A 133,208-nucleotide genomic window follows, 5' to 3' on the forward strand; every position below is an offset into this window, starting at 1 on the left:
TCAAGTCACAAATCCATTAGGCAGAAGTGTGATAGTTAATTTAGTGTGTCGTAATTGTCCACTGAAAGTAAAAGGCTATAAATTCCCTGTTGATTTGATGTTGCTACCCTTTGGAATTTGATGTTATTCTGGGAATGGATTGGTTAACGAAGCATGATGCTGTAGTAAACTGTCAAGAGAAATGAATTGATCTGAAATGACAGACAATGAAGGTAATTTCGGTTGAATCAGAGAATCTGAATGGTACTATTAGAATTATCTTAACTTTTTCTATTCAGAGATTGTTGCGTAAAGGTAGTGAAGCATTTTTAGCCTACATTCTTGATACTCGGGATTCTGAATCGAAGTTAGAACAATTACCAGTTGTTAAAGAGTTTGCTGATGTGTTTTCTGAGGAATTGTCGGGTTTACAACCTGATCGTGAAGTTGAGTTTGTAATTGATGTGATTCCGAGAACAACTCCGATATCGGTAACATCATATCGTATTGCACTAGCTGAGTTAAAGGAATTAAAGGCACAATTGCAAGAGTTATTAGACAAAGGGTTCATCAGGCTGAGTATGTCTCATTGGAGTGCACCTGTCTTATTTATGAAAAAGAAATATGGTTCTTTGAGACTGTGTATAGACTACAGACAGTTGAACAATATCACAATTAAAAATAAATATCCATTGCCTCGTATTGATGATTTATTTGACCAACTAAAAGGTGTCACAGTGTTTTCTAAGATAGACCTTAGATCTGGGTATTAATAGTTGAAGGTTAAAGAGTGTGATGTGCTAAAAATTACTTTCAGAACTCGATATGGTCATTATGAGTTTTTGGTAATGTCATTCGGTTTGACAAATGCTCCTGCTGCTTTCATGGATTTAATGAATCAGATTTTTCAACCTTATTTGGATAGATTTATTATTGTGTTTATCGATGATATATTAATCTATTCAAAGACAAAATCCGAACATACACAACACTTGAGAGAGAAGCAGTTGTATGCAAAGTTTAGCAAATGTGAATTCTGGCTTCATGAGGTCGGATTTTTAGGTCATATTATATTAGCCAATGGGATTCGAGTTGATCTGAGTAAAGTTTTTTGCTGTGGTGAATTAGAAATTTTCAAGGAATATTTCAGAAGTGCGAAGTTTTCTGGGTTTAGCAGGTTATTGCCGACATTTTGTTAAGAACTTTTCGATGATTGCCTCGCCGATGACTTGATTACTGCAAAAAAATATAGAATTTTTTTGGTGTGATGAGTGTTAGCAGAGCTTCGATCAGTTGAAGAAAATGTTAACAGAAGCACCGGTCTTGACTCAGCTAGAATCGGGTGTACCATATGCTGTATACAGTGACGCGTCTCTAAATGAATTGGGTTGTGTATTGATGCAGTCAGGAAAAGTAGTGGCCTATACTTCTCGACAGTTGAAACCACATGAGAAGAATTATCCTACATATGATCTCGAGTTGGCTGTAATTATATTTGCTTTGAAGATTTGGAGACATTATTTTTATGGCGAGAAATGTTATGTGTTTATGGATCACAAGAGTTTGAAATATTTGATGACTCAGAAAGAGCTGAATTTGAGACAAAGAAGGTGGCTAGAGTTACTTAAGGAGTATGATTTGGTTATTGACTACCATCCGGGAAAGGCTAATTTAGTTGCGGATGCACTTAGCTGAAAGTTGTCTTTGTTTGCACTCCAAGCAATGAACGCTTATTTGTCTCTTAATGAGGATGATTCTATATTAGCAGAGTTGAAAGCAAAACCTGTGTTCCTTCAACGAATTTGGGAATTACAAAATGAGGATCCGAAATTGGTGCTGAAATGATAGATGGTTCGGGACAATCTGAGTTCAGAGTATAGCATTGATGACAACGGTATGTTGCGATATCATAATAGAATTTTGTTCCGAATAATTCAAATTTGAAAAATGATTTTCTTTCTGAAGCTTACAGTAGTATGTACTCCATTCATCCGGATAGTACAAAGATGTATTGTGATTTAAAACGGATGTATTGGTGGTCGGGTATGAAACGAGAAATTTGTGAGTTTGTAGCTAAGTGTCTAATTTGTCAACAAGTGAAAGCAGAACATCAGGTACCAATGGGTTTATTACAACCTGTCATGATTCCTGAGTGGAAATGGGAGCATGTCACAATGGATTTTGTATCCGGATTACCTGTGACTCTGAGAAAGAAAGATTCGATCTGGGTGATTGTTGATAGATTGACTAAGTCGACGCATTTTATTCCAGTCAGAACATATTTTTCGCTTGAGAAGTTGGTGGAATTGTATATATCTGAGATTGTGAGGTTACATGGGGTTCCTACATCTATTATTTTAGATCGGGATCCGAGGTAGGGGTGTGCAAAATTCGGGTAAAACTGAAAAAATTCGGTTAACCGACCGATTAACCTGTTAACCGAATTTTTTTCGGTCGGAGGTCGGTTAATTATTTTTAAAATTTTCGGTTAACGGTTAATTCGGTTCGAAACCGGTTGGTTAACCGAATTTTTTCGGTTTAATCGAAAAATTAATAAATAAAATTATAATATATAAATAGGCCCACTATTCACCTAAACCCAATCCAAACCTAAGTATTCAACCCAACCCAATTACCCAATCCAACCCAATCATAAAAATTACAAATAGTTTAATAAATAAAAATAAAATTCTAAAACTAAAACTAAAACTAAAGTCTAAAAGTCTAAAAATAATTTAATTATGTAGTGATTCAATTCGGTTAATTCAGTTAATTCGGGTAATTCGGTTAATTCAGTTAATTCGGGTAATTCGGTTAATTCGGTTAATTCGGGTAATTCGGTTAATTCGGTTAATTTTTAACCAAAAATAAGAAATATATAATTTTCGGTTAATTCGGTTAACCGACCGAATTAACCGAAAAAATTTCGGTTCGATTAATTTTTTTAAAAAAATTTCGGTTCGGTTAACAGTTAAAAATTTTGAAAGGTCGGTTAATTCGGTTAATGTTATTTTGGGTCGGTTAACCGAATGAACATTCCTAATCCGAGGTTTACAACGAGATTTTAGAATAAATTTCGAGAAGCTTTGGGTACAAAGCTAAGTTTCAGCATAACATTTCATCCTCAGATAGACGAGCAATCAGAACGAGTGATTCAGATTCTGGAAGATATGTTGAGATGTTGTATACTCGAGTTTGGAGGTAGTTGGGAAAAGTATTTACCATTGACCGAATTTGCGTATAACAATAGTTATCAGTCCAGCATAAAAATGACACCATTTGAAGCTCTTTATGGAAAGAAATGTAAGAATCCATTGTATTGGTCTGAGTTGAGTGAATCCAAGTTAGTAAGAGTCGACTTGATCTGAGAAACTGAAGATAAAGTTTAAATTATTCGGGATAGTTTGAAGGCTACTTCTGATCGTTAGAAATCATATGTAGATTTGAAAAGAAGAGAGATAGAATTTGAAGTGGGCGATCGAGTATTTCTAAAAGTTTCACCGTGGAAGAAAGTATTGCGGTTTGGTAGAAAAGGAAATTGAGACCAAGATTTATCAGATTGTATGAAATTATTGAAAGAATCGACCCAGTAGCTTGTAGATTAGCTCTGCCTACAAAACTTGAGAAAATTCATAACATGTTTCATGTATTGATGCTAAGGCGGTACAGATCTGATCATTCGCATGTAATTACTCATAATGAAATTGAGATACAACAGGATATGACGTACTCGGAAGAACCAGTGAAGATTTTGGTTCGAGAGGTTAAGAAATTGCGAAATAAACGAGTACCGTTAGTAAAAGTATTATGGCATCGTCATGGTTCAGAGGAGGCTACTTGGGAAACAAAAGAATTGATGAGATCACAATATCCGACTCTATTCTCAAGGAACAAATTTTAAGGACGAAATTTCCTAAAGGGGGAGAGATGTAACAACCCAATTTTCAATGGTGTCGAAAACAGTGGTTTGAGACCTCTAAATCCGATGAGTGAGTTCAAAAATTTTATTATTTAGTATTTATGAGTTAAATGCGATTTAAGGAAGACTTTTGAATTATTGATTTGTGTTTTAGAAGAATTTATTAGGTAAATTGGTTTTGAAATTGGGGTATCGAAACCTCAATTTTATAAGCCGATCCGTAAATATTTATAAAAATATTTACGGAGTGTCATTAAGTTAGTATTAAAGTTTTGTCAGAAAATTTTAACGTTTTGATAGTTAATTAAGTAAAAAGGACTAAATTGAAAAATGTGCAAAACTTGCTAATTAAAGAAATAGTGATTAAATAGCTTAATTGGTGAATAAGGGAGGACCAAAAAGACAATTAGACACCTATTAGAAGGCTGAGACAGCATGTGCAGAGAAAAATCTTGAAATTGGATGACTTAGGGGCAAAATGGTCATTTGAGAGTTAAAGTAAAAATTAAAACAAAGATTAAATTGAATTTCTAGACTAAATTAAGGTAAGATTTATGTTTAAAACCAACGAAATTACTAAGCTTCATTAAGCTTACTTGTGTTTGTTTAATGTCTTTGTAGATTAACTGAGGTCGGGGAATCGAATCAACACATTGAGCCAAACTATCCATTTTGTTCTGGTAGTACTTTTTGCCATGTATATTTTGGTTTATATGGCATGTATAGGGTGATAATGGTTTGTGTAAATATCAAGAGTTATATTTTGTTTACATTTCAACCCAACTTATATGAGTAAGGATAAATCATGTATAAAGCATGTTTGAAATGTTTGGATGATGGACAATTAATTGGTCTATTGAGGCATGGTACACCTAGGTGTAAGTTGTTAATTTGGTAAGTTAAGATATTTGATTTTATGTGATGATATGTTAGTTATAAGCACTTGGTATTGGATTGAATTGAGAGTCTTGTATGATTTGTGAGTGTAAAATTTGTTGTGCATAGGTTGATACCAAGATTGGGTGATAAAAGTGACCTTAAAATGACCTATTTTAGTCCACACGGGTAGAGACACGGGCATGTGCCTCAGCCGTGTGTGACACACGGCCTGGCACATGAGCATGTGGTCTGGCAGTGTGTCCCCTGCACCTTGAAATTTTGAAACAGAATGCCCAGGTTTTTGCACACGGCCTAGCACACGGGCGTGTGAGTTGGCCATGTTGCCCCTGCACCTTACACACGGCCTATCACACGAGTGTGTGGTTGGCTGTGTGACCCAAGTCAGAGAGTTACACGGGTATGGACATGGGCTGGGACACGGTTGTGTGCCTCACATCGAATGCCCACACGGCCTATGACACGGGCGTGTCTTTGCTCACACGGCCGGCCACACAGGCGTGTGTCCCTTGCTCCTAAATTTTTTTTTAAAATTTTGGGAAAAATTTCCTGAGTATTCGGTTTAGTTCCGATTCAGTTCTAAGGTGTATATTAGGCATCGAGGGCTCATATAAGGGACAATATGAATAATTTATAATTGGTGTCGAATATGTTTATTAAATGTTATGAAATATTCGTATTTAATTCCTAAATTCAGGTAATGCTCTGTAACCCTGTTCCGACGGCGGATAAGAATTAGGAGTGTTACAATTAACCTGCTTAAATGTGATACAACACACTGATTTTGAGCTCAGTCTACCGGTAGTCAGTGTCATCTTAAGAATGGCAAATAGGTTGTAACAAAAATATTCATAGTTCTAACAATAAAACAAGGGGAATCATTGCTTGAATGACGATGAAATAACTCTCATGGTCCTACATCCGACATTATTAAGTTATAAAAAGTAGCTAAGGGCCCAAGGCTAGAACTTACAGTATAGTTTCATAAACAATTTCTGTGCCTGATTTGATTAAAATAAGTTGATATGTACCATCAAATCATCTCAGTCTCAACAAAAACTAGTAATCCTGCGTAAAGAATGAACAATCATTGCCAAGTTCATTGAATTATACTATTTATCCTTGTGATTACACATTCCAATAATAAAAACTATCAGCAATGAAATGATACACTTCTAACTTGTAACCTGCCTAGCCAAATTATTTTATTCTTTCTTTGCGGCCAAACATGAAATAACATAAGAATTAAATAAAATAAGATATAGGTAGGTAAAAGTGTGAAATCTGGTGTTACCTCTCTGTGATTGTATGAGGGAAAAAGAAAAAGGCAAGAAAATCTGCCGTCGCAATTGAGATTGAGAGCTCCAATTAGATCAACACTTTCATTGCGTCGTGAGAGATTTGGAGCCAATGGGGTCGGGTCGAAAACGATGACCCGAGATGATTTAGGTTTAGAAATTGCGCCATGGTTTTGGGCCTTTTGCGATCTCAAGCTGTTTAGAAAGCTCTCTCTATCTTTCGGTCTTTTCACAGGCCTGGTTTTACTATTTCATAGGGACGGATCATACATTCAAATGTGAATAATTAAAAGTTACTATTTCTTGCAGATTTAAAACAAATGAGAATAGGCATTGTTGGCAATGTAGAAGGATATGAGTTTAAATGTGCTGAAGCATATTATACTCTTATTTATGGGTTCAGGAGGGACTATGAGTGATTTTAAACTTTTTGTTAAAAAGAACAAATATGATTAATACTTAAAAGTTATTTTTTTAAAATGAGAATAGACATTGCGGAAAATACATTATCCAAATCCGAATCTATGACCTTTTGCCTTCTATAAGTTTTAATTTGCCAATGCTAAATTTAAAATTTTATTATGAGTAAGACAATTTAATATATATAAAATATATAAAATAATAATAAAAGATCGTTTTCTGAAATTAAAGTAATTAAGTTAAATATCTTTAAATTTTAAAATCTAAAATATTTTAAAACAAATTTTATTATTGAGAAACTTAATTAATTAAATTATTTTAAATAAATATAATTAATCTTTACATAATTAAATGAATATTATAATATACATTTATTTTTAATGTGACATAATTATATTTAACATATATTATATTTAAAAGTTAGTAAATTTTCAATAGAGTTATTGATTTATATTATTTATATTATTTATGACATCAACTGAATTGTTAATAATTTAATTAAACTCAAATATAAAATTTAATAATCAATGGATTATGGTACGTACACACGCGATGTGTTGAAAAATATCATATACGAATATATTTATTAAAAGTTTATGTAATAATTAAATGAAGTTTTAGTTGAAATAGTAAATTTGAAAGTATAAAACTATAGTGTTTTAGGTTTAAATCTCGTGGATGTTTATTGATTTTATATAAAAATATTGTTGACTAATATTTTCTCATGTGTTATTGATAGGAATGTTTTGGGTATTTATACATGTTGCTGGTGTTATTACAACTCATGATAGGGTCTCATTATTTTGTCTTGGCCCTGCTGCTTCTAGTATTGACATTCTCAGTCCCTAGTATTAACATTCTCTACAAACTCCAGGTTTGTTGGGCACATGTCTACGGAGCAAGCGATCCTTTCTGTTCTTGGACGTATGTCTACGGGCGGGTTCCATACCTGTTGGATGCGTGTCTATGTGGCATGCGGGGCGCACGGCCCTTTCTGTGAGCTTCCTGGATGCATGTGAGTTGAGGCAGTGGCCTTGCGTTGCGAGCTGGGTCCTTGGCTTTGCCTTGTGAGCTGGGGTCGCGAACTCGTCTTAATGTTCTCTTTGTAGCCCGTTTTGCACTCAATCTTCTAGTGGGACCTATTCGGGTCGCGGGCCGGAGACCCGGATCCCTTTTAGGATGCGGGTCGGAGACTCGGATCCCTTTTAGGTAGGGGTGAGCAAAACTCGATTCGACTCGAAAAAATCGAAAAAAAATTCGAATTTCGAGTTAAACGAATCGAGTTATTCGAGTTAATCGAGTTATTCGAATTTCGAGTTCAAATCGAGTTGAGTTTTTAAATTCGAATAACTCGAATAATTTGAATAATTCGAATATCAAACTATAATATTTTACATTTTTACCCCAAACTCCCAAACCTTTTTACTTTTCCCTCAAAACTTTTACTCCTTCCCACTTTCCCCCCAAAACTTTTACTCCCCTCCCCTCCCAACCCCCCAATCTACCCAAAATCCATTTTCCACCAAAATTTTACTCTCCCATTTATTTTTTCTCAAAATTTTACTCCCAAAACCCTCAAAACCTTTTATTTTCCCCAAAATTTTACTCCTCCCACTTTTCCCTAAAACTTTTATTCCTTCCCATCCCACCTCCCATCTATCCCAAACCCTCCCCCTCCAATTTTTTTAATATTTTCCTCCAAAATTTTACTCCCCTATTTACTTTCCTCAAACTTTTATTCCCCAAAACTTTTATTTTTCCCTAAACTTTTACTTCTCACCCTTTACTCTCAAATAAAAATCAAAATTATCCAAAAAATCACTAAACATAAATAGTAATAATTTTATTTATATCTACTATTTATATTATTAAATTAAATTTCACATTTTATATTATTTATATTATTGAATTGTTTAGTCATATTGAATATTTATATTAAAATTGAATTATTAATTATGCCATAAAATATTCGTGTTAAAATTTTATATTGGTATCAATTTCACATTTTATTTTTAAAATAAATTTTATTAAAAAATCATATTTTTACATTTACTATATTTTTAATTCTAAAATACATAGTGACAAGAATCAAGATAATTGAAACAACTAAGCAAGCAAAGAAGTTAACCAATATATAAAAAATTAATAAATAAATTATGAAGTGATGAAAGTTAATAAAAAATTTGATTAAGGTGGACAAATTTTATTACGATGGGTGACAATGGTTACAAGGACCCAAAATTATTTTTTAAAATTTAACTCGAACAAATATATTCGATTCGATTCGATTCGATTCGAATTCCATCTCACTCAACTCGATTCGAGAAAACTTCAAATAAAGTTAGGATGATAAAATGAGATTCGAAAACTCGATTAACTCAAAAATTTTAGATTCGATTCGATTCGATTCGATTCGACCGAATGCTCACCCCTACTTTTAGGATACAGGTCAATAACTACTGATGTATAACAATCTACTCCCCCTTAGTGGGCCTAAGGGGCGTTATAAAATGGCGACCCTTAGGTCCATCATGTCAAGTTTAAATGCAAATTCCTGAATACGCTGCGAGCTGTGATGCATAACAATTGCTTTGCCACGTGTGCGAGCAGGTACCGAGTGTGCGTATCTGACCGTTAAAAGCTGAACCATTTCCATCTGTTCGCTTTTGGATTGTTGATTTTCCTCGATTATCCGAATCATCAAAGAGCGGGAAGAGAAATCCCTCTTAAAAGGGGGAACCTTCGAAGCCCTAAATCTTTCACACAGCATTCCGCAGCCTTCTGAGCGGCCATTTCTTTCCTCATAAGTTTCATTTGTTCCTAGAGAGCCAAGAACTACTGTGAAGGTGGCTCTTGGTTGAGAGGGAATGGTAATCCCTGACTGGTAGAAATATTCAAGTCCAAATGACCGGAAGCTCCTTAATAAACCGTTTTGCCGAGGTTTTCTAGTCTATCGGTGAACCATCTGGCGAATAGAGTTAAAGGGGAAATTTTCACTCGGGTTCAATCGAACTCGAAAAAAATCTGATGAATGGAAGTCTGTCCACGCTCAGCGTACCAATTGTTGAGTAATATTTTCTCATGTGTTATTGATAGGAATGTTTGAGTATTTATACATGTTGTTATAGGTGCTATTATAGTTCATGATAGGGTCCCACTATTTTGTCTTGACCCCACTGCCTCTAGTATTGACATTCTCTACGAACTCCAGGTTTGCTGGGCACGTGTCTACGGAGCACGCGGTCTTTTCTGTTCCTGGGACTGTGGCGGTGGCCTACGGGGCACACGGCCCTTTTGGCGAGCTCCCTGGGTGTATGCGAGCTGAAGTGGTGGCCTTGCATTGTGAGCTAGGTTCGCAAGCTCGCTTTGCGAGCAGGATCCTCAAATTCGCCTTGTTGTTCTCTTCGTGGCCCGCTTTGCACTCAATCTTCTGGTGGGACCTATCCAGGTTGCGGGTAGGATTCGGGAAAGGGATCCGGGTCGGTGACTAGTGATGTATATAACAAATATGAAAAGACAAAAATATCATCATATAATATGACTGACTTTATATAAAAAAGCATAATTGTTTAATTATTTTTCAATTAAATTAAACTACATAGCTTATAACACAAAGGTATCAATATATATTATGCATACACTATTATAACATATATAATATATCAAAAGCAACATATGTATAGTATAAATGTATGATAAGTACTAATAACAATGATATATAATTTTTAATTTTAAGAGAATGTAAGTCGGAAATTTTAAATTAATATGGAGGTGTAGGATAAAATAATAGTAAGATGTAGTAAGATGTAGAAAAGGTGGGTTTATAGGAAGGAATGATTGTGATGATGCGTGGCAAAATCCGACCCATAGAGATACATCATCATTCACATGATTAGCAGAACATTGCATCTTCTGAAAGCGAAAGGGCAGGAATTGAATTATCTATCAAATCTTAAAAATGAAAATGGAGAGTTTGCCACCGCCCTACACTCACTTCGTTCTTGCCTTTTCCTTTTTCCCTTCTTTGTTTGGCAATCGGCTTCGGTCCATTACCATGTATACAGATACATCAATCTTATCATTGTTCCTTTATTCCTCAATTGTCAATGGAATTTATATAAGGAATTGGAAAGTGAAAGTGAAACACCCTGCTTTTAGTTATACTCAAAAGCTAAACATTAATTCCTCTCTCTTCTTTTCATTACTGTGTACGCATGAAGAATTAATTATTTAAACTATTTGTGCTTGAAGTAAAGGCAGGTATGTTCATCACGAAATAAATATATAACATGCAATACTACTAGTTACAACATCGAACCATGATTCATATTCTTTAAAGTGTGAGTGACATGAGGTGTGTCAATTTGCCATGTTCATCCATCCTTTTTTCTTTCTCTCTAATACCCTCGAATAATTTATATTATTAAAGCCAGCCATTTACATCCTATAAATACCTCTCTTATTCACTGCCCTCAAAACACTCTTTTAATATCTTGCTCTTGTGCTTTCCTTTGTATTCATTCCCATGGCCAGTGTTAAGGTAATGAAATTTTGTTTAGAATTAATATTCTTTTGTTTTCGTTACCATTGAACAACTTTGTTGTTTAGTACGTAATGTAGGAGCCTAGGTAGCTGCATATTGAATCTTTGGCAAAACCAAATGGATCGGTCTTCTTTTATTTCAACATCCTATGTTTAACAATTAACAATATCCATGGTCCTACTAAATGAACGAAATTACCCGATGATGAACTTTGTTTGGTTCAGTTAGAACAACATTAATATCTTAAAATGATTTTTGGGGCCTTCCTTCCAGGTTCAATCAACTGCAACAGCATTGCCAGAGAAGGAGACACCAGAGGTAACCCAGGTTGAGAAGCCAGCGGCCACGGAAGTAGAGGAAGCAAAAACAGATGCCCCTGTTGTAGTTGCAGAGGAAAGCGAAGCTCCGGTTGAAGTTGGTACCAAAGAAGCCAATGCTGACGAGGAATAGAAGCCAGATGATACCAAAGAAGAGACTACAGAGGTGAAGCCAGAAACAGTTGCAGTAGAGATACGGTGGAAGCACCAGCAGAAGAGGAAAAGGCTGACGAAGCAGATCGAACAGGTTCCTGTTGTTAATAAGGCTCAGGAATAGAGAGCCACCATTATTAAGAAGAGGCTTTTATCTTACAGGGTGCATCACAGTTCTAGCACCTCTGTTAATTGTTTATTATTATGATCAAAGTGTTTTTGGTTCTATATGGTATTAATCTGGGTCAAGGGTCAACACAAATACCATGCTGATGGAATTAATTAAGTTGCTTTTGTATGATTTATATTGTTTGGGTTCCAAGAGAGTTTGATATAGTTTGATATAGTTGAGTCCAGAAGAAGAAGATAACTACATTTCTTGAAGGGAAAAAGACAATTAAACTACACCGTCTTCTTATATAGCATAATATTTTATCCTATATCCTGTACAAATTTATCTGTGCAGTTAAAACCCGATTTTTAGCCCCCACCAAAATGCAAAATATAACTTAAGTGTTTTTACCAGGTGCCAAAGCTGCACCTAATATGTTCTTGAGTAATAACATTAAGACGTTTTCGCATTTCACCCATGGAGGGATATGGTGGGAAACATATCCGGTAAAAGCAGGTATGAGAGGAAGGAAGATAATCACATGGCTCCGACGTCTTATAAATATAAAGCCGGGAGGCTAAACACCGGAAACCTTCAACAGGTAGATACTTCACTGAGGTCCAGAAGAAAAGAAGTTGCTTCCTTTGATCTGCTGACATTTCTCTAACAATCTGCAATTTTTTTTTCAACTTTAGAAAGTAAATTATTAGGCAGAAAAAATAGTAAAAGCAGAGGAGTTCATCAAGCCAAGTACTACGAATAGCCTTTTATCTATTGATATGTTACTAACATAAAGAAACCATCTTAAAACAGTTTCATCACTGCCTTAACCTCAATTAGTTATATCAAGAACTCTTTTCGAGGCTGATACTACTTCTTGGGCATTAACAGTCAGTTACTATAAATCAAGAACATTCTGGACATATCCTTGCTTCTGAGGTAGTCTCTCAATCACTGTTCTAGTGCAGTTCAACTTTTTGTCTATAAGCTGTAAGTATCTAATAAAATATAAAAAATCCAGGTCGTGATTTGCAGCAATTAAGCTTATCAAAAAGAGACAGGACAGAGGTAAAGACAATGGTTGCAATTTGCTAATTAGTTGTAGCATATTGACAATCAATTTAACATCATTCACCCTTGTTCCATATGCTCATTTTTCAAACTAAACTGCATATATGTGACAAGCAGAATGAAAATTAACAATATAGAATTAGATTTTAAAGAAAACATAGATACCAAGACCATGTGTGATTAGAACACGTTCCTATATGTCCATACCTCCCAGAACCAGGTTATTTGAGGATCACTTTCTTTGTAGCCATTGTACTCAGTATGTGCCTTCCAATCATCAACACAAATGGGACTTTCGCTTCCATACAACATCCGATCAAGGTCCTCAAGCTCTAAACTTTGGAAAAAGATCTTCTGGAGCCTTGAGTTAGAAAGAATATGGCCGAAACCTTGGGAAAAATAGTCTACCTGTTCAGAAGTAGATGTTGAAAAGCGATCACGAATAAGAAGATTAACATATTCCTGTCTATTCCTGCTATTTACTACAATGCTTTTCCCACCAGCGCATAGTTCCACAACTGTCCTGGATCCTAACTCCTCAACTTCTCTAACAAATGTCAGTCCTAAAGCATCTGAATCAATAAACTCAGCATCCATCTCCAGAATCTTCTTGCAACTGCTATACAAGCATGGATCTGCCTCTCGTATATCTTCCAAAGATATATCCATGCCAGCCAGTTGTAAGAAAAATACACGATCAAAGACAATACCCACTTGCACTTTATGCATCAATGCCAATGCAATCACGCGTCCAGCAAAACTGAAATACTCGAGGTGCAAAGGATCCATCCTAGATGCTGCATATAGAAGGAAATACATAAGTAAGCATACACTTGCGCCAGAGTAAAGGGAAATCCATGCAACTTATGAAGTATCATAGGGTCTTCAAAGACTGCTTAAAAATATAAGAAAATAATTAATAATAGAGAACATTTCAAAAGGAACCTAGTTCCAGGACTATTCTCAAACAAGCAACAAACAGAATCTGGTTTTGATGGCAACACTCAAAAAAATGAATCAAGGTCTTGATGTCAATAAAATAATATAACGGAGAAGCAAACATGTTTCATCTTGTGAGGTTGGCCGACAACCACATAAATCTCAAAAAGAATTAAAGTAGTCCTCTCGGTTAAGCTCTCTCAAAATTCTTGTTCACAACCAGATTCAAAGCCTTACTTTCTCTGTTTACTTCATTTTGAATTCTCTCTTCCCTCACCCGCCCTTTCTATTGTTCCTGTTCCTCAACTCAAAACTCAAGCTACTAATTGGCTATTGTCTTTTCTATTTTTCCTCTTTCTCAACTCAAAACTCAAGCTAATAATTGGCTATTGTCTTTGTTTCATAGCATATAATAACATATACTGCCTTTGGGCAGGTTGAGATGGTGTAACATGTAAGGAGCCATATCCAATGTGCCAGACACATCTTGTATTACCAGGCATGCGATATATTTGGAGTAAATTATATAGAATGACCAATGCAGACGAACAAAACAAGAAAACAGTAAAGTGAAATACAAAGCCTCATTTGGTCTACATAGAATATCATGCCTAGGTTGGAAAGGGAACAACTGTTTCTAAAAGCAGCCCAAAACCAATGAAAACTAGAGATCTAAAAACCCTTCAATGACTCATCAATTGAAATTTATACTCGAGGGTCCGAGCAGAAGAAACAATAAAGATTGGAAATAAATCATAGGTCTCACTGGCCAAAAGCAAGAGAAGGAAGAAAAATGGGTAAGAAAACATAGGCCAACAATTCAGGCATGCTTTGAACTCAACACTTACTAGGACCATGAGAATCTCTCTTTATGTCATTAAGGATACCTACAAAGTACACTGTAAATAGTATTACAACAGTAAAGTGAAATACAAAGCCTCATTTGGTCCACATAGAATATCATGCTTAGGTTGGAAAGGAAACAACTGTTTCTAAAAGCAGCCCAAAACCAATGAAAACTAGAGATCTAAAAACCCTTCAATGACTCATCAATTGAAATTTATACTCTAGGGTCCGAGCAGAAGAAACAATAAAGATTGGAAATAAATCATAGGTCTCACTTGCCAAAAGCAAGAGAAGGAAGAAAAATGGGTAAGATAACAAAGGCCAACAATTCAGGCATGCTTTGAACTCAACACTTACTAGGACCATGAGAATCTCTCTTTATGTCATTAAGGATACCTACAAAGTACACTGTAAATAGTATTACAACAGTAAAGTGAAATACAAAGCCTCATTTGGTCCACATAGAATATCATGCTTAGGTTGGAAAGGAAACAACTGTTTCTAAAAGCAGCCCAAAACCAATGAAAACTAGAGATCTAAAAACCCTTCAATGACTCATCAATTGAAATTTATACTCTAGGGTCCGAGCAGAAGAAACAATAAAGATTGGAAATAAATCATAGGTCTCACTTGCCAAAAGCAAGAGAAAGAAGAAAAATGGGTAAGATAACAAAGGCCAACAATTCAGGCATGCTTTGAACTCAACACTTACTAGGACCATGAGAATCTCTCTTTATGTCATTAAGGATACCTACAAAGTACACTGTAAATAGTATTCACTTTTTTCACATTCTGCTAAACAAAATTTTGATGCACTGTTTCTTTCTTTGAAGAATGATAATTGACAACTGACATGGGTAGGTACTTTTGCTTTTAATTTGCTAGAGCCTGCAGTTCATGTAACATAATTTAACCAGTACAAGATGCGAAGACAGTCCTCAAGAATTTTACCTTTCTACTACCTCAATCCATATTTACAACCAAACAAGAGAACACCAACACAGGAAAATGACAGATAAAGAGAGCAGTAAAAAGTCTTCACTAACTGAAAGTAAGTTCAGAATTTTAGAGGAAGATTACCAGGATTAGGAAAAAATCTTCTACGATCATAAGCACAAGGCAAGAAAAGGGCATTCTCCGGATTGAATATAGCTTGGCATACCAATAAAAACCACTCCCTCAGTACACCAGGGCCAGTGGCTTCTTCATTTTTGAATTCCATGAATAGACCAGCATGAAGTGATTCAGGGTCCACACGAGCAATGTATTCAAATGATTCTGCCAATAACTGAGACCTGTCAATCAGCATCTCATGCAATTCCTCATAGTCATCTTTTACCTCAGGAAACATCATCATGACCAAATGCCTCCTGGATTCAAAATCAGTGACATCCTTGTGCTCAAGTAGCCATTGATTATCATCATCTCGCCTGGAGAATCTAATTATTAAGGCACACAAAGAAGCCTTCATATTCCTCAAAACCATCCAAAACTTTTCTTCAGCACCTTGATAAAGTTTTGAGATACCATTTAGTTCCTTCAAAATGGAAAGATACTGGGACCACCCTGAATGAACAAATTCATCGCCATTGCTTCCTCTTGCCACAAGGATTTCCTCCACTCTGATAAGGCAATTTTTCATTTTATGCAACAATTTATCAAATATGAGATGAAGATTCCTAATCTCATCCCTATAGAGAGGATGGTAATCAATTGATATCGGAATTCGGGATTCCACCTGCTCAATAATGGCAGACCTCAAAGGGTTCAAGAAAGCTACGAATTCCCGGAAATGACTCGATGACGGTCCCTCACTAGTGGTTGAATACAAACTAGAATCCAACTCCTCAGATAAATGACTAACCAACTCATTAAAAAAGGGGAAAATCTCCTGCACAGTAAAGCCTTTAACCTTCGTCCGCATTAAACCCATAGAACTGCTAACACTTTCAAGCAACACGCTCAGTGTACTCCGACACCAAGCATACAAACTATCCTCATTAACAACCTTCCGTAGTAACTTGCAAAACTCTAATGCTATTGGTGCACAATAAGAATGCAGCTCTTTTGGTAAGTCCATCCTACATGATGTTAAGAAATCTCTTATTGAACTATTAGCACACTGCTTATTACCGTCAATAGGAGAAATATAAAGCATTACCAAAGCGGCAGGAGCCGAAGATACCATAAATATCTGCAAGTCAGCAGAAGCAACCTTGCCGTTGTCCTTGTGAGCAATTGTGAAGAATTTGTCCAAGCAACCTTTGATGCTTTGGGTTGGGGAATGGACCGTTTCTCCTCGGCAAAGGGAGGAAATAAGGGAGACCAAGTCGTCCATGACTTGCCAGGTTTGCGGGTGGTCAGTGGACCGCATACGGCCGACGAGTTGGAGACCGGCATCGTTTTCGATGTGGCAGTCTGCTAGGGATTGTTCCCACTGTAGCTGCTTCCCATGATAAATTAACCGTTGTTCGAATACTGGAATTCCTGTCATCACATGAATCCGTTCGTGTAGGGATTTCACGGTGTCCTCCGAATTAGCCGTGACTACCATGGTCTTGCCCCCCGAGAACATCCGGACAAAGAATTGGAGGCGTGTGGAGGAACAAGAGGCGGAAGACGACGAAGCATCAGAAGAGGAAGGGCGGCAATCGATGTGGGAAGGAGGGAAGGCGAAAGGTGGGGCTTTGGACACGGCTGCGATCGGGTGATGGTGGTCGTCTTTTCGCATTCTAACAGGGACTAAGGGAGCCTCGAAGTCTTGGTCGCCGTCGAAAGCAAGGGCATAATCGTCGAACTTGCGCTTGGAGGAAAGGCGATGGTCGTAGCCGTTGGAGAATTGATCAACGGCGGGGGATGGGAAGAGAGACATTGGAGGGTAGAGAGCCCCCAGCCTGCTATGGTTGGGGGGAAGCAGATAATCAAGAAGCCGACACAAACATCAAAAAAGAACAAACAAAAGCTTGAAATTGGAAAACCCCTCAAAGGAATAGAGATGGAAAACCCTATAGAAAATACAAAATATAAGGAAATAACTTGTAGGCAAAGGATCCAAGTTTTACACACTCGCGCGAGGCCTGTGGTGTCGTCACCTAAGCAGCGCAACAAACACTATCAACTAATAAATCTTAGGACAATTTACCAAAAAAAGCATTTTTTTTTAAATTATCAAAATGAACCTGGGCAAATGATTACTAGAAGAGACACCAACACTGGATGAACTTTGGACACTCGGAATCATCTAACAATTATGCAGAACAGCAGCCGTCTTTCTTCACAGCTGAAACATCATCCCCAGAGCCGACATTGATGGTTTGTCTCTTGGGCAATGTTGTTTGATCATTCCCTCATTCGAGTACTTTTTGACTGGTCACATGATGTATTTGAGTTAATACTTCAGTGAATGCATGCTCAACATTTGTAGATTCAATGGCAGATGTTTCCATAAAGAAGCGCGTACATATGGGTGCGACTTATCTGTTTATTTTTTTCTCCAAAACCCTAAAAATCCAAAAACCCTAAACTCAAAAATCCAAAAACCTACAAGTTAGGAAATCATAGCTACGTCAGCGCGCTTTGTTGACGTGGCCGCGATTCCCTGGCACGTCCCCTAACATCGAGCTGACGTGGACGCGATTTGCCGAAAAATGGCCCATTCCGGTAAATAATAAAATATCGGGCCCATTTCGGTAAATTTATAAAAAATTAAGCTTTTATTGGTAAATCAGCCTAAATCTTATGCTATTTTTTTATTTAATTTTCGTATTTACCTATTTTCTGTCCATCAGTATATATTTATACTTATATTAAGTTTTGACTATGTTAATATCATGAATTAATAGACATTAATTTAATTAAAAAATTATTAAAATATTTCTATACATAAAATAATATATATTATTATGAGGGTGTTTTTCTTTTATATTTTTATTTAAATTTTATATTAATATTAAGTCCTAAACTATGTTGGTATCACGAGTTAACATACACTAGTTACATTGAAAAATTACTAAAATATATTATATATATAAACCGAGAGATATATTATCATGAGGGTGTTTTTATCTTTTGTATTTTTTTATAAATCTATACTTATATTAAGTCTTAAACGTGTTGATATCACAAGTTAATATACACTAATGCAAGTTTAAGGGATAAAAGAGACGAAAAACTAAATGGAGGGTTAATATGACTTTTTGTAATGTTAGAGTGCAAAAAATCATTATGTCAAAAATTGCTAATAATAATGTAACTTTAATGTAATTTATTCTTTTTATAATAGTAAAAACTAAATTAATCTATTTAATAGTAAAAATATTAATTTAATTTAATCGCTATAATATAGTGACCTACTAGATCTATTTATTGTTGGATTAATGTGCAATAGACTTGATCATGGTTGATTCAGATTCAGGTCTAGCCGATGTAAAATTTTAGGTCAATTTTCTAGGTTTAAGATCGACTCGACCCGAAAAATGGGTTTAAAATTTTGTCTAAATCCAACTCAGCTTAAAAATACTAAACCCGAGCCCGACTCAGCCCGCCCTTATTAACTTTATAGATATTTTTATATAAAATAAATTTTAAAAATATAATACATCAAGTACATTAAAAATATTAAAATAAATACTTTTCAATAAATTAAAAAATATTTTTATACTTAATTAATAATAAAACAAGAGTTATACAATATCCAAACAATAACAACAAAATAATAATATAATAACAAAATGGTAACAAAACAATAACAATAAAAATGTTTAAATTGATTCGGATTGGACCTGGGCCAAAAAAGCCTATCCAAAACCCAACTCGTTTAGAAAACAAACTTTATTTTTTATTAAAATTCAATTTTTTAACTTATATTTTTATCCAAATCTCCATTTTTTAAACGGATAATTCAAATAATGGTGCAGTCTGCAATCAAAGGGTTTGAATTTCGGCTTCAATTCCATGTAAGGTCGCTTCTATATACATATTTAAACTTTGATTTCGTAATTTACTCGAAAAATTTAAAGTAAAACGTGAATGCATGTGAATTGTGAAGGTGGAAACGGAGGTTTTCCTTCTTGGCTTTGCATGTGAACACGAAGAAGGTGGAAAATAAGCAAGGTTTTGCATTTTTCTTTTTCTTTTTTTGGTTCATTGCATTGCATGTGACCGTGACTACGAAGAAATTGGAAAATAACCGAGCACACTTACCTCAGTGCAACCTCCGACAACGACAATATTATTTTTTAAAGAGTTAACTACAAAAATATTTACTTTTCTTTGACTCAGATTATATTTTAGTCACTTATGTTTGATATGTTACGTTTTAGCCATTTACGTTAACGTTTTGTTGCGAAGTGGTCACTCTACCGTTAAACTTCGTTACAGTCTTACGTGGCAATCTAAGTGAGTTTTAAATGTCAACTTGGATGTCTAGTTGTTGGGATGAAAATAGATTTTTAATTAAATAAATTTAATTTTGGTTGCCACGTAGGACATCCAAATTGACATTTAAAACTCATTTGGACTGCCACGTAGGACCACTATTAGGGAGGTAACGGAACTTAACGGTAAAGTGACTACTTCGTAACAAAACGATGACATAAGTGACTAAAATGTAATATTTAAACATAAGTGACTAGAATGTAATCTGAGACAAACAAAAGTAACTATTTTTGTATTTTACTCTTTTTTAAAATGCAATTTTAAAATTAAAAATGATTTTAATAGTCATCCGAATTAATGAATTATTCTAAATCTAAACTCTCATAAGAATTAAAACAATTAATTAGAGTATTCAACCTAGACCTGTCCATGGGTCGGGCCGGGCCGAGCCCGGAAAAAAATTCGGCCTGACTATTAGGCCCGGGCCCGGCCCGAAATATGGGCCTGAAATTTTACCCATGCCCGGTCCGGGAAAAAATAATAAGCCTGAGCCCGGCCCGGCCCGGTTTTTAATAAACACAAAAAAATATTTTAAAAATAAAAAATAAAAATATTTTTAAAGTATTTTAAAATTTAAAAATAAAAATAAAAAATATATATTTATTATATTCGGGCCGGGCCGGGCCAAAAAAGTTGAGCCCGAGCCAGGCCCATTTTTTAAACGGGCCTCGTTTTTTTGCCTAAGCCCATATTTCGGGCCTATATTTTTACCCGAACCCTCCCATATTTCGGACGGGCCGTCGGGCCGGGCCGCCTGGCCCATGGACAGGTCTAATTCAACCTCACTAAAATAAAAAGATTCATTAATTATAATGATTATCAAAATCTATAACATATGTTAATTTCGATTTTCAAATTAAATTAATTTCCCCACAAGTTCTAGATGGATGATTCTAATGTAGATTCTTTTTAAAAAATTTATAAATAAAATCGAAGTAAAATAAAAGTATATGTTAGAGCGATTAAAATATATATCATTGTGATTATAAACCTTAGAGTTAAGTATTATGAAAAAACAAAAAAAATATTATGTGGGCTTTAAGCAAATCTGTCTAGTTCACAAGTTTTGGAATCTAATATAATTATTGGTATTATCTTAAAAAATTAGTAGCATTATTTATCCATTTACCTCGTAATGATTTATAGTAGTAAAAATATCAAAATACTAATTTTCTTAGAAAAATACGAGGTCAACTGTTTCTTTGATATTTTTTTAATAGAAACTGAATAAACCTGTCAGTCAGAAAATCCACATCCAAATAGCCCCCACCATTATTCAACTTGGGTTTTGTGTACGTGTTGATATAAGATTGGTTCTACTGAATCTGTGATGTTGTATAATCCTATGTGGGTCCGCAATCGAAGAGAACTAAACACTCAGCTCAGCTCAGCTGAGCTCAACCCATGAGTAAAAAGAACGGCAATTAGTAACCAACCAACTGTTAGAGTGAGTGATTCATGTCTAAATAGCAAGTAATGATAATAAGCCGGGATGTCTTGGGAACAAAAGCCAAACCCCACCCGTATTCATCTATCATCATTGTAAAAAACAGTCCAACACAATAACGGAGAAGTGAGAACCTGAGACTGGATTTTATTTTATTTCCCGAAAGAATAGGAATTTGTATATCGAAGCCAGGCGGTGCGACGAGCAGAGCCGTTGCGCGGAGGCTTCCGCAACCGGTTGCGCTATTTCACACCTCCACTGCCGCCAACGTCTGCGACAAGTCATCGCCTACCAACATGAAAGGCCTCTTCAAATCAAAGCCGCGAACTCCCGTTGACATGGTCCGGCAAACGCGTGATCTCCTCATCTATGCTGATCGCTCCCCCGATAGTCGTGAATCCAAGCGCGAAGAGAAGGTTCTTTTCATCGAACTCCTTTATTTTTTTAGCACATTAATTATTTCGATTTTTTTTTCTTTGTTGATCTGGAGCTTCCCCCCCCCCCCCCGGTTATTTTTGGAATCTAAATATTTTCGAGTTTTGGCCCCGATGAGAATTCAATTGACGGGAGCTAGGGATTTTAGTTACTGCGGAATCAAATGTTTATTAATTTCTTTTATGTGGTTGATGTTTGGTGTGGATATTTACAGCTTGAGCAGTTGTTTGATTAACTGAAAGTAGCATAGCTTCAGCGTCTAATCCTTACGTTTGATCGTATTTTTTATTCAGATGGCAGAATTATGTAAAAACATAAGGGAATTGAAGTCTATTCTTTATGGAAATAGTGAATCTGAGCCAGTTTCTGAAGCTTGTGCACAACTAACTCAGGAGTTCTTTAGAGAGAACACACTGCGGCTTTTGATCACTTGTCTTCCTAAATTGAATTTAGAGGTAACACCAATTAACTGTTAGTTTATCCTAATTGTTACTTCTATGATAGATTGACAAGGTATCTCTTCCTTTAAAGGCGAGGAAAGATGCAACTCAAGTTGTTGCAAATTTGCAAAGGCAGCAAGTGCATTCGCGGTTGATTGCTTCTGATTACTTGGAGGCGAACTTAGATCTAATGGATATTTTAATAGCAGGGTAAGTGGCACTCAACATTGGTTTGCAGAAGTTATGATTACTATTTTCACCATCTTCTGATTCTTAGATGTTGTTATTCAGTTATGAGAACACAGACATGGCTTTACATTATGGTGCAATGTTGAGAGAATGCATACGGCATCAGACTGTTGCAAGGTGAGCATAGCCAACAAAGTTAATTCATTTTTTCATGATTTGGATTTGGTTCTCATCCTTTTAGTTGATATAATTGGACAACCCAAGCCATTCCTTTTGGTGTTGCACTTCAGAGGCAATCTGGCCTATTATTTACCTATGAATTATTTCCTTTTTATAACAAAACTTTTCATTTGATTTATTATTGTCTGTATGTGTGATGTTTCATTTGATCTACAGGCATGTTTTGGAATCAGAGCACATGAAGAAGTTTTATGACTATATACAACTTCCAAATTTTGACATTGCTGCTGATGCTGCTGCAACTTTTAAGGTTGAGTACTGCTGATTAAACTATGTTAAGATGATCACCTTTTTTTTTGTCAGTCTGATTGTTTCACTTCCAATCTGCATTCGTCCTTGGAATCTAGTTTCAGAACAACTAGTTTGCTGTAACTTTTAAAGTAGGAACTTGATTTGCTTTTCAATTTTAACATTTTCCCCTAAAATATAGGTTGTTTTATGTTGAGTCATTCTCTGCTTCTTTCATTGAGGGTTTTGAGTTATGTGGCTACTGCTATTCTCATGTAATATCTCATTTTCTTACAGGAGCTTCTGACAAGGCATAAATCCACTGTAGCTGAATTTCTTTCCAAGAACTATGACTGGGTGAGTGTTACTCCTTCATTCTTGTAATCCTATAAGTTCTGAAGTTTTTATGTTGAATACTTGTCATGGTACTTGAATAATTAGTTTTCCTCAAAACTATCAGTATCATTTTTTCTCTCTCCGATACTGTCAGCCCATATTTTTTCCAATTAGAATAATTGTATTTGCTGTTTCATATATGATTAGATATTTTTACACATGATTGAAAATTGTAGTGACACTACAATAGCTATATCAGTAGTCCCTGAATTTCTTCTTCATGCCCCTTTTTATGTTGAAAGTTTTCATTGATTACAGTTCAATAAACACCTTGCTTTTGGTTTCAGTTTTTTGCAGAATATAACTCAAAGTTGCTGGAATCTACCAACTACATTACGAGAAGACAAGCTATTAAGGTATGACACTTCAGAAAGAAACAGTGAGCGTTCTAGTGGTTTTTTTTCAATCAAAACAAATGTGCTTTTAAACATGCTTTATTCTCTGAAATTGATTGTTTCCTTGAGATGATTAAAGAGGTTATATAGATGGTCTAAGGTCTCAAGAGATGCCAACGACCTGACAGATAAACTGGCGAATATGGGGTCTACAGAGCTCAAGATTTCATTGCATGGTGTTAGGATGTTTCTGTATTCTGTAGGATGCCAAGGTTTATGTTCAGTTCGTTTTATCTATTTTGTACTGTTTTAAACCATATGTTCTTAGGCGGATTTATTAATGATATTCTGACTTAGCAAAAGAAAAAAAAGGAGTTTTTGAGAAGTATGAGGAGTACAAAAAATGTGTTATCCTTCTAGAATCTGAAACATCAATAGTTTGTTAAGATAATGATTACTAGAAGTGCTGCTTAAGATTTGATCACAACTCAATCCAATTGAAGTTCCTTCGTTAAGTTGTCAAAATCATAGTAGAATGATGGCCAGTGTAATCATAGTAGAATGATGGCCAGTGTATCTCTAAAGATTTCGAAATCTGATGTGGCAGTGTTAATTCCTGTTTTATAATTTGTTGCTTAGGAGACCTTTATATCTTGCTTATTGTTTACTCTGTTCTCGTCTTATGTTACAGTTGTTGGGGGATATTTTGTTGGACCGCTCAAATTCAGCTGTCATGACTAGATACGTGAGCTCAAGGGATAATTTAAGGATTCTTATGAATCTTCTAAGGGTATGATACTTACCCGGATTTCTTGATTTCATGTTTGATTATCCAGATGTTATTTTCTTGGTTTATTTTATTCTAACAATATAGTATATTCAACTTGGCTGTTGTACACATTTGACATGAGGGTTAAGTTGTCATTGACTATTGTCACAATGATAGGCATAAGTGTTATACTGGCTTATTGCTATTATCAGCACAGTAGCTGTAACCACTGAGATTTTCCTTGTTCAAGACTTCAAGTATTAAAACGCAGTTGTAATGTCTTTAAGTCTGATGTTATTATATGGAATAAATATAATAATAAAAAAAAAACTAGTCTTTAAGTTTGATGTTATTATATGGAACAAAATTCAAACACTAAACAGTGAATTCCTTTTCCGCAGGAATCAAGCAAGAGCATCCAATTAGAAGCTTTTCATGTTTTCAAGGTGTGGTGTTAAATTTCTTTTCCACTTGGATCTCTTAGATAGTAGTTTGAAACATTCAATGGCTCACCATTTCCCTTGGTTATTTATATGTGTGGGTATGTTTCTACAGTTGTTTGCTGCGAATCAAAATAAGCCTCCAGATATCGTTAGCATACTGGTTGCAAATAAAAGCAAGCTTTTACGTTTGTTTGCTGATTTCAAGACTGATAAAGGTACAAAATGGTAACAAAACCTTTTTGCTTGTAAATTTTATGGTTGCCACTTTATTTATCGTTTCTTATTGGTTGACTTGCAGCTGATGAACAGTTTGAGGCGGATAAGGCTCAAGTTGTGAAAGAAATAGCTGCCCTTTAGCTTTAAGACTGGCCTGGGCATAGTGATCTCTAGTGTACTGTATTCTTTCTATTTTTGGTTTTAATGTTATTAAAACAAGCTGACTGTGATTCACATAGTGATTTTTTGTAGGACGTATGTGCAATATTATATTATATATTATATATATATGTAAAAGAGGCTCTTATTCTTAATCTTAGTTTATCATTATCTGTAATTAGCACTGGTTTGCATGGATAGCTACATAAGCGTTGTGTTTGCGGATGCAAAAAGACGAATGGGCTGGTTTCTTGGGTTGGGAGAATAAGGCAGGCAGTGAGAAGAAAGAGGTTGTGGGAAGCTTCGCAGGGAGGACCATTTCCGGTTGATTAGCCTGTGCTCTAAGCTATTTACTACTAGTATTTCTGGAGGTGGGTGGAGCAGATTAATATTTTCATGGATTTGGGCCTCGCAAATTCACAAAGTCATGTGATCACGAGATGTGAAACTTTTGGAATCACCATCGAATTCAAGCGAGGAGCTTTTGGCAGCACATTGGCATATTCCATGGATATTCTTATGACAAGGACACGACTGGTCTGGACTAGAATAACCTCCATTATTCGAAGTTGCCTCTCCACTTGCTTTCGCTGGTGTTAACAATAAATGCATATTTTAGGTAAATTCTTCAAAGCAAAGTGAGAAGAATCCCTCGTTCTGCTTTTTCTTTACCACCCATCCCGTCTAACATAAGAGCACTATCTATCATATCTAATCTGAATTAATCTTTTTAGTCCTAACAAACAATTATAATAGGATCCATTTTCCTGAGTGATAATATCCCTAACTGGTAACTGAATTAATATATGCCATAATTAAAGTGTGAATTAGTTTGGCCTAAAATCATATATAATAATGAAAAAAAAAAAAACAACAAACAAACCTCACCACCGAACATCATTGTTGTATCTCACCTGCAAAATGCAAATTGCTGTGTATATCCCCACGCTAGGAAGGAAAGTTTAGCGGGTGGGATTTTTATTTAAAACATGGATGGCATAATAAACTTAAGTCCTAAAGCGAAAGGAAAGAAAATTTTAGAGAAGAAGAGAATACAAGGGCATTTTGTTTCTCCAGTAAAATTATTGTGTTATATAAACTTAAAACTCATGGTCTCTTTTTGCTTGCCGCTTGCTACGTGAAAAGCTCCCAATAAAATCATCCATCAATTTTCCTAACACGTTCTCTTGCCAAACGATTAAGCATGGCTGACAATGGTAGGACCCCCATTATTAAGCATTATTATGCTTTTGATTTCCTTTGGTTTCCCTGATTCACTTTTTCTGTCGGATTCTGGTTTCTTGTTTCAGTTACTTGTTTTTCCTTTTTTTTGCGAAAATTATTTGAATTGCAGTTTCTGTTGAAGAGTTCTTGGCCACTGCAGTCGATGCAGCAAAGAAAGCCGGCGAGGTTCATTCAAAATTCCATTTCTTTTTCTTTTTTACTTTCTTATTTTCTTGTATTGCTATTTTACTTCATTGATCTGTTCAATCTAAGTCTCTTACCTTTTTCTTGGTCTTTAATGATTTTGTAGATAATCCGTAAAGGGTTTTATCAGACCAAGCATGTGGAGCATAAAGGCCAGGTCTTAATATATTTCCATCTCAAAACTTTGATTAAACCATATTTTTGTTTTCATTTTATGTTCCCCCATTTCTGGTTAGTTGCCATGAAATCCATGTTCGATGAAAAATGCATTATAATGATTAATGCTAAAGGATTAGTGAGGTTCAACCATTCATTGGTTGGTACCAGAGTTTTATTAACTAATCTTCCTATAGGTTGTTTTTAAGTACATTTCAAATTGGTTCCTCTGTTAACTATTCAAATCTTTTAAGTCTTGCCAAAAGTAGACACCGCTACTTTCCTATGTAGAATTGGAAATGACTACTTAAAAGTTCTCTTTTTACCTAAATTCAGGTCGATTTGGTCACTGAGACCGATAAGGCATGTGAAGATCTTGTGTTTAACCATCTTAAGCTGCATTACCCTTCTCACAAGGTTTGCGCTTTTTCACAATTCTCTTACCATTTATCTATCAAGATTAAAAGTAAATTTGAGCTTAAGAGATAATCTGGTTTTTCTCAGTAATCATCTTTTCTGATTTTCCATAGTTGATATTTGTTGTAGTTTATTGGGGAAGAAACTACCGCGGCTTACGGTACATCAGAGCTTACGGATGAGCCTACCTGGATAGTTGATCCTCTTGATGGAACAACTAATTTTGTCCACGGGTAATAGCTTTTCCTTGAATCGTGTCTTGTTTCATTTATAAAGTCATTTTCATGTTTCTATTGTTTCAACCCTGCAGGTTTCCCTTTGTCTGTGTCTCCATTGGTCTTACCCTTGGAAAGGTTCCTACAGTTGGTGTTGTTTACAATCCATTAATGGATGAGGTTAGATTTTTCTCTTCACGTCATTGAAGTTTGCTGGAATAAGGCCTTGTTTGGAACGAAGGATGGAAAGAAGTGAGGATGGAAAATTTGTTAATCTAATGGTTAAGCTACAAAGTAGGAATGTGGTTATGAATCTTAACCATTTTATTAACAAATTTACCTTCCTTCGTGCCAAGCAAAGTCTTGTATCTTCTGTTAAGTGCTAAATAAACATTTCTGGCTTCATGATATGCAGCTCTTTACCGGTATACTTGGGAAAGGTGCTTTTCTCAATGGATCTCCTATTAGAGGTGAATCCGGTGATCTTGATGTATGGGTCTCAAATGTCATTTCAATTTTCAAGTGAATGTCTAAAAGCTGAAGCCTTTGTTTCCTGAAAATTTGCAGTGTCATCTCAAACAGAACTTGTGAAGTCTCTCCTTGCAACAGAGGTGTGAACATTCTTCTGTGTCAAAATCCCGAGCTTAGTCCTTTTTCTTTGTTGGTTGAAACTGAACATGAAATTTCTGCCTCAAAATTCCAATCCCATTTTACAGTATTATCTCATTATTACTAGGAGATTGTTATTGAATAGTGTTAGGCTAACTGACACAATAAAGTTGTCCTTCTTGGCAAGCATGTAAAAGTTTGATCCAATTTTGTTCAATTGAGCAGCCTGGAACAAAACGAGACACACCAACTGTGGATGCTACTACAAATAGAATCAATAACTTACTTTTCAAGGTAAAACCAAAGCTGAGCCCAGATTCTTTTTTTTTTTTTGTTACCATGTGTTGAAATCCATAATTACTTCCTCTGATTAACAGGTGAGATCAGTCCGGATGAGCGGTTCATGTGCATTGAATCTTTGTGGAATTGCATGCGGAAGGCTTGACCTGTTTTATGAACTTGGATACGGTGGTCCATGGTATGCTTTTGATCATTTCGATATTTTACGGAGTTACAATATTCACTACACGATTGACACAGTGTGCCTCTATGATCAGGGATGTCGCAGCTGGCGTTTTAATGGTTAAAGAAGCTGGGGGCCTCGTGTATGAGCCGTAAGTAGCTAACATGGTTGACGATGCACTTTCAATTTTCTTCCGAATCTAATGTTTGCACTATAAGTTGAAGCCTTTAAAGGTTTGTTTCATCTAATGATGGTTGTGTTGTTGTGTCCATCAGGTTTGGCAAAGATTTCGACATCACAGTTCCACAGGTCGCCGCTTCGAATCCGTTCTTGAAAGATGCATTCCTTGAGGCTTTGCAGCATTGATAATCTCCTCATAGTCCTGAAATTGCCTCTACTTGATATGATATATCTTAGCTTATTTTTGTTATTGTTGTAATTGGTCAAAGATTCCTTTCAGGGATAAATGTGGGTTTAGAAACATTAATGATTCTTGGAATAGGCATGGTCCTCCCTGACCGGTGGCAGACAGATTATTTTGTAGAATCCAGTTGATATTAAATCTCACAAGGTTGGCAGATACAATGAAGAAAAAGAAAAACATTTTGGGGAATCTACCAGCCCAATTTAATGAAAAACCCTTTAGACCACCTTCAGCTTGATGTAGACCAGGTGGGCCTGGTGGGCATCCTCCAGAATTGTTGGTCCCTCACTGCCAGTTCAATAAGGATTAAGATTTCAGAAGAATACCCAAATAAATATATATTAAAACGAAATTATTATTTTTTATTAGCTGGTATTTATCTTATTAAATGATAATAGACAAGAGTGTGAAAATGTTTTTTTCACCGCACATTAGGCCATTAGCAAATCAAAGTCTGGATGGATGTCCATAGTTTAGATGTGGCCCTTTCTCAAAGGTCATGGTCTACTACCCCTCATATAATTTATTATTAGTACCATCACCTTATTTATTCTCATAATTTTGTCCTTGTCGGGCTTGAGTTGGACAATTGCTATTTTCAAATTCAAAGGCAAAATCCATCAGAATCAGTGAGAAGTCAGGATATATCAATTAATATGTCATTTATTAGTCGTCCTGTCCTGCCATGCAATTTGCTTACCCCCCATCCCCCCCCCCCCCCTTTTTTCTAAAGAAGTTTCCTCCCACACCAATCAATAAACAAGCTGTTTTGCAATGATATACCTACCATTAAGCAATTGCAGGTGGGTTTAGTTTCCAAAACCGACCATATCTATTTGAAGTTTGTTTTTTAGATAAAATTATCCGTGGGCTCAATCATCTACTAGCCTGCAGATTTTATCTGTTGATTTATTTTGACAATCTCTTCCTTTGTAACTCTCTATGATTTATGATTATATACTCTTATCCGTATCCCTTTTAACCCTAAACCCAAAATAGCTAATTGACTTTGACTCATAACCTCTCGATATGTATTTCGTAATGACTTGCTGGTTGCATTAATTATTGTCCGTCTTTTAAAATATTGTATTTTTCGACTGATATTTGATGTTAAAATATTGTAGCCCCGCATTCAAGTCTCCATTGCTGATGATATGGATGCTCCAAAGAGATGCTGAAGCTGCGCTCATCTTGCTTTCCCTAGAAGAACTGCTCCATTCAACTTTTTTAGTCAAATACGCGTAATCATGCATCACACCTTCACATAAGTTTTAGTTCAACCAATATCATCAACTTTGCTTCTTTACTACTACTACTACTACTAGTCTACTACTATTGCTATTATAGTCTCCAAACGCTTGTAAACGACTGATTAATTAATCTCTCAATATATTTATTTTTTAAACTAAGTATTCTCTATATTTATTTGACAGTTTAATCATTTTAAAATTCGGATTCAAAATTAAATTCTTTCCTAACAATCCTATGTACAATATACATACATATATATATTATACATAAAATATGCTAATAAGAGTGGTTAGGGTGCTAAACAACTCAGCATGTCGTATAATTGGCTGCACAATATTGCACATAATATAAATATAAATAGTACTAGCTAGTACAATATCTACCAATATATAATATATATGCATTAAGATATGATATATGTTTTAAATAAAAGAAATGAGTCTATTATATACATATAAAGTGCGCTTTTTCAAGCTTTGGCAGCTCTAATATCAATATATGCACCTCATCCTAAACTTTGTGTTTCTATAGAGAGAATAGGCTTGATTTATATGATATATATTACAATTTTAAGGACTTAAACATAACTAAATAAATTTACATTGTCTTTACCATAAGAAAATGAAAAGTTAAGAGTAGTGTTCCGTCTTGAGTGAAATTTGAAGCTCTGTTTATGACTTTTAAGTAAAGCAAAATTTGGATAAGGTTGAATTTATTAGAAGAATAAGTCAAAATTTGTTGTTAATGGATGATAAGTTGATTAATGCTTAAAAAGGGCATTTGACATAATTTTCTCAGGAGTAAAAAAAAAGAAAAAAAAGAGAGGGAAACTCAGAGCTGTACCTGCCGCCACATGGTTAGCAGTTAAAATAGTTTTTTACCAAGTCCCATTTTGGCATATTTGGGTTCAACTAATAAATTGGCAGGCGGCCATAGTTGAGAAAAAATGGGCATTGGAGTTTGATTCGAAACACGTGGGCATGGCTCATGCCTCACGGCTGTGACCACCGTCACACCTGAGCTGACCAGATCTCACCACCCACCCACCTTTCCTATTATTTTGCTTTAATTATGGTTTAATCCCTTTGCTATATAAAATTTCAAGAGCAATAGGGACTAAAACTAGAATTAAACTAGGGTTTATGCTTTTAAGAAAGTTTTGGGCCCACAGGAAAGGAGCACGTGTTACTTTATTTGGGACGACCGTTTCACTTTATTTAACTTTTACACAAACCAAGCGGGAGCAGATAGATAGGCAAAGAAACCAAATCCACAGCAGTGCCTTTCACCCTCTGCCCAATAAATACATAAATCGACCCTCCAACCCTCTTAGCTAACTTTGAAATGAATTTCTCTTAACCACCAAACCACTGTTCGAATTTGCATTAACTCTTGCTGTTGCTTCTTCAACTCTCATTTTATTGTCTCTGAAAAAGAGAAATGGTTTCTGTTGGAGATTCCAGTTCAAGCAGGTCTCCGTTGGGTCGAAACATTTGCACTCAAGGTTCGGCTTCGACTTCGACGGCTAAAAACGACCGACACACAACTGGTCGTTCCATGCGTACGATACGCTCCAATTTCTACCAAAACGACGACAGCAGCTGCTCCTTTACTAGCTCCGTCCCCCAAAGGTCCGGATGTGTCTCCGAAAACCTCACCGAATCCGTCATCGACATGCGTCTCGGTCAACTGGCTTCCAAGAGCAACGCCAAATCTGTTAAGTCCGACTCAGAAACCGAGGGCTTTTTAGACATTTCTCAAGCCTTCAGCGATTTCTCGGCTTGTAGCAGCGACATCTCCGGTGAGTTGCAGCGGTTGGCTACCTTGCCCTCGCTCGAAAACGCCTTGGTAAATGAGAGCGGCAATGGAGCTGTGTGTGAACCGGAGCCGTGCCAAGGCTTTCTGCAGAGAGAGAATTTCTCGACGGAAATTATCGAGAGTATTTCACCGGAGGATCTTCAACCGACGGTCAAGATCTGCATCGACGGCCTCCAATCACCGTCCATTGCCGTGAAGCGATCGGCTGCGGCTAAGCTGAGACTGCTAGCGAAGAACCGCGTGGATAACCGTGAGTTAATCGGAGAATCCGGTGCGATCCCTGCTCTCACTTCGCTCCTTCGGAACACCGATCCATGGACTCAAGAGCACGCAGTGACCGCGTTGCTAAATTTGTCTCTTTTCGAAGCGAACAAAGACCGAATTATAAATGCTGGAGCTATAAAATCATTAGTGTATGTTCTCAAGACGGGAACCGAAACCTCCAAGCAAAACGCGGCCTGTGCACTTCTGAGCTTAGCTTTGATCGAGGAAAACAAGGCTTCAATTGGAGCATGCGGGGCGATACCACCTCTGGTATCCCTTCTTATTAACGGATCCAACAGAGGCAAGAAAGATGCACTAACAACCCTTTATAAGCTGTGTTCGGCCAGGCAGAACAAAGAAAGGGCGGTTAGTGCGGGTGCAGTTAGGCCCTTGGTGGGGATGGTAGGCGAGCAAGGGACCGGAATGGAAGAGAAGGCGATGGTTGTCCTCAGTAGCTTGGCAGGAATTGAGGAAGGAAGGGAAGCTATCGTTGAGGAAGGTGGGATTGCGGCACTGGTGGAGGCGATTGAGGATGGGTCTACCAAGGGGAAGGAGTTCGCGGTGTTGACACTGTTGCAGGTGTGTGCTGATAGCATTAGGAATCGGGGGTTGCTTGTTAGGGAAGGTGGGATCCCTCCTCTTGTGGCTCTTTCTCAGACTGGGAGTGCTAAGGCTAAGCATAAGGTAATTCTAGTTGATGTTTGATTTACTTGTGTTTGGATGAAGATAATGTAATTGATTGATTCTTTCTAATCACAATGCTGTTTTTAGTTGATTGAATTGCTTTGATTGATTAAGTAATTGCACTTGGATGATCAGAACTGAGAACGTTTAGTTTTGCATCAAATCTAACCATGCGTTTGTTTGCTTCATTTTAACAACCAACGTATTTGTTGAATGTTAATTTTGCAGGCTGAAACTCTTCTTAGGTACCTAAGAGAATCCAGACAAGAGCCTTTGTGTTTCAGTCCTTAGAGAAGAGAAGAGATGAGAACTTTAATTAGTAATTGAGGTACTTAGACCAGGTTATTGATTTATTTATTTATTTGTATAGGGAGTGTTCTGATGGTTTGTACAGTGTGGTTGAGTTGAACAAGTACAAAAGACAATTTAAAGGAGGCTAGTCTGCAAGAGACTGACTTTGAGCTTACTTGTATTGATTAGGTTTTGGGGTTTTTTTTGTCCCTTTTATTTTTGACTTGTGTTCTCAAGGTTTGACTTGTGGATTTTGGGTTATTTTCCTTATGTTTTGTCTGAGTGACCCAAAATTCTATTGCATAGATCTACTGGGTATTGATTGTCTTTCTGCATAGTGAATATGGACTATGGAGAATATGTTAATGTGATGTGATCTGCATCCAAGCAGTTTTTTTTTTTTTTTATCATCTCAGCTTGTAGCTCAAGCCTTCTGTAATGGAGACGATTGTATTAGGTTTTGCATAAAGTTGCCTAAGGATGGCATACGATAAACTTTCTGTTCTTGTACTTGTTGATCATCTCTAGCACCTTGTGTGATTAATAAACATTTCTCCTCAAGTTCTTGGTTGTCAGATAGAGATGTACATAGCATGTTATACATGGCATCAACATTCGAGACCTGCAGAATGAAGGAAGAATGTATAGCATATGGTTTTCATTTCCAAGCTGCCAAGGGGATTGATGCAGTATTGTCGAGGGACTGTATTTTGCATTAGGTGGATGCATATTGCGACATCTTAGGACCCTTGATCTTCTCCAATTTGGTGTAAAGTCGTTTCAACTATATGGGAGATTCACTTTCTTTTTGGTTCTTTTGTGTTATTATCATGTATTAGCTGGCAGGAGCGTGTTTTGTCCTACTGTACAAAGGATTGTGAACTTGTAATTGATGGTCTAATCTATGCATTCCAGTAAATGATTAATCAAGAAGCATAAGTGTTGGCATCTGTTCTGGTTTTGTGTCCTACTGTAAAAAGTGACTGCAACGTATAAATTAAAAACCAAGAAATTGTTTTGTATTTGTAAAGTCCTAGTGTTTGTTGATTATTAAGATTCTGTTACAGCATTTATGAATGGACAATAAAATAAAAACCAACATGGGGATTTGGACAATACTTATAGAAGCAATCTTGATCTTGGAAGGCTAAGGCCCAACTAGAAATAGTAAAAGCCTAGCAATTAGACCGGCCGGCGGTTACTCTTTAGACTTCTTCTTCCTAAATGCTTTGGGCTTGAACCCAGTCTCCAGCAGCTTCTCAACCTCCTTGAACGACAGTCCCTTAGTTTCAGGTACAAAGACGTAGATGCAAGTAATCCCAATCACAGAAACCCAGTAAAGAGGAGGAAGGTGCCAGCGGAACCAAGAGCCTTGGTTAAGGTTAAGAAAGACTCGCTGACTATGAGATTGGAGACCCAGTTGGAAACTGCGGCTAGCCCTCCACAGAGACCTCTGTACTTTAGTGGATAAATCTTGGAGTTGACAACCCATGGCACGGTTCCCATCCCAGGGGAGAAGGAAATGATGTACAATCCCAGCAGTATGACTGCCAGGAACCCAATTTTGCTTGGGCAACCATCCTTGAACCAAGTACGATGTTTCCGCTGACATGCATTCTTCATATCTTTCGTCACTGCCAGACATGCTCCTGGGGCATACTGAACATATGGATTTTGATGCATTAATGGATGTGTCTAATGTGCAAGGAAATGGAGAGGTGTGGATATACTTACTTCATTTACCGCATTAGCACAGAAACCACATTCGACTTTCAAGCAAGACATGCAGTTCCATGATGGTGCATTAGCAGCCGACTTAAAACTTGGACACGTAGCATTTGCATCGAATTGCGTGGATTCCAACATGTTAAGCTGCGGGGACCGGATGGCGGCCTGCTAGAACACCACGGTTAAGGCTAAAAGGCATGTAATGATACCCATCATTGAAATCAACATCATCTTCCTCCTCCCGTATCTGTCGACAAAAAACATGCTCACCACAGACCCAAGCGCGTTAAGACCAGATGTGACAAGAGAAAGGGCCATTGCCGTCTTGTTTGATGCGAACCCCGCGAACTGAACTATCATCGGGCTGTAATACATCACTGTGTTGATGCCTGAAAATTGCTAAGCCACCTGAACTTTCACCCCAGCATACAGCCCCTTTCGGACTACCACATTTCCAATTTCACCTTTCAACTTTTGCATCAGACTGTCTCCAATGGCATGTTCATCAGCTTTTTCAGCCTCTACAGAGATTCTCAAGGCATTAATCTCTTCTAAAACTTCGTCAGCAGGATAAAGTTTTTCTAGTATGGACTTGGCCTCTTCGACCTTGTTCTGAAGAGTGAAACATAATAATAAACAATATATCATCACCATTATTATTGTTGCCTAATCACATCAATCAGGACAAGAGTTAAACCTGTCTGTAAAGCCATCTAGGAGACTCGGGGAGTGTGAGCATCAAGATGAACTGAACCAAGGCGGGGAGTCCAGCTACTCCAAGCATCCAACGTCAGGTTCGAGGAGCCTGAAACACAATGAAAGTGGTACTTTCAAGTTGAGCCAATAAGAGATGATAAATTTTGAACTGTAATGATTAAATATGACATACATGAGTGAAGGCCAGATTGATTAGGTAAGCCAGAAACTGGCCACCTGTAATTAGCAAGCCATTGGTGCTAACAAGTGCCCCTCGGATTCTAGTAGGGGAAGCTTCCGAAATATAAACAGGTGCTGTCATGGAAGCCATTCCGACTCCAAAACCAACAAAAATCTTTCCCAGAGTAATCATCCATTGAGCCATAGCCACAGCCATCACTATGGAACCCACGAAGAAAAGAACACCAGCAACCAAAATCGACACTCCTCTCCCGAACCTGTCATTCATCCACCCTCCAATTCCAGCTCCAAATATAGCACCTGCTACTTCCATACTCAAAATGGTTTCCTGCATCATCAACTAATCAAGCGATATTCCCTTTCTTTAATTTATCTCCCCTACAAGAACTCGGTAAATCACTATCTAACCTGTAGCCATGTTTTCTTATCAACTTCCTCAAAGTCCTCTTTGATGTAAAGTAGAGCACCAGATATCACCCCTGCAATCCAAACATTAATGACTACATACATTATACATATACAACACCATTAATGTTACAAATGAACATGTAGCATCATATGTTATTTACCAGTGTCATAACCAAATAGAAGCCCTCTAATAACAGCCGACAATGCAAGCTTCATAATGTAAGGAGTCTTCCATGTCGTCCTCCAGCACTCAGTAAACTCCGTCTTGTCTGCTTTTGCGACACCACCTTCACCCATGTTGTCCCAACAGGCAAAACGAAATTTCCTTGTATTGAAAATAAACAAAAAAAATTAGGTAAGAAATCGTGCCAGTTTGGATCAGCCATGAAAGTAATGCAAGCTTAATACCAAAAGAGTCCCCCAGAGATTCGGCTAGTTAAAATGCAATGAAGATTTGTGTTATAATTAATCCTAAGCTTTGAGTTAAAATTGTTTTCGTGGTTAATTAAATTAAATAGCTGAGATTTGAATGTGGTTAAAATGGAAGTGGGAAGCTATCCTAACAGTCTCTTATACAGTTCCCTTGTCTTAATTTAACTAATTTTGTTTACCATATTTAGAGTAGTAAATTGTAGGACCATTTTACCATTAAAGGCTTGTTTCCAACTTTATTTATGGAAATGGGCCAATTTTTTCATTATTTATTGGAAAGGGCTAATTTTAGCAAAACGCGTCCTTGGGGGAGCGATTTTGCCATATCAGCACAAAACGCGCCCACGTGGACGGGCTTGCTGATGTGGCAAAATCGCTCCCCTAGAGACGCGTTTTAGCATGTGTTTTTTTCCCCAACGGCTATTTGATTTTTTGACCGTTAGGGGGTCCAATGATAAAAAACCCTATAAAACCCCTCCTATTTTTTCACACATTATTTCTTCAAATTTCTCTCAAATTTCTCAAAGCTCTCTTTAATTTTGATAAAAAAGCTCTCTTTAATTTTTTTTCTGAATTAGTATTTTTTATAATTTCAAAAATATTTGATCGTGTTAGCAATGGCCGGGGAATTAATTCGTCTCGATCATAAACATATCTCCGTCGAACAAATGAGAATGATAAGGGTTAATTTTAATTTTTCAATATTATTTAATATTTTTCATTTATGTAATTTTAATTAATTTTTATTTTATAATTTTTTATCACAGTCTGTAGATCGGGTGTTACAATGCTATATTCGTAATATCTCTGGTCCTCCATCACCGTTGATAGAGAATTATTTGCGGGAAGTAAGTTTTTGGCACGTGGCCACTATAGGCCGGAGGTGCAAGTTGGACCCGAAACTCATCAGTGTGTTGATAGAGAGGTGGAGACCCGAGACGCATACATTATATCTTCCATGCGGAGAGTGTGCCATCTCTTTGGAGGACGTGCAGTTACAATTGGGATTGTCGATGGATGGGTCCGCACTCATCGAGTCCGTTCAATCTGCTGATTGGGGAGTCGTATGTTACTATCTTTTGGGTACGATTTCGGATAATATTTAAGAAGGTGGGATCGAGATGAGCCAGTTACGAGACACATTCCCGGAGCCGAGGAATGATTCGATTGAAGTAGAAAGAATACGATATGCTTGGGCATACATTCTTGAGATGATCGGAGGTTATTTGATGTCGGACTTGTCACGAAACCTCGTACACCTAAGGTGGCTGTTGAAACTTATTGATTTTAAAGCAGCTGGCGAATCTAGTTGGGGGTCTGCCATGTTGGCAATATTGTACCGGGAGATTTGCTGGGCGACGCCACCAACTTAAGCCAAAATCGAAGGTTGACTATCACTACTACAATCATGAGTTTGGTTTCATTTTCTATTTTTACGTCATCGAGTGGACCACCCATATACATTCTCACTCATAACAAGGTAAAAATTATATTAGATTTTACAATTATTACATAGATTTAAAATATAATTGTATGCTAAAAATTTATTTAATTAGGTGGAACCATTCGACAAGTTATGTTGGAATACCTACCGCTCTTGAAGATATACGACTTCTATTAGACCAACGGTCGAAATCGCAAGTAAGTATTAAATAAAATATATATACATAAAATAGTTATTTCATATTTAGTATTTAGTATTATGTATATAACTAATATTTTTATCATGTTCATATAGCTTCAATGGACACCATACGAGGATACGAAAATTCGGGCAGTAGTTCTAGATGAATTCTTTCAAAATCTGAACATTTGGCATGTGAAAGTCCCATTGGTCAACTATGCTACTGTGGAGATGCACCAGACAGATAGAATGTTGTGGCATTTAGATTTTGGCAACCGATTCCCGTGGCACCTGAGGTGCTCGATGATGAGTACAAAATTGCATTACGACAATAGAATAAGAATTTGCCAGTATCCTGGTCGAAATATATCGAAATGTGGGAAAATCGGTATGATCATATACCTACTCAAGAACCGATCATCGTTCTAGAGTTAGCGTACGTGCCAGATTACATGCCATGGTTTAGGATCCATGGCAAGCCATATTTACTGTCGGAAGAGCAGAGGTGTCAGCAAATTCATGTTGAAAGGGAACGATGGGGCCATTTAAATCCAAGGAGAAGGGATGACGGCACGGGCCTATCAACAGCGCCCACAAAATCACCGGACCCAATGCCTTAACCGATGACACCCACATTACAGCCTCTTCATATTATACCATGTGCATATTCTAGCCCTTATATGTTTCCTTTTTTCCAGTCCTATGCCAAGTTGGAATGCATGGTCCGGTGCATCTCCTTTCCCGATGACTCTAACTCAACCAATGATATATACACCGCCATTGCAGGAGGGATCGCACGAGGCGCCATCGGAGAGCTCTTCTCATTACCAATCCCTATCGCCTTATGGGATTCAAACACACCCGCCATAGGTGATGCAAACACCACTGAAAATCCTGATCAGTTGTGACCATACATGTGTTGTGGGCACACCGCAGCTCTTATGAGCATCCCGTTATATGGCTCTTCGTGAGCTTCCCGATTAAAGACTCTTTGTAAGCTTCCCGTTAGTGCTTGCTTGAACTTCCTGTTATATGGCTATCCGGTGCTTCCCATTAATTACTCTTCGGAGCTACTCGTTAATTGCTCTTTGGAGTTACCCGTTATAGGCTCTTTGTGAGCTTCCTGTTATATTACCGGGATAAACTTCCCGTTACAAGGCTCAATGAGCTTCCCATTATAGTGCTTGAGAGAGAGCTTTCTGTTTAAGTGCTCATAAAAGCACTCCCGGACATGAATTGACGGATTTATAGTATTGTACACTTTAGGTGTGCTACCCAAGTATCCATCGAGATTTCAAATGATTCAACGGGTGAAATTTTGAAATGAGAACATGTGAAATCGAAATGAAACTATTATTTGTATATGCATGAAATACTTGAAAACTCGATACTTGATGAGTTCATCTAGAGGTGCTCATGGGCCGGGCGGCCTGCCCGAAATATGGGAGGGTTTGGGTAAAAATATAGGCCCGAAATATGGACTTGGCAAAAAAACGAGGCCCGTTTAGAAAACGGGCCGGGCCTCGGGCACCACTTTTTTGGCCCGGGCCCAGCCCGACCCTGCCCGATATAATAAATATATTTATTTTTTAAATTTTAAAATATTTTTAAAATATTTTTTTTATTTTTTTTTTAATTTTAAAATATTTTTAAAATACTTTTTTTAATTTTTAAAATAAATTTTTGGTATTTATTAAAAAAATGGGCCGGGCCGGGTCGGGCTTATGATTTTTTTCCCGAGCCGGGCATGAGCAAAATTTCAAGCCCATATTTCAGGCCGGGCCAAATTTTTTATGGGCCCGGCCCATAAGCACCTCTAAGCTCATCCTTGTTTTTGTTATTCACATGAAACACATGACTAACATGTTTGTTGAGGTTATATGTGTTAGGGTAATTGCCAAATTGCTTTGGATGTATTATGCATGTTTATTATATAAGTAAATGAATGGTAAGTTAATTTCCTGTTATACAAACTTACTAAGCATTAAGTGTTTACTCTGTCTTATTTCCTCTGTTTTATACTACTCGGAGACTCGTAAAGGTTGGAAGCTGGTCAGAGCTACATCACACTATCCCCCAGACTTTTCGGTATATATATAAATAGTAAACTAATTTTGGTAATAATGGCATGTATAGGTTAAATATTACCATCGATGGCAATTTAATGTTGGTTGAAATTAGCCATTGGAATGACTATTAAATTATATGTTTTGATATGTAAATAGTCTTAATACGCTTGATGAATATGTTTAAAGGGTTGAATGAGGAAAATCATATAAGTATATTGGATATTAGTTTATAATAGTGTATTTGGTAAAACATGTTTATAAGTATTAGGCTATCTTGGTAAGTTGGACATTTGATCATAGGTATTAATATGTCATGCATAAGACTTGAATTTGGCTAGGTTTAAATGTCTTGAATTGGCTCTTGAATGTGTTTAAATGTTTATATAGGTGGAAGGTGAAAATGGGTGAAGAATAAGGCTTGGAAATGGCCTTATTTTGTCCACACGGGCGTGTGTCTCAATCGTTTGTCACTAGGCATGTGTTCTGGTCGTGTGTCCCCTGCATCTTAAAATTTTAAAACAAAGTGCTCAAAATTGATCAGACGGCCTGGCACACGGATGTGTGGCTTGGCCGTGTGACCCCTGCACTTAAATGTATTGCAAGTCAGAGAGTTATACGGGCTGGGGACACGGCCGTGTACCCTACTTCAAATACCACACGGCCTAAGACACGGGTGTGTCACTTGGTCATGTGAGCCACACGGCCTAACCAAACGTGCGTGTGTCCCCTGCACCTTGGAAAATTTTGAAATTTGGCGAAAATTTTTTGAGTTTTCGATTTAGTCCCGATTCGATTCTAAAATGAAATTTGAGGCTCGAGGGCTCTCATAAGGGACTTTATGAATAATATCCAACATGAATGTTAAATAATAATATGAAATGTCTGTATTTAATCTGTTTATATCGGTAATACTCCATAACCCTATTTCAGCGACAGATACGGGTTAGAGGTGTTACACAACCGAAGCACAAAATCGATACTTAATAGACTAAACTCTCATTGGGGTCGTTCCGAAGATTTTACGCCTAATTCTTTTACGAAATTCTGTCCAATTTATGTTCTAGTTAAAAGTCAGTCGCTCTGTGTTCTCTGATAAAAAACGTCGTTCTCGGTGTCACGGACCTCACCATCATAGTAAATAACAGCACTAATACGTTCACTCATCTTCAATTTCTATTCTACTTAGCCTCTTTAATTTTTCTTGCTGTAACTTATGCAACCTGAGAATGAAATTTGGCTTATTTATAGTCTAAGACCAAACAGGAACTATTGTAGAAAAAGAGCGTCCACGTGGGAGGTTTTTTCATCAAATTTATTGACAGTGCATCCTGATTGAAGCGTTTTTAACACCATTTGTTCAGAATTGTCTTCTCAAAATTATTTTTTTAGGAACTACTATAGAAAAAGAGAGTTTACGTGAGAGTTTTTTTCAGTAATTTTGCTGACAGTGCATCTTGTTTGAAGCGTTTTTTACATTATCTTTTCAGAATCGTCTTCTCAAAATTATTTTTTCAGAAACTACTGTAGAAAAAAACAAAAGTTTTTATATTGTCAATATAATTTTCACTAAACCCTAAACACAAATTTATTTTAAAAAAACTAAACCATAATTTAATTAATTTTCTTAAAAACCCTAATCCATAATTTAATTTATTTATTTTAAACCCCAAAAACCTAATTTAATTATTTTTAGAAAACCCTAAACCTTAAACCTACCAAAAACCCTAAATTATTTTAACAAAACCTTAAAACCCTAAACCAAAAACCCTAGAGACTAAACATGCAGAAAGCCCTAACCTTAGAAAAACACGAGCTAAAACGTGTCCCTAGGGGAGCGATTTTTCCACGTCAGCAAAGCGCGTCCACGTGAGCGCGTTTTGTGCTAACATGGCAAAATCACTCCCCCAGGGACGCATTTTGTTGAAATTTTCCCCAGAAACGCTCCTACGTGGACGCATTTTGCTAAAATCGGCCCTTTCCGGTAAATAAAAAAAATTGACCAATTTTCGTAAATAAAGTTAGAAATGAGCCTTTATTGGTAAAATGGTCAAATTGTAGCTCTTTCCTCTTTGATGTTCAACACCTTTTCTCCATGGTCAATTTTAAGAAATTGGCAATTATAGTCGCCCCTTGCTTTTTACTTTTTCTCATGCTTTTCATCACAAACATTATTAATATTCTATATATTTTTTAGAGGAATTATATGAAAATGTGATTCAACGTCACCTTTATCCTTTTTTAATAAAAGAATGACAAATCAATTTTTTCCTCCCGAACCAATTTAAATCCAATTAAAAATGCTAAAAGTTAGAAGAAAAAATCGATTTGTCATTCTCTTATTGGAAAAGGATAAAGATGTTATGGAATCACACTTTCATATAATCATTTCTCATATATTCTCTAGATAAATTTAATAAAATAATATGCATAATTAAATTATTTAAAAAATTAAAATTTCAAATAATCTTTCATAATAATTTATATACACAAATTACATTCAAATTGCATATTCAAAAAAAAACATATTTTGTTCATACCTTACTTAAATAATTCATACTATAAAAAAAAAAAACATTGTTGTATTATTTTAGGATGTTGAGTATATTGTTGACAAAAAAGGTCAGATTTGGAACTAAAATGTAAAAAGAGTTCTTCAAATTTAAAAGGAATTAGGGAGAAACGAAACAGGCAAACTTTGTTCTGTTTCGTCTACACTGAAACTGTAAATATTTGTTATCTACAATGCTGAAAAGATACAGACTACTCCTTTCAAACCTAAAAGATATGGGGGTTCCTTTAGTAGAAATATCCGTACACTAATTAAGCTTGATTGACCAAAGATTTGTGGATAGTAATTTAATTGAAGCTTCAAGCCGTAAATTCGTGGTGTTACAAGTTGGAGCTCTGATTTTCAACTCTTCTCATTGTGAACGAAAGAAACAATATAACCATCATTTTCAGCTGATTCACGATTGTTGTCTCGAGGCAAGTATCTTCAATCACTATAATGTGTTTTTTGACCTTCTCGATAAAACAAACCGCGACACTTTTGGCCATGGTTCAACAATGGCGAGATAACTTCCAAGTTCACCTGCTCAAATTTTGAGATTATTGAGCGAGCTGTGGACTTACAGGTCTTCAAGTTGAGTTTGATTTCGGACGACGCATTCAATTAAAATAGAGTTGGGCAGGTGTCATGCAAAAATGGATCACCACAACTTGATCCAATTTTAGCTTTTCCCGAGCGCCCCATAGATGAAAGCAGATAGTATGAGGGAATTCAACTTCATCCAATTCTAGTTTCTCTTCCATTCTTCAATTTCTAACATCGGTGATCACCAAGTTCGAAAACTCAAGAAAAATTTTCAGATTCGAAGGAGCTATTTTGTTTAAATAATTTTAATTAACAATCTTTTAATACATTTATATTTGAATTATATATTAAATGAAAATTTGAATTAAATATAAAAAAATTAAGAGAGGACCACTTGATGATTACAAAAATTGAGGTTGCTTGTAGCAGGCAGGGCTCCAACAGTTTTAATCTCACTTAAGTTACCCTAAAATAAACTCATTACTGATGTGGGGACTCAACATCTCTCCTTTTTGTTTTGTATATCTGAAATATATAAGTAAATAGAGTTTAAATAGTGGAGTGTGGGTAAGGCCTGACTCAAATGACACATAAAATGAGCCAACATTTCTAAGAATCCCGTAGTGTTGCACAACTAGTGATCAAATTAATTAAAATCGTTATACAACAATTACCATGCAGTAACAGGGGACTGTTTATAGAATTCCTACAAGAGGAGATTATTTGCCAACAGCATTCTAAACTTCACCCCATTGCTAACTTGCTCTTACATTTGGCTATGGTGGCTCAAAAACTCGCCTCCTCTGTAGTCGGACGCCTCAAGTAATATCGTAAACTATTTGCAAGAACCTGTCAGGTATCATAGAGCAACATTTCATAAGCACACATTGAAAAAACCCTATACAATTTTCTTTAAAAATACTCACATATCTCTTCTAGCATGTACACTATGGGTTAGCAGGTGGAGAATGAGTAGCAAAAGTTTGGGTTTATGTTGTTCTTTACCTGCTGCAGAGGCTTGATGAGGGCTTTACCCTTGTAGCTGACGTGAAACTTTGCCTTTGCAAGCAACCCCTAGGTGGCAAAAAAGTAGACAAAACTAATTATTATGCTAATTCTAAGTTACTAATACCAATTCTTCGAAGAAAAAGGTGAAAATATAGTCATCTAATCCTCTAATTCCTCGGTTACAAAAAGAAAAAGAATAGCTGATCAATCACCTCCGTGTCGAACTCTCCGGACTCAACTGCAACGTTGATGTCGGTAATAGTTTTCACAAGCTCCACCAACAACCCTGGGTGATCGGCTGTCTCCACATATAGCAAGCTGAACAATTTTTTTTTACATTGACACACCATAATCGTCAGAGCATGGGAGCCGACTAGCAAAATTTCAAAATGGGGCCAAGGCTATAGTCCTAAGCTATCAAATTTCAAGGGTGGGGATTGCATTGTATAAGACTATAAGCCCCAGCATTTAGAGAGAGACCACAGTATTCATTACCTACGGTCAGGACCATCATCATGAACTCTTATGCGAGTAGCAATGTCCACATCAACCTGAGGAATTCCAGCAATGCAAAATTTAATACGAGATTAATGCATGCTCAGCTCAATAATTGATTGACAATTTGTAACATTTATGACCAATTTGCATCAGTCTCAGTAGCAAGCATCAAAACTCTCCATGGGAATTAAGCAAATGGCAATGTAACAGTCTCTTCTTGTGGTGGCAGAAAGTTTGTTTCGACAAACATTCAATTCATAGGAAAACGCTTGAACTCATTGGGTGAGAAGAAAAGAGAAACTTTGCAAGAGGAATACCGTTTCTTTTGGTGGCTCAGCACCAAAGGTTGCACCCATTGCTAACTGGGAGCTTGATTCCTGGACCACAACCACATAACATGTCAATAGGCTTTACTGGGAGATTCCTCACCAAGAATAAGGAAAAAAGAAGAGATGGTTACCGGATGAAACTCAAGTAAGTTGTTTATAATCGTCAAACGTATTGCCTCGAGCAGTTCCGGTTCTTCAACTTTCCTTCCAGTGCTACTGCAGGAACACACCATCACTATATTAGTAAAACTGCATCTAAAATAGCTTGTCTAACAACTGAGACCGAACATCCAATTTTTATCTGAGTGTTTTAATTAACAGCCTTGAATTCCCAAAGTTGGCCTTAGCCCATTTTAGGGAATTTACTTGATGAATGAGAAAATTGATTCGCCACAATAACAAGACTTTATTAGTTCAAGGGAAATGAAGAACCATACTTATGTCAAATAATTCAAGCAAAATGGGGATCCAAACTTACGCCTTGGTGATGCAAAACTTGTTGTGCTTCCCAGATGAATCCAAATAGACATTTGCCTTGGTAACATTCAACCCGAGACTTTTAAGTGCATTCATCTGCAGCTCATTAGCTAATAGATAAGATCATACATAAAAAGTTGTTATAAAATAAAATGAAAGAGAATACAAATTATACAGTATCAAGAAGCGCTCCGAGTCGATCGCCAAAGGTAATTTCAACAACAGTGGCATCTGGATCCGAGTCTTGATCAATTATAACTTTGGGGGTTGGAACCATATCAGTGTCGGGGAAACTTCCATCATTCTTCAACCATAAAACCACCAGGAATGGAAGTTTAGGCAGTTAATAAATGGTTAACAATCAACTAAATATGTTACTGCTCTTCCATACCTCTACAGCAGTGGCTGATGGTGCTGCTGCCCGTGGATTGATTCCCGTCGTTGAAGATAACAATCTGACACTGTAATGACTAAAAGCCAAGATGTAGCTTAGAAAAGGGATTAGGCATCAAGATATATACAATGTTAGCAACCGCAAATCCAGTTGAGGAGTAACAGTAGTAACTGAAGAAAAGGGACGATTGGTACAGCAAAATTGCAGCAAAAGCGATTTAAACTATAATCAGAGAGACGTGCTTTAAAATCCCATACCTGATCCAATTTCTAAGACAATAACGACGGATTACAAATGCATTAATTTGTTTACTTTCATGTACCATAAAAAAAAAAAACACCCTATAAAATTTCCCAATCAATAATTTCAACACCCAGAGCATAAAAAGAAACTAGAATTTAAGATCAGCAATCATACCTTCTTTTCCCAAGAGTGTAATTGTTGGGTGGTCTGCTGACAAAGGTAGCAGGCAAAGAATGGTTTTTTAGTTCTGAGACAGTAAGGTAGTTAGTGTTGCTGCTAAAATACACTACACAGTTAGCAGCAGAAGCCATAGCTACAATCAAACTAATGGCAATTGAAAAGAAGAAGAAGAAGCAGAGGTAGCTGTTATAATAATAGAGCTTGAAAAGAAGCAAAGAAGAAAGAAACAGATAAATCAAATTGAAGAAGAAGAAGGGAGTTGGAAGAAATGAGAGTGGTAAGGTGAGGCTCTCGTTTTATCCGCCATGGAGATAGAGATTAGGAGGAGAAAGATAACACACTAATTTATTTTGCTCCTCTCTTTCTTTTTCCTTCCTTTTTGAATTACGTATAAATATAATCCAATCCCATTCAGCCATTCCCTTTCTTGTCATAATATCTCCCTAACGTTTAAACGGACCCATCAAATTTCCTGAGCCGTGTTTGGTCTTTTTCCTATTTAACATACACGTCGATTATGGATGGTAAGTTTGAGAATCAAGGTAACCAAACATGGCCTTAAATGTTGCGGAAGTGACTAGGAAATATTTTCAAGTATGGAGAGCACATAGGCACGCACGCGCGCAACTTACCTTACATGTTATAATTCCCGAAGTGCCCTTATCCTAACGACACTTACACATGATGGCGTTAAGTTCAAGACACCATCACTCGAGGCTTATTTAGCATTTTGCAAGTGTTTTTACGAGCATAATTATAAGTTTAAATATAATTATTAAATTGAAATCTAAAATTTATTTAGATAAAGCTGATATATGATGAATTTAAATTTAAAGTAAATTTGAAAAAAAGAACACATCAAAACATCAACTTTACAAACACAACTAAAGCATAGTTCAAGTATTCTGTGTTTTTCTCCTACCTAATGTTTTTAACCAAAACAAAAATTGCCTTAAAACCTATCCATTCACATATTTGTAGCTAATTTTAATTTTTAAAGTGGATAATAATTCTTTTTTTGTTAAGATGATATATTCTTTTAAGAAAATTAAAAATCACTTTTATATAATTTTAATAATTAAGTCGTTATTATACTGTTCATTTATTGGATTACCATTACAAATAATCTATAATATACTTTTCAGACATTTTAAAACCATTTTTCCATTATAATGCAGCAATATAAATCTCGCAACTCTCTTAATAAAAAAATAAAAAATAAAACATTTTTTTACATAATCATTATTTCTAGTTATAAGATCTCTCAGTTTGTTCATTGTGTATTTCTTTATACAATATTTATTTCAAGTTATGATCTCTCTTAACCCTTAAATCAGAAGAAAAATACATTTAAACACAGTAAAACAAAGGTCTTTTTAGCTTTTGCAATAGCAACCGTATCAATTGAACTAAGACTCAATTAGTATTTTTAAATGCATTTTTTAAACTGACCTTTTTGCAATGGTAATAGTAATGCTAAACAAAATCAATATGATGTAATGTGTAAAGATTAGGTTGTTTGAGGCATATGGCTTATTGTAGTCATTTCGGGAGAAGGCTAATGATGAAGGCAAAAGTATAAAGAAAGGAAATAGGAACAATGAACAACAATCTTATTTAGGTTTTGGCTTTACTTGATATATAGTAAATATTCTTGTACATCACGGTAACTTAAAATTGCTTGCATTGCTACCATTATCCATTATATACTTGATGCCTGATGCTGTCATTATATGTAATGGTAGTTTTCTTACATTATCTTATAATCTTAAGGTAAATTGTTCCCTTTTTATATGAACTAATGCAGAGATCTGCCAAGGACCACCTCAATAGGTGATAAGATCCCCTATTCATGGAAGTCGAAGGTAACGATATACCCATACAATGAAAGTGACTACAAAGCACAAGCGTTAAGAAATGTTAGGATAAGATAAGAGGTCAAAACCACCACACAATATTCTGGTATTTAATCGGCTACACTTGGTTCAGGCCAACTTGTGTTTACAAAAATGCACTCATTCCATTAAATTACCAATTTGGTCGGTTTGCAAAAGTGCAGTGCCTTGCAATTTGTTTTCCTTGCATGGAAGATAAGTTTTGTAAAAAGTGAAACAGTGTGTATCAAATATAAATCGAGTGAAGAACAAAATATACCAAAACAAAATCACATTCTTTTTTAAACTTTTGCAGCATCTTTATTCAAGGGGATCTCTTAAATGAGTAACCCTCCATTTCAGAATGTAAATCCAAAACAAATTGACATCTCCCTTATACCTACAATATACATTAGCCCGGCAGCTTCAATGGATATAACACCATAAAAATCGAACAACTCTAAACTCCAAAGGAAAGAATGGGAAAGAAAAATTACAATAATCTGCATATACTGGCAATCTGATTTTACATTTAATTAAAATCCCAGTAAAGAAAACCTGTGTTAGAAAATGGAAAGAACAAAAAAAAAAAACCCTGAAGCACATACCTTACATGAATTCTTTGTAACTCGTCTCTATAACAGGTTCATCAAAACAGGTAAACCAAATCAGCTCTCTACTCGTATTTTCGTATAAAACTGAAATATCTCAGTGGGGGCAATGCAGAAATCCAGTCATTCACCCGCTCCACCGTTCAAATATCCTACCGTTATATCGTGACATCATATCATCATCAACCTATGTGGCAATCCCTGGAAAAGATGGTAAGCAATAGAAAATGAGTACCGCAATAAAGCACCCAGATTAATATTATCTGTTTCTCAACTACTAATTGATGAATAGGGTTTTTTTTTTCATTGCTAAACATGGATTCTGACATTGATCCTTAGAAGGGCTATAGATAAGTTAATGACACCCTAAAGACGACCAAAACACAATGAAATTGCCTACGCAGCATTGGTTCTTAATCTCATACCGGTTTTAATTATCTAGTAAATGACAACTAGACAAATATAATTCAATCAACCTCGCAAAACTAGTATAACCTAAGAAATGCTTTTGTTCTAATACTAGTGTGCATTCTCTACATCTGTTGATGATGTTCTATATATAATAAAAGAAACAGAGCCATTAATAAGTTTAAGAAGACAAGCAAGATATCTGAGGAAAATAAATGTAAAGAAACAGTTAAATAGAAAAGGTTAAAATGTGCCAGAAGTCCCTGTACTTTTTGAATTTATGAATTTAGTCCTCCTACTTTTCATATTTCAAAATTCAGGTCTAACTGTTAACACTGCTAAATCCTTTTTGTTAAGTTTGTTGCTCACATTTAAAAAAAAAAAACACTTTGTAATTAACTTGAATTTAACAAAAAGGATTTCAGACCTGAATTTTAAAATCTGAAAAGTAGAGGGACTAAATTTCATGAAATAAAAGTACAAGGACTAAATTCCCAATTTCCAAAAAGTGCAGGGACTTCTGGCACATTATAACCAATAGAAAATGAACCAAGTCTTACCTCCATTTGACTGCCTATTTGTAACGTTATAACCGCCAATGTAACCAGCAGAGCTATTAGACATAACATCTGAAGTCGTATTTCCCAGACCAAAATCAAAAGAACTAGACTGCTCTAGGTCTAAGGGTGAAGATTGCCAAGTAGAATCCTCGAAAAATGAACCATTGTCATAAATATCAGCATAAGCCCTGTCATAACCACCATGGGATGATACCTGGACAACACTGGTTCCACTGCTTCTCCCATGGCCTATCCCTCCCGATGCAATACCAAAATCGCCACTTCCATACCTAAGATTGCTACCATTGTAAGCAGAAGCAACACCTCCACCTTGACCTGACTTAGGAGAGGAATCCCAAAGTGGTCCAATGCTGCCCAAAGAACTCACACCTGTTTTCCCGCTTCCAGGCCCCAACATAGCACTAGAGTTTGTGGAGTTAGTAGCATAGTTAAGACACCCATTTCCCCACACATTTCGACCAGCTGAGTTTAAGACAGAATCATTTCCTCCACTGCCCACACCATACCCAAAGGGACTTGCAAATCTGTTTGAATTTCCATTAAATGAGGTGTTCAATCCCCGTCCATAGCTCAGGTTAGAACCAAGGTTCGAGTTCCATCCAGAGCTTGGACTCGAATTTGACTCAAAATTCAGCCCCATCCCATAACCATGACTCAATGGAGAAAACCCATTATGACCAATAGTACCCGGACTAGATCTACCTTCCATTCTAACACCATAACCACCGACTGAATTAGTATTATAACCCTGCATGTACCCGTTAAGGAAGCTATTGACTCTACTGAGGCCAAAGTTATACCCACCTAACTGGTTCCGGTTAGGACCTAAAGATGATTCTTTGGGGACAGCTCGCTTGACCTCAACCATTTTCCCGTTGAGTTCATGAAATGTTCTCTGCAAGACTTTATCCACAGCTTCCTCTGAATCATAAGTTATGAATCCAAAACCTCGTGGCCTCAGAGTGTTGTGATCATACATCACAACAACATCTGTAATTGTACCGAACTGATCAAAGTACCTCTTAAAGTCACTCTCAGTGACTGTGGATGCCAAGCCTCCTACAAAAATCTTTTTTGTGCGAGAAGGACCAGGTGATCCAAGTGTGCTAATATTATTTTTGTTCAACATGTTCTGGTCATCCCTAGGAACTGCCTTCTTTGCCTCAACCTGTAGAGAGAGACACAGAAAACGGAGTTAAAACACAATTTCAGTCTTACAACATAAATACCGGTATCTGAAGTGCACAAACTCTTTGAATCTTAAAGAAAGGCACTACCTAAAGCTGATCAACTTTACCCAAATTCTTTTATGAATCAGGGAAACTAGCACTATTCTACAAATATGCTTCTTCCCCATGATACAGATTGTATTTTTACACCGCTCTAGTTCTTAAGGTTGTAAAGTCATCATCACTTCGATTGCTATATAATTACCAATGGTTATTTTTTCACAATTAGAATATTCTGTTTTGAATGCATTGATTCATCTAAATGCAACTATAAGAAGAACATTTGTTATATTTGAGTCACGTCTAATATAAGCATTTTGGTCTTTTTGAAATTTATTCTACTGCTGAAAGCGATTTCGTACTGGTGATCAAACCTGTAATATGAAGCTGTCAACATCGACAATGTTTGGAAATCTATCACCTTCATTAGCCCTCAAAAGGGAAATACATGTTACTGGAGTAGTTCTTACTCAATAGCAACATACTGCCAAGCAAACCTCACAATGTACAATACAAGCATCAAAATTAAACCAATACAATTTTTTTTAAAGTCCTATTCTAATCAAATAACCAACCAATCATGACTGAAAAATAAACGAAAAGATAATATAGGCCATCAACTGCTCGAATTGCATGTTATACAGTTCATAATATCAATGAAAAGTATATTTAAAAATAAAACATGTTATAAGGGAGTTCAAAAAAGTTAAGAACTCACAGTTCTACCGTCTATCATATGCTCTTTCATCACAACCCTTTCTGCAACAGCCGGATCAGCAAAAACGACAAACCCGAATCCACGGGCACGCCCGGTAGCCCGATCCTTCATTATCACAGCTTCCACAACTTCCCCAAAAGTTTGAAAATACTCTCTAAGACGGTCCTCATTTGTGCCCCAAGAAATCCCACCGATGAATAGCTTGCCAAGCTCCATTTCCATTCTGAATATTGGATATCAAATTGAATCGTAAACAACTTGAATATAACACGTCATAATATATATGTAATTCTATTCAACAAGAGAAGAAGCAAGCATCGGATCTAGAATTCGACTCGTAAATTTTATGTAAAATAGCGCCAGATATAATCAAGACTTTGATTTCTTTAAATTTAAAAGGCAAAACAGAATTCAGCATCATGGTTTAAAAAGACAATCCAACATAAACATTGTAAATGTAGATTAAACGAAGATAACCATGCCTTGTCAGGAATCAAGCAAAGCTTCGTTGTTTATATCAATATAAAACGACCCAATGTTGGATTCAATCGGAAAACGTAAAACCAATTACGGATCGACTATGAATCGGCCAACAATCCAGGATTCCTAAAAAACCCAACGCATGAAAAGGGAGCAACTTTAACGCGAAATGAGTGGAAGGATCCAACACCCAGAATTAGTTTAGAGCAAATAATGAAGAAAACATAAGAAAAACAAGATTTGTGTGTTTATTTTAATCTAGTTTTGAAGGGACAATGATATAAAACTGTACCAGGGAGGAAAAAAAAAGGCCCAGAAGGTAAAGCAAGAGAATCTAAGATCTGAGAGGAAGCATAACAAGAAGAGAGGGCTGAAAAGGCCCTCCTTTTCCTCTCTTTTTTTTTTTTTTCTTTTCTTTGTTTCTTCCGATTACTGTTTTCGTTATCAATGGAGTTGGGATTTATAAAAAGAATATATGTGTGTGTGCCTGTGGTGTAAATGAACGGATTTCGTGTATCAAACAGAGAGGCAGAGATGTGTGAGAGAAAATGGATTTGGATAAAAAAAAATGGATATTTATTTTATATATATTTAGCAGAGAGAAAGAAAGAACTGTGTAAGGCAGCAAAGGGTAGGCTATCCTTTTCTTACAAGAAAGTTGTTAAGGAGAGACGATGGCTGTTTCCATGTTTTGAATTTGATTTTAAAATTGTCTTCTAAACGCGGTTTAAATCAATATTTTTATCGGTTTAAAAATTCAATCTTATTAAATCCAATTTAATTTATCCAAAAAATAATAAAAAAATTCTATATTTTCTATTATATCTTTTATTATTATTGTTATACTTAATATTCAATACTCTATCAACTCCATCCTAAAAACACTTTACATTATAAATAAACATCATTACATGTATCTTTCCAAAGTCCCTTTATATAATTTTCTAGGGACCTAAGCAGCTATTTTTTAATATTATATCTCTTTTCTTTTTTAAATCTATTTACAAAAACATTAATACTCCGTTTGTTTCAACGAAAATCTTTTTACGGAAAATATCTTCAGTCTTTTTCAATGTTTGTTTCATGTGAAACAAAGTGTTCAACGTAAAATTATCTCTTTATTCCTGTAAAATGTCTTACTAATTTTTTTTCCCGTAAGATATTTTCTAAACTGTGTTCATTGTAACATCCCATACTCGACCTGAACATTGAGTCAAAACACCGAGATGATACATTCTTCACTTATCTATTATTTCTTATAAACTTCCATAACTTTTCAATTCAGTTCCTATTTGTCATAAAAGTTTAATATTTACTAATTAATCGTATTAAATTAATTTTCTTTCTTGTTACAATTTAACCACGTAATGCATCTCAATATCTTGTTTCACATATGAAATTTCTATGTATTTCATCCACATATTATCTCAAATTTAACAATTTAATCTTTATCATCATAGAAATCACAATTTTTTAATTTTCTCTCAACATCATCTATTAAAATTATATATATATATTTGAACTCTTAAAAATTTCCTGGAGTGTTTGAATTAAATTATATTATTAAATAATAATTTTGGTGGTCCATAACTAACATAGTGCATTAATTCAACAATGCTGTGTGTTAAAATCAACCATAGCATGAATTTTCAAACAACATGAATGTCTTTGGGCTTTGAGCCTTTTGTTACTTACGTACATATAAACAGTAAGCAAAACAAGATGTGTGTGAGAGAAAATGAGTTGAATGATTCATATATAAATTTCACTTCAATCCAAAGAAAATTAATATTATTATTTGTACTTTTTTTATGCAATATGTAAAATTATTTATAGTCTTTTTTAATTTATAAATAGAAAAAATGTATTTTAATGTAACAATAATATTTATATCAATTAAATTAAGATTCAATTGACAAAGTTAAAATACTTGAATTGAAAAAAGAGAGTAAATTCCTCAACCAAATAAGAGATTGAATATAAAGTCTAAAATTGTATGCTAGATACATTTAAAAAAGTCGAATTATTGGAATTGAAAGAAAAAAAAAGCATTAGTATTTATATATATGTATATGTTTGGAATAAATAGCTTCGCATCCAACTTTTAATATTAAAAATAAAATAAAATAAAAAGCAAAGAAAGAATAAAAGGTGAGCTAGAAATGTGAAAGACAGAAAGGATTGGTTGTGCACCCACACCTACTCTCCCATCCCCATCACCAATTCCAACTCAGACTTAATTTACTTACTAATCATATTATTATTAGCCCAAATTATTTTATTTTTTTCATCGTTAAATGATCTGCATCATCATCGTCATCATCACCGCTACAATCTTCATCAAGATCGTTTCATAAGCCTTCGATATTCCCCTCTTTTTTTTTTAAAATAAAGATATATTTTAGATTGACGAGGGATGAGTTTATTTTATTTTAATTTATATATATATATATATATTACATTTTAAATAAGAAGAATGACTGGATAAATTTTGATTATTGGACTATCTCAATTAAAGTAGTCATATATAATTGATCAAATAGATTGATTTTTTTTAAATTTTAAAATAGATTATATTTGAAGAGGGTGTATAAAAGCGCGTTTAGGTGTGCTTTTTGCACTGTTAGCAGGAAAATTTTCCCAACTAAATGAGTTTTTTGTTGACATGTCAAGAAAAGTATCCCAGTTCGATGTATTCTTTTTGAAATTTTCAGAAAACACTTTCAATTGAATGTGCTTTCTCGGTATGTCAATAAAAAACTCGTCCAATTGAACGAACTTTAACATACGCTTTCTAAAAACCACCTTTTTTCTTAAATTTTCTAACAAATACCTAATTCAACAATTAACAAAATTTTTTAGTATATATGAGATATTTAACCGACTATCTCATATATTATGAATTAATAAATTGTTGATAATTAGGGGCTAGCCCTGACAGGCAGGCAAGTGGTCGGCCGCAGAATACAAAGAAGATTATGAACCTTACTTATCAAAATCATACAGTAACAGTAGTTCAAATTGAGTTTAAAAAAAAAAATCAATTTATCTATATTTGGTTAGGCAAAAACGAAGTCAAGCTGCTTGCTGGCTGGCTGATTCTAGTTTTTATCTGGTTATGACCTATACTATATATATGGGTTGAATTATTTGGCAGGTTTTTTTACTTATAGGAGTTTAATCAAATTAATTTTTATTATTAAATGATTAAATTTATTTTTATACTATTAAAAAATAATACTTTTTATTTCCTTAAAAATATCATTTATCAACTAATATTGTTAATTTTTAAAATATTTTATTATTTTTCAAATAATTTTTTTGTTGAAAACTGAATTGTAAATGAAAAAATAAAATTTGTCATTTTTAAATAATAATTATCAAATTTATTATAAAATGATTTTATTTGATTTTTAAATAAAATAAATTTTATTTAATAGTAGGAATAATAATTTGGGTAGAATGTATTCTGAAATTTGTATAGGTGGCATTTCATTTTATGATGATTACAAGACCAAATGGGGCAAATGGCAAAGGACACATCGAAGTCATATCAACACAGAGGTTTCATCTTCTATATCCTAATCTTATTGATATAATTTAATAAAAAATAAAGTTTGATGTGTGGTGAAACTAAAAGGAGGAACTCCAATCCAACAATGGCAACTTCCCATCCCTTGCCTCCCACCTACTAAGACAGGACATGACTTCCTTTAGGTTTAGGGTAAAACTCAAGCTGGTTGCTTATTTAATTAGGGAGAAAATAACATCAACTTAATCTGCAAAATTTTTGTTCACATTAATTTCGAAATTAAACCATTTTTTCAATTTGGTCCTTACATAAAACATGATAATATGATATTTTGAGATTATACCATTTTTTATTCCCACAATATTTTTATTTAATTTGGTATTATTTTACTTAATCAGATCTTTAATAATCTTTCATTTCTATAATTGTGTTTTGTTTTTTTATTTTATTACTAAAATATCATTCCAACGTGCTATTATACTATATGGAGAAAAACAAAATGTTGTCCAATACCAACAACTCTAGTTTGCCTTGACTTTTGTCTTTTTTATTCTTCTTTTTAAAGGGACGGACTTGGGTGTCTGATATAAACGTAAAGCATAATTGTTAAGACATGGACTAGGCTAAAAAAAAAAGGCCATGAATGTTCATTAGATGGGCTTTTATAGGAAAATGCATGTAGATATATACTGGTAGAGTAGGAATTGTGAGAACATTACATCTCATGGAAGATTATAATTGTATGTCTGCCAGAAGAATCCCATCATCCTTCCATAAAAATTAGTTAAAAACAACACTTTAAATAATAGGATAAAGCGACAAAGTTATCGTTTTAAGAGAAGAAAAAGTGAATAATAAACTTTTAGAAGCCAAAATACATTTTAAGTATTGATCCCTTAAAATTTGAAGGAGTCATATAGAAATTTTACCATTTTTGGGGCCAATTATGAATAATCTAACCCTATAATTTTCTATTTCTGTCATCTTCAGAGCCCTTAACCGTGCCAATGGATGTTCTATTTTTACTTCGGTCATGTCATTTGTTTGGATGCATTTCATGGTTTCAAATTTACCAATATTATTATATAAATATTAGAATTATTAATTGTATTGAATAAAATTTACTAAACAATTATGCTTATTTTTTGAATTAATTCTAAAAACAAAAAAGATTTAAAAATACCATTTGACATAAAATGCAAGAAAGAGCTACACAAATTTGTTTTCGATATGAATATTAAAACAAATGTAATTTGGAAGGGGCTCAGAATTGCAGAATAACAGCAAGGCTTTGGAAGCCATTCAGTCCCGAAAGATGGTGTTTTGAAATTGTTTTCCTCATTGCCCACATTCTTAAAAACATACAAACAACTTTTAATATTAATGGGAAAAAAAAAGAATTGTAAGTCTCATGGCCAATCCCAAGAAGTAAAAGCAGCAACGCCGCTCCACAAGGCAATGGAATATGAGACTGCCGTCGACGGAGGAACTCCCCGAAGGAGGACCATCAACGTCGCCGTTCATTTTTTTATGACGTTATCTTCGGGATTTACAAATATTATTCTTTGATTTGCCCCAAATCAAGAAAAGGATTTTAGTCCCCCGTCATACCCATACTACCAACATTAAAACCAGATCAAAGTTGAAATCTTTAATTTACTTAAAACTAAAAGAACAAAGAAACAGAATATGCGAAATCGAAAAGCGAAGAGAAGAATTGGAATGTACGTCTCATGGCAAGTCCCAAATGGTAAAAGCAGCGACGCTGCTCCACAAGGCGATGGAATATGAGACAACTCATCGACGGAGGAGCTCCCCGGAGGAAGGACCGTCTACATCAATGAGCGTCGCTATGTGACGTTATCCTCGGGATATACAAACATGATCTGGTTTGCCCCGCTTCATAGATAAGGATTTCAAATCCCCCGTCACGTTAGATTGAACACAAGAGAAGAAACAAAGAAGAATAAAACAATCTTGTAGGACATAAATTGAGAACAAAACCTACAAAATTTTGAAACGACTAATGCAGAAAGTAAACCAAAAACTGATAACTTTGAACATAGATCAGACCCAAATCAATCGAAACTACTAAAAGATTTGTTAAGGTATAAGAAGAGAAATTACTTCACTGCTGCGTCAAAGAAGGCTGTGTTCTGGTGTTAATTTATAGCCTGGATTTGATCACCACGAATTGTTAGTGGCCGCCGCTCATTAGGGTTGCGATTACGTAAGAAATAAGAATACAATATTTGAAGGACCATGAAGACCTAAATCTCAGACGGCCCAACACCAAAGCCCAATCTGCATATTTGCGGCTTTGCAAATCTATATTGTTAAGCATGTAGTTTAATAATTTAATGTATTTGATACAAACATTATAAGTTATTTAATTGACTATTTTCAATATAAACACATCAGAAACAATATCACTAAAAATCAAATAAAATCTATTTTAATCCTAACATTATATTCAAATAAAAATCAAATCAGATATAACTTAACTTTTGATTATTGAAAAAATATTATTATTTTTATTTGATATTTAATTATTCAAAATATAAAATTTATCTTTATCAAAAATATATTTATTTTAATTATATACCAAACCATTTTTATAATTCAAATTAAAAATTCACCATTTAATTTTTCAATTTATGAAGAACACCCAGAAAAAAATAACATAGTCACTTGAAGATGTGTTTATGACTATTTGGTTTTTTTATTTATAATTTTAGGCGTAAATAGGACAGAGATGAAATTTTACTAGCGGGAAATAAAGGAAGATGGTGACATTTCAATCTTGAGTTTTCAGTTAAATACCAAGTGTTGGAACTCCCTCCTGCCCCATAGTTTCTTTATCTTCACACCATTAATTTGCTCAAAATAAAGCTCTAGACCCATCCAAATTCCAAGCTAAAAGAACCGAGAGCTGATAGTCCATCCCAGTAGCAATGAATGACAACTCATCGAAATAATTTGGTGGGGAGTGGGGGCAGGAAACAGTTAAGAAATCTAAGTAAATGAAAATTTGAGAAATTAAAAAAAAAGAAGAAAAGAACAGAAGAATTTACAAAGCCTAACCTATCTGAAGAAAGAGGAAGAAAAACAACAAATATATTTGTTAAAATAGATAGCAGCCCTCCCCTTGATATGTGAAAATCTAGTCCTAGCAGATGGCTTTTCTCATCATCATCATGCAACTAAATTCTAAACCTCTCTCACCCTTCTCCATCGACTTGTCTACATCTGTGATGCTCCTCTGCTTTTGCAATTATCCTTTTTTTTTTCTCCAGCCTACCTTAAGTCTTATAGGACAACAAAAATCAAAGCATACAGTGTTTATTTTAGTTCAAAATACAAGTTTCCAAATCCTGTATAACTATCATTCTATATTTACTTAATTATTACTAAATGAGGCAATATGAACATGCCTGCTGATGACTTAGGTTCATACAAATGTTTCATCCCTTACAGACAAATTAGACAAAAAATTCTGATGTAACCAGTAGAATATGCAATGCAATGAGAAGGGAATATCAACTATATGCAAGAGACTCCATAAAAAATTAACCAGTGTAATAAACTTACAGATCTTCAGCTGAAAGAATCTGGGGAAGAGCCAAAATATATTTGTATGACTCAGTAAAATGGCTATCTGTCTTCAACAGTAAAACAGAAATGTTCACCCTAAAACATAATAGCAAAGAGTTCTTGTTATTCTTCTCATAAAATTGTCCTGTTGGACCAACTAAATTGCATCATAAAAGCAACTATTAGTTTATCAGATATACCATCAGAGACTATAATTTGTGAACGTTATTAAACTGTAAAACATACGCGCATTAGACCTTATCAAATGAGTTTCTCTCTAAAGCTGATTTTTTTTCAGCTGCACTAAAGATTGCCTTATGAAATCAAATTTATGAAAGCAAAAACGTTTAGCAAAGAACAATGAATATTTTGTGACACAACACAACCTAAAGAATACACAAGATACATTCTTACCTTCTGTTCTTATGGTTTGAAGACTTAGACTAGGAGCCTCTTGCACAATAGGATGTACTGCCCGAGCAAGACGTTTAATATGGTTTAATCGTACCCCTTTTGATACTAAACCTGGACAGAAGGTTTTTAATATATAAATTTGTAATCTGAAATGGGGCAGTTCATTTATAAATGGTTCCAAATGCACATCAATCACATGACTAACATATATCCTTCAATAATATAAACTAAGATGAATCCTTCAACTTACAATTGGAAGTTCCATTTCCCTTCATCATCCCACCTATCCCAACCCCATCACAAACAGGATTCTGTATTGCTCGTGCCAGATGTTTTATGTGATTCAAGCGTACCTTTCCAGGTAAAGTCGCTAACTTATGAGCTGGGATTTCTAAACCTGTTGAGTAAATTACAAGGAACAAGTAAGAACGCAAGCGAAGTGGTTTTTTTTTTTCTTTAAATACATGGCAACCATTAACATTAGAGGTAAAGAAGTGGAAGCCTACTCTGGGAACTTCTCGTATCCAGCATTAGTCTTTCTTGTCCATGATTGGGATCCACAAGAGCGGCAGCATAAAACTGAGGACTTATATTTGAAATGGAATTGCTCAAGGGCGATTGAATTGTTGAAATGCTTGTATCTTCAAATTGAACGGGAGGTGGAGCAGGGTATAACCGAGCAGTTTCAGCTCTCTGTCTCCGCAATTGATAGTTTCTTCGGCGTCTAGCGAGATGCTTCTCTCTCTCCTCATGGCTCATAGACTGCCTTCTTTGCCGGTCCCTTACACGACGGCGTTCTCTCTCTAGCTCTTTGCGCAACTCTGATCTGCTAGCTATCCCTTCCATAATCATCCCCAAACAAAATTCAACAGAATCACAACCTTAATAAATATATATGTTCCAGTGGACCTTTTTTTTTTTAAATAATTTTTTTTCTGCAAAACGAATTTTAAGAACTTATGTTTCAATTATTCTGTTGTGAATATTCTAATCAAGATAATAAATAAATTCGAAATTATATTAAGAGAAAGGAAATAACATTGAGAGAGAGAGAGAGCTAAACCGTCATTAAATCATGATTTTGCGTTCCTGATCTTAAGAATATCCATAAATCCAAATGATCAAATAAAAATAAATTAAAGAAAAATACTGAATAAAAAATGCGAAGGAAAAGGAAAATGTAACCTGGACAGTGGAGTTGATCGTAGGAAGAAGAGAAGAAACGGGAAAGAGACGGGGGCCGAGCGAGGATGGGTTTCGGTTTTTGCCAAATGAAATCAAATCTAAGCAGCGCAGTGAAAATTTTTTTTTGGGATTTTGGGTTAATTACTCTTTTTACCCATTTTATTCTTCTTCTCTTCTGCCTGCGTCTAATTAGGAGTTAGGACCCGTTTTCCTGTTTTGACTGGGGTCGGGCAAAACTTAAGTTAAACGACGTCGGACGCAATTAATGAAAATGGAACAAAACCTTTTAAACCCTAAAAGGCAAAAACGCAAAGAACAGAAATCCAGTTATCTCATATGAACACAACGATGGAGGCAACGCAAAATGAGCAAAACGGTCAAGTAAACTCTCCCGATCCGAATCCAAGTCCCGTTCCACAGCATCAGTCTCTGTCGAAGAATGCCCAAAAGAAGCTGTTGAAGCAGCAGAAATACGAGGCGAAGAAAGCCGAGAAGAAAGCACAAATGAAAGAGCAAAAACAGAGGGATGCGGAGAGGAAGCGAAAAGAATGGGAAGAGAAACTGGCCGCCCTACCCGAAGACGAAAGGCTTAAGCTCATAGATTCAAGAAAAGAATTGAGGAGAGAGAGGATGGAGAAAAGGTCCGAGGAAAGAGGCCAGAAAATCCAGAGACTGACCCAAGCCAAGGAGACAGGCCAAAACATTGTCGTCGACCTTGAATTCTCTCATCTCATGACCCACTCTGAGATCCACAGCCTCGTCCAACAGGTGTCTGAAGTTTTTGCATTAAAAACAGGAGGAAAAAAAAACCCCTTTGTTTTAAAGATGTTCTTTTATTAAGTTATGTTCTTTTATTAAGTTATTCTTCTTGCATTACACTATATGAATACTGTTGTCTTATGTTTTTCGAACCCTGCAGATAATGTACTGCTATGCTGTGAATGGAAGATGCAGTTCTCCTGCTCACCTCTGGTTGACTGGATGCGAAGGGGAGATGGAAACTCAATTGCAAAGGCTCCCTGGTTTCGATAAATGGATTATTGAGAAGGAAAAACAATCTTATATCAAAGCATTTTCCGATCGGAAAGATGATTTGGTGTACCTTACTGCAGATTCCGAAACTGTGCTACATGAACTTGATCCCACCAAAGTTTATATTGTTGGCGGATTGGTGGACAGGAACCGGTGGAAAGGTATAACTATGAAGAAAGCAGAGGAACAGGGAATTCATACAGCAAAACTCCCGATTGGAGCTTATATGAAAATGTCCAGTTCTCAGGTATTCTTGGTTATATATAGTACACTACAATTTGGGTCTTGAATGTTTTTACCTCTTTCAGATGAAACTGTTGGTTTATGATACTTTTTATGGCATTAGATGTTAGTTGCAAGAAGCTGAAAAGGAATCTGTTAATCTCAAGTCTCTTGGGGTAGCTTTTTAATTGTATGCGAGAGCTATACTGCTTTCTTTCAGACAACGCTTAGGATGTAGGGTGTGGATTACCGTTTCTGTTGATAGTCGTGCTTGGTAGTTGGCTCACTTAGCAGGCGAAGTTTCTACCAAGCAATTAAAGAAGCAAATGTTTATTCCAAGTTTTTCTTCTCTAACTAGCAGTTCATTCCTTCAAGTGCAGGTCCTTACTGTGAACCAAGTTATAGAAATACTACTCAAGTTCCTGGAGACAAAAGACTGGAAAGATTCCTTCTTTCAAGTAATCCCTCAGAGGAAAAGAACCGAAGGAGATTCAGAAAACTGCCAAGTAGATGGAGAAGATTGTGAGGAGGAAACTGAGAAGAAAAAGAGGTGCCTCGAAGTGCCTTCTCATGACTAGAAGTCGCTGAATTTTTGCTTATATTGACACTTAACATCTCTCATTACATGCGATGGATGTACAATTGGAAAATTCATTACATAAAAAGTTATTGGTGTTGAAGTTCCATTAGTTGCCACCTACATGTCTCAATCATGCATTTGAAACTTTTAACTCAAAATGTAGAGAAGTGGATGCTCAATTTGAGCAAATAACTAGTCAAGGAAAAAAGTAAAGTGGATGCTCAACATTCTCTTTTTTTTCCGTTATTTTGTCCATCTCCAATTTATAAGAAATATAGGCAGCAGAGACTGGCATGGCCCTCTTATATCCTGCCATCCATCCATGCATCACTTAAATAAGTAAATGGAAGGATTTTGTGGACATTTTACTAGATAGTAGTAGAATTTGATAGTGACCATGGGTTCCTCAATCCTCACCCTCTTAATCAGTAAAATTGCAAAGTTAATAAATTGATCCACTGATGTCCAAATGAGAAGCCAAAGTCATAGAAAAATGAACGACCTCTTCTCATGTCCAGATGCAGAATGGAGATACATTGCTGATATTTTGCCGTTCAAGGCACTTCCCTTTCCTAATGCTATCTCAACAACAACAAACGAAGAAAGCTAAGCTCATATTTCTTTAATTTACTTTAACACTAAATGGCCTTAAACTAGAAAACAAACAAAAATGTGGATAGAATATACAGAATTCATGGAGTATTAGGATTTTCACCTCCAAGCCGAGAATGTCGCCATTGCTCTATTTACCCAACCAAGGTAGAGAGCCCCTTCCCTCTCTTCGAGTCTATAGTTATGGTCATACTCCTTCAGCATATCTCTTACAGCCACAGTTACTGACGAGATCAACGGATATTGTGAAAAACCAGCCATCATAAATCTTGACCTCCACTTTCCATGAAGTTCGTGCCTTTCCACCCTCTCAGGCCCTTCACAAGCAATCATATTCACAATATCGCGTGCAACACAATGCTGCTCAGCATTGATCCTTTGTTTGTCGTCTCTTGGACAAGCTACATCTATTGATTCAAACATAGCTGAATAATAATCAAGTGTCTCAAGGTACCTTGAAAAGAATGGAGATGTATTAGTATTAGACTCTTGCTCGGTGAGAGTCACAACCTTGGGTGACAAACTCTTAACCAGCCTCAATAGTCGATCTCTGTGATTCCAGATGCTTACACTCTCATCCGGCATGTGGTGCAATACATATGGTAAGTTCACAGCTAGGGCTTCCCCCGGTTGAACCTTAAGATGCTCTAGTTGAATTTCACAACCAGACATAGCAGCATCATGAAACTCAAACGACACGTTGTATGACCAAGCAAATTCAGATAGCCTCTGCCCCACAATATGAAGTCCCCCACCTCGAGCATGATTGGATTGAGAATCATCAATACCAGTTATGCGGATTGAAGGTGGTCCACCAGGGCGTTTTGCAAGAGCTGCAATAAGGAACATCCATTGGGTGCCCTGTGCTATTTGGAAATCAATTATGTGAATTTTTCCTTCATATTCCAAGACTTCCTTGATGACAACATTACCTGATGTGTATGCGAACTTCCAGTATGGGCAGATCCTGAAGAGAATATGCATGTAAGACATCAGTTCTGAGCTTGTTGGCTCTTTGCATTTTAGGGCTCTGTAGATATTACTCCCCGAGGATTCCAACCTCGCTCTAAGCCCTTCCAGCACATAAGCACCCAATCGTTGGATAGGTTCCCCAGACACTGAAACCATTTTCTCCAATACATGCATTAATCCTGTCACTGTCAACATATCATCATCATGAAGTGCTTGACCACAGGCAACAAGAATCTGTTTCAAGTTGAATTTAGGGACCAAGTCCACCAGTTGGGCACAGTTGAAGCTTGCCATGGAAGCAGCTTGGTGGTCTCCAGTAATGAAGCAGCCATTGCAGCTATCTACAGTATTTGATTCAGGCCCCAACAATGAGAGTTCCAGCTCCCGCAGCTTGTGCTTCAATTTGTTGCTATCATCAACAACAGAAGATCCACTGTATGGTGATCCGTAAGTGTTCTCAGGGGAAGGACGAGGATCAGACAAGCATGATTGAGAACCGTGTGGGGAGAAAGGACTCCTGCTCGACGAGATGCTTACAGCAGAAGGGGAATCATAGGCTACAAAACCGGCACCTGCCATGGATGATTCCAGGGTAAAAACTTGGTCCTTGCATGTTTGAAACGAGACATTGGTTCCTTGGACGCCAGTATCCGAACATGCATTATTGTCTAACATCTGGATACGAGACAAATAAAATGGATCATTTTCTTTAACAGGTTGGTCATACAACCCGCGGATGGTGGCTGGATTTTGGTGTTTCGGAGATGTTCGCATCTAAGCCCAACCTGCCTATAAAATTCCTCTAAAAAACTCTTTGTTCCTGACTGATGTTTGCAGCGATAACAAATATTTTTGAACACTTTCCTTCTCCTAACAGCAGCAGTTGCTTGATTGAGCAAAATCAGTTGCTAATAGAAAGGATATAAGATTGTGCAAAGCCTTCATATGCGGATAAAACTGAATTGATCCTCAGCATCAATGTGGACCATTAATTGCTTTGGTTGTGCAAGGCAGAAATATCAAGGGAAAAAAGGCAATCTGGTAAAACAAATCCAAGAAAATAAGAGCTTAGACAATTCAAGTGATGGAAGCACAGTATAGTCAGTCAGTCAAGGGATGTAAACACCAGAGCAAAAAGAAGAAGCAATAACCAAAGGAGCCCACATGGAGAACGGGTGTAAGATAAGAGGAAATTTTTCTCTTGGCAACTATGGTTAGAACTTTGAATCAGGAGTTGATCAACCAAAGCACAAGACATCAACAAAAACTATAACCAAGTGGAAAAAAAATGCACGGTGGTAGTACCAATTTAAACCTCTCTCCGATAAAATAATATGAGGAAAGTTAAAGCCCAAAGGTTATAGACCGAAAGCCAACATACCAACCAAAAGGGAACTATCATGAAAAAAAGGGGGAGAGAGAAACCAATACCAGTAGGAGATGACAAAGCATAAAATTCAGCATACGGATATAATAGACCAAAAGCACAAAAACAAATCAGCTACCAGAAAACACAAATAACTTGAAAATTCATATCTAATATCTCTATAAACTCGCTTACACAAACAAATGGAAAAAAAATAGATTTTTTTTAGTTCCTTCTTATCACGTTAAGAGGGCCAAACTTTCATTTTCTACAGCAGCAACTAACAAATGAAAATATATTTACATAAATTAAATTGAAGGGTAGCCTAGCTATTCATTCTCCCCCAAAATCATGAATATGAACATAAAACCTTGAATTGAACTCAAATAAGAGTGATGGACACAATTGAAGATAGTAATGATGAAGGCACGAGCAGAGAAGATATGATTATGGGAGAGTTGGCATACCTTAGTAAAATAATAATAATAAAAAAGATTTTAGCTTTAGGTTTTCTTTGTGACCGTCTAACAAACGAACCCTTTGTCCTTTGTGTGTCTCTGTTTGTCTCCAGAAATATGTGATGGTTTTCTTTATTGTTTGTTGTTTCATGGCGGAACTTTATATAGAGAGAGAGATATGCACATACAGATAGATAGATACAAGAAGTTATCACTAACGACCTTAGAGTTGATCTTATTTACACGGATGCCACTAAGAAAAATCATTAAGAAGATGCGGTCAAATTTTTTATGCTTGCCTAATGCATTTGCATATGTATGAAAATAGCCTTTGGTGGCTCGCAATGTGTGGTGTGTGCCTGTGGATCACACCACTAGCTACTCGGTAGCAAACCGACTATGTGCGCCATTCTTACTTTCATATAATGTGTCGTAATTATACTCCAAATTCTCCCTCGCTTCTTTTCGTAGAAAAACCTCACCGCTTAACTTTTTCAAATTAAAATTTTGTTTTATTAGCCACGACAACAGCCTTTAAGTTGTTGCTGAGCATAGTTTCTTCAACATCTTTTTATTTTATTTTTAATTTCGTGATTTTATTTTATCATGGTTTTATTTTATCTTGATTTTTGTTTTGTTTATTGTTTTAATTTTAGTTTTAGTCATGTTTTAGCGTATATATGAGATTTGACAAGTGTCGTTAAATAGAGATATATAAAGAAACCAAAAAAATTTAAAAATCGATTCAAACCGATGTATTCAATTCGGTTCGGATTTTATATTGTTTGATTTGAATTTAGGTTGGTGTTATCATTCAAATCACTCAATTCAGTTCGGTTCGATTTGTCCAAATAAATCAGATTTTATCCAAATCAAAAAATCTATGTTTAAAAAATAGTTTTAATAAAACGCATTTAATCTTATTATTATTATTATTATTATTATTATTATACATAAAGATAAAGTTATGGGAGTAATTCATAAAATAAAAAGTTAAAAAGTGTAATTTTATAATAGAATAAGTGAATCATTTCTTAAATATAATAATTATAAGTATAAGTATAAATCTAATTTTAGGAAAATAGTTTATTAAATGTTATAATATTTTATTTATAAAAATAAAATAAAATTTCACAATTATATATGTTTGATAGTTATTAATTTAATCAATCATATGACATATCATAATTATTTAGTTATACTACTAAAACTGATTAAAGAAAAGACAAAAAAAACATCAATATAATGATGATTTATATATTAGTTTTCTTTTTAACAACTTTAAATAATTTATCACTTATTAGCTTAACTTAAAATGATTTTTAAATAGTCTTATTGATGATTATGATATTAATTTGATTATTTAATTCATTTTATAAATGAAATTTAGAGGGTGTATTATAACTGTTGTGAAAAAAAAAATCAAGAAATGCAATTTTTATTTGGTAAACACAGACCAAACCGCAAATTATCAGTTTTGGATATTTCGATTTTTATTTATGTGGTTTCGATTTTAAAACTGAAAAATGAAATGTAGCGATTTGATTCAATTCAATTTTTGTTCAAAAATCGAATCGAACTGAATACATCCCTATCGTCAAATCTATTAGGAATCGTTTTTGAATGGGTTTATCATGATAAATTATAGTGGTGGTGATAGATTTGAGATAATGAGGAGAAAGATAGGCTATCTGAGACTTAATCTTTTGTCCATCACCGGTGCAGTGAGTTTTTTGGGACTTTTGACAACTTTTTCTTGTTTGATCGATGTTCATCGTCAGGTTGATTTGATGATGGCGAAGTTAAAATGCAAATTCGATCAGGTTGATGTATTTTTAGTTTATTTCTGAATTATTCCAGTGTTGCAATTATTGCCAGATTGTTCTTCTCTTTTTAAAAAAAAAAATTACTTTACACATTTGTACATTAATTTATAGTGATTTATTAATCATTTGTACTATGTATCATGTTTTTGTATTATTGTTATTTATTATTGATTTATTAATCATTTGTACTATGTATTGTTATTTATTATTCCTATTAATAATAACATTTTCTTAAAAAATACAGCTCATAAATATGTATAAGAAATTAATTAATAAATAAATAAATATTAAAAACACAACATCCAAAAAGTGACAAATAATAGATAAACATGTTAAAATCTATAAAATATATGATATCCCAAATATCTTTATTTTATGTTGCTTGGTGTTTTTGTTCAAAAAAATTTGTTGGCTGCTGTTGGGATTATTAAAGCCATTACCACTTCTCTTTCTAGATTGTCATTAGAAAAAATGTTGAGCTTCTTCCCAGGGAGGGGGATCTCAAAATGATGCTACTGTTGATATTGAAAACAAAAACTACTTGGAAGTTTGAAGATAGAAAAGGCATAAGGAAAGTCCTACTATTTTTAATCACAATTATGTTCTAATTTTTAAATAAAAAGATAATAGACCTAAAAAGATTTTAAATACGGCAATCTAATTGAATTAAAATAATTGCTTCCACAGATTCAAAGATCAAATCCTCACCGCATGTTTAGAATGTTCCAGCGCTGACCCAGACGTAAGGTTATTCAACATGTCCCGACTGCAAGCAATTCCATTGAGCCATTATCTTATTATCAAGGTTTGCCTGGAAAATAAAAATATTTGAATAAAAATACGAGCTCAAAATATGAATTTTGAAAATAGAAGGGTCTGTTTTTTTAAATGAGTGAGGCTTCAAATAAGTTTTTTTTGGCCAAGCCTGACCCATGTATACATCTTTTCAAAATTTTTTAGGAAATATTTGTTTCAATATTTTTAATTTGTTGGGAAAATATTTATTTTAATATTTTAGTGTATTTGATATATTATATTTTTAAATTTATTTTATATAATGTTGAAGAAGGAAACGTGAAAAAGACAATTACAATATGCATCAAAGTTATTCTATTACTGATGAACACTGAATTAATTAAAAACAAAGCATAACTTTCACTCAATTTCTTCCTTTTGTTCCCAAGCTGCATCTTTATATTTTGTGACTCATCATATAATAAAATCATTTAAAAATAATAATATGAATCTGGGTCAAACTTAAGCAAAAACATAGGTCCATTTTTCAGGCAGAATGAAACCCAAACATATCAATCGGACCTAAAATTTTGTTAAGACTCAACCTGAACTCGACCGGACACATGAACAACTTTAGACTAGGCTAACTTAATTTTATAAAAATAGTCGTATTTGCACTGCAGAGTTACAACAAAACAAAGGGATTTGATTTGAGCTTTAAAAGTGGTGGCCTTGGCCTAGCAACCAAGCAGGTGTTTTCTGACTTCGGATGCATATTTTACAGTACAAGGAAGGATTTGATATTGATATCGATGTTGATGTTGATAAACAACTAGAAAAAATAAAGGCGAATCTTGGTGCTTTTCCTTTTTACACTATTAATTTACTTTAAACAAAGGGCTCCGCAACTAATCAAATAAAAATATTGGCCCACTTGCCTTATCTTAAGACTTAAATACTTCAGCATGAGATGGAAGTTGAAAAAGAAAAGAAAAAGTAATAAGCTACAGCCAAAGGTAGGACTTTGGGAGGAGCTGCTTGGTGATTGTGATTTGAGAATATGAGATGATGCCCATCAATATTAATTACCAATGAAACCAACCCATTCTCTGTTATATGGTAACCTACTTTTTTAATTTCTTAATTAAGCAACGGAGAAAAAGGACCGTGCACATTAATAACTAATGGAGTTAAGTGAATCTCTAGAACAGGACAAGCAATATTCTTTGTCATATGAAGGAATGTCATTCGACGGTTTTTATTAGAGAGGCGGTTCAGTATCAGAGACAAAGAGCATCATTTAAAAAAAAAAGTCATGTAAATGTGGGAAGATGTCTTTGCTATTCTTTGGTTTTAATAAATTTTTCTGTCTTCTAATCGGATCTCTTATCTTACTAACCTTCGGTGCATCTTTGACAGATGCTCTAACACCGTCCCTGCAATTCAGTTGTAAAAGATACTGTCGGCAACACAAGAATCGATCTCGTATAAATACGTGTGATTAGAGGGGGCAATTTCCGAACCGTTTATGTAAAAGGGAATATTCCCAATATTACTTCATGCATTGCAGATATAGGTTCATCGTTAATATCAAAATCAAATGATAAGGGAAGTTGGGGGCAACAAATCTTATCGTATGAGAATGATTCCCAACTAAGTTTTATTGTTCATATACATATCATCCCAATCAAAGGTACTGTTCCACTGACCTCACTTACTCCTTTATTCTTTCGTCTCTTTACTCTTTACTCGCCATTGCTTTTTTTTGTAATAAAAAAAAAAAGTGGGTGGGGTGGTGAAGTCGCATCACGTGTGTGGAAATCTCCCCTCTCTTCCAACGGGTAAAGAAAAGACCATAACTTGGAACAAAAGATGGTGGGATGAGGTCACTTGCTTATTTCAGAAACCCTTTTTTCCCCTTTTCTTTTAAGAGAGGCACAGGGGTGGTAAGTAAAGAGTAAATACAATATCATTATCATTATTTATCCTCATCATTGTTCTGTTTTTCCCACGTGGGAGTTGCTTACCTTTGTACTTGTAAATTATGACTCAATTTTTTGTTGTTGTTGTAAAAAGAAAAATCATACAGAACTAAACTAAAGTGACAAAATTAAAACCACCACTAACTTTATTATTATCAAGGTTTTAAGTAATTCTGTAGGAATTTTTTGGTAAGATATGTAACCTTTTCGCATTCGTAGTAACTATCTTTACAATACGATAAATAATATGATTAGTCTCTTTAAGTATATGTCTTATCACCCAATGTTTTTATTCTATAATACCTTCTGAAAATCGGGTTTGATGAAGTTCTTCTTTCCATTGCTTGGAGAACTTTTAAAGAATGTTAACATAAGAGTAAAGCTTTTTAAAATAGTTATATAAAGTTAAACATTTATTAAAGTGTTTAAAAAAAGGTCAAACATTTTAAAAATATTATTTGAGCAAATTTATAAAGGTAAGTTATACTATTAGTCATTAAACTATGGGTAAATTTTCATTGTGATCATTTAATTAAAAAAGTTACAATTTGGTCACTGAGCTATTCAAAAGTTTTCATTTAAGTCACTCAACTATTAAAGTTGATACACCAATCGGAAGTTCTCTTTCTCTTTTTCTTCTACAATAGTTTTTTTCATGAAATAACTTTAGATGTCATGAATCGGCAAACCAAAATTTAAATAGCTTTTTTCTTCAATCTTCGACTGATCGTTAGATCGATTTGGATCTAAGGTATATTTTTCTACTTGTCAATGGATACTGGTCCATTGCATCGATCGCCAAATTGTCACTTAGCTTTCGTTGATAGAATTTTTTTTAGAAAAAACTTAACAAGTTAATGACTTAAATAAAAACTTTCGAATAGTTTGCTGACTTAAAAGAAAATTTTTAAATAGTTCAATGACTAAATTATAGTTTTTTAACTAAGTGACCAGAATAAAAAATTACCCATAATTTAATGATTAATGATGTAATTTATCCATTTTGTAAAAGTTTAGCCGTTATATGATACGTTGCTGCGCCTTCAAATGCTTCTGAGATGCATGCTTATTTCAATACCTTTCATTCCACATAAGGGGCAAAATTATTATGCTTTTGGTTCATTAAACATGGAGTAATGAAATAGGAAGATGGCAACCTTACCACTAATTTGCACCCTATTCGAGCAGCCATTAGTTTTGGTTTAGATTTGTTCATGGGTCGAGTCGGATCTTATCAAAATTTAGGCTCATTTACTAGGTTCGGGTCTAAAAAATAAACCTAAAATTTTACTCAAGCCTAGCCTGGATAAAAATGCTAAAACTCGAGCATAACTCACCCAAATTATTTTTTATATAAATTTTAAAAAATATATAATACATGAAAAATACTAAAAATATTAAAATAATTGTTTCTCAATAAATTGAAAATAAGTTAAAAATATTTATACTTAAATAATATTAAGAGAAGTGCAATTGAACAAGCAAATGCCTCTAAAATAATAATAAAATTAACAATAAAATAAAAGTTATATAATATACAAATGATAATAACAAAATAAATAGTAAAATGGTAGCAAAACAGCATGAAAACCAAAAATAGCAATAAAACAACAAATTTTTGTCTTTTACTAATTTGAATCGGACCAAAAAATCTTACTTAAGACTTAACTTCTTTTTAAATAGATCTTATTTTTTAATTAAATTTAATTTTTAAGCTTATATTTCTGCTCTATCCCTCTCATTTTACGGATGGAGTTAAAGGTATAGTTTGATTGCATACAAGATTAGATTCACGATTAATAAAACTATACCTTAGTCTCGAGTACGGCCTTCAAGACCCACTGTGATAGAGAAACCAACGATTGTACCAAACAGACCCTTCCTTTCAGATGTCGGGCCTAAACGACTTTCACCTTTTTAATGGTTCCACTACAATCCCAACTTGAAACGAGGGCAAGGCCAAAAGTATACCCAATAATTGGCGTCAAACAGACCCATAACTGAAAACATTGCAAGACTGCTCAACTACAACATCAATCATACAATAATTCACCAACTCAAACCTATCGGAGCTTGCTTTGATGGGTGTTGGCATCACTTACAAAGCAAGATTAGTGGAGAATTCAATTAGCTATGATTAAATCTTTAATCAAAATCCCTTTTGACTATTCTGGTTTCTATTCAGGTTTAATTATGGCTTCTGAAGCTTCGTATATTATGTATTACGTCTTTATGATAATCATCAATCAATCAATCTTACTTTTAAGGAAGGATGAGAAATGTGTGTTTGAGTGACTTCATTCCACTAATTATAATATAAAAAGCAATGCCTTTGTTTCAGCAATTTTTAGCGCTTAAGAAATCTAACTATTCCATTGGAAGAGCTTTCCATTACCAAAATTAATCTCCATCATTTTCTCATTTAGGACAATTAATTAATATGATGAATAAAAGTTACAACAAAAATAATTTGGTTTAATTATGTCACTACTCTTTTTTTTAAAAATTTAAAATTTAATCCTTTTACTTTTAGGTAGCGCTGGGTGCTTTCCCATTTTATGATTTAAATGGAATGTGATTGCAGACAAAATCACTTAATTTATAACATTTGGTACATTGGAAGGTATTAATTAAAATCCTATAAAATTATATGATCATGTTTGCTTCACTAAATACTTTCCTAATAATGTAATAATAATTTATGGATTTACCCTTATTAAATAAAAGATAATATTCATATTATAATAAACTTTATTCTTAACAAATATTTGAATTGAATATTTATAATAAAATTTAATTGATATTTTTAATTTATAATGTTAATTGAAAGTAAAATTGTTTCAAATTTGTCCTCCATATATTTTGTAAATATATTAATGTGCATATAAATAATGAATATATATATAAACTTGTCTTGGAATAAATTAAAAGATATGTATATATAATACTTGTGAAGAATCCGTTGAAGTAATAAAGAGAATCAAGTAGTAGGGCAAAAGAAGAAGAGGAGGAAGGTAATAGCTTCTTCTATTTTTTTTATGATTATTAATAGAGTAATACCTAAACAAATATAAAATAGGGTTAATTTTGTTTTAATATTTCTTGTAACTTTCCGATCCATAAGGAAAATAACTTTCCAACGGATTAAATTCTCAAGAAAAAGACTATTTTCATCATACCAAACGCTACCTTATTTTGAGGAATTTGACCTCTATAAAATTAAAGTCTATTTGATAATTCTACTAATGAGTATTCACTAAATTCAAATATGCAACGTTTCAATATTCAAATGTTTTATTTAAAAGCTAAAAGTCCAATTAATAATACATATTAGGATTTAGAAGTTGGATTTTAATTTTTAAATCAAATAAACAAAAAAAAGTAAATTCTTGAAATTAAAAGTTAGAAAAGTCGAAACAACTTAAAAGTTTTAAAGATAGAAAAGAGAGAAAAAAAAAGAAAGAGTTGATATAGGGTTTCATTATGAGGACATCCCAAACCATGACCATCAAAATGCAGGCAAAGCAAGGCAAGCTTACAACTATATACATATATACACATAGAGAAGTAATAGTATTCTGCTTCATTTTAATTTATTAGTTTAGGAAATTAGAAGGGCATCATCAGGGGCTTGAAAAGATTGGATAGAAAGCATTGGAAATAATGGATTTATTTTTTTATTTGTCTCCCTCATTAGCTTTTTCTTTTTGAAAATTATCTGTCTGTCATACACTAACAATAATATTGCAGCAAATGGCACCCAACTAGTAAAGGTTTGGTATCCATATCTTTATCTAACCTTGGACATATATGTACACTCCAAAATGAAAAAGCAGGTGTTTAGTTTCTTGAGAGACGAATCTATACATGGAGATTAGTTAGGTGTTCATTCGAAAGGTAAACATGAAAAGGGGAAAATTCCATCAAAGTGTCTAATAGTTATCATCATTTCATCAAAAACAAATATAATAATAAACTAATAAGCATTTAATATTCGATGGGGCGTATCATCATTTTAGTTAAGGAATATAAAGTTTGAAATCTGTAGTCACGATGACAAAAAGAAAGTAACCTTTACTGCCCAAAGATTAAGACATAAAAGAAGGAAAGAAAGAGGATTATATATGGCAGTGGCTTTCAGTGATTGCTTAAGATTAAGGAAATGTCAGTATTCCTCTCTTTGCGGTCATTTCCTTAAAGGGACCGGCTCTCTCAAATTTCTCTAAGTGGTTTTATTGTTGTTGGGGGGGGGTGTTTTGGCATTATATATGCTACCACCAAGTGCCAACACTGAAACACAAAAGCGCAAAGATGGTGATGGCGGGTCATAGCCATGTATTTGGAGGCGAAGAACAGCTCCCTCTTGCTATTGCTGATCACCCCGACCCTGTTGTGTTAGAGCTCACCCGATTGCAGAACCAACTCAAAGGTCTCTTAGACCAACATATTACCTCTGTGTATCGGCTGCTTCAGTGAAACATGTTTAAGATTATTAGTTCTGAATATTAAATTGTTATTGTTCCAGAAAAGGACCGAAAGTTGGGAGCTGCTCAGGCTGAAATCAAGGCATTGAGAGCAACAGAAGCGCTCAAGGATAAGGTCATAGAAGAGGTAGTGGAAAATCAAAGTTTTAATTGCTATATCAGAAGAATTCTTTGTTAATAAAGTGCTAGCGGCACAGCTATAATATACTGAATACGAATATGTACATGTTTGTATATATAGGCTGTAGTTTCAGTACTGTCACAAGAGAGCAATAAAACACTAGGATCTGTTGAATTATTTGAAATTACAGGATGAAGTTTGTAATCAGATTCTGTGGGTATATTTGTAATTCTTTTTGCAGCTCGGTGGGGAAGTTAAAAAGTTGGATGAGAAACACAGGGTCGCTGAGAATCTGCTCCAACAAAAGGTTCGTCTACTTTATGGAATTCTTGGATTCTGCATGTTTGTATATGTATGTGTGTAAGTAATGGAACTTAAATTCTATTCAATGTAGAATCTCGAAATGAAGAAACTGGCAGATGAGAAGAAAGATGCAGTGGCTGCACAATTTGCTGCGGAAGCAACTCTCAGAAGAGTTTATGCAAATCAAAAGGATGATGAGGATGTGTCTATGGAGTCAACCATTGCTCCTCTTAAGGCTGAGATTAAAATGTACAAAAATGAGGTAGGGAAGGGAAGGATTTGTGGGAAAATATATAGTGCTCCAAATGTATTAAACATACTAGCCTCATCATCATGCTCCACTTCCACTCTCAGATTGCAGTGCTCCACCAGGATAAGAAGGCTTTGGAACGTCTCACAAAGTCAAAGGAATCAGCTTTGATCGAAGCGGAGAGGATTTTGCGATCTGCTTTAGAAAGGGCTTTAATAGTTGAGGAAGTTCAAAACCAAAACTTGGAGTTAAGGAGGCAGATTGAGATTTGCCAGGCAAGTTTAGCTTTGGCAGTTTGGTTATTAAATAATTAGAGGGGTTCAAGAATTTTAGCCTATGATCAAAATGTACCCTCACCTTTATCATTATGCATTGCAGGAGGAGAACAAAATCCTTGAGAAAACTAATCGCCAAAAGGTCTTGGAGATTGAAAAGCTTAGCCAAACCATTCAGGAACTTGAAGAGGCCATTTTGGTTGGTGGGGCTGCTGCTAATTCTATCCGTGACTGTCGGCGACAGATTTCTCAACTTCGGGTAGGTGCCATGCTCTCACTCTGATTCATGGAAGTGGTATAAGTTACTAAGTGGAATGACTCAATTATTCAGGAGGAAAAGAGGACACTTGAGAGGGAGCTCGCTAGAGTTAAAGTTTTGGCAAACCGTGTAGCGACCGTGGTGGCTAATGAATGGAAGGACGAAAATGACAAAGTAATGCCTGTCAAGCAATGGTTGGAGGACAGAAGGTTGCTGCAGGTAATTCTTTCATAACAAACTTCTTAAGCAAGAAAATGTCAGTGACTTAATGGTGAAGTTAGCCTCGAACATAACTTATTGAACAATGAAACATAATGATGAGGTATTTACAGGCAGAGATGCAAAGATTGAAGGACAAACTATCTGTGTCAGAGAGAACAGCAAAGGCAGAAGCACAGCTTAAGGTGAAATTTGATTTGCTGACCAGAGATAGCTCAATTGAATCTTTTTTAAATACACTATTTCTCAAGCTGAATGTAACTATCTATGCATTAGGATAAGTTCAAGCTAAGGCTCAAGATTTTGGAAGATGGATTAAATCATGTATCAAGTATCTCAATCAATCCTAATGCATCTTACGGGTCCCCAAAACCAGAAAAGTCCAGTAACATCTTAGGGTTTTTAACGAGCACCAGTGGACTAAAGAAGAGGTCTACCTCTCAGCCAAGGGCTTCCACCATCAGTACAAGTTCTCCCCTGCAACGGCCAAGGGCAACATCAGGAGAAAACATGGTAAGAAAAAAGTTGTGGGCATCTAGGTGTAAGGTTGCTGATAGCAATGAGAAGGAAAATGCAGAAATGAAGGTAAACGGGGACAGCAATATACGCAAAGACGGTGACACAAAAGATTCGGCCGAAATAAAAAGCAATGGAGGTAGCAATGAACAGACAGGAAACAGAGGAATTGCTGATAGCAATGCTGAAGATGTGGTTTCAGGATTTTTGTATGATAGGCTTCAGAAAGAGGTCATCAATTTAAGAAAGTTGTATGAGGCTAAAGACAGTAGTTTGAATACTAAAGATGAAGAAATAAAGGTGAAGAAGCACCACTAAATTTTCTGCTTTTTTTTAGATACTCATAATGCACAAGCATGAGTTACCGAACATATGTTAATTGTCTACAGATGCTCATGAAGAAGGTTGAAGCATTCTCAAGAGCCATGGAAGTGGAGGCTAAACGGGTGAAGAGAGAATCACTAGCGAAAGAAAAGGAAAATGGATCAGCGAAAATGGATGATGATACCAAAAAGATGAAACACACAAACTCCTCTAAGACCAGAAGGTTGGTTTCAACTTTAAAATGTTTCCTCCTTATTGTTCTATTTCATAATGTCTTCCAGAAAGATGTTTGATTTCATTGCAAACATTTTTGCATTTAAATATAATTTTTAACGCATTGGATGGTCTGGATGTAGCAGGGTAACCCAAACATCTTGATCTTGAAGACTCCCATGAAGGGTGGATGTTGAAGAAAACTTGGAAATTGATTTGATTCGTGTTCTGTGTTTGTGGTTTTCAATTCACTGTAAATTATTGTTGAATTTTTTTGCTGATGGTAGGTAGCTAGTTAAAATAAAGTTAAATGATTGATGAAATTAGGTCTGTAAAAAAAAGGGTTTGGCTGTGGGTGAACGTTGGAGATCTAAACTTGTAACATCCTAGGAATAGGATTCCTTTGGTTTTCTGATTGATGGAATGAAATTGCTTTTTGCAATGCTTGAGGACTGTATTTGTCTAATTAGCATAAGATGTGAAAATGACAATAACAATGCAGAGAATAGTAACAGGGAATACAGATTACAGAAACCGGGTAGGGTAACCCGATAATACTTTACGGTTAGTCACAGTCGAATCTAGTTAGTAGGTTCAAACACACGAAACACTTTAAACAAAGCAGAAAATCATAAAATATATGGGCGAGAGAAGGTACTGCAAGAAAAAAAAACATGGCAGAAACAGTCTCCCGATGGCTACTATCTATACAAGTTACGAATCACTGCACAGGTTTTTTTGCTCCCCTGATTGGAAATAACAGGCAGAAATCCTATATGGCCTTAAAAATAAGGCTCCTCAGGAATGGCAGATAAAGATGGTCGCCATTTCTGATTCCCTGGCTTAGGAGTCCTAGAGGTTGGTGGGATGGATACTTTCATAGACTGAAACATCTTTGCATGTCTGAGGAGAAACTCCAGTTGCTGCCTAGAAACCATAATCTTTATACTACTACGTCCTCCTTTGCAGCTTTCTTTTTTGATGATTTTGAGAGAAATTGGATGGTGATTTGGCATGATACAGCCAGCCGGAGGCAGAAAATAGTGGACCTCTTTGACTACCTTCGAGTCTCTAAACTCCTTTTCTCCTTCATTGTGGACGACAAGTTTACCCTTCTTGGCCGGAGGCGGAACGAACAAATGGTTTAAGCAGTTGCCCATGATTTCTTTTTTTGATACTTTTTGAGTTATCGAGTCGTGCGGACTCTATATATATCTTTCACGCTGGAGACTGTGAAACATGGACGTGCAACCCATATCACTTTGTTCTTAAGACAAGGAGGTCAACGCCCGCCTGTTAGAAAATTAAAATTATTTAGTGGAAAGTCAACTTCCTACTTATATTATATATATTTGGGTCCGGGAAACATTTCTCGATAACTTTTTCAAATGGGAAATGATGTTGTAGTGGTTGTAGTGTAGTACCGAAAGCAGTCTATATATATATTATATGGGTCGTGAATTGACGATTAATTCTCTGCTTTATAATATACCTATATATATATAGTTTAGTAGGCAATGGCATTCACTGTCACGTACTATTGTTAGCATTGTCATTTGAGGGTGGCTACCAAGTATTTTCCTTTGATAATCATGTTAATGCGAAGAGGAAACTGAGAAATAAAATGTGTAGACATTACACGTGTATGCAAAGAGCCGGCCTAGTACAAACATGAGCACACACGCTTGACTACCCTGCAACTTTTGTCACATCATTGGTTAAACATGCTTGTGCAAAGTCTTTTGAGATTAGCCACTGCCTGCCTTTGCCATTTACATTATATCATATTATATTATAATTTGTTTATTATTTTAAATATTAATTAAAATATGTGACCGTTAAAAGTTTTTAAAATCAAACTTGTCATCATAAAATTAATAAATATTAAAAATTATCATTATATTTTATTTTGATTAATATTTGATGATAATGTAAAGTAGTAAAATTCAAGATAAAATTTAAATATAGTGGTGTATACTTTTCCTATTTCTTTTTTAGCTTTGGATTCTGAACCAATTATGGGTCATTCCGATAAGGTTCTAGTACGGGGTGTATAATAGTAGGGATAAATAAAATTTAATTTGAATCGAAAAAATAAATAAAAATTTAAATTTTGAGTTATTTGAATTATTTGAGTCATTGGAGTAAACTCAAATGAGTGATTCAAGCTTCGAGTTTAAGTCGAGTTGAACTTTAGAATTCAAATGACGATTGATGCAAATACATTTTTGGTCCCTGACAATTTTAAAAATGAGCAAATTGGTCTCTCTCTCAACAAAAATTACAAAAAAATAAAATAAAATAAATTTAAAAAATTCAAAATGTTCATAAAAATTCCAAAATTTATATTTTTAAAAAATTATAAAATTTATAAAAAATATAACGAATATATAAAGAAATTTAAATTTTTTAAAAATTTCTAAAATAATAATTTTGAGGACCTAAATAAGTTAATTAATGATTCAAGTTTATGATACTAAAACATACTGTAACAATATTTTAATTTGACATGTTTAATTTTTTAAGTTAACTTGAACAATTTCACTCAATTCGACTCGGCTCAAATTTCAATTCACTCAGCTCGATTCGAAAAATTTTCAAATCGAGTTAAGATGATAAAATAAAACTCATCAACTTAAAATTTTTTCACTTGATTCGACTCGTCAACCCTAATGTATAGAATAAGCCTATTGGCTTGAGATTAGTTGTTGCCCCACCATATGATTTGTTTCCATTTATTTCTTTGTTAATAATTTTGCTTTGTTATTTTTTTTTGGTAAATAATACTTCTCTGTTATTCAAAAAGAAAAGAAAAGAAAAGCACATTGACACAATTTCAATTTTAACTAAAAATATACCCAACAATTTGCACATTAACCCAATACTAAATCATTTATATATGATTTCTTTAAGGATATTTCCTTCTTTTTGAAATTACAAAAGAACTAACTAATATATATTAATATGATTCCTTGGAGGACTTTTTTTTTTTTCTTTTTGATGTTTCAAAGTTGGAAAGAAACTTAACGCTACTATTAAGCGAAGGTTTGATGGGCGATTTGTTTAGAAGATATTTATGATTCCGCACCACAAGCTGTCTTATCTCATCTCATCTAATATGGAGGCATAATAAATTCATTAATCACGCTGTTAATTTCTAGTACTTCCTAACACTTGTTATATCACTGTATCTCGATTTTTCATATATAATCGTAAGTAATATATCTCCTTCGTAAAGGATTTCTTCATAATGTCCATGGACAGTTGCTTCCGGAGTTGCTAAATAAGGTTTAGCTGATTTTATTATTATAGAATCAACTTGAACAATAAAAATTTGACCCGATTTTAGACGTTGTCTGCTTTTGGCTATACATACATTTTCACAAATAAATTTCTCAAGACTATTATATATATCCAATAGATCCAAACAAGATATACAAATTTCTAATATATCAGATAAAATCGCAAAGTAAAAAATCCCAAGATTCAATTATTCATTAACTACCTGTATATCTTACCTAAGCTTTCTGGACCAATAATAGATGATGGAGCTAGTATCAAGCACTTTTCTTAAATCCATTTAAAGCACACATTCATATGATATTTCATGAGTGACCCCAACCAAAAGACAAGGATTGTGATTTGTGAGTATTGAGATAGAGAAACAATTCATTAAAAACAACTTTCTTATTTCATTTCATGAAAATTCTCTTGATTACAATAGTGATATTAATATGTTATTTAATGTGGTAGGCATTAGTTGCAATATAAGGATTATATGAAATGTGGTTTCACGTTATTTTGATCACTTTCTATGAAGAGAATGACAAATTAAATTTTTTTCTTGATTTTAGTATTTTAATTGAATTCAAGAAAACCTGAAAATTAGGAGGAAAAAAATCAAATTTATCTTTTTCCTATTAGAAATTAATAGGGATAACGTGTAATCACAGTTTATACCATCCCTTCTCAACAGTAATTAGCTGCTTTTGTGATGTTTATTTAGGGTTTATCTTTCTTTTGTTTTTTATTTGTTTTTTAAATATCAAACAATTTTGTAAATACAATGTATAAAACATGAAAACATTCGACGTTGTATTTTAACTGAATGACAATAATTCAAGGGAGAAACGTAGAATAACTTTATTATGAGCGTCCCACATGTGCCATGCTACAACTTACATGACTGAGCATTGTGGGTTTTCTTCAAAACAATAACAGTAGGTGCTTCCGCCGCCGCCGCCGCCCCAGTTAACATAAACAGGCCTACCATAAGGCCAATAGTATGGGGGCGGAGGTGGTCCGCCAAAGTAGCAAGGGCCCCCATGATGACCATGATAACAATCCTTGCAACAAAATCCACCCGGGAATAAGGCCAAAACCGTAGGAGAAGCCGGTTTCTCCGGTGGCTTTGTTTGTCCTGGGGGATCTGGAAGCTTCGTCTTGGGTTTCTCAGATTGATCCGTCTCAGACTTTGGCTGTTTGATCTCAATGCACTTGATGGAATAGCCACCCTTGCAACGTATCTTTCCCCTCAGCTTCTCTGGATCGCAGCAAACTACCTTGATTGTCACCGTGTTGGCCTTCTCGTCGTATATCTGGTCTTGTATTTCTGTTATTCATAAAACCCGTAATCAAATATCAACTCAGACTTGAGCTCTCAATGATCACCCAAGGCCTAACTGACTACCTACTACCGTGTTACAATTCAATAATACATAGTACATAATAACATATAATGACAAATACGAATAATTATGTACGTATATATAACTGCAGATAATGCATAAAAGTCAAGATACTCACGAGGGAATTTGCAAAGTACTTGCTTCACCTTCTTGTAGCAGCGTCTACACTGAAGGTCGACCTTCAGCACCATCGTCACCTACATCCGTACATGTATTGCATAAAAATAATTACGTATTACGAATATTGATGGAAGATATAGTAATAAATAATTTCTTTTTGCTGATTTATTTTACAAGAGAAAGGGCAATAGATAAGTGTTCAGGTTCAGACATGGAAGAATTGGCAGACGAGCAAAGGAATAAATTTTTACAAAAGCATATATAGAAACCCTAAAGAAAAGGAAAGTATAGAGGAAAGAGGAACCTTTACCTTCTCCCCCATCTCAAGCTGTTATATGTTGAAACTGAAAAGAAAAGTTGCAAAGCGGTGAAAAGTTGCAGAGCCTTATAAAGTTAAGGCAGGCAGGTAAGCTGCCTAGTAGTGGGTTAAGGTTTCGAAATAAATGCATTAGTCCTACATGCACTATCCATGTGCAGGCGTTATTGGCACATCACATCAAAATTAAGCCATGTGGTTATTGATTGGTGTAATGCGGCATTGGATCAATCGTACACGTGTCCCAGGGCCAAGTGGCTCGAATCGTGCGGCGTTTGTCTATTTCCATGTTCAAGTCTTCCATGTCTTCGTCAACCATGCAACACCCTGAAGTTTAGTTAAAACGTTGACGGATTCAAGTCTTAGCCATATCAAGTAGGGATATTGATGTAATTTAAGCACGATGTTTGTACAATGTATACAAAGATGGATTCATTGCAAGGCTAAACCAATTAATTTTACACGTTTTCGTAATGGGTTCATAATTTAATTTATTCAGTTGGCTCATTTATCAGTTATCATTGCATATGTATAACAGTGGAAAATAGATTTTAAATACATTTGCTCCTGTCGCAATATATGGCATACGGTATTCCTCGCCAAATATCCCTACCATATGTATATAAATGTTAACCATTTGGTAAGCTTAAAATTGTCATCTCGTCGATGTATCAAACTTGCGGTGAAATTGTCATCTCATCGATGTTAACTACTGTCGGCACTCTTACAGCCAGTAACTAAAGGTCTATTTTTCATCACCATTTGTGGCCTGTAATAGTACCATCTCATTAATCCGCAGCATCTGATTCGAAGAAAGTAGTCCATACCCAAAGCCGCATCAAACTTGCTCGGTCCCTTTCCTTGTTTGTTGGTTGTACTAGTATTTACTTGTATTATTTTCTCAGCTGGCTCAGCAATGGATGGTGGACTAAAATTAAGGTTTTACTTGATGGAGTGAAAAAAATATTGAAAAGATAGAATTTTTTTTTCTATTTTATAGTCGTGCTTAGTAAAAAAATGATTAAATAGAAAGAAAAATAAATTTCTTTTTCTTCTATTAATTCGTAGAGTTGGAAAATGAAAAAGAAAAAGAAAACATTTAAAAATACATAATTTGAATAAGCATACACTTCTATAATCATTCCAATTTGAAAGAATTAATTTTTATACAATAGGATAAAAAATGACCGCTTTTTCATAATTTTTTTTCCTTTCACTTGTCTTCCCTAGCTATCAAGCAAACTCAAATTTTATTTTCTTTCTATTTTTTACTTCTTCCTTCCATCCAACCAAACACATCCTAAAAATTTCTCCATTGTTAAAGTCCCCGTTGACTTTGGTTGGAAAATAGATAATTAGAAAAATATGAATAATTATGGTACATTTGAAAAGCTAGTGGAACTAAACTATTTAGTTGGAAAATACATAAATGAGAGAACATGAATAATTATGGGGCATTTAAAAAACAAGTGCAACTAAATTATTTAGTTGAAAAATAAACAAATGGGAAAACATGGGTAATTAAAAATTTACCTCAATGTTGAGATGGAAGGGGGAACGAAGGAGAAGACGACAGTGGAAGCATATTGAAGGTTGGATTTAACATTTTCTTTATGCTATTTTATATGGGTTTTTGATGGAAATTTAAGAGATTGACTTAAAAAATTTGTAATTTTTAAAGGGATTAAAAAATATTTTTTCCCTTTTTTTGTTAGTCCAGTAAGCAATTCGTTAAAGGTTTAATGATTAAGTGATCATTTTGGTGGTGACTAAATTGACAAAAAAATTAGAGTGATCAAAATAAAAGCAACACTATTTTAGTGTGAACTACATTGTAATTTATCTTTTTGGATCTTTATAAAATTAAATTAAGAAAATATATTTTAAAATATTGTGGCGTACATTAGTTTGAATCTTATCGGACTAGAGGTGTGGTGGGATCTAAAAAGTTATTATATATCTTTTTTTTAATGTGAATTAAAATATATGATAATTTTTAACTCTAAAATTAAACAAAATTCCACTGTTAACATATAAAATAATCCCAGCAGGAAAAGAAAAAAAAACCCAGACATCTGCTACCTCCATGCTTTGAATAAGCTGGTTCGAAAAATTCCCCCTTTAACCAATGCATCTGCAAAGCCATTTCCCTCTCTCAAGATATAATGAAATGAGACCTCACCAATTCCATCGATCTTCATGAAGATCTAAGCCAAAACCCATGGTCGCCTGCTGCAATTTGAACTCCAAACAACGGTATTATTCTGAACCCGACCCTATGATCATCAGCTTTGAGTCATTAAGAAGACTCCCTTCAACATCCACTTTCAATGCAACATTCCACTCCATGACGCCAGCCAGGGACCCTGTTGGAAACGTAGCGGATACTCAAATCAAACTAATTTTATTACTCACAAATATATATTTGTAATCACTAACTGCTGCTAGTTTCTTTACTCATGCCACTTGTATTTTTCATATATACACATTATACTAATTACATATTTATAGGCTTAGTTAAACTGACTTAGCCTACTTAATTTCAGTGGCGGATCCCAGCTAAAATGGAAAAAATTCTATTAGGTTAGTTTAGAGTTTATAAAATTTTAAATTAGTAATGGTAAAATTGTACTTTGACTTCTAAAATAATAATTTAATTTAATTTTTAAAAATTATAAAAATATAAACTATTAAAATGATAAAATTGTATTTGTATTATCATAAAAATATATATAATTTAATTCCAACCTTTCAAAAATTTGGCTTCGGCCCTACTTAATTTGCTGCCAAACTTATCCATTTATTATGATGATTCTTAAACTCATGCCATATTCATGCTGTCAACTTGAAACAGATATAAGGTTATCAACTTGCTTGTTTTTTCAAGTTGCAGGTGAATATCTTGACAGCTTACTATCCACTTTGCAAGCCAATTTCTTTGTCAACTTATCTGCATACTTAGCTGACTCCAACAGACCCCAGATTAGTGCATGCCATAACATCTCCATTATTCTGTAAGATCATTTTCCCCTCAAACACTTTCCTTTCTTCTTTTCATTATTCATTATTGTCCAAGTAAGGCGTAAGACGTGAAGGTTGAACTTAAAGTTTCTAAGAGAGTAGCTATCGGTTGTCAATTTTTCTTGAAACCATTTTAAACACGAAGTCACATACTGTTTCATCATCTTAACTGAAGGACATGGATTTACATATTAATCCTCAACAACTTTTTATATATTATTTTGTTGGTATAATTTGGGGAGAAAGAATTACCAAGAGAGTTTTAACTCTAATCATTAAGGTATTCGGTGAGAATAAAATTTATTTTTCTCTTTTTTGTGTTTCTTATTGTGCCTCACTTATAAATTTTTTTGGTTTCTCAATATATTCACTAGAGCGAGTCTAGTAATTAATTCTCTACGTTCTATAAACTTATTAAGAGATAAAGTCTAGCCACGAGCTTTATCACCTATACTTTTTTAACATAGTATTTCTTTATCTTTTTTGTTAACATGTCCTACATCCACTACACCAAAACAGGCTTTTAGCGGCGACTTTAGCGGCGTTTGAATAAAAAACGCCGCTAAAGATCGACCATTAGCGGCGCTCTACGGAAAACGCCGCTAAAAATAAGCTTTAGCGGCATTTTTCACAAAGCGCCGCGAAAAACCTAAGCCCAACGACGCCATATTCTGAGCTTTCGCAGATTTAGTGGCGATTTTAGTAAGCGCCGCTAATGCTCAGTGCTTTTAGCGGCGTTTTTGAGAAAGCGCCGCAAAATAAACTAAACCCAACGACGACGTTTCCTGAGCTTTCACGGATTTAGTGACGTTTTTTAGTAAGCGCCGCTAATGCTCAGACTTTTAGCGGCGTTTTTGATAAAGCGCCGCAAAATAAACTAAACCCAACGACGCCGTTTCCTGAGCTTTCGCGGATTTAGTGGCGTTTTAAGTAAGCGCGCTAATGCTCGAGCTTTAGCGGCGTTTTGAAAGCGCCGCAAAATAAACTAAACCCAACGACGCCGCTTCACGAGCTTTCGCGATTTAGTGGCGTTTTTAGTAAGTAAGCCGCTAATGCTCGAGCTTTAGCGGCGTTTTGATAAAGCGCCGCAAAATAAACTAAACCCAACGACGCCGTTTCCTGAGCTTTCGCGGATTTAGTGGCATTTTTTAGCAAGCGCCGCTAATGCTCAGGGCAGTTGCGGCATTTTTTATGAAGCGCCGCAAAATAAACTAAGCCCAACGACGCCGTTTTTTGAGCTTTCGCGGATTTAGCGGCGTTTCTTAATAAAGCGCCGCTAATGATGAGGGCTTTAGCAGCGTTTTTGAGGAAGCGCCGCAAAATAAACTAAGCCCAACGACACCGTTTTCTGAGCTTTTGCGGCTTTAGTGGCGTTTTTAGGGAAGCACCGCTAATGCTCAGGGCTTTTAGCGGCGTTTGTGAGAAAGTGCCGCAAAAAGACATAAGCCCAACGATGCCGTTTTTGAGCTTTCAGGGGATTTAGCGGCGTTTTTTATGAAGCGCCGCAAAAAAAAAACATAGGGTTTTTGGTTTAGGGTCTATGATTTATTTAAGATTTAAGGCCAGTTTAAGAGTTAGGTTTTTAAGGTATATGGAGTATGGGTTTAGGGATTATGGATTAGGGATTATGGTTTAAGGTTTAGGTGTTAGAGGGTTAGGGGTTTAGGGGTTAGACGTTTGGGGTTAAGAGTCAGGGATTTAGGGGTTAGACGTTTGGGGTTAAGAGTCAGGGATTTAGGGTTTAGGGATTCAGGGGTCGAGTTAGGATTTTGGGCTTTTAGATTAATTTTTAATTTATATTTTAAATATGTTCTTATATAAATGTAAAAGAGATAATAATAAATTTGTTTAGGGTTTTTGGTTTAGGGTATATAATTTATTTAAGATTTAAGGCCGATTTAGGAGTTCATATTTTAAGGTTTAGGGAGTATGGGTTTAGGGATTATGGATTAGAGACTATGGTTTAAGGGTTGGGATTTAAAGTTTAGGGGTTAGGGGTTTAGGGGTTAGACATTAGGGGTTAAGAGTTAGGGATTTAAGGTTTAGGGATTCAGGGGTCGAGTTAAGGTTTTTGAGTTTAGATTAATTATTTTTTTAATTTATATTTTAAATATGTTCTTATATAATTGTAAAAGAGATAATAAATCAAATATATTGAAATTATGAGTATAGTTTAAATTATTTAAGAGATATATAATAGATAGACTTTATATGTATTGAATGGTTAATTTAGGGTTTAAGGTTAAGGTTTACTTGAGATTTGTTAAATGATAAAATTTTATAAAATATTATACAATTATTTTATAAAAAATCAATTTATAAAAAACAAAAAAAATTAGCATAGCAAGCGTCATTTTGTTCAAAATGAAATAATATTTGGCGGCGTTTTATATAAAAACGCCGCAAAAAATAAATAAATTAAAACGCTGCAAAAAATAAATAAATTATAAAAAATTATTTACATAGCAAAACGGCGCCATTTTTTTATGAAAATGAAATAGCGGCGTTTTTCATTAAAACGCCACAAAAAGTAAATCAATTTATAAAAAACAAAATAAAAAATTTTGTGCATAGCAAAACGGCGTCATTTTGTTCAAAAAATAAATCAATTTATAAAAAACAAAATAAAAAATTTTGTGCATAGCAAAACGGCGTCATTTCGTTCAAATTGAAATTGCGGCGTTTTTCCTACAAACGCTGCAAAAAATAAATCAATTTAAAAAAACAAAATAAAAAATTTTGTGCATAGCAAAACGGCGTCATTTTGTTCAAAATGAAATAATATTTTGCGGTGATTTTTACAAAAACGCCGCAAAAGATAAGTAATAGCGGCATATATAAAACGTTGCAAAGAAAATAAATAAATTATAAAAAAATTATTTGCATAGCAAAACGGCGCCGTTTTTCTTCAAAATAAAATAGCGGCGTTTTTACGAAAAACGCCGCAAAAAAGTAAATCAATTTATAAAAAACAAAATAAAAAATTTTGTGCATAGCAAAACGGCGTCATTTGGTCAAATTGAAGTTGCGGCGTTTTCCCTAAAAATGCCGCAAAAAATAAATCAATTTTAAAAAACAAAATAAAAAATTTTGTGCATAGCAAAATGGCGTATGAAATAATATTTTGTGGCGTTTTATATAAAAACGCCGCAAAAAATAAATAAATTATAAAAAATTATTTGCATAGCAAACGACGCCTTTTTTTTTCAAAATGAAATAGCGGCGTTTTTTATGAAAAACGCCGCAAAAAGTAAATCAATTTATAAAAAAACAAAATAAATAATTTTTAGCATACCGGCGTTTTTTGAAAAACGCCGCAAAAATAATTTGACTTTCCGCGTTTTGTTTATGGTTTAGTGGCGTTTTAGATATAAACGCCACAAATGAGTTAAGTTGTAGACGAAAACGTCGTCGTTTTCTCTCCAGCCATATCATTCCCACACTTAAACCCGAAATCTCAAAATTTCCCCATTTCCCCCAATTCCAGATTAATTCAATAAATCCCTAACCCCAAACCCATTCAATTTGCGCCATCTGAAAAACCGTCGTTGTCTTTGTCCGGGCCGACCACCTGCTGCGCAAACATCAGAAGCTCGAGCATCTCCGTCACCGTCGGACTACTACGGTCGTCGTCATCGGTTAGTTTCTAGTCGGGCATTTGTTTTTGGACTGTTTAAATATGAAATTTAATTTTGAAACGCATTGATATTTGCGGGTTTAAAAATGAATGTGGTTGGTACTGGCATGCTGATTGAATGTATTTGCCATGTGCATACTGTTTGCTGCTTGCTGTAAGTTTATTTTAGGGCAACTTTGAACCTTTTTTAGTCTAGGCACTCAGTTCTTTATGTTCTGCAGATATACACTAGAGGTGTGTAGATGGCGTATTGGACCATAACCGAGTTAAGTTTGGTACTAGGAAAAGGAAAATTTATGTTTTTTTGCCAAGCAAGAACATGTTGGAAACACAAATGAGTTGGATTGTAGGTCGGTTGATATTAGAAAGATAAGAAAAAAATGTAATAAGAAAAGCCTGATTTTAGTTTCAACATTGATAAAAGCATAAAAGAAAGGACCTACATGGCTGTACAGAGTTGAACTATTTGATCAAAGAAGATGGTTAAAGGGACATTATTAGAATCCAAAGACAACTAAAAAAATCCCACCAAACTTTGAAACCCTTCTATATGGTCTATATGAACATATATATATAACTGGGACTGGCCAACTTTGGGTATCTAACAATTCTTTAAACACTGTAATGGGTATGGAATAATTGTAGTGATAAGGCCATGAAGAGGTGGGACTGTTAATTCAAACATATCCTGGTATTAAAGCTTGTTGTTGTTAATGAAGGGGTGACTAAAGACATGTAATTTAATGGTTTTATATATATATATATATTGCTTTATAAATCTTTCACCTTTGAACAAGCTCAAAAGCGAAGTTAATTGGACCCCTTTTTTTCTCTCTAATTGAAGAGAAAAATGGTAGGAATGGTGGTGGGTGGGGGATATCCACCATAATCATTTCTCTAGACTTTGAAAATGATTGCACCATTGGGGGGGTGCCATTGTCATTTGCCTTTAATGAAACTAAATTAGTTAAAAGCTTTTTGTGCACAAAAATTAAGGGCTTTTGAGGTGGCAAATGAATCAATAAATCATGTTAGAGAAACTTTTTAAGCTTTGATTATAGGTACCGAATGTTTAGTTTTTTTTGTGAGGAAATATTGAAATTGGTATTTTAAGTTCATAATGAATTGAAATGTGAAGTAATCATTGGATCAAAATGTGAGTTAAGTTGGCACTCCAACAATGCCTTAGATGCAAAATACTTTGTTTTTTCAAATCCCATTCTAGTTTAAAAGATTGATGGTGTAAATGAGTTTAGGAGGTTTGTTTTTCAAGTGATTTAGCAAAATTTTGAGTATTTACTTTTTTAGATAATTCAAGAAAATACAAGGGAGAATGAAAGACTATTACACTACTTCAAATGGGTCAAAAGCCCAAGTCCACCCATGAAATTCTAAAGTTTTTAAAATTTGTGCCTCACTCTTTTAATTCAGGCTTTTTTTTATCGAACTATTTTATTTCACCAATTGAGAAATTAAATCTTTTTAATTCGAATTAAGATTTACAAATGAAAAGATTTTATGGAAAAACTAACTATTTATCCAAGTAAATATTGGTTCTATATTAAAACCTTAAAATTTTGTATTTAGACTTGAACAATATTAATCTCATACCAACAATGACAACCTGGATAATTTACATAACTTGAACAATATTAATCTCATACCAACAAGTAAATATTGTTTACTCCTATTTTTTATTAAAATTATATTCATTTACTCCTATTTTTTCTGTTTTTTGTACTAATTTAGTTGTGTTTTTGTTTGGCAATGTCTGCTTGAAATTGAGGAAATTTGAGGTATTTATTCATATGTTTCCATATATAACTTGCATAATTTACATAACTTATAAATTTTAATATATAACTTAATACCTTATTAATATTTATATACATTTTAATATATATATTAAAATTTATATATACTTTAATAACTTATATATAACTTTCATAACTTACATAATACATAGCTTACATGACTTGCATAATACACAACTTACATAACTTAATTAAATAAATTACATAATACATAACTTTCATAACTTACATAATAACTTAAATAAATTACATAATACATTTTAATCACTTGTATAAAACTTTCATAACTTACATAATACATAGCCTGCACGACTTGCATGATACACAACTTGCATAAATTACATAATACATTTTAATAACTTATATATAACTTTCATAACTTACATAATAACATAATAACTTACATAATACATAGCCTATATGACTTGCATAATACACAACTTACATAAATTACATAATACATAACTTTCATAACTTATAAATCATATCATAACTTACATAACTCAAATTTATCAATCATATCATAACTTATAAATCATATCATAACTTACATAACTCAAATTTATCAATCATATCATAACTTATATATACACTTACATAATACCTAACTTAAATAATAACCTACATAACTTACATAGAAACTTATATAGAAACTTGCATAGCTTACCACACTTAAAAACTTAGATAATACATAGCCTACATAACTTATATAACTTACATAATACACCACTTACATAAATAACTTGCATAATACATAGCCTACATAACTTACTTAACTTGCATAATACACCACTTACATAACTTAAATAACTTACATAATACTTAACTTTAATAATACACAACTTACATAACTTAATTACATTATACACAACATACATATATCATAATATAAATATTGGTCTTATTATATATTTAAACTATTTTATACGTGCTATTATTGTTGTAATTGTATACCAAGTTTTCAACTATTTTATTTGTTTTGCAGATAAAATGTCTAGAAGAAAAGTGCGAGAGCTAAGCATTCTTCAAGGGACTCCAAACTCGGCAGAAACAAACAGCACTGAACAACAGACTGCTATTGGATCTTCGAATGTTCCGATTACACCAGAGGAACCTACAGAAGTTGAAAGTAATTTAACATTTAATTTACATGCGTGTTGACTTATTGTTTATTTATTTTTAAAATTCTTACATTACAATATAACATTTTTAGCTGAAAATGGTGGGACGCGGAGAGTTCGAGGACGTATGCTACTAAGGGATTTATACGAGCTAGATCCAGTCGAGCGTGTCAAAGTATCCAGTAATAGCTTTGGTTAGCCTGTTGGATCAGAAGCTCGCCTTTTAGCAGGATACTTGGGCATTCTAGCACGGAATGCAAATATGTTGCAAATTAACTTCGAGTCCTGGCATAAAATGCCCGAGAGTAACAAGAACCAAGCTCTCGATAACATTAAGGTAACAAAACATTAATGTCATTTATAATACTTGTGTTTAAGTTGCATTTATATTTATTTTCTTAACTTGTGTTTTTTGTAGGCGAGATTTGCTCTAAAGGTCTCTGATGCTTATGTAAAGAAGGCATTGGGAAAAAGATGGAGAGACCATAAGAGCACTTTAAAGAAAGACTATTTTAAGACAAAAACAACACTCGACGAGAAATTACAAAATGTCTCGCCGGGAATGCTGAGGTACCAGTGGGAAGAGGTCGTTAGATTTTGGACTTTGAAGAAATGAGAGGTATGTGTTACTACAAAAATCTTGTAATTATTTTGGTTTATTATATTTACTATTGATGTACTAATAATTTCATAACGTATGATCGTGAACGAGTTGGAAAACGTAGTAGGCAGAAACAAAAATTCACTCACACAGCTGGGTCGAAAAGTTTTGCTTCTGTAGCTCAGGCCGAGGTATTTTAAATTTTTTAATACTGACAGATATTTATTACTTTCTATCAAATAATATTTTTACTACTGTATTGTAGGAATCGTAAATGCAGTCAAAAGTTGGACGCATTCAACTTTTTGACATTACACATAGGAAGAAAGATGGATCTCCTATGACTCCTAAAGCTGCAGAAATTATGGTACGTTTGCTTAATACAATTTGACTTGTTTTAATTATTTATAGTGTTTATTTTCTAATGGTTTATTTCATTTCTTGTAATGCAAATATTGTTAAGTTATGTTGCATTTATTTTTTTAATATATATTACGTTCCCAACTATGTGATTTATTTTTTAAGAAAAACTAAAGGATAAAAAGGCGGAGTATGAAGCGATTGCTTCCAGTGATAGTTCTGTTTATATTGACGACATTGATAACCGGATTATCATTGAAGTTTTGGGTCCTGAAAGATATGGTCGGGTTCGATTTCAAGGATCTTTTGTTAACTCATCCCAATATTTTGGATCCAGCTCGCAACAATACATGCCTTTGGGGAGTCAGGCTCAAGCTGAAGTTCAGATGTTAAGAGACCAGATGGCTCAGATGCAAGCGACAACAGTTGAGCAAATTACACAACTTAAAGCGGAGGCAGTATCGAGAGAAGCTGAGGTTCAACGAAAGTATGAAGAACTCCAATGCGACTTAAAGCGATCTGATGGCGAGAGAAGCAGAGGCTGCAGCGAGGGAAGCAGAGCAGCGTAGAAAGTACGATGAACTCCAGCAGCAGCTTCAGAAAATGATGAATATGTTTCAGCAATCGCAACAGCCGCCGTCTTAGACTATCGTGTAAATATACTTCAATTTTGACTTTTAATTATCATTTTAACTTTTAACATTTTTGTAAGAATAATACGAATTTTATTTTATTTATTGATATTTATTATATATTATTTGTTTAATCTTAAACATTATATAGATTTATTGCTTTCGGTTGGTTTAGATTTGGTTTCTTCTGATTTGTTTTTACAGGAGGGCTGAAAATATAAAAATTATTTTTTACAAATCTGTCAAAATTAGTGGCATTTTTAAAAAAAGCGCCGCTAAAGGTCCTGGTCTTTAGCGACGATTCCAAAAGAAGCGCCGCTAAAGAACATGATCTTTAGCGGCGTTTGCAAAAAAAGCGCTGCTAAAGAACATGATCTGTAGCGGTGTTTTAGACAAAGCGCCGCTAAAGAACATAATCTTTAGCGGCGTTTGAGGGATAAGCACCGCTAAAGTACATGACTTTTAGCGGCGCTTGTAGGAAATGCGCCGCTAAAGACCCTGACCTTTAGCGGCGTTTTTTTTGTAGCGCCGCAAATGTTTGCGGCGTTGTCAGTAGCGGCATTTTTTGCGGCGCTTGTGAAAGCGCTGCAATTACTTTTAGTGGCCCTAAAAAGCGCCGCTAAATGCCTAAAAAAATGCCGCTAAAAACCTATTCTGGTGTAGTGATCCAAAGCATAACACCATTAACGTTCCTTTTTTTTTTTTTTTGGTTATACACAGGTATAAAATCGTTGATCTTATAGCTAATGTTTTAAATAGGGGTGAGTATTCGATTGAATCGAGTCAAAAAATTTAAAGTTAATCAACTTGGCGAATCCTATTTTAGCAACCGAACTCAATTTGAAATTTTTTTGAATCGAGTCAATTCGAGTTAACGAATCTTATTATTTATACTCAATGTTGAGTTTACATAGACTGATTATTTAACTAGTAGACGAAATACAAGATTATTTAACTACATAAGTAAGGTTGATGGATAAATATTTATCAAAACGACATAGTTTTGTCTTTTCTTATTTAGATTTTCAGATAATTCGAATTGTATAATTCATATTTGAGTTAAACCGAAAATTTTAATTTTTTTTATTCGAGTTGATCCGAATAAATTGATTAACTCGAATAACTAGAACTATTTAATTGAAAATTTAAATCTTTTATCGAATTTTTTAAATTAAATCAAATTTTGCTCACCCTAATATTAAATGAGATTGCGCTTAGCTTTAATGAATAAATAACCTCATCACTTAAGTCCACGTTCTTGCATTTGATTTCTTGGTAAATACCTTCAAACCCCCAACTAATGATAAATAAATTGAAATCTACTTTGGACTGGTGAATTCTATCTTGAAATATTACTTTTTTACAATATTTTTGGTCGTCAATGTAATTCTCCTTCTGTCTCTTACTTTGGAAATTGTTCCAAAATTTTACGCATTAACTTGTTAATTGTAATGTGATAAGAAGTAGAAAGGAAGGGTTTGTTATCTTGGCTATCAAATTTCTCCAGTTCTTCAATTCAAATATTGTCAACCTTGCTTATTGGCATCTTCTTCAATGTCTTTGATATTCCAGGTAACATTTATGTGGTTGATCATCCTTTTCCCATACAAGTTATAATAATTTTGAAACACATTAGTCATTGTGAATTAGCCATTGGCTATGTGTGATCCAAAATCTTAAGACTTTGAGAGAACAAATTTCTGTAGCAGCAAATATGCATCTTTCTTTTTGGTAGGTGCAAGAGATTGTGAAGTGAAACTGAAAATTACTGTCATGCCAAAATAATGGTTTCAAATTGTAGGACAAAAAACAAATGTTATGTAAATTGAAAATCAATAATTCGTTTTAACTCATTTGGTTTCTTTGAATCTTTTTATTAAGTCAACTAAGAAATGAGATTGTAGCTTCTTTGTTTTCAAGCATCTAGCCATAAAATTATGAACAATCTTTTTCTCATGAATATGCAGTAAGAAGTTAGAGAACTTGTTGCTCAGTTTGGTGCTTGAAAGTATGAGTCAAGAAATTAACAACTCTTATCCCCAACTTTAAATTACTCGAGAGTAAAAAATCCCATTAAATAAATCTGCAGGAGAGTTATACTTTCATGATTAGGTATCATGAATAGGTAAAAGATGTTGCCTATATCATGTTAGTTCTAAAAAAATCAAAAGTGATGCTGAAGTTTAATCTTGTTTAAGTTATTAGCTGATTAAGGATGGTAATATACCAGTTTATGGTAGAAAAAAGGTTAATAGCCACGTGCTTTGGATGGGAAACTTGTTAATGTAAAAGAATAAGAACATAGACCTGTTAAACATTTATAGGTGGGGCAGGATACAGAGCACAATAAAGGTGCAGAAGACTTTTGTTCTTCTGGGAAGAAAAGTAGAAGAATATTGCTAGTAGCATCCCTCAAGAGCCATGTTACAACTTCATAGGATTGAGCAGGCTTGTGGGTTTTGTTCGATAAAACAATCACCATGGCTCGAATAACAATACTTGTAGCTGCCGCCGCCCCACCTATCATAAACTGGCCTACAATAAGTCCAATAGCATGGAGGTGGAGGTGGTCCACCAAAGTAGCAAGGGTCCCCACATTGGCCATGATAACATGCATTGCAACAAAATCCAGCCCACGTACCAGCCGTCAGCGGTGAAGAAACCGGTGTTTCTGGTGGTTTCGGCAGTGAAGAAGCCCGTCTGGCTGGTGATTTTGGCGGTGGTTTGATCTCAATGCTCTCGATGGAAAAGCCACCCTTGCAACGTAATTTGTCCCTCACCTTCTCCGGATTGCAGCAAACCACAATGATGGTCACCGTGTTGGCCTTCTCGTCGAATGTCTGGTCTCGTATTTCTGTCGTTCACAAAAGCCATAATAAAATATCAACTCAGACTTATCGCCTTGTGCTCTCAACGATCACCCAAGACCTAATTAACTATACTACTGTGTTTCAATTCAATAATAATAATGCGTCACAATACAAATGACAAATAGGAATAAATATGTACATATAATTGCATATAACACCAGGGAATTCACAAAGTACTTTCTTCACTTTCAAGTAGCAGCGACGACACCGAAGGTCGACCGTCAGCACCATTATCGTCATCTACGTCCGTAGTATATATTGCGTTAAATAACTACGTATTAATGATGGAAGACATAGTTACATGAGCGAATTTGAAAAAAATGCTGATTTTAAAAAACACCTCCCAGATTCTACTTTTCTCCAACTTATTCTTTCGATACATCAACATTTTCTTTCAATATTTAAACAATGAGAAATGATTGTATCAAATTTTAATTCTATCTCATTATTATCCTTTTCTAACCGGAAAATAATAAATTAGATTTTTTTCTTGATTTTCAACCTTTTCTCCTGAAAAAATTTAAATCTAATTAAAAATGCTAAAAATCAATACAAAAAATCTGTCGATGACCTGAAATCACAGTTCATACAATCTCTTCTCTTAAATGTTAGCGGTCTTATCTTTGACTTTACGATTCGACTCCTCTCTTACTCATATTATTTTTTATTTTATATTATTTCAAGCTTTCCTTTTATTTTTAATTACTGTTTTTAACATGTTAGCATTCCTAGTTAAATGATTAAATAAAATAATTTTATTTTTAGTCTTCTTTTCTAAGCACATTTGTATTTTTTATTTCATATTGTTTCAAATATTTTTAGTTAATATTTTAATTAATAAATTTTTATTTTAAATTTTTATTTTTAATTCATCTTTTAATTAATAAATTTTATTAATTAAAAGATGAATTAAAATAAAAATTTAAAATAATATATTTATTAATTAAAATATTGAAAATAAATATTAACAAATGTGGGTAAGAAAAGCGAGACTTAAACATAAAACTATTAACATTAATTATCTAACCAAAAAAACTTATATTAAAAATCAGAAAGCGTGTTTTATATAAAAAAATACACAAAACCCTAAATATTTTTTTTAAAATAAACTCTCTTTTTTCTTTTTTTTTTCAAATTCCGCCTAGTTCTATATCACAAATTAAGCATTTTTTGCTGATTAATTTGACAAGAGAAAAGGGAAATAAGGTATTCGGGTTCTGGCACGGAAGAATGGGCAGATGACTGGATGACTTATATATTGAAGGGCAAAGGAAAAAGAAAAGGAGCCACAAAATCGAAAATAGGAATAAATTTTTACGAATGAATAGAAGCCCTAAAAAGAAAAAGAAATGGGTGTTAGCTGGTAATTAACACTGAAAGAATGAAAGTATAGAGGAAAATGAAACCTTGTGCTTGTCCGCCATCTCTAGCTGTTATGGTGGAGCTGAAAATCCCAGATCTGAACTGAGAAGATAAGCAGCAAAGCAAGAGTGGTGAAATGAAGATTGAATTAATTTTGAAGTGAGAACAGTTTGATATACCAAACCAAATCCGCAGTAGAAGTAAGAAACCAAGAGCCATATAAAATTAAGGCGGGCAGCTAGTAGTTGGTAAGGTTTTAAAAATTGCGCGTTAGTACGATATTTACTCTCCCATTTCAGGGGCATATTTAAAGTCCAAAATAATAAAAAATTTCATGTTAAATTTATGTGTTTAATTTCTAAATTTATTTCACTATTTTTTTTACTTAATCGGATCGATCCTGACAGTATTTGTAGCCGCCGCCGCCACCTATCATAAACTGGCCTACCATAAGTCCAAAAGCATGGAGGTGGAGGTGGTACACCAAAGTAGCAAGGGCCCCCACGTTGTCCATGATAGCATTCAGTGCAACAATATCCTGCAAGCAGACCGGCCGTCGGCGGTGGAGATTCCTGTTTTCCTGTTGGTTCCCGCGGTGGCGAAGCCCGTTTGGCTGGTGGTAATTTGATCTCAATGCTCTTGATGGAACCTCCACCCTTGCACCATAACTTGTCCCTCAACTTCTCTGGATTGCAGCAAACCACGCCGTGATGGTCACCGTGTTGGCCTTCTCGTGGTATATCTGGTCTCGTATTTCTGTTGTTTATAAAATCCGTAATCAAATATAAACTCACACTATTTCTCACATTGAGCTCAATGAGTCAATGATAACCCAAGACCTCACAGACTACCTACTAGTGTGTTGCAATTTAATAGCAATTAACATAAAAGGACAAAGACGCGTAATTACGCATGTATATAGATATATACAGATAAAGCATAAAAGTCAAGATATGGTTCGAAACTCACGAGGGAATTCGGAAACTACTTTCTTCACTTTCATGTAGCATCGACAACACTGAAGGTCGACCTTCAGCACCATTATGGTCACCTACATCCGTAGTATCTTGCGTTAAATAATTACGCATGAATGCTGGAAAGCATAGTAATAAATAATTCCATATCCCAAATTGAATGTTTGTGACAAGAGAAAGGGAAACAACGTATTCAGGCTGTGGCAGGGAATAAAGGGAAACCTTGTCCTTCTGCGCCATCTCTATCTGTTATATGTTTGGAGCTGAAAATCCCAGATCTGAACTGAAAAGAAAAATAGGAAAGCAAGAGTGATCAAAATGAAGAAACAAATTTGAAGTGAAAACTGTTTAACATATACCAAAAGCAAGTAGCCAAGAGCCTTTTAAAGTGCAGGCAGGCAGGGAAGCTGCCTATCACATGTGGTTGTGGGTATGATTTTAAAACTTTCCATGTTCTGCCACATCCCACCACTGACCACACCATTCTTTGAAATAAAAAATTATATCTTAATTTTGTGGTATTCGCCCAACCGTACACGTGTGTCCCAATGCCAGGTGGCTCTAATCAAGCGGCATCGCTGACGTCCTCCATTTCTTCGTCTGCCATGCAACACCCTCGATCATGTTAACGTTGACGAGTCCAACCATTTAAAAGTAACATATATATTGTATTTTAGTTTAGCAGTAAAACATAGTCATCACTTAAACGCACCGTAGGGCGTTAAAATTTCAAGCCTTTTCTTTTCTTTTTTTACTGAAACGCAATGTTTTGTTTAGGTGTTGGCTATCAGCTTTAGTGGTGTAAACTCACTTGGAGTGGCAGATTTTAAGAATTAGTTTTAGAGGGATTTAATAAAATTTTTAAAAAATTTAAGAGTTTAATAAGGTCTTTTTAAAAATTGAGGGTCTAATTAAAATTTTTGTGAGATGAATGAGAATTTTTAAAAATTTAAGATAATATAATCAATCTTTTCTAAAAACTTCAAAGAAAAAAATGAAAATTTCTAAAAATATTGAAGAAGCCTAATTAAAATTTCATAAAAATTTGAAGAGAAAAATCAAGATTTCTTAAAATTTGGAGGGACCAACGCCCCTAAGCCCCCTTGCCCCCAAAAAGTCCGCCTCTGCTCATAGGGTGCCAAAATTGAAACTGGAGCAAAAGAGTCCAATAGATTCACCGGCATTACAATAAACGGGGTTAATTCTTCTTTAATAATTTTATATTTAATATTTTTTATTATAATTTAAGAAAACTATATCCGTAATTGTGATTTTATTATTTAATTTAAATATAATTCTTAATAATTTAATATATTGATAATATACAACTATATTTAATTTCAACATTTAATCTTATCACCACTACTATTTTAATCCTTAATCTTTGTATAGTACATACGGAATTGATCCTCTTAAATAATCGTAAAACTAAACACATTTTGACAAGGAGTTTATAATGAATTCATTATCAATTTGCATGGCAGTGGAAAATGGGAGTGAAATACATTTCCTCACGAAATATCCCTGCTAATCATTTTCTTCTCAGGCCTCATAGGTTGTTGCTGGTCAGGTTTCTTAGTTAATTTTTGTTTTTGGTTGTTGCTGGTCAAGTTATACAGCATATCTTGATGGATGCAGGATTGACATCGCAATTTCCATGTATCAGACTTGTCCCAATAATTAATTACTCTTCTTACATCTGCCGTAACTGAACGTCTATTTTCTTAACCTTCGAATTTGTTGCAGCCTATAACAGTACATCTCATAAGTCCTCTCATTCCAAAATATTTCCCCAAACCCAAAGATGAATGTGAAATTTTTTGGATTATTGGTTAAGGCTCACTATATTTTCAGAGTTGTAAGATTGATTCGCAAGTTGTGCTTATATGATACTTTACAAGCTCTCCAACTTAATATATATATATATATATTAGTCATTTATTTAATATTTTGTTTTTTTATCTTTAAATTTATATTTTTTGTCAAATCACATCAAATTTGATGAAGAAGTTAATGTTTGTTAACTTTGCTAATGTGACATACATGCGGATTGCCATGTATATGACAAGTTAGCGTTAATTAATTTTTTAAAATTTAAAAACAAAATTTTTTGTTTTTAAATTTTAAAAATTAATCAAATGTTCACGTGTATGCATCGTCAACAAAGTTAAAAAGCCATTAACTTTTAATTGGTTTTGTAGTGACCATTTAACAAAACACACAAATTTAAAGACTAAAAAATTAAATAAAAACTAAAATAATTTTTTTATAAAGTTTGAGAAGTAAGGGTGAGCAAAATCAGATTCGATTCGAAAAAATCGATAAATTTTTTAAATTTTGAATTAAATAGTTCGAGTTATTTGAGTTAATCAAGTTATTTGGATCAACTCGAATAAAAAATTAAGTTTTCCGGTTTAACTCGAATATGAATTACACAATTCGAGTTATCCAAAAATCCAAATAAGAAAAGGCAAAATTACGCCCTTTTGATAAATGTTTACCTTTTCTAAAGTTAAAAGTCGAAACCATTAAGTTAAAAGGCAAAACTACGTTGTTTTGATAAATGTTTACTCGTTAAGTTAAAAGGTAAAACCATTATATTGTGTATGTAGTTAAATATTTTTGTATTTTGTTTACTAGTTAAATAATCGGTTCATGGAAACACAACAAGATTCATTAACTCGACTCAACTTAACTCGAAATTTTTTGACTCGATTCGATCTGATTCGAAAAAAATTCAAATTGAATTCGGTTGCTAAAACAGAATTCATCAACTTGACTAACTCAAAATTTTTTGACTCGATTCGATCGAGTACTCGCCCCTATTGAGAAGTAAATAAGATATTATACCTAATTTAAATACCTGTATATGTTAGTGTTAGAGTTTGAAATTTTATTTTATAAAAAGGAAGTTCAGCGCTTAATAATTGGAAGTTTTTTTTAGTTAAATCTTGCCATTAGTCCTTATACTTTGTAAAATTTATGAATTTAATTTTTATATATTTATTTGATTAAATTTAATTATTATATTTTTGAATTTATCAGTTTTAGTCTTTATATTTTTAAAATTTGAAAATTTAAACTTGACTCAAATAGTAGCTATTAAATATGTTTTGTTGAATATATAATTACTAGATATCTACTATGTATACAGTTGTAGTTTTAGTCTATTTTCTTCAATTAGATCTTGTTAAGTTCCTATACTTTCTTAAATTTAAAATATAAGTCTTTGACATAAATATCCGTTGTTAATCGCTTAACTGGAATTTTTAGATATTAATATTTAGAAATAATAAACTAACATGATATTATACATACGATAATATGTTTGACACGTTAAATTTTGGATATAATAGAATTTTACTTAATGAACTTAACAATTATTGTTTGGTGAAGACTGAAATTTAAAATTTAAAACTATCAAATAAAAATACATATATTAAATATATAATTTTATGAAATATATGGACTAATAGCAGAATTTAACCAATATTGTTTTAACAAGGGTGAAGAAGTCAATTTGCCTTTTAAAATGAACTTTTCGTTAACTAAACAAAATATTGTAAAAATAAAAACAATAATGTTGTAAGAGATTCAGTACGAATCGATTATAAAATATTTTAAAATAAACTCGGTAATTTTATAAACAATAATTTATTGATATCATTGCAAATACGAAGCTTATTTTTCCGTTTTATTTTTATGAAAGAAAATTAGAGGACGATAGATAACGCTAGCTCTTATCAACATAAATGCCACTCAATGAGTGGTTTTACATTTTTTCGTTTTCTATTTAATTCAGCGGTTAATTAAGGATTGACCACTACTGCTACATTCACAGCCGTTGGATTTCCCAACCAAACGCACAATTATTTGTATTTTCCTTTTTAAGAAAAAGTCGTATCGTGGGTGCGCGGTCCTGCTTGTGTTGTCTGAAATCCATGAAAAGAAAAGCTTATCAACATGTTCTTGGACTGTTATAAGCATATGAATGATGCTTTTTCATTCCTTACATCTCTCTCTATATATCAATCAAGGAATCAAACTAAAATAATAGTTTTGGTTGCATCATGTGATGGATTGATCCTAAGTCAATTAACTCAATTCATGACAAATAAATATCTGTGATAATGGTATAGATAAAAAAAAAAACGTTGATTAAAGATTTTATTAGATGTATTGTATTTTAATAAAAAATTTAAGTTCAAACCTTAAAGATGATATTATTAGGAGAAAATTATGAATCTTAAATATGGACATATTATAATCACTATAATTATAATTAATATTTTTCAAATAATTATAATCAATCACTTTAGTAAATTAAACTAATCAATCATAATATATTCAAATAAACTTATGAGACTTCAAAATCTTAAAATCAAAATTGTTGTCAATTTTTTTGTTTTTGGTTTTCGAAGTAGAATTATAAAATAAAAATAAAAATCAGATGCATATATGACAATGATATGATAATTGATATGACCCACACGTATGCTTTTTTTATCAAATAATATCATTACCAATCAAAGCCGAAGGGTACAGGGTCCAGCAACTTCACTGCAAGCAATTAATGGAGTGATGATGAGTCAGCTAAATTAAATACGTCTACCCTGCATCAATTAAACAACTCCACCTCAGATCACATCTCTGCGTTACTTAAATCTCTTCTTTCTTTGCTGATAGATACAAAGTTCTCAAGTAGACTACTGCTCGATCATCGAAGAGATGGGTGAGGTAAGCATCTCTTTGGACCTCCTACCCACTAGGCCTAGCTTAGTATAGTATAAGTATATTATATTTACAATTTGTATATTTATTCCATTATAATCCGTTCAGGAGAAGAGAGAAGAGAGCAAAGGCAATCAAGATGAAACGAACAAGGAAGAAGAGCCTGCACAGATTGTACTCAAAGTTGACATGCACTGTGAAGCTTGTGCCAGAAAGGTTGCAAGAGCCCTCAAAGGATTTCAAGGTTCTCATTCCATTTTCCCTTCATTAAGTTACTACTTTCATCGTTAGCTTACACGAACCTCCTTCATCTTTCACGGAAACATTAATTAAGATTCTTTGATATATGTTAATGTTTGTAATACTAGTGTTTGATAACAGGAGTGGAGGACGTAGCCACAGATAGCAAGGCAAATAAAGTAGTGGTGAAGGGAAAGACTGTAGACCCCATCAAGGTTTGTGAAAGGCTACGAAAGAAGAGTGGAAGAAAAGTGGAATTAATTTCACCTTTGCCTAAACCACCATCGCAAGAGGAGAAGAAGGAAGAAAACAAAGAGCTCAAAGAAGAAAAAAAGGAAGAGGTAGTATGGGTTTCATTCATAGTTAACGGTATAAAAAATCAAGCATAATGGTAAATTTACAGTGGCAAAGCGACTAATAAACACTCGCAGCGTCCTGTCCCCTAGTGACTCATTCTCTTTTAGACTTTAGTTTTTGGAGCCATAGAAATTGAAATGCAATTAGCTAGAATCCATTTTGGACTTTGGGGTTTGAACTTCCTATACTGTGAAACCAGTGAGTGGTGTGCTGTTTGCAGACATTGAAAGTAACAAAACAGCCCAATACCCGAAGCACATATTCCAAGGACGGAGGCCACTGTTTAGTGCTTTAGTTTGTCTTTTGACCCCACTGCATCTGCACTTCTGCACGTTGCAGCCATGGGGGGTCAAGCCCTAACGTACGCTCATTGGTTGATAGTGATGTTAATTTTACTTGGAATTTACAAACCAACATTGTTAAGTTCAGAGTTGTATATTATGGGATTTTGGTGTTCATCCCTGTTCATTATGGTCTTTAATTATATGTAATTATCGGTAGTTCTGAGCATGCATGCAAAGTATGGTGATCACTTTTCATCTTAATTTCATTTGTTTCTTGGATTGAACAATTAACGGGGCTTGACCCTTAGGGTTTTTTTTTTGTTGTCCTTAATTATTATCTTCTGGTCGTAACCGTAACTTTGCCAGCCTCCAACGGCGATAACAGTAGTATTGAAGGTTTATATGCACTGTGAAGCGTGTGCTCAAGTTTTGCGGAAGCGAATCCGAAAGATCCCAGGTAATATATTTACTAATATTCTTTTCTGTTAACTTTTTGCAACCCAATTCAGATATAATTAAGAAATTAGAAACTGCATATGTTGCTTAATCATCAGTGATGAGATGAGATGATTCATAGATTATCCTACAGTGTTTCACTACGCGATTGACAGTTGCCTTAATTTTCTACTCATCTTGTTTGTAAATGCAAACAGGAGTAGAGACGGTGGATACTGATGTGAGAAATCATCAAGTAATAGTAAAAGGGGTTGTAGATCCCGCAAACCTGGTAGATTATGTATACAAAAGAACCAGAAAGCAAGTATCCATAGTGAAGGACGAAGAAAACAAGGAAGAAGAGAAGAAAGAAGCAGAGAAGAAACAAGATGCAGGAGAGAAGAAAGAAGAAGATCAAGGCAAAGGAGATGGAGATGATGATAAGAAGATGGACGATATCAAAAGAAGTGAATATTACTCATCCAAGTACTACTCCGAGTTTGCATATCCTCCTCAATTTTTCAGCGACGAGAACCCAAATGCTTGCTCTCTCATGTAGGATCCATCTACGTACGTGACCACCATTTTGTGATACCCATATGCAATTTTCCAACCTACTTGTTATCTACTACTGTTGATGACAATGTATGATCCGTACAATTTAAGTGATCTTGAATTAATTGGCTTTCCTGAATATGTAGTTTCTATTCTCTTAATTACTTCAGATACTCTATATAGCAAACCAAAAAATATAGCAAACCAAAAAAATGCCTGGAATTTATAACACAATATCATTGGAGGCTACAAGGAATAGTCACCATCCATCACTATCGCTTCTACTTTGTTGAGCACCACGGTCACATATTTGGGCCAGTTTGTCCCCTCTTCCCCTTTAGAATGTAGAATTGCAATGTTTTGGTGTTGAGAAAGAAGGTGTAATGTCCACGACCATGAGAGAGGTGCAGGAAAATTAAGAAGTGACCATTGTAATTTTACATTTACTTTTAACACATAACTAACATATTCAATTAATTGAAAGGAATAATGGGAGCCAATGCCCCGAAATCGCCCATGCATGCCTTAAAGAGGCTGAGGAGAAAAAGTATGTTGTTAATTTTTTTCTTTTTTGAGAAAAAATGGAGCCCAAACAGAATTTTAGTAGGACAAATGGTGGGATGACTATGAAATGTTCAAGCAAAACTATGGATTAATTAGTCACATATCCATCATGAAACCAAAGCTATAATAGCGTCGTTGCGAAAGTTTTGAATCTAAGTTCATAACTTTAATCCTTTTGAAAAATTAGTGTTAAAAGTATCCATATGAACTATATACTTCAATTGATTTCCGTAAGATTAAATATAGTACAATTTGATGTATGCAGGAAAAATGCAACCGATTTGATTTATGCTGGAAAAATGAGGCTAATTAAGACAATGAGGCTAGTTAAGACATGATCGATGGATGGAATGAAGATCACTTTAAAATTGTTAAGGACATTATTAACCCAGTGGTTAATAGACAGCATGAAGGGACAACACATGCAACGTACATAAGCCAATGAGAATGAAAGAAAGGAATCATATCAGTAAAAGGCGTCGTGTCCATTTTAAAGCAACAGAAGTATGCATGCATTGCATGGTTTATTTACGTACTAGATAAACCCAAACATTCTTCCATCGAATTCATATAATTTATTAATAAACGACTGAAAACAACAAATAACTGTGTATTATTGGTGGTTAATATCTCAACCAAAGCATATTATCATCAGATACAACTGAATAAAAGAGAATAATAATACTGGAAAGCAATGAAATCGCCATGGATCATCATTTGGAGGCATGAGAGAGGTAGATGAAAACGAAGACCAAGACGAAAGCGAAGATGAGGAAAATGTAAGCGGGAGGAGGCTGCAACGGTGGCATTCCGAGCGGACCCAAAAACAGCAGAGCAACCACCAACAGCATCATGGCTATCGAATTGATACCGCACCCGTAATCTTCCATCTTCACTGATATGCCTTACCTCTCGCCAATGTAACCAGGAAAATTAGCTTCCTCGAATATGCAAATGATAAGAGACGCTGATGATCTATATATAGAGTCGTGGTGCTGCACGGATTGATGCACCTTTGGCAAAGAGTTGCGACGATTGGTTCAGCAACATATCTACGCAGCAGCCGACGTGATTTTTGGCCCCCCGCCCCTCCCCCTCTCACAACCGCAAGCCACTGATGGTCGCCTTTTCTGAAAGGGCCGCGTGTCTTTTGCTATTTCGGAGATAAAAAAATATTTTTTTGATAAAAACTTCAAATTTCATGGCTTTAAGCAGACCTATCCATAGATTTGGAAGCCTGGCTCAACAAGGGTCGCTTTTAAAAAAGATAATTCTTTTTCATTCGAATTTAAATTAAATGATAATTTTTATTTGAATTTAATTACAAAATGTGAATATATTAATATAAACCTACTTTTAAATATATTTTATAATAATTCTATGAACAGTAGAAAAGAGGCATCGAGTTTTGTTGGGTTGAATTCGAGTTTGGGTATAAAAGTTTAGTCAAAATATGCTATTAATTGTGTAAGTTTTGGATTTGGTCGTTACTTTAATTTGGTTAATTTTAGTGTATGTACTTTTTGTGTTAAATTTTAGTCTTAAACTTTTTAATTTTAAAGTTTCAATCCTAACTCGAATCTATTTGGTTAAATTTTATTATATATTAGTCCTATATACTATATGTAAAGTTGTATGGTTAGTCTATGTTTTCCAATTTAATCATTCTTAATTCCTATGTTAGACATGAAAATACCAAGAGGAAGTAAATTAATATTTTAAAATTCTTTATACTTTTTTAAAATAATAAGAAAAGGGAATAAAACTTGAACACAACTGACTTCTAATTGTTTATTTCCATTACCTTAGTATACCTTAACCAAATATTTCTTAATTAACTAAACTTGAATTGTTATCTTGCAAGGAAAAGATATAACATTTACAATCCCTATATTTTTGTCAAGCCTGAGAACGTTCTCCTAGTTTTTATAGCTTGACTAATACCCTATAGCTTTTACAATGGCTCAACTAGAAACTTCTCTAATCCCTTTAAGATTTTATACTTCAAATACCTTAAATATACCCTTTAATTACAAAGAGAAAGGTGCAAACAATGAAGATCTCTCAAAGGTGAGTGTTTACATGTTTTAACTCACTCAAAGAATAGAGATGAGAATACGAAAATATATTATAATAAATTTTAAAAAATATGTATAAGAGAAATGAAGAAAATGAATAAATGAAATATTTTATTTTAACTTTTGCTAGAATGTTGCTCTATTGTGTTTTGAAATGTCTTGACTTGTATTTATACCAAGAAATAAGAAGCATTAATCTTTAGACTAAAAAAGAGGCCCAACAACTCATATATCAATACATCATATGTCTCCATACATCTCATAAAAGTAGCCATTAGTGATTAATTTGACAACCGTATATAGGTACATCTAAGACACGTATAGATACATCTCCTTCTGGTGTAGCTATTTGGCTACTTACTTGCAATGTATCAAAATTTATAGCCAGATCTATATTTAACCACCAAATTATTTTAAACATTTGAGTAAGTTGAAAACACATTTCAAACATGTTTTTGATTAGTTTGCAAGTTTTGAAATGCTTTGAAAATGTTTGATAACTAAATAACTTAGTTAATAAAAATATATTAAAAGTTTAGCACATCAAAGTTAACACTATATTTTTTATTTTAAATTTTGTTCATGACATAAGTGATAGTTGTTGTTGTTTTTTTTTTTGTGATTAATATATACAAAAGCATATGGCAATATATTTGATACTTATAATTTTAGAAATAGCATAACTTATTTTAATAAATTTAACTTTAATGAGAACTAAAATTTTAATTTTGAAAAATATAATAACTAAAAAATCGTATTTAAAAAGTAGAATTACTAAAATTCTCACTGTATAGGAAACAATTGCAAAATTTAGTGTTTGTCACTTTAATCTGATGGTCAAAGTGTTTGTCACTTTAAGTGTGACCTAGGTTCAAATCACGCTAAACGCGTTGCTGTTAGGGTTTTACCTTCCTCTTATAATTCACCAAAAAAATGTTTTGAGACCACAACCGATGAACAAGTCTTTGCATAATATTATAGGGCTTTGAATGCATATTTGTTTTATATTTAAATAATTTTTTAATTTAATAATTCTAAATGTTAAGTTTGTTCCAAATAAACCCTGATTTTTAAAATTTTATCTAAACAAACCTTTAAAATATATCAAATTTTCACTTAAAATAAAAGCTTATTTAAGTGAAAATTAAAAGGATAAAACTTAATTAGTGTAAAATGAGTATTGATATTTATCTAAATAATATTATGGTGGGGTGGTAGATACAATATGCATATAATTAATCAATTCTATAATCTTAGTTTTTCTTTTAGTTGGTAAACTTATTTTTGTTATTTCAAACATGTACTTTTGAGAGGGTTTTAATGAAAAGGAAAACAGAGGCCTCTAATTATCTTTAAATTCAAATCAATATATATAAAAGCATAAATTTAGAAAAAAATATCTGAACTAATGAAAATATTTTTATTTTTATTGTATTACTAAATTCAGATTTAAAAGTTATTATTTGAATAAGTATAAATTTAATTAAGTATTTGAATTGATAAATTAATAAATTTTAATTATATTCAATAATTTAAATAAGAAGTATTATTTTACACTAAATATTGTAATTAAAAATAATATTTAAATTTTAATTAAATATTAAAGACGTAAAATTACATATGTGACATTAAAAACTAGTTATATTAAAAAGGAAGCCTCAAATTAATATCAGGACATCTTCAAATTCAAATGAATATATTATGTTAAAATAAGTTTTTAATTTTTGAATACATTTGAAATTTATTCTATTCTTTTAATTTTGAAAGAATTTAAAATTTTATTTTTTCATTTAAAATTCATTATTCATATCTTTAAAATTCTTTTATTAAATTGAAGTACATTAAAACATCATTTTTGTTATATAGATATTAAGTTAGTATTTTTTTAATTTTAAAATATTGAAATCAATGAATTTAATAAAATAATTTTAAATATAATAAATTTTAAAATATAAAATATCTAAAAATAAAAGTAAAATAATTAAATTCAAATATACAAAACAGCATACTTTAACCAATGTATCATGAATTGTTGAAAAAAAACCCCAATATATTATGAATTAAGAAAGTATAATTAAGCTAGGCGATGCAGCTACATGCTCGGTCTTGCGACAGCCAGAGGTCAGTCAACTGGGACTTATTTTCGGGTATGGGTTCGGGTTTTGGAGGCTGCAAAATTACATTACATCGTTGGCATCGCCATGCCACGTGGTTTTTACCTTTTCAGCACTATAAATGTTGACACTTGCCAAGTGCTCTCCCTCGTATCTTCTTAATTACGAATTAACAAGATCGCAACATTTTACTCTTAAAAGTTGCCTGCGTGTGTGCGAGCGAGAGGGGGATCCGGCTACAGGAGAGCTAGAAAGGAGAGACAGATGGAACGTGGAGGCTTCCATGGCTACCGTAAACTCCCCGACAATACCTCTGGTAAAGTGTATATATACACACCCACAAACACATATTTTAACTTGAAAATAGAAATGGTGAAAATTATTGCTTGGGTTGGATCTATGTTAATTTGTTCATTTTAACAACATGCAGCTGCAGGTGCAATATTGTATCTTTATAATGTATACGTTCCTTTTTCAAGAGATGATTCTATCAGCTACTCCTTTCATTAGTGTTTCCTCTTACCTGGTGGTTCATGAGGGACCTTAAGTTGCCTAGTGTTTGGATTATTTCTTGCATGCAATTGATACTAATTTGGTTTCTGTCTTTGTCCTTGATTTACCACCATGGATATTAGCATGCAGATTTTTGTGTTCGTTGTTTCTTACTGTCTTATTTTGAAGCTGTGTTGCGATGTACTGATATCCCGACCTGAAAATGTCGATTTTTGTATCTTTCTTCGAGTGGTTGTTTTCCAGTTTCGAAACGTACGCTTTGTTGAAATTTTTAATGCCCATTGTGACACACTGCTCTCTTTTCCCCTTTTTCCTCTCGTAAGTTACTTGAATGGGCGTACAAGAAACTTGTTGCTCCATTAAGTGGTTTTGTGGGTGCTTGTGAGGACTCAAAGTGGAGACACAAGCAAAATGGCTGACTTGTCGGTAAGCGTGTGTACAATTGGGAAGGCATCCAATACTTGAGCCCCTCGAAAACAAGTGGCACCCATGCATTCATTATCTGCCAAACGCTTGTGGGGTTCAAAATTGCAAACTTTTCAGCTTAAGCAGTTATAAGTTCTTCTAACGGGCCTTTTCCTTGCATGCTTAACTGCGTGTATATAAAACCCGAATATACGTAGAGCCTTCTATGCGGAGACAAATGGTCCGTCGGTGAGATGGCCCGTGGGTAAAGGCTTATATATAATATAGTTAAACCAAAAAATTGAACTCATTGGGTCACACATTACATGCTTGCCAAGAACTGACCAAACATTAGCGTTTTCTGGCTAATAAATGGTTAATTTTCATGTCTTTGAGATAAGTTGGGAATGTTTGTTTGAGTCCAGGACTGAAGGTGACGGAGATGAACATGAGAATGGGTGAAGCCAACCATACGAACAGCCACTCAAACTCTGATGACAATGAGTGCACCGTGAGAGAACAAGACCGTTTCATGCCCATTGCTAATGTAATAAGGATCATGCGCAAGATCCTTCCCCCACACGCCAAAATCTCTGATGACGCCAAGGAAACGATCCAAGAATGTGTGTCCGAGTACATCAGCTTCATCACCGGCGAAGCCAACGAGCATTGCCAACGTGAGCAACGCAAGACTATCACTGCTGAGGATGTGCTGTGGGCAATGAGTAAGCTAGGCTTTGATGATTACATCGAGCCTTTGACGGTATACCTCCACCGCTACCGAGAACTGGAGGGTGAGCGTGGATCAATCAGAGGTGAGCCGGTGGTGAAGAGAGTGGTTGATTACGGAACTTTGGGTGTTGCTGCTTTTGCACCTGCCTTTCACATGGGGCATCACCATCACCATGGCCATGGGTTCTTCGGGAGTGGAGCCATGGGAGGGTATCTCAAGGATGAGTCCAGTGCAGGCTCATCACAGGCTGCAGTGGCAAATGGGGAACCATATGCCCAGCAGCATAAATGAGGCCGCGGTCTCCAGCTATAGTAATAAGGATTAAGGAGTGCTTGTTGGGTTTTTTCAGGGGAAAAAAAGAAGTAAATGAATGCTTGCTGGTCTAACTATGTGACACTAATTAAGTTAGTGAACTCTTTTTATATGTTGATTTGACCTGCATTGACTTCTGCTTCATTTACATATTTAAGGTGTAATTTTATGCTTTGACTAAAACTTTATGATCACAATATATATGCTGTTAATCCTAAAATTTATGATCAATATATAGTATACATATAACACAATTATTTGCTAAACTACCTTATACACATAATAAATAATAAGGTGCTCAGGAGTACAAAAAAAGAAAAGAAAAGAAAAAGAGCATGTAAATAAATATAGAATAGAGAAAACAGAAAGTCAAATATATAGTCCAAGTTCAATCCGGCCTAGTTTTGAAGAAGTAAAAACAGAAATTATGACATGAAAATGCACATTAAGGGAAAAAACTTTCATTTTGGCTCTACTAATTACTTCATTCTTAACTCTTGGTAGTTCATTCATACAATCACCAAATCATGTAATCCACATATAAAATTATATAGATAAGATTCCTCTTGCAGTTTTTGCCAACCATGTGTTTCTATCCTCATAAATCCGTTGATCCTTTGTAGGATAGACATGCCAATTGTTAAGTACTATCAACTTGCTACAATGTGGGTCAATCCTTACACCAACCAAACAATCAATAAAAAACAAGCTTGTATCAAGCATCATAAGGTATTATCTCTCTCTCATCTCTTTCACTAAGCTAAGATTCTTTGTTTTTTTTCATAACCAATAATCCTTTACTAGCTTCAGCATTTGAGAGTGATTGGAGTGTCAATTCCGATATTTTTTTAGTTTATTTTTTAATCTTGCAAATCAAATCTAGCCCCTTAAATACCACAATAAGCTCGATCCATGCCGGTTCAAAGAAGACTAACATTTAGGCGTATATGTTAGAATCAAATTCAAGACCCCGTGTGTTAAGCAACTATTTATTCAGCTTACTAAATGTAGTAAGCAAAGCAAGGATGATAGATGACGTTGTTCTACCCTAAATAATGTATCTAGTAGTAATAAAGTATAGTATAGAAATTGCTTCTGATTCCAATACCATTGAGTTTGCGCATCCGACATGTCATCTATATGGATCGGCTGTTTCTTCATTGATATCTCTGACAAAATCCTAGGCATAAGAGAGTATCTTGATCCCTGACTGCTAATAAACTGTGCTGGAGCGCACCTAAGAAAGGAATAAAATAAAATCCTACACCAACCTGGAAGATTTGAACCGGCAAACAACAGAAATTAATGACTAAACAAACAATTTACTGTTCCTAGAAGACTGCACATGCATGCTCAATTTGACTTACTTTCACAGCAAATCTGAAAGCCATGTGTCATACAACCAAATTCATTAAAAGAAGCGTTAACACTTTTTTTTTTTCTAAAAGGGGCAGAAATTAAACAGCATCAGAGTGCCTAAACGAAAAGGAAAACGTAAAATACGAAATGCAGAAGTTGAACCAAGGCGAAAGCTAGGCCAGGGTACAATGCGACAGCGGAAGAAGAGTGTCCCCGAGCACGATTGCCTTTTATAATATGGCCTCCTCCTCTGCCTCTGGCGCCGCCACCTTTGCCACCTGCTTTTCCTAGCACCGTTGATACCATCAGAGCGAGAGCGATGCCAATGACCATGAGTATTAGAATCATGTTGGCAGACTTCTTAGCTGATGGGAGCTTGGTCATCTTCGTTATCGTAGTTGAGACCTCCAACGCAGCGGCTCTTAAAATAAAGGGGAATGTTGCTTAGAAAGAAAGCTGAGTGCAAAATCATATAAAGGAAGGGTAGGCTATAGCTTTCTTCATTAGAAAGGGAAAGCAGAAAGCTTTCCTTTAATAAATACACCTTATCATTTTTCTCAGTTTATTTCAGATTCTAGTGATGTGAGGGAGAAGAAAGAGAAAAAGGTTGCAGTTGCCCGCGTCCAAACGAAGAAATATATACTATGTAGATAAATGGCTGTCATTTCAGCTGGACTGAGCCCGCTTCTCTAACACATTTATGGGTGAGCCTAATTCTTAATGAATTAAAATTTTATATTTAATATAATGATCATTAACATAAAAATAATTTTTATCATCTCACTTAATCTATAGATTTAATTTTAATTACTTTATACTTTCGACATTTTCAAGATTAAAATCAAAATATTTTATCGTAAAGTTTTAAATTAACGATTTTAATAATATAGTCGTTGAATAGTAGTCTAATTTTATATTTTTATATTGGTGTTTAAAATTATTTGGGTCAAAACTATTTTCTAAAATAGTAGTCTAATTTTTATATTTTTATATTGGTGTTTATATTGGTCTTTTCTATTAAATATGTGGCTTGATTCGTGAATTTTTTAAATTAAAATAATTCTTCTTCCTCTCTTAACTATTAATTCTTTTTATTGAGGACATTCTCTTCGTTTAGAATATCTTTTACCATAGAAATTAGCAGCCCTTTGAATTTGAAAAATAACAAGAATTGTGAGAATTTTCTCTGTTTTATTCCTCCCAAAATCAAGAATATATATACACAGTAAAATACAAAGATAGAAACCAAAATATTATCTCTTAAACTTAGCATCTAATCTCCTAATTAAAACAAAATATTATCTCCTAAACTTTAGCATCTAATCTCCTAATTAAAAGAAAATAGATATACACAAAAACTACCATACATATTTACATAATTAATTCCAATACCCCCCCTCAAGTTGGAGCATGAAGATCACGGATGCCCAACTTGCAAAGGACAGAACGAAAAGATGTCTGACCAAGAGCCTTGGTAAATATATCCGCAAGTTGTGACGTTGTTGGAACATAGGTAGGTTTCACATTGCCATGGAGAATTTCATCCCGAACAAAAGGACAATCCACCTCGATATGTTTGGTACGCTCATGGAAGACCGGATTGTGAGATATATGAAGAGCAGCTTGACTATCACAAGCAAGCGTTATTGAGTGCGGATGAGAGACTCCAAGACTACCTAATAATCCGTTTAACCATTTGAGCTCACATGTGGTCACAGCCATGGATCGATATTCAGCTTCTGCGGAGGATCGAGACACCGTGTGTTGTTTCTTTGTCTTCCAAGATACCGGAGAAGTACCCAAGAAAATCAACCATCCTGTGAGTGATCGTCTTGTCAACGGACAACCGGCCCAATCCGCATCGCACCAACCGTGCAACCGCAGATCACTTTTGCTACTCAAAAACACTCCTTGACCCGGAGTTCCTTTCAAGAAACGAACAACTCGAAGCGCTGCATTCCAATGATCAATGCGTGGTTGTTGCATGAATTGAGATAAAATATGAACACTGTATGCAAGCTCCGGTCTTGTGAAGCATAAATAAATAAGTCGTCCAACCAAACGACGATACGGTTCTGGATCATTTAAAAAAGAACCTGTAGCAAGAGCTAACTTATGATTCTGCTTAATAGGAATACTTGATGGTTTGGCTCCTAAAAGTCCAACTTCCGAGATGATGTCAAGAATGTATTTACGTTGATTCAAAACAATCCCCTCTGGAGAACGCGCAACTTCCACCCCAAGAAAATATTTTAAGGGTCCTAAATCCTTCATATGAAAACAATCACTAAGATAAGATTTAAAAGACTCAATAGCTTCATGATTATTACCTGAGATAATCAAATCATCAACATAGACGAGAACATTGACTTGAGATGTATCTCTTTGCAAGGTAAAAAGTGAGTAATCCGAATGCGATTGTTTGAATCCATAATCTTTTAAGGCTGTCGAAAGCTTGGCAAACCAGCATCTTGGCTCTTGCTTGAGCCCATAGAGAGATTTCCGAAGCTTACACACTTTTCCCGGTTGTGTTACTCGATATCCGGGTGGTATCGTCATATAAACTTCCTCCTGAAGATCCCCATGTAGAAAAGCATTATGCACATCCATTTGATGTAATTCCCATTGCTTGGTCACTGCAATAGCAAGAAAAACCCGAACAAGAACCATCTTTGCAACCGGTGCAAATGTGTCAGTGTAGTCAATTCCAGCCACTTGATGATTACCAAGAATCACAAGACGAGCTTTGAATCGTTCAACGGAGCCATCAGAGTGATGTTTTATTTTATACACTCATTTGCATCCGAGTGCCTTTTTCCCTTTCGGAAGATCCTCAATCTCCCAAGTTCTTTGCTTTTCTAAAGCCTCGATTTCACTAGACATGGCATCACGCCATTCTTTGCTTCTAGCAGCTTCAGAATAAGATTTCGGCTCTCGTTCTGCGGTAATGGCTGCAAGAAAATTCTGATGTTGCACAGAAAATTTATCACAGTTCACATAATGCGCTATAGGATAGGACTTACCTTGCGAATGCCGTGGAGGGGAGAATTTCGGGGATGGACTTTTCCTCTGAATGGTGTGTATGACAAAGTCCCGCAGCCGAACTGAGGACTGCTTTAAACGCCGTCCACGTCCCAACTCTTCTTCACCACTTCGAGTATCAATTTCGCTACTTTCATTTTCAGCCTGCTGCTCATCTACATCAGTAGCTTGACTATCATTTGAAACCACTACCTCATTCCATGCCTCGTCAAGTCCTTCACTTTGAGGGAGTGCAATTGTGTCGATCATGGACTGACTTGCAAAAGCTGTAGCAAAAGGAAATTGATCTTCAAAGAAAACAACATCTCTAGAGACAAAGAATTCTAGTTTTTCTAAGTCATATAAACGCCAACCTTTCTTCCCATAAGGATAACCCATGAACACACATTTTCTACTTCGGCTGGCAAACTTATCCCTAGTCTTACAGTGAGCGTAACACAAAGATCCAAAAATTCTTAGGTGACCAAAATCTGGTTGTCGACCATAGAGAGCCTCATATGGCGTCTTTCCATTTAAACCCGAACAAGGAGTTCGATTAATTAGGTAACCTGCAGTCAAAATGCACTCACCCCAGAACTTGATAGGAAGCGATCCTTGAAATCTAAGAGCACGCGCAACATTTAAGATGTGCCTATGCTTTCTTTCGACTCTCCCATTTTGTTGTGGAGTGCCGGTACATGAAGATTGGAAAATAATACCATGTTCCACAAAATAATTCTTCATGCAAGTAAATTCTTTCCCGTTGTCACTATGTACCATCTTTACTTGTTTATCAAATTGTCGTTTGATCATAGTGAAGAAATTTTTAAACATTGAAGGTACTTCAAATTTATTGTTGATCAAGAAAATCCACACACTCCTTGAAAAATCATCAACTATTGTCAGAAAATATGATGCTCCACAAGTAGACAAAGTATTATAAGAACCCCATAAATCACAATGTATTAATTCAAAAATATCAACTGCACGATGTTCACTTAAAGAAAAAACTTCTCTAGTTTGTTTTGCTCGAAGGTACACATCACAACATTTATTCAAAATCTCATCCCTACTGTAACACCCCTTACCCGAGACCGTTTCCGGAGTCGAGCACGAGGCATTACTTAGCTTATCTTACCAATTCGGAGCATAAAAACTAGGTTTGAAAATTTATTTCACTATTTACAGCAAATCTGTCCAATCGCGCAGCAGTTACTAAATTAATTATAACTTGAGCTACAGAACTCGAAATTTAATTCTGTAAATTTTCCCTGAAACAAGACTCATATATATACTCACCATAAAATTTTTAGAATTTTTGGTTCAGCCAATTAGTACAGTTTATTAGTTAAAGTCTCCCATGTTTCACCACCTGACTGCCCTGACCTCTAGTCACTAAAAATAAGTTTTCTCACTGTAGGATTTTCATATGAAGTTCTTACTTGTTTCTACAGAAAATAAACTCAATGAGAAATCTATACATATAAACTATAACTCATAACCATTTTTGTACAATTTTTAATGATTTTCTAAACTCAAAACAGGGGACACCAAAAACTGTTCTGACCCTGTCTCACGAAAATTCATATATCTTAAAATATAAAATTCCTTTCGCTACACCGTTATTTTTCCATGAAAATAGACTCAACAAGCTTTAATTCCATATATCATTCACCCTCTAATTCATTTTATACTATCTTGGGTGATTTTTCAAAGTCACGTCACTGTTGCTGCCTGAATTCTGTTTCTTTGCAAAATTTCATCCTTTCATGATTTCCATACATAATTTATCACCTAGACTCTTATAACAACAAATATCTTCATACTTAACCATTTTAATAACCATACATCATCAAATACTTACACACCATTCTTTAGCAAAATCATAATCACAAACATACAAAATAACTAAATCCCTATACATGCCATAACTCAAACGTGATTCGATATAAAATACCGAAGCGCTTGTGGTTGATAGTGTGGACGATCTCCGACTTCTTTAGGATCCTTGAAGTAGCTTTGCAATACTATAAGAGAAAGAGAAATAAAAGAAGTAAGCATAAAGCTTAGTAAGTTTACTAGCAAATAAATAACAATATTTAACTTAAATAATTAAACTCAAATGTCTATATCTCTAGTTTACTCTTTAGTTAATCTCATACTAGTTCTCTTGCTTGTTTACTTAGAATACTTGTGTACATAACTTACTCAACTCTTGCTGCATCGTTGAACATCAATTGATAGTATAATAAGTTCTTAACTCTCATAACTTACCCGAGCTTGCCATTTATGCTTTAAACCGAACTTTCATGAACATAATTCGTTTACAAGCCCGTTGAGCTACATTGGAATAATAAGGATACTCGGGTCTCTTCGATAATAACATGCCAAAGCCATGTCCCGGACATGGTCTTACATGGATGTTCTCATATCGTGCCCATGCCATGTCCCGACATGGTCTTACTGGGACCTCTCATCTCGGTGCTAACGCCATGTCCCGACATGGTCTTACATGGGACCTCTCATCTCGGTGCCAATGCCATGTCCCGACATGGTCTTACAGGACCTCTTTACCCAAATGTCATGACATTCGTATCCAAGACCATCCTTATGTATCAACGGGACTTTTTAATTTTAATTCTCTATCATTTCATGCTTAGATCATCATCAAATAAATTCATAAAATAAATTCATAGTTGCTGGAAAATAACAGCATTGATAATAAATATTGAAATATTGCATTTATTTACCGTAAACTTACTTGGTATCAAATATAGTCCAATTCAACAACTTAGTCTTCAACTTTATTCTTCCCTTTGTCTAACCTCGAGTTTCGTTCTTCTTGATCTAAAATAGCAAATTTAACTTATTTAATACTCACATTCAACAAAACAGCCCTTGACTCTAACTTTTCAAAATTACAATTTTGCCCTAAACTTTTACATAATTACATTTTTGACTCAAGGCTCGGAAATTAAACTTCATCCCTTATTCTTATGTTTTATGACATGATGAACATTTTTCTCTTCTATGCCAACATCAAATTCCCACTCTAACATGTACTTATGAACATTAGGTATTTTTACCGATTAGGTCGTTTTACTCGCTTTTTGCTTAAAATCGGCTAACAAAAGTTGTTTAACATAATTTCTAGCTTCATATTCTATCATAAAACATCAAAATAAACACTTTTCACCTATGGGTATTTTTCCAAATATAAACCCTAGGTTAAATTATTGCTAGAATAAGCTAAATTAAGCTACCGAGACTCCAAAACGTAAAAACATTAAAAACGGACTTGGGATCACTTACTATGGAGCTTGGAAGCTTGAAAACCCTAACTATGGCTTCCCCCCTTGCTGATTTCGTCCTAATGAAGAAGATGATGATTTTTGCCATCTTTTTCCCTTTTAATTCATTTTAATTACTAGATTACCAAATTGCCCCTAACTTAAAAATTTTCTATTTCACTTATCTAATGTCCATTTTTGTCTACCAAGTTACCAATGGTATAATTACCATATAAGGACCTCCAATTTAAAGTTTCATAACAATTGGACACCTCTAACATGTAGAACTCAACTTTTGCACTTTTTACAATTTAGTCCTTTTGACTAAATTAAGTGCCCAAACGTCGAAATTTTCGAACGAAATTTTCACAAAATCATTCCGTGAAATCATAGACCATAAAAATATAAGAAAAATAAATTTTTCCTCATCGGATTTGTGGTCCCGAAACCACTGTTCCGATAACCTTGAATTTAGGCCATTACACCTACTATCTCTATCTACCTTCGAAACAAGTTTCGTCATCTGCATAGATGGATGACCTAACCGCTTGTGCCATATTTCTAACGAGTTACCAGCAGTCACCCTCATTGCCTTGATTCTTGGAATTTCCCGAAAGTAGTAGAGTCCATCCCTTTGTTCACCCGCTCCAATCAGCATCCTCGAGGTACGGTCCTGTATAACACATAATTTTTTAGTGAACTGGATAAAGCAAGAAACATTTTCCATAAGTTGTGACACAGAGATAAGATTGCATGTCAAATTCGGTACAAATAGAACATTTCGCAACAATAAATCTCCTCCAAGAGCAACAGATCCTTTCAAAGTAGCCACAGATTCACTCCCATCTGGTAACCCGACGGGACAATTAGGAATTTTATGAATATTATGTAAAAATTTTAGATTACCCGTCATATGATTTGACGCTCCTGTGTCAATAATCCAAGATAATTTCTTACCCGTCATCTTCTCAGTCGTAGTTGATCTCATACCCTTTAAGGTTTGGAGCAAAACTTGCCACTGTTCGTTGCTAAGCCCAGGCAAAGTGTTTGCTTCAGTATCATCAGTGTTAGCATTTGAAGACGATACTCCCCCTGTGTGGGTCCGGACAGCATTAGCTCGCTGCCCCCCTCGTCCTCGACTGTTTGATTGACGTTGGCCTAAATTCTTGCCACGGCTTCCACCCTTCATAGTTCCTCGGGGTCGATCTCCCCACCATTCAGGATAACCAATAATAGCAAAACAATTATCAATATCATGTCCGGGTTGTTTGCAATGGGAACAAACCCCCCATTTCTCCTTACTTTCTCTACGGCCTCGACTTTGCACCGCCATAGCCATCACATCGGAGTGATCTTCCATCTCACGAGATATGGTCTTCACTCGTTCTTCCTGAATAACCATCGAATAAGCCTTGCTCAAGGATGGCAACGGATCGTTAGCCAAGATGTTGGATCTAACCGTGCTATATGTCCCATCCAATCCCATCAGGAAGTGGTGAACTTTTTCCTCTTCTCGTCGCTTTTCCAACTCGGCTGATAGTTGACAAGTACAATTCCTGCATTTACAAGTCGGCAATTGATCAAAAATCGCCAATTCATCCCATATCAGTTTCAATTTTCCAAAATAATTGACAATAGTCAACCCTTTTTGCTTGCATTCTACAAGATCAGACCTGAGTTGTTGGATTCTTGGACCATTGGCCATTGAAAATCTTTCTCGAATATCATCCCACAAATCCTTAGCCACCTCGACATGAGATATGGTGGATCGAAGAGTTGGTTCAATGGTATTCCGAATCCACGAAACTAGCAACGAGTTAATGGTCCACCAATCTTCAATGTCGTCTGATGTATCATCTGGTTTTTTAATCGATCCGTCAATAAATCCGAACTTCTTCCTAGCACACAACGCCGTTCAGAAAGAACGAGCCCATTCTTCATAGTTTTCCCCTTTCAATTGTACTTGAGTGATTGCAAGTCCAGGATTATCAAGCGAGGTTATATCGTACGGAGAAATCGTTTTTCTCACAACCGCCCCTTCGCCGAATTTGTGACCAGAATCACCTTTCCCACCACCCATTAGCAAAACTTTACACGTTCAAAACCTACTCATGATACCATGAAAAAATAACAAGAATTGTGGGAATTTTCTCTGTGTTTTATTCCTCCCAAAATCAAGAACATATATACACAGTAAAATACAAAGATAGAAACCAAAATATTATCTCTTAAACTTAGCATCTAATCTCCTAATTAAAACAAAATATTATCTCCTAAACTTTAGCATCTAATCTCCTAATTAAAAGAAAATAGATATACACAAAAACTACCATACATATTTACATAATTAATTCCAATAGAATTCATGAAACCTTCTTGCAAGAGAAAAGCAAGGCAAAATCTCTCACCAGAATCCAGAAATGTGAAAATTTGAAGGCAACTATAGACAAAGAGTGATAAGGAACCAAAGCCAAATTTGCAGCACCAAACATCAACAGTTGCAAATGAGAAAAAAGTAACCTTTTTATGCATTAAACGACCATTCTTCGTATCTTACTTTCGATGCCTCGTTTTTTGCTGAGGTCTTTGTCTTTTCTCGTTGTTCCATTCCCGATCATACATCCTGAACTTTCTTTAAGAAAATACCTTCTTTTCTATTTGCAGTAGAGAAACAGTTTATGTGAAGGACAAAATTTACTAGGCTCATTCGCATTTATTCTTTGCATGAACATGCAAATGTTTAAACGAATATACGATAATTTAGCTCAAGTTTTAAAGATGCGCGTCTGTGTCCTGACGAGCCATCTTGCCGATTGCCTCTATCCCATCAATCCTCTTCACCAACCTTCATCGTTTTAATGCAAATTTTCTTTCAGCCTTTCTTTATATATATAACCAAAACGAAGCTGAGAAATATATATAGATTCTTTGCATTTCTTTGCTAATTTTCACTGCTTTTGATTCACCAAAAAGTAAAACAAAAATATTCGTCACTTTTCCATCATATTTCACAGCTATAGTCATTATAAGCCGTTTGGTGGACTTCATAGGGATATCAAAGAATGATTGTATTTTCTTTAAGCTCCAAGCCCTTGATATTGCAATCAAACTCTTCTATGACCCCTCGGCCGTTGAATCAATCTCTCAAGATTTTGGTCACATTGTATAAGCCATTCTTGAAGCTGTTATATGCCCTTCATCCCCTCAAGAATGCAAAATTACAATTCATGTGAATAAGAGTTTACTAGGGAGAGGGAGAGAGGAGGAAGAAGAAAGGAAAAAAGTTAGGAGTAAAAGAGAGGGGGAAGAAAAAGAAAAAGAAATTGTCCGTCCAAAGTGTCCATTTTTAAAAGCATTTTACATTTTAAGACTAAAACATGTGACCGAATAAATCTTTAAAGACTACTTATAATAATAAAAAATAGCTTTAAGAACCAATTAGGAAATCGAGATACAGACCATAGGACATTTTATTATTACAGTCCAAATTAAATGCAGAAAATGTTGATTTACAAAAAGTAAAATTATCTTTGATAATAAAGCTATTAAACTATAAAACTACATAATGTTAAAAGCACGACACAATAAATTCAAACTCAAGTATAATGCAATAGGCTCAAGCCCTAAAACACAACATTTGCTCAAAAAAGAGTAGGCTGGCTCAAAACAATCCAAGCCCAAAGAGGCAATTTAGCCCAAACAAATTGAGAGCCCGCTCTAGAACCTTACATGGGTCTTCAGTCCCACTAGCTCAAAAGCTTGTACGCATGGCATCCTCCCAATTTTTCTTTTTAACAAAAGATGCGTCTACAAAGAGCTTCACCAACTCGACTACTCAACAAAATCAAGCAAGGGCTAATGTCCCTAAGAAAATGAAAGAAATAAACTAACCAATTAACAACTGACATAGGCACAAGTCCAAGTAATTTTGGGCAGCCACGCAAAGGCCTACAAATACCAAGATAGTGAAATTGACCATGTATGAACTGTGAGTAATTTAATACCATTCTTATTATTATCTGTATTTCAGTCTCATGTGTGATCCGTACTAATTTAAACATACTCAATTTCAGTGTCCTCTAACTTGTTTTTGATTTTGTAGATCACTTAAAAGCACAAATTTAGTCAACTTTAATAATATGTTATTGAATATGTTGTATTTTATTATTTGTTTGAAAAATGGTATTTTATTATTTAATTTGAATATAATAGTAATTTGTTTTGGTTATGAAATTTAATTATTCTTTTTAACATATAAAAAACTTAAAAGATAAATTTGGGCATCATTAGCATGCAAATTCGACTTATACATGCTATATGAATGTTTACTTTCATATAATTTTGAGTGAATTACAGCCTCATGCATGGTAGTAAATATGTTGAAAACTCCAAGCATATATGCTTCCTTTGCTTCAAGTAATTAGAACCAGAATTCATTGGCAGTAATATTGAAATACTTTATCCGGACACTATATTAGAGTTCCATTTTGTTAAATATAAATAAATATACTAACATTTATTAATTTGAACTACATTAGTTTTTTGATTTCATCTACTTACAAATTGTTAAATTATCCCAAATAATAAAAAGAAGGTAAAAAAAAAGTTGTAATGGACAAAATTATAAGTTAATATTCTCAAAAAATCAATATTACCCTCAAATCTTATATTATTTAATTTTTACTGAGTTGATCAGTAAATTTATAAATATTAGGTTATGATAAAATTCATGACGTGGTGAACAAAATGTTATGTAAATATATTTATTGAAAGTTTATATAAATATCAAAGTAAATCTTTCCTTAAAATGGTAATATAACTGATTTCACATAAATAATGATCTTTTGATCATTTATTAATACGTAAGTAGAACAAATTATGGGTCATGTTAGGCCAATGCAAAAAAAAAAAAAAAATCAAGCTCATTTTCTAGGCTTGGACTCAACCTAAAAAATGGACTTAAAATTTTATCTAAGCCTGGCCCAGATAAAAACACTAAATTCAAGCTCGGCCCGGGCCACCTGTATTATTATTTTTATATAAAAAAATTTAAAAATACAATACATCAAATAGACCCAAAAAATTAAAATAAATGTTTCTCAACAAATTAAAAATGCATATAAAAAAAGTTTTTATACTTAAATAACACGAACATAATTGTAACTTAACAAGTAAATATCTCTAAAATAGTAATAAAATTAACAATAAAACAAGAATTATACAGTATCCAAATAATATCAACAAAACAGTAGCAATATAATAGTGAAATGGTAACAAAACAGCAACAATAACTTTTTTGTCAAATTCAAGTTGGGAAAAAGAAGTCTTGCCTGAGGCTCGACCCATTTTCTAAACGGGCATATATATTTGCCCAAACCCTCTCATTTTTCGAGCGGTCTTTTGGGCATGGACGGGTGATTCGACTTATGATCAGGTCTATTTGCAACACAAATTTAATTATAGATTTAAATAATAATATAAAAACATCTAAAAAAATAAAACTACTATAATATAAAAGTAAGAGTGTGCATATATATTAAAAGTTATGCACCTTCATCCATGATAGTTAAGAAGAGTGTTTTTTTTACTTCCACTCGTCATGTTATATATTTTGAATATCACGTTTGGTCCATTAAAGTAATCGTTTCATATTAATAATGTGGAATCGCGTGCCAAAAAAAATATTTGAAACAATTTTATTGATTTTTAATTTCACGATAATAGGATGGTATATATTTAAGGACGCCAAAATTGATAGGTTAGAGAGTCTAAGGAGGCGGCCATTACTAAAATGAAGTTGCAGTCAAAACTGAAGTTGAATTTATGTAATATCCTATTTCTTGGTGCATTAGCAAGAGCAGTAAAACAAGTGTTGAATTTTATTTAAATAATAAATGGAAGAAGCGCCTCTCCAATATTATTTGTATTATTTGAATGATGAAGTAGTTGTCAAATTTTGAAAGATCACAGATTACGTTGATTTTCGGTTTCTTGTGACAATAAATAAATGCATTTGTTTTATAAAATAGAACAAGAAATCTTCCCCAATTTTAATTGCATTTGTAACCTTTTTTTAATATTTCATTCGCATCAACTTTGAAAACGTTTATCTATTTTATAATAATATGCATCCCCTGCATTAATATAATAATATGCGGTGGTTGCTGGTTGCTGGTTGCCATTGTTTCTTTATTTTTAAATAATAAAGAAACAAAAATTGTTGTATGCAGTGCTGCTCTATCTTCACATGACAGCAAAATTTAGCATCAAACCACATCTCTCATCCTCTCTTTTTCTTTTTAATTATATCTCTTGAAATCAATTTATCAATCTTATATTCTTGTTTTTATTTTCTCTCTTAAATATTCCATTTAATGTTTCTTTAGCCCTTTGCCCATTGGGTCATACAATTAATAAACTAAAAATTTATTTATTTATTTTGCTCTCTAATTTTACAAAAAAACCTCTCTTTAAATTACTTTTATCATTTTTGTCCTTTAAATTTATAATTTTTTTGTTAAACCACATCAAAATGGTTGTAAAAGATCAACATTTTTACCTTTGGTTGATGTGGCGTGGATGATAAGTCAACGTTTAAATGATTTTAATTTTTTAAAATTAAAAAATAAGATTTATTTTAAAATAAAAATCATTAAAGTTATTTAAAAGCATTAATATATATTTTTAATATTTTTATATTTTAAAAATAATTAAATGTTAACATATTATTTATGTGGCAATCCATATGCATGACACGTCAATAAGATTAACAAACGATAAATTTTTATTTATTTTGGGATGATTTAATAAAATATAAATTGAATGACAAAAAAACAAAAATTTAAATGAACGTATACTTTTTGGTATATTAGTCGATAAAAGGAAACATACGTAATCAATAAACTAGTGGTATAATCTCTTCTTTTCTATATTACTTGATTGGTTCTCTACAAATATGGACATAGTGTAATGTAACCTATTTTCAGAAAGAAGAAAAGTAATGTAAACTAATTCTACTTTTTGTTTGAAGGTGTTGAAAGTGGAAACTTTTGAATGAATACCACATTGAATCTTTTCATGGAAAAGATTTAATTACTGTGAAATGAATATTGTATAAACATTTTATATTTATAATTAAAGTAATAAAATTATATTTATTACTTAATAATAAACCATTTCTATAATAAAATTAGTTTTAATAAAATTTTATATTTAACTCTTTTATACTTAATCTATCGCTTCATGGGATGATACCTTAATAACACTGAATAAAAAAAGTAAATTTAATAACAAAAAAATATTAAAAGTAAAATATTAAGCCTTCAATCTATTGACAATGGTTTTAGAGACAATCAAGTACAAGAATATGCATAAGCTAATGGATCGAAGTTGCATGATCACATCGGGTTTATCCTTTTTCGAGATTAACATAAGAGGAGTACGATTCTGCATGGTATAAAAATGGGTGCCATCAAATATATTTTGTACTGGAGTTTTGAAATCATTGCTAACAAATTATATAAGGTGTTTGGAAGGAGTGATGGGAAAGTGTATACTTTCTGGTACTAAATTTAGAAACAGAATATAAAATCATATATATAGGAATCGTTTATGCAGTTTGATTTTCCTACTTTATAGAGTTTAGCTCAATGAGAAATATATATTTTCAATACTTACAACAAGTGATCCTAATCTATCAAACATCCATGACAATTTCTTCACATTTGCACATTAAAAAAATATTCTCATCACTAAATTCACTCATGTAAATTCAGCAAAAAAAACCACAACACTAAAGATTTTACCATCAATATTCACTCACAAAATATAGTTCCTTACTTGAATAGATTTAGTGCCCTCAATTATCTCTTCATAAACCTATACACGTCTATTAATTTATAAAGAATATTTCGAGACTTGCTAACATAAGATCTATCATAATCCCTATAAAACAACCACAATACAATAATATTGAATAAGATAAACAAGGATTCTTGGCAGCTAAGTTTTTTGTGATTCAATCCAATTCAACTCCCTTGATTCAAGGGATTAGATAAGGGTGATCCGATTTTATCCAATCTCCAAAATATGTTTCCTCAAGTAAAATGATCTTCATAGATGGGCCAGATGTCGTCCATATACTCAACATAGTCCATTCAAACCGTTCAATAAATTGCCAACACTTCAAATATGAAAATTGTTTTTGAACAAATACAGTGATAGGGAAATGGGTACTTCCCTTCCACTTAAAGGCTAGTGTCATTTTTTTTCAACATGTAAAAATTAGTAACATTATGGCCAACTACTACCCAATTTTTCCAGTAAAATTGAGCAAGGATCCCATCAATACCTAGGGCCTTGAAGAGTTGCATCTTAAAAACCACACATTTAATCTCCTCATCTATCACAGTTTCCAGAAGACTCGTACTAATAAGAAAAAGGCGTTGGAAGCAACCTTTATACTGATAAGAAAGGTCCAATTCCGAAAAACAACCTCCTAAATAAAGTCAAGACCCTTCAGCAAATGACGTTTCGGTTATCATACCACTTGCCATTTTCCAACTGAAGATAATCACACCTATGTCTCTAATTTTTTTAGGAGTCATTCGCTCCAATACCTAAGATAATGTATCTCCTCAATTGAACTTGATAGACAACATAATAGTCGCTTGATTCAGTTTGCTCAGTAATGAGAACTCAAAAGAATGAAAAGAAAACTAGAAAGAATACTAGTTGTATATTTTCAACCTTATCTTTGAGAATACAAGTTCACTGTATTTATAACACAAAAACCTGACTACAAACATAATACTAACTAACTACCTCAACTGCAGCTAACTATCACAACTGCTTGCATTCATTAACATGCCCCCATCGTCTTGACTCTTGCTGAGTGATCGGTTTTCATAACCACCTTAAGATACGATCTAAACTTTGTAAACAAATGTACTACTAAGGGCTTTGTAAACACATTTGCAACTTGTTCCTGTGCTGAAACATGCCCCACACTTAGCTTCCCAGCAGTAACCTTCTCTCTAACAAAATATAAGTCCAATTCAACATGTTCAAAATTTGAATACATTACTGGATTGGCAGAAACCGCAACAACTCCAGAGTTATCACACCATATAGTAGGCTTCCTTGATGGTGAAACATGAAGTTCAGACAACAAAGACTCCAGCCAGAACACCTCAGTTACTGCGCAAGCTAGTCCTCTATATTCAGTTTCCGCAGTGGACCTAGAGACCACCTGCTGCTTCTTCGACCCCCAAGCAACAGGGTTACCACCAAGGAAAACACAAAACCCCAAGGTTAACCTTCGATCATCAACATCAGTGCCCCAATTCGCATCGAAATAACCTACAACATTCAAAATAGCAGCACTAGTGAACTGAATACCATAATCCAAAGTACCTTGCAAGTACTGAAGAATTCGTTTGACTGCTTTAAAATGTGCATCAAGAGGTCGATGCATGAACTGACATACTTTGTTGACAGCAAAAGTGATGTCCGGTCTGGTGATAACCATATATTGCAGTGCGCCTACAATGCTGCGACATTCAAATGTATTCATAACCTCGTATCCAGGGTGCTGAGACAAAACAGAAGAGGCAATCATGGGTGTAGGAGAACTATTTGCTTGGTCCATTTTAGCCTTGCGAAGAAGATCGAACACATACTTGCGCTGACTGAGAAACAGGCTAGTAGAAGTCGAGACTACCTCAATACTAAGGAAGTAGCTGAGAGAGCCCAAATTCTTCAACGAAAATTGAGTATCCAAGTCAGTAACAAACTAATCAATACTGGCCTGATAATTTCCAGTAATGATTATGTCATCGACATAGAATGATTATGTCATCGACATAGACTAAGGCATACAAGATCACATCAGCAGTTTTCTTAACAAATAATGAGCCATCAGATTTGGCCAAAGAGAATTGAGAAAATAATAGGAAATCTCGAAGTTTAGAAAACCAGGCCCTAGGAGCTTGTTTAAGGCCGTACAAAGCCTTCTTTAGCTTACACACCAGTGGTTTTTCCCCATGAGTTTGTTCAAAACCAAGTGGTTGATGCATATAAATCTCTTCTAACAGATCATCATTGAGGAAGGCATTGTTGATGTCCACCTACCTAAGTTGCCAGCCAAACTGAACCACCAATGCCAAAACAACTCTGATAGTTGTGGGCTTAATAATAGAACTGAATGTGTCCTAAAAATCAACCCCAGCTTCTTGAAGATACCATTTAACCACCAAACGTCCTTTGTAGTGAGCAATGGTACCATCGGCATGCCTCTTGATCTTGAAAACCCATTTACATCTCACCGCTCGTCGGTTTGCTGGTAGAGGAACTAAATCCCAGGTGTCATTCTTCAGGATAGCTTCATATTCTTGCTAAGCTGCAAGCGCCCACTTCTTGCTCGCAAGAGCCTCGTCAATAGTAGCAAGCTCTGTGTCACTGAGCGTAGCAGTGAACACTCTTGGCTTAAAAATACCATTCTTGGATCTAGTTGTCATAGGGTGAGAATTGACATAGGAGTGATCGGGAGGATTCTGAGTATTCAATACTGGAGGATGACTAATACTAGGTGAAGAAGCAGAATCAGAGGTACCACTGAAAGATACAGCCTATGGTGAAGTAGGAATATGAGACTGCTCTCGAGAACTAGTAGACTTTAAAGGAAGTTGAACAGTAAGAGACCGAGCAGATCCTAGCAAGCAACCTGGATCCTACAAGTTGGAGGAACGGGGAACACCAGGAGAAATAACTGAAGAGTGACCTTCAAGTGGTACCACAACAGAAACTGAAGATCGTTGATGCTGTTGTTCAGATTGTATATGTAAAGATCCACCAGTAGAGCTAGCAGTACTGGCAAAAGGAAACCACCATTCATCAAACACCACATGCCTAAAAATAAACAGCCTGTTGTTGGCATCAAGATACTTATATCCATTGTGAGTAGGACTGTAGCCAAGAAATATACAAGACAGAGGCTGAAATTGAAGTTTGTAAGTATTAAACGGTCTAAGATATGGATAGCACCTACATCCAAATACTCTGAGATGTTTGTGGTTAGGCACAGTCTTATGCAAAACTTCAAAGGGTGACTCACCAGCTAGAACTGAGGTTGGAAGTCTGTTGACCAAATAAGCAGCATTAATGAAGGCATGAGCCCAAAAGTCCATAGACATGCTAGCTTGAGCTAGTAATGTTAGTCCAGTGTCAACCAAATGCCTATACTTCCTCCCAACTAAACTATTTTGTTCTGAAGTGTGAGGGCACGACAGTCGATGCTGAATTACTAGTTGAGAAAGAATCTTTGGAAAAGAACGAAACTCTCCTCCCCAATCTATTTGAAGAGCTTTAATTTTGCAGCCAAATTGGACTTCTACCAACTTTTGCAACCGAAGAAACTTATCTAGAGCCTCAGACTTTCGGTGAGGAAGGTAAATCCAAGTGTACCTCGAATATGCATCCACAAAAGAAATATAGTAAGAAAATCCTTCAGATGCCATAGGAGCAGGACCCCATAGGTCAGAAACGAGAAGCTCAAAAGGAGCTGTGTACACAGTTGTAGAAGGCGAAAAAGGTAATTTATGGGACTTGCCAAGTTGACATACTGAACAAATTGATGAAGTTATCTTTGATACCTTTGAAGTAAGATTACATGTTTGAAGAACTGACATAACAGTTTTATTACAAGGGTGACTTAGGCGTTTGTGCCATAGATCAAAGAAAGAAACATTAGAATCAAATTACTCTAGTGAGGTGGTATTTACAATAGCAGAAGAAACATTAGAAGCTAATGCAGCAGCACAGCCTGGAGCACCTGACAGATTGAACTGATATAGACCATTATGAATGCGGCCCACCAACAGTGTTGTCCCTGTCTTGATATCCTTCACAAAATAATGTAGGGGTGAAACTCAATGAAAACTTGATTATCAGCAGCAAACTGAGTAACAGACAATAAATTCTTGTAAATTTGTGGGACATGCAATACATGTTTGAGATGAAAAATTGTATTAGAGCTAGCAAAGGAAGAAGACCCGATATGAGCCACTAGCACAGACATACCATTACCCATAAAGAACCTGTTGTTATCTGTGTATTAAGTACCTTCATGCAAATTTTCCAGATTGCTGGTGACATGATTAGAAGCTCCAGAATCGGGATACCAAACCTTTGTGTTCAGAGATCCTGTAGGAAGATGACTGTTCGTGGAGACAGTATTAACTTGCGGACAATGAGAACAACCCTGAGAGCCTTCACAACACAAGTTTGAAGCAGCCTGAAACTAATGACAATGAGGTTGCAGAGGTTGGTTGGATATCCCTTCAAAAGACTCATGAAACCTATAGTAACATTTCTGAACCGTGTGACCAATGCGACCATACAACTGACACTGAGGCTTATTATGAGTAAAACGCCTGCCTCGACCTCTTCCTCAAAACGACCGAGAGCCACGGCCTCTATAAGGTGGTAGAGAACTACTTTCAAACTGCTCAATGTTGTTAACAGTGGATGCACCTTGCTGAGCCACATTAACCTGCAAAGGCATACTTAAACTCGAATCTTGCTGGCGAGATTCACAATCAACTAACATTTCTTCAAGAAGATCAAAAGAAACAGGCATTGCTGAAGCAACAACACGGACTAACTCATATTCGATGGGCAATCCAGCAAGAATAATACTA

The 133,208-nt window shown here is 34.4% G+C and overlaps 13 protein-coding genes, 1 long non-coding RNA gene, 1 other non-coding gene and 1 pseudogene across 27 annotated transcripts; 8 read left to right on the top strand and 8 right to left on the bottom strand.

The window, feature by feature from the left end:
• Nucleotides 1–11,873: 11,873 nt before the first annotated feature.
• On the bottom strand, nt 11,874–17,586 carry LOC105769402 (E3 ubiquitin-protein ligase UPL5). 2 transcript variants are annotated; one of them, XM_012590012.2, is made up of 3 exons: nt 15,575–17,586; nt 12,917–13,506; nt 11,874–12,327 (listed from the first exon to the last, which is right to left on the bottom strand). In XM_012590012.2, exons 1-3 carry the CDS (start codon nt 17,364–17,366, stop codon nt 12,046–12,048), a joined length of 2,664 nt encoding a protein of 887 aa, XP_012445466.1. In that variant the 5' UTR covers nt 17,367–17,586; the 3' UTR covers nt 11,874–12,045. The 2 variants fall into 2 exon arrangements, with proteins under 2 accessions (XP_012445466.1, XP_012445467.1); XM_012590013.2 differs by having other exon boundaries at nt 11,874–12,309; nt 15,575–17,585.
• A 3,765-nt stretch (nt 17,587–21,351) lies between these two features.
• LOC105769545 (putative MO25-like protein At5g47540) lies at nt 21,352–25,405 on the top strand. 2 transcript variants are annotated; one of them, XR_008196098.1, is made up of 11 exons: nt 21,352–21,793; nt 22,106–22,267; nt 22,344–22,462; nt 22,544–22,618; nt 22,838–22,931; nt 23,207–23,266; nt 23,593–23,661; nt 23,780–23,912; nt 24,332–24,430; nt 24,811–24,855; nt 24,965–25,067. XR_008196098.1 is itself a non-coding variant. In XM_012590241.2 (11 exons), the coding sequence occupies exons 1-11, from the start codon at nt 21,674–21,676 to the stop codon at nt 25,207–25,209; spliced, it is 1,005 nt and encodes a 334-aa protein (XP_012445695.1). In that variant the 5' UTR covers nt 21,356–21,673; the 3' UTR covers nt 25,210–25,405. The 2 variants fall into 2 exon arrangements, 1 of the variants encoding a protein (XP_012445695.1); XM_012590241.2 differs by lacking the exon at nt 23,780–23,912 and adding an exon at nt 25,151–25,405 and having other exon boundaries at nt 21,356–21,793.
• A 685-nt stretch (nt 25,406–26,090) lies between these two features.
• LOC105769546 (inositol-phosphate phosphatase) lies at nt 26,091–30,348 on the top strand. 2 transcript variants are annotated; one of them, XM_012590243.2, is made up of 13 exons: nt 26,091–26,444; nt 26,582–26,637; nt 26,762–26,812; nt 27,148–27,228; nt 27,358–27,461; nt 27,539–27,623; nt 27,859–27,913; nt 28,011–28,054; nt 28,278–28,346; nt 28,430–28,530; nt 28,610–28,666; nt 28,791–28,824; nt 30,064–30,348. In XM_012590243.2, the coding sequence occupies exons 1-13, from the start codon at nt 26,432–26,434 to the stop codon at nt 30,115–30,117; spliced, it is 804 nt and encodes a 267-aa protein (XP_012445697.1). In that variant the 5' UTR covers nt 26,091–26,431; the 3' UTR covers nt 30,118–30,348. The 2 variants fall into 2 exon arrangements, with proteins under 2 accessions (XP_012445697.1, XP_012445696.1); XM_012590242.2 differs by lacking the exon at nt 30,064–30,348 and having other exon boundaries at nt 26,114–26,444; nt 28,791–29,153.
• A 1,105-nt stretch (nt 30,349–31,453) lies between these two features.
• On the top strand, nt 31,454–34,180 carry LOC105769471 (U-box domain-containing protein 4). Its single transcript, XM_012590127.2, has 3 exons — nt 31,454–32,956; nt 33,185–33,284; nt 33,810–34,180. The coding sequence occupies exons 1-2, from the start codon at nt 31,631–31,633 to the stop codon at nt 33,245–33,247; spliced, it is 1,389 nt and encodes a 462-aa protein (XP_012445581.1). The 5' UTR covers nt 31,454–31,630; the 3' UTR covers nt 33,248–33,284; nt 33,810–34,180.
• A 156-nt stretch (nt 34,181–34,336) lies between these two features.
• Nucleotides 34,337–36,577, bottom strand: LOC105769470 (inositol transporter 4-like; annotated as a pseudogene).
• Nucleotides 36,578–44,125: 7,548 nt separating this feature from the next.
• Nucleotides 44,126–47,000, bottom strand: LOC105769976 (ACT domain-containing protein ACR11). The gene is made up of 10 exons (XM_012590972.2): nt 46,623–47,000; nt 46,203–46,281; nt 45,987–46,115; nt 45,813–45,907; nt 45,466–45,550; nt 45,323–45,382; nt 45,003–45,058; nt 44,720–44,825; nt 44,505–44,573; nt 44,126–44,348 (listed from the first exon to the last, which is right to left on the bottom strand). Exons 1-10 carry the CDS (start codon nt 46,757–46,759, stop codon nt 44,286–44,288), a joined length of 879 nt encoding a protein of 292 aa, XP_012446426.1. The 5' UTR covers nt 46,760–47,000; the 3' UTR covers nt 44,126–44,285.
• A 1,779-nt stretch (nt 47,001–48,779) lies between these two features.
• On the bottom strand, nt 48,780–53,207 carry LOC105769590 (heterogeneous nuclear ribonucleoprotein 1). 2 transcript variants are annotated; one of them, XM_012590327.2, is made up of 4 exons: nt 52,822–53,207; nt 52,050–52,272; nt 50,082–51,270; nt 48,780–49,314 (listed from the first exon to the last, which is right to left on the bottom strand). In XM_012590327.2, exons 2-4 carry the CDS (start codon nt 52,269–52,271, stop codon nt 49,301–49,303), a joined length of 1,425 nt encoding a protein of 474 aa, XP_012445781.1. In that variant the 5' UTR covers nt 52,272; nt 52,822–53,207; the 3' UTR covers nt 48,780–49,300. The 2 variants fall into 2 exon arrangements, with proteins under 2 accessions (XP_012445781.1, XP_012445780.1); XM_012590326.2 differs by having other exon boundaries at nt 52,532–53,207.
• A 4,113-nt stretch (nt 53,208–57,320) lies between these two features.
• On the bottom strand, nt 57,321–57,409 carry LOC128041521 (small nucleolar RNA SNORD96 family). Its single transcript, XR_008196530.1, has one exon. It is a non-coding gene; the product is annotated as a small nucleolar RNA SNORD96 family (small nucleolar RNA).
• Nucleotides 57,410–60,764: 3,355 nt separating this feature from the next.
• LOC105769159 (scarecrow-like protein 13) lies at nt 60,765–66,646 on the bottom strand. Of its 3 annotated transcripts, none has more exons than XM_012589614.2 (3): nt 66,506–66,646; nt 63,804–65,710; nt 60,765–60,908 (listed from the first exon to the last, which is right to left on the bottom strand). In XM_012589614.2, the coding sequence occupies exons 2-3, from the start codon at nt 65,444–65,446 to the stop codon at nt 60,899–60,901; spliced, it is 1,653 nt and encodes a 550-aa protein (XP_012445068.1). In that variant the 5' UTR covers nt 65,447–65,710; nt 66,506–66,646; the 3' UTR covers nt 60,765–60,898. The 3 variants fall into 3 exon arrangements, with proteins under 3 accessions (XP_012445068.1, XP_052486995.1, XP_052486997.1); XM_052631035.1 differs by lacking the exon at nt 60,765–60,908 and adding an exon at nt 63,510–63,666; XM_052631037.1 differs by lacking the exon at nt 60,765–60,908 and having other exon boundaries at nt 63,510–65,710.
• Nucleotides 61,558–63,192, top strand: LOC105769160 (uncharacterized). Its single transcript, XM_012589616.2, has 3 exons — nt 61,558–62,022; nt 62,174–62,533; nt 62,889–63,192. Exons 1-3 carry the CDS (start codon nt 61,591–61,593, stop codon nt 63,084–63,086), a joined length of 990 nt encoding a protein of 329 aa, XP_012445070.1. The 5' UTR covers nt 61,558–61,590; the 3' UTR covers nt 63,087–63,192.
• Nucleotides 66,647–75,150: 8,504 nt separating the features above from the next.
• LOC105771270 (microtubule-associated protein 70-5) lies at nt 75,151–78,445 on the top strand. Its single transcript, XM_012592685.2, has 11 exons — nt 75,151–75,468; nt 75,565–75,650; nt 75,886–75,951; nt 76,039–76,209; nt 76,302–76,472; nt 76,576–76,731; nt 76,804–76,950; nt 77,064–77,135; nt 77,227–77,766; nt 77,856–78,013; nt 78,147–78,445. The coding sequence occupies exons 1-11, from the start codon at nt 75,351–75,353 to the stop codon at nt 78,166–78,168; spliced, it is 1,707 nt and encodes a 568-aa protein (XP_012448139.1). The 5' UTR covers nt 75,151–75,350; the 3' UTR covers nt 78,169–78,445.
• A 3,629-nt stretch (nt 78,446–82,074) lies between these two features.
• On the bottom strand, nt 82,075–83,269 carry LOC105770506 (hypothetical protein). Its single transcript, XM_012591732.2, has 3 exons — nt 83,122–83,269; nt 82,810–82,888; nt 82,075–82,615 (listed from the first exon to the last, which is right to left on the bottom strand). The coding sequence occupies exons 1-3, from the start codon at nt 83,131–83,133 to the stop codon at nt 82,182–82,184; spliced, it is 525 nt and encodes a 174-aa protein (XP_012447186.1). The 5' UTR covers nt 83,134–83,269; the 3' UTR covers nt 82,075–82,181.
• Nucleotides 83,270–92,588: 9,319 nt separating this feature from the next.
• On the top strand, nt 92,589–93,535 carry LOC105770510 (uncharacterized). The gene is made up of 3 exons (XR_001126222.2): nt 92,589–92,728; nt 92,813–93,057; nt 93,139–93,535. It is a non-coding gene; the product is annotated as an uncharacterized LOC105770510 (long non-coding RNA).
• A 3,008-nt stretch (nt 93,536–96,543) lies between these two features.
• LOC105770509 (uncharacterized) lies at nt 96,544–99,981 on the bottom strand. 6 transcript variants are annotated; one of them, XM_052630063.1, is made up of 5 exons: nt 99,879–99,981; nt 99,742–99,802; nt 99,515–99,596; nt 96,955–97,167; nt 96,544–96,833 (listed from the first exon to the last, which is right to left on the bottom strand). In XM_052630063.1, the coding sequence occupies exons 2-5, from the start codon at nt 99,757–99,759 to the stop codon at nt 96,562–96,564; spliced, it is 585 nt and encodes a 194-aa protein (XP_052486023.1). In that variant the 5' UTR covers nt 99,760–99,802; nt 99,879–99,981; the 3' UTR covers nt 96,544–96,561. The 6 variants fall into 6 exon arrangements, 4 of the variants coding, with proteins under 4 accessions (XP_052486023.1, XP_052486022.1, XP_052486021.1 ...); XM_052630062.1 differs by having other exon boundaries at nt 99,709–99,802; nt 99,879–99,972; XM_052630061.1 differs by lacking the exon at nt 99,879–99,981 and having other exon boundaries at nt 99,709–99,871.
• A 4,076-nt stretch (nt 99,982–104,057) lies between these two features.
• LOC105770328 (heavy metal-associated isoprenylated plant protein 7) lies at nt 104,058–106,260 on the top strand. Of its 2 annotated transcripts, none has more exons than XM_012591479.2 (5): nt 104,058–104,256; nt 104,359–104,494; nt 104,619–104,831; nt 105,498–105,588; nt 105,785–106,260. In XM_012591479.2, the coding sequence occupies exons 2-5, from the start codon at nt 104,390–104,392 to the stop codon at nt 106,123–106,125; spliced, it is 750 nt and encodes a 249-aa protein (XP_012446933.1). In that variant the 5' UTR covers nt 104,058–104,256; nt 104,359–104,389; the 3' UTR covers nt 106,126–106,260. The 2 variants fall into 2 exon arrangements, with proteins under 2 accessions (XP_012446933.1, XP_012446932.1); XM_012591478.2 differs by having other exon boundaries at nt 104,061–104,256; nt 104,632–104,831.
• A 4,769-nt stretch (nt 106,261–111,029) lies between these two features.
• LOC105770389 (nuclear transcription factor Y subunit B-6) lies at nt 111,030–112,963 on the top strand. The gene is made up of 2 exons (XM_012591567.2): nt 111,030–111,193; nt 112,221–112,963. Exons 1-2 carry the CDS (start codon nt 111,142–111,144, stop codon nt 112,817–112,819), a joined length of 651 nt encoding a protein of 216 aa, XP_012447021.1. The 5' UTR covers nt 111,030–111,141; the 3' UTR covers nt 112,820–112,963.
• The last annotated feature ends 20,245 nt before the right edge of the window (nt 112,964–133,208 follow it).

The sequence above is a fragment of the Gossypium raimondii genome, chromosome 5 (assembly GCF_025698545.1).
Source record: "Gossypium raimondii isolate GPD5lz chromosome 5, ASM2569854v1, whole genome shotgun sequence".
Classification (NCBI taxonomy): Eukaryota; Viridiplantae; Streptophyta; class Magnoliopsida; order Malvales; family Malvaceae; genus Gossypium; species Gossypium raimondii.

Coding starts and splice junctions, on each gene's coding strand:
- LOC105770506 (XM_012591732.2), bottom strand. Junction 82,616..82,809: donor AGTACTTTGCAAATTCCCTC/GTGAGTATCTTG, acceptor TATGAATAACAG/AAATACAAGACCAGATATAC.
- LOC105769471 (XM_012590127.2), top strand. CDS start 31,631: ATGGTTTCTGTTGGAGATTCCAGTTCAAGCAGGTCTCCGTTGGGTCGA. Junction 32,957..33,184: donor GTGCTAAGGCTAAGCATAAG/GTAATTCTAGTT, acceptor TTAATTTTGCAG/GCTGAAACTCTTCTTAGGTA.
- LOC105770389 (XM_012591567.2), top strand. CDS start 111,142: ATGGAACGTGGAGGCTTCCATGGCTACCGTAAACTCCCCGACAATACC. Junction 111,194..112,220: donor ACTCCCCGACAATACCTCTG/GTAAAGTGTATA, acceptor GTTTGAGTCCAG/GACTGAAGGTGACGGAGATG.
- LOC105769160 (XM_012589616.2), top strand. CDS start 61,591: ATGAACACAACGATGGAGGCAACGCAAAATGAGCAAAACGGTCAAGTA. Junction 62,023..62,173: donor TCCACAGCCTCGTCCAACAG/GTGTCTGAAGTT, acceptor CGAACCCTGCAG/ATAATGTACTGCTATGCTGT. Junction 62,534..62,888: donor TGAAAATGTCCAGTTCTCAG/GTATTCTTGGTT, acceptor CTTCAAGTGCAG/GTCCTTACTGTGAACCAAGT.
- LOC105771270 (XM_012592685.2), top strand. CDS start 75,351: ATGGTGATGGCGGGTCATAGCCATGTATTTGGAGGCGAAGAACAGCTC. Junction 76,210..76,301: donor TTAAAATGTACAAAAATGAG/GTAGGGAAGGGA, acceptor TTCCACTCTCAG/ATTGCAGTGCTCCACCAGGA. Junction 76,732..76,803: donor GACAGATTTCTCAACTTCGG/GTAGGTGCCATG, acceptor TCAATTATTCAG/GAGGAAAAGAGGACACTTGA.
- LOC105769402 (XM_012590012.2), bottom strand. CDS start 17,366: ATGTCTCTCTTCCCATCCCCCGCCGTTGATCAATTCTCCAACGGCTAC. Junction 13,507..15,574: donor AAGATTTTTTCCTAATCCTG/GTAATCTTCCTC, acceptor TTCTATATGCAG/CATCTAGGATGGATCCTTTG. Junction 12,328..12,916: donor AAATAACCTGGTTCTGGGAG/GTATGGACATAT, acceptor TACTTTCTAAAG/TTGAAAAAAAAATTGCAGAT.
- LOC105769545 (XM_012590241.2), top strand. CDS start 21,674: ATGAAAGGCCTCTTCAAATCAAAGCCGCGAACTCCCGTTGACATGGTC. Junction 22,463..22,543: donor ATGGATATTTTAATAGCAGG/GTAAGTGGCACT, acceptor GTTGTTATTCAG/TTATGAGAACACAGACATGG. Junction 23,662..24,331: donor CGAGAAGACAAGCTATTAAG/GTATGACACTTC, acceptor CTTATGTTACAG/TTGTTGGGGGATATTTTGTT.
- LOC105769546 (XM_012590242.2), top strand. Junction 27,624..27,858: donor ACAATCCATTAATGGATGAG/GTTAGATTTTTC, acceptor CATGATATGCAG/CTCTTTACCGGTATACTTGG. Junction 28,055..28,277: donor AGTCTCTCCTTGCAACAGAG/GTGTGAACATTC, acceptor TCAATTGAGCAG/CCTGGAACAAAACGAGACAC.
- LOC105769976 (XM_012590972.2), bottom strand. CDS start 46,759: ATGGCTTCTGCTGCTAACTGTGTAGTGTATTTTAGCAGCAACACTAAC. Junction 46,282..46,622: donor TACACTCTTGGGAAAAGAAG/GTATGATTGCTG, acceptor CTTGGCTTTTAG/TCATTACAGTGTCAGATTGT. Junction 44,574..44,719: donor CCGGAGAGTTCGACACGGAG/GTGATTGATCAG, acceptor TTTGCCACCTAG/GGGTTGCTTGCAAAGGCAAA.
- LOC105769590 (XM_012590327.2), bottom strand. CDS start 52,271: ATGGAAATGGAGCTTGGCAAGCTATTCATCGGTGGGATTTCTTGGGGC. Junction 51,271..52,049: donor ATATGATAGACGGTAGAACT/GTGAGTTCTTAA, acceptor CTCTCTCTACAG/GTTGAGGCAAAGAAGGCAGT.
- LOC105769159 (XM_052631035.1), bottom strand. CDS start 65,446: ATGCGAACATCTCCGAAACACCAAAATCCAGCCACCATCCGCGGGTTG. Junction 63,667..63,803: donor GCGACATTCTCGGCTTGGAG/GTGAAAATCCTA, acceptor TTGTTGAGATAG/CATTAGGAAAGGGAAGTGCC.
- LOC105770328 (XM_012591478.2), top strand. Junction 104,832..105,497: donor AAGAAGAAAAAAAGGAAGAG/GTAGTATGGGTT, acceptor TAACTTTGCCAG/CCTCCAACGGCGATAACAGT. Junction 105,589..105,784: donor GCGAATCCGAAAGATCCCAG/GTAATATATTTA, acceptor AAATGCAAACAG/GAGTAGAGACGGTGGATACT.
- LOC105770509 (XM_052630060.1), bottom strand. CDS start 98,764: ATGGCTCTTGGTTTCTTACTTCTACTGCGGATTTGGTTTGGTATATCA. Junction 97,168..98,589: donor AGATGGCGGACAAGCACAAG/GTTTCATTTTCC, acceptor TGTGAACGACAG/AAATACGAGACCAGACATTC. Junction 96,834..96,954: donor TTCTTCACCGCTGACGGCTG/GTACGTGGGCTG, acceptor AGTTTATGATAG/GTGGGGCGGCGGCAGCTACA.